The sequence below is a fragment of the Tachypleus tridentatus genome, chromosome 12 (assembly GCF_004210375.1).
Source record: "Tachypleus tridentatus isolate NWPU-2018 chromosome 12, ASM421037v1, whole genome shotgun sequence".
NCBI classification, from domain to species: Eukaryota; Metazoa; Arthropoda; class Merostomata; order Xiphosura; family Limulidae; genus Tachypleus; species Tachypleus tridentatus.
This window is the reverse complement of record NC_134836.1, coordinates 44,793,538-44,937,716: the sequence shown is the minus strand read 5'-3', so window position 1 is coordinate 44,937,716 and position 144,179 is coordinate 44,793,538. Positions and strand designations below refer to the sequence as shown.

The following is a 144,179-nucleotide window of genomic DNA, read 5'->3' as shown; positions in this document are numbered from 1 at the left end:
GAAGTTGTGTTTTATCCTGCTACAATTGATTCTTGTTTTTGACATTTACTTAAAATTATTTAAGAGATAACTGCACAAGTCGTTCCTATCTTTGAATTGATGTAATAGAGAAAAAGTAACTAGTCAACACCACCAATTCCTGGAATGCTCTTTACTAACGAAAAGAGGAATTGACCGTAACATTATAATCCCCACGGATGAGAGGGAAAACATATTCGGTAACAGGATTCAACCATGCAACTCATAGGTTACGAGTTAAGCTCATTAACCACCAGGCGATGCCACAGTCAAAAATATATATAAACTCTCAGTATATTTTTTTCAATATTTCATCCTTTAAAATCAAGTTAAACACACCCAGATATTTACATGTTAAAGTAAGGTTTGTATATTTTAGGTTAATGAAGAATTCATATGAATACTACCTATTTTCGCTTTGTACAATACGTATTGGGAAATGCTCATAATTATTATGTGTGCTGATGTACCCTGCATTAGAAATAAATTTAAAAATATATTAAGAAGAAATAAAATGTTTACGATAGAGAGCTGCCGGCCCGACATGACCAGTTGGTTATGAAGCTCGACTCGTAATCTCAAGTGTAGCGGGCTCGAATCCTCGTCACACCAAACATGTTCGCTCTTTTAGCCGTGTGGGGCGTTATAATGTGACGGTCAATCTCACTATTCATTAGGAAAAAAGTAATCTAAGAGTTTGCGGTGGGTGGTGATGACTAGCTGCCTTTCCTCTAGTCTTACACTGCTAAATTAGGAATGGCTAACGCAAGTAGCCCTTGTGTAGCTTCGCGCGAAATAAAATAAAAACAAAATGACTGGGAGATTGTTTTTATTCTGTGGCAGTTCCCTAGTCATTAGTTTATTGAAGCGGCGATCTACTTCCATTAGCAAAAACAAAATATATTTGAATATAATTATTTTAAGTCACAAGTATAAACATATATAATATACTTTTCAAAAAAAGAATCGCAAAAGGCAAAATTTGAGACAAATTGTCAACAAGTTTATTCCGGGTAGTTCTGCATGACATGTGTGAAACTTTGCACATTCACTGCTGAACATCCAAAGTCTGCAAAGGCGAAGTCCACGCTCACTAGTTGAAGTTTAACGTCACTCAACGTCAATAACGAGTATGCCCCCCCGTGAGCATCAATAACTGCTTGGCATTTCCTGCCCATGGAAGCGATGAAATGACAAATCACATCCTGTGGAATGGCTGTCCACTCAACCTGCAAAGCTGTTGCAAGCTGAGGTAGAGTCTGCAGTTGAGGTTGTCACCGTCGCAGACGTCGGTCCAACTCGTCCCAAAGATGTTCGATGGGGTTTAAATCTGGTGATTTGGAGGGCCAGTGAAGAACGTTGATGTTGTGGTGTCTCAAGAAGACATTGGTGAGTCGGGCTGTGTGAGGACGGGCGTTGTCATGTTGAAAAACGTCGTTGAAGTTCACCATGATGGGTTGCACATGGGGCCTAAGAATCTCGTCGACGTATCGTTGAGCCGTAAGATTCTCTCGAATGTACAAAAGGTCTGTTCTGGCATTGTAGGCGATGGCAGCCCACATCATGACGCTGCCACCACCAAATCTGTCAACTTCCTGCACACAGTTTGCTGCAAAACGTTCACCTCGGCGACGGTAAACACGGGTCCTTCCATCCTGCCAACAAAGCATAAAACGTGATTCATCGCTGAACCAAACATGCCTCCATCGTCGATGAGGCCATACCCGATGTGCCCGAGTCCACTGCAGCCGTGCTTGACGATGTTGCTGGGTGAGGATGACGCCTCTGACTGGACGTCGAGGTCGGATTCCTTCATCTCGTAGACGGTTGCGTATGGTCTGATCGGAAATCCTACGCAGCCCTGGTATGGTTGAGGCAGTAGACGTCGCAGTGGTGGTCCTATCCCGAAAGTGACTTAACCGGATGTAGCGATCTTGTGCGGGCGTGGTCACACGAGGTCTGCCAGATCGTGGACGGTCACGAATTGATCCATGTTGTTAGTGACGATTCCATAGCCTTGTGATGGTGCTTAGATGGACATTTACAGCTCTGGCAACATCTGATCGAGATTCGCCTGCTTCCTTGCGACCAATGGCGTTGTTGCGTTGTGCTTCAGTCAGTCATGGCGTAACTGTATTGCGTGTCGGTGGCTTAACACTGAGCTATGGAAACCGAGAACCCGTCACTTTTATAGGGATTTTGCACATGTTGCACTTGCAGAACATGTAGATCTCTCAAACACATTTACTGGACACGAATGCGTTTTGGCGAAAAATCCGATGTTTTCCTCCGTTTTCAAAGTGCACATCTTTTATTGTCATTTTGGTCTGACAATCAGTGCCTTAACACGTGTAACATCACATACTCTGGGCTTGTAACGTTATTACATATATTTCTCTTTAAAATAAAAAAATATCCCTTTTGCGTTTCTTGTTTTGAAGAGTATATGATTGTACTCTTGTATTAGTTGAAGAACAGAGAATTTTTTGTTTTGTATTTCGCGCAAAGCTATTCGAGGGCTATCTGCGCTAGCCGTCCCTAATTTAGCAGCGTTAGACTAGAGGGAAGGCAGTTAGTCATCACCACCCACCGCTAAATCTTGAGCTACTCTTTTACCAAAGAATAGTGGGATTGACCGTAACATTATAACGCTTCCACGGCTGAAAGGGCGAGCATGTTTGGTGTGACGGGGATTCGAACCCGCGACCCTCGGATTACGAGTCGAACGCCTTAATACACTTGACCATGCCCGGCCTAGAGAACAGAGAAAGCTTATAGTTTCCCGTTTCTTGTAAAAAGAGACTAACAATAATGTCTCACTCGTTTTTTTTAACTTGTCCATAAAGAGTGTTTCTTATTGTTCTGACATGGACTTACCGATTCTCTTTTCATTGCGTTATTTTTTTATTATCCAATATTTATATAAAATACATCTTTATATCTTACTTTAATATTTTCAATTGCAGACGTTTTAGACAGTTACTCCCTCTTATGTAAATGTATCAGACCTTACTAGTACTTACAAAGATTTCCATATAGGAATACCTGGTGATGATGGCACTCTAATTTTTAACCCCCTCCCAGTGGCACAGTGATATGTCTGTGGAATTACAACGCCACAAACCGGATTTCTATACCCGTGGTGGATAGAGCACAGATTGTGAAGCTTTGTGATTAATTACGAGTGTGTGTTTTTTTTTTCTTATAGCAAAGCCACATCGGGCTATCTGCTGTGTCCACCGAGGGGAATCGAATCCCTGATTTTGGCGTTGTAAATCTGTAGACTTATCGCTGTCTCAGCGGGAGACCTTAATCATGAACAAAGAAACAAAACTTATGTTTGGAAATAATTCGTGATCAAAGAGCACCATCTATGAATTATTAACAAAATTATGTTATCTTTTTCGAACAGTGGTGTTACAGAATCTTCAGGACCTTTCTATTTCCTACGAATAAGCCTAACTTATGCTTACATATAAGTTTTATTGGATGAAAAACTAATTTTGATAGTTTTTAAAAAAACGTTACAGGGCTAATAATTCCATTTCGAGTGAAACACAATGAAAAAAGTGTCTATACATAGTGTAAAAGGTTAAAAATATAGAATTTACGTACATGTATATTATTTCAATGTTTATTTGAATTTGTATTTATTTGCAATTATTCCTCTTTTTAACGTGATTTGCAATATAGAATCTGAAACAAATACGTTCGTGTATACATATATGTGTGCGTGTGTGTATTGACCACAAACTGCTATATATCTATTAATTCAATTATTTTCAAGAGGTAGTTAGGCTTATCTTGAAGCAAAACGCCCCAGTCAGTGGCTCAGCAGTAAGTCTAGGATCTTATAACGTTATAAATATGGTTTTGATTCTCACGTTGGGCAGAGCAACAAACAGAGAAATCAAACAAAACTTTACATATTAAGCTCCTTTATATATCAAGCTTTTACTACTGTTTTCTATAAATGTTTATTTAATGGAGTAAGTCGTATACTGTTACGTGCGTAGCTGTTTGCGCTACCTTTCCAATGGGACGTAAAAAAAAAATCTGATGTGAAATATAAACCAGCTGCTGCGTACGAATATTTTGTATTATTAATTAAAACATGTTACCCAAAACATATTTCTGTCAGAACTGTTGAACTAAGAAATTTAATAAAACATTTACCAGTATTTCTCAAGTACATTTTTCACATAAAGATAAATTAAGAAGCCTTCTAACTTTTAAATTAAGTTAAACTGAATTAAACGTATAAACTATAAATATTAATTATAATAATATTATAAACAACTACAAAGAACGCTTTATATATATTATGTAGTATTACGTCACAGAGAGTCAGCAAGCTGTCGTCTCAGATCGAATCAGTTATCACTCGCTGGTACAGCAAAAAGTCTACTGATTTACAACGCTAAAATCAGGGGTTCGATTCCTCTCAGTGGACTCAGCAAATAGCCCGACGTGGCTTTACTATACGAAATCACATATACTCGAATCAGTTGAATATATCAGGTACCAAAGGCGAGCCCAGTGTGACCACGTGGTTCGGGCGTACGACATGCAATCTGAAAATCGCTGGTTCGAATCCCTATCATACCAAACTAGCTGCAGTGTACTAATACCTTGTATTATTAATTAAAACATGTCTAGCTACTTTAGGGCTATCTGCGCTAGCCGTCCCTAATTTAGCAGTGTAAGACAAAAGGGAAGGCAGCTAGTCATCATCACCCATCGCCAACTTTTGGGCTACTCGTTTACTAATGAATAGTGGGATTGATCGTAACATTGTAACGCTCCCACAGCTAAAAGGGTGTGCCATCTACACAACGTACCATATGAAAAGTAGTTAAATGACTGAACTCCACTTTTACTCACATAAAATACAGTTCATATACGTATTGGGAATTGACTTTGGTGTTGGTGTGGTTGTTTTGAATTAAGCACAAAACTGCACAATGGGCTATCTGTGCTCTGCCCACCACGAGTATTGAAACACGGTTTTAGCGTTGTCCGCAGACATACCGCTAAGTCACTGGGGGACTGACTTTGGTTACCAAAATCAATATCAACTAATTATGCACAAAAAAAATTACACTCATTCTTTTAAAGGCGAGTCGCCTGATATAAAAACTAACCTTTGTTTCTTTCTTCATTCCAAAACCCCGTCAGTGGTATGTCTACGGACTTACAAGGCTAGAAACCAGATTACAATACCGGTGGCGGGGAGAGCAGCTAAAACCTATTCTTTAGCTGACCTTTGTAACAAACAAACAAATATTTTAGCAAGGAAGAGTCTTCAACTAATCTCATTATAAATTTCTGTTGTTTAGTATTTCGTACAAATAATTAAATTATGTGTAATAGGTACGCATAAGTTTCAACTGTTTTAATCATTCAAACACAGATATTTCAAAGCTCACTTAAATATTAATACAAATCAGAATGGAAGTATCCGTTTGGTCGTTTGAAGTATTTCATTTGAATACGAAAGTGACCAACAACCGGTATTTTACTTTCACCAAGGGTAAACTTGAAAACAGAACCTGTGATGTAAAGGCCTAATGCTTTCTTTGATTCACTGCACCCTCTTCTGTGAGCTGCAGTCTATCATATTCCAGTATCATAAATACAGTTTAAATAAGCAAACCGAAAAAGTACATTTGTACTTTGATAATGATGATGAATGTATTGGTTTTAAGCCATTTTTAACACTTAGTGTTTTAATTTGTAATTTGTGAAAAAAAGTTTGGACTAGAAAAAAACCCAATAAGTGTGATAAATCCATAAACGTTATTATTTGTAGTTATGTGTATGTTTTTCTTACAGTAAAGCCACATCGAGCTATCTGCTGTGTCCACCGAGGGGAATTGAATCGCTGATTTTGGCGTTGTAAATCTGTAGACATATCGCTGTCTTAGAGGGAGACCTTAATCAAGAACAAGTATGCATAACTTAAGTATGGAAATAATTCGTGATCAAAAAGCGCCATCTATGAATTATTAACACAATTATGTTATCTTTTTTTACAGAATCTTAAGGACTTTTCCATTTCCCACGAATAAGCTTAACTTATGCTTAGATTTAAGCATAGCGGGGAACATTGAGTTACTAGATGACTCTGTTCAGGCCTGGCATGACCAATTAGTTAGAACATTCGACTCACAATCTGAGGGTCGCAGGTTCGAATCTCCGTCACACAAATATGCTCGCCCTTTAAGTCGTGAGGGAGTTATAATTTTAGAGTTAATCGCACTATTTGTTGGTAAAAAAGTAGCCTAAGAGTTGGCGGTGGGTTTTGATGACTAGCTGCCTTCCCTTTAGTCTTACACTGCTAAATTAGGGACGGCTAGTGCAGATAGCTCTCGTGTAGCTTTGCGCAAAATTCGAAAAAACAAACAAACAAGCTATCTTCAGACTGAAAATTTACAAATATTCCAGCTTCATATTTGGGAATAAAAGAAAAATATCTAGGGAAAGAATTGATACTCCAAGCTGAAAACCTCCAAGAATTTTCACGGTCAGTGACAGCCAGTTTGGCCAGTGATAAATTTCAAATGGTTAGCGATAAATCTACGTTTGGTCTGAGTCAAAGTACATAATTGTAAATAGGAGACTGGGACTTGAAATCATAAATTTCAAATTCAACTGTTCTTGCTATTTTAATAACCCTTTCCACACATTTATCATAAGAACGCTTAATAAGCCTTTTTAAATTGTCTTTCGAACATTGAAAGGTTTTCTTCAACTATAATTGCTAAACAGTTGCAGGGTCAGGGCAATAAATCAATACATTGTTGAAGATGATGACCACAATGCTTTTCCGGAAGTCATTCTTTATCCAAGGGAAAATAACGAAAAATGGAATTTGTAAGTAAATTGTGATTTAAAAGTGAAAGTGAATAATTTAGATGCAGGCCCACATGTGTAGCTGCAAGTGTTTGAATGAATTTTATGACTTAAGACATCGATGACAGACTTCTGGACATTCCTAAATCTTTTATGAGCTCAGACTCTAAAGAAGTACAACACGTCCACAGTGCTAGTGGACAAGACCTCTTTAAGCTAAACTTGAATTTACTGAACTATATTAGAAGCAGCACATTTTGAAGAGTAAGACAGTATAAGTGAAGCAGTCATTGTTTGACTTGATAATTTTAATTTGTGTGTTAAGTACAAATAGTCTGACTGCATATATCCGGATGGGCAGCTTCTTCGGGATTTGTGATGAAACCATGTCTTCTTTTCTTTTAATCTTATGCAATTAACTTTGTTGTGCGCATGAAATGTTGTTGTCGGGATTTTTGTTGTTGTTGTAAATAAACAATATATTGCCATAAATACTGGACTAATCTCAACCAAATCAATTTTTATGTGGAGAAATACTTGAAACTAATAGGAGACCATTATAGGACAAATGCTAAACAGACTAACGCCATTCTTTGCTCATTACCGATACATTATTGCAATAGATTCAACTACAGCTACTTGTAACTTCTAATACAGTTTGCTGATGAATAGCATTGCTAAATTATGTTTGTCAATTGCAAAGGTGGCAAGGCATGAAACACATGTTTAATGTGCTAGCAAGGTACGGGTGAAAATCTACTGCAAAACACTTCCCTAGCAAAATGTTTTGGAATTCGAAAGGTATCGTACATCCTATGGCAACACAAATCATCCCGAGATCATCAGGTGACTGGCTTTAGAAATTATTTTGTCTAACTCTACCATATAATATTGAAGCAGTTGTCAAATGACAAGAAAATGTTGTAAGAAGCTTCTGAGAAAATTCGGTTGCCTTTACTCCAGCCCCCCGCTAGTACAGCGGTATGTCTCCGGATTTACAACGCTAAAATCAGGAGTTAGATTCCCCTCGATGGGCTGAGCAGATAGCCCTATGTGGCTTTGCTATAAGAAACACACACACACACCTTTACTCCAGCCGTTGTCCACTCCAAATAATATCTTTAGTCATTCCAATTGAATACTGTATAATAAAAAAAGCTGTTTCTTCTGTGAAGGAGTGTACCTTTCTGTTGGAAAGGTGAAAGATGTCTTATTTCTATGGACTGCAATGCCTACTAGCACATGTTTCATATACTGAAATACATCGGATTTGAGAGATCTTTTGAAAAACATTAACAGTATTTACTGGATTATCAAACTCTTATCTGCATTTGAGAAGAATAAGTTGCATGGATTATATATTTTAAATAGTCAGTGTTTCATTCTTATATTTTTACCAGATTTAGCGCTATGGATATAGCAAATAATACAGATTAATGTTATAACCAGTTCGAAACATTTTGAACGACAGAACGTTACTCTTCAGGTATTTTATAAAAGTCACAACAAATCCCACCAACTTCAACAATATAGAAACTGAAAAAAAACACACACAAAAACAAAGTATTTGTTACTTCGTAAAAGAGTATTGTTGAAAAACTAATTTGAGGATTACAATAGTACGAAAAGGGTGATAAACGAAACTTGTACATATATATCTGTATAAGTGTAATAGTACTGTCGTTCGTATGTCGATGTAACTAATTTGTAGGAAAGGATGGATCTTCACCATAACTGATATGAAGGTTCATTAGATTCATGAGAGAATACATACAAATTTTCAGTTTTACGTTTTGCAGTTGTTATGGGCATTCTTGTGTTTTGGGGTGTTTTATCACTACTTCGCCCCCCTGTAGAGGGATCTACACTAGATTTAGAATGGTTGTTTTGAATTAAGCACAAAGCTACACAATGGACTATCTGTGCTCTGCCCACCACGGGTATCGAAGCCCGGATTTTAGCGTTGTAAGTCCGCAGACATACCGCTGAGCCACTGGGGGGCAAATTTAGTATGGAGGTTTATTGAATTTTTACGGAGATTCAACAAATTTTCAGTGTTGCATATTGCATCAAGCTGATTTTGTGGGAGTATTTTACCACTGTCTCACCTACCATAGATGGATCTTTACTAAATTTGTCATGCACAGTTACGACAGAAAGTGTTCGTACCCCTGCGTCCCGAGTGATTTTTTGCTCATAACTTAAAAAGTATCACGAGTAGGCTAATAGGCACATCTACAAAAGATTTTATATAAATTAAACAACAAATAAACTGTTTATAAACAAATAACCAAAAATAGGAGGAGAAGAAAGTGTTCGTCCAGTTCAGAACGTGCGAAAAACTGATATTCCCGTAAAACTTTTGTTTAGTTTGGCGAATAAACTACATTATACCATTCCAGAACTAGATACTGGGTTCATAATTATTGGAATTTAGCCAGGAAAAAATGTACTTCCGGCAATTTAGCGCTGTCTCCGTCATTATCTGCTTGGTCATCATGGCAAAAAGGAAACAACTGTCCAGTGATTTAAAAAATCGAATTATTGTAAAATACAAGTCTCGTGTGTCTCTTTTCGGTATTGCTACACAACTTAATGCTACTGTTCAAAGCATAATTGCCAAGTTTAAGCTTACAGAATCAACTGCTAACCTCCCTCGTTCCGGACGTCCCACCAAAATTCCAGAGAGAACCAAGAGGAAGATTCTCAGTGAAGTTAGTAGGAATCCTCGTTTAACACGTAATGACATACACAAACTGGTAAGATATACTGGGGTTGAAGTAAGCACCTCTACAGTTACGAACATGTTACGCTCTTCTGGGTTTAAAACATGCCGTCCTCGTAGAACTCAATATTTAAAGCCTGTTCATTTGAAAGCATGATTGAGGTGTGCAAGAAAGCATGTAGATAAACCCTCTACCTATTGGAAGAGTATTCTTTGGTAAGACGAGACTAAAATCGATCTTTTCGGCCACAATGATGTTCGCAATATTTTCCGTAAAAAGGGGGAACGAAATCTTCCAAAGAACACCGTGCCTACAGTTAAACACGGAGGTGGCTCGATCATGCTATGGGGTTCCTTCAGCTCTTCTGGTGTAGGCAGCCTTCACGAAATTATGAAAAAAGAAGAGTACGTTCATATATTAGGCACTTATATCAAGAATGATACTCAGAACTTGCGGCTTGGGCGTCGTTGGATCTTCCAGCACGACAATGATCCAAGGCACACATCAAAATATGTGCAATCCTGGTTGCAGAGGAACCATATAAACGTTCTGGAATGGTCATCGCAGTCATCCGACCTCAACCCAATTGAAAACGTTTGGCATGAGTTGAAGACCAGGGTTCATCAGCGTCATCCGAAAAACTTGCAAGAGTTGGAGGCCTGCTGTAAAGAAGGATAGAAGAAAATACCATTCAAGTACTGTCAAACGATCATGGAGGGATATGAAAAGAGATTACGCCAAGAAAGTCACCTAAAAGGCTACACAACTGACCATTAAAGTAGACGCACGAACACTTTCTGTCCCTCCTATATTTGGTTATTTGTTTTTAAACAGTTGTTTTGTCGTTCAATTTGCATAACAATTTATGTAGATGTGTGTTAGTATAATATTTATAATACACTAAACTTTCATTGTCCTAATCGTGATACTTTTTAAGTTATGAGGAAAAAACTACTCAGGACATAAGTGTACGAACACTTTCTGTCGTAACTGTAAGTTTAATGGGTTCATGTGGAGATAAATACAAAGTTGCAGTTTCACATTTTGTATTTTACAGTTTTTATGGGCGATTTTGCGTTATTTACGATTACATGTAATGAAAACAACATTTCTTGTCATAAGATAACCTTTCATTAATCATGAATTTACACAACTTCCGTCTAGGGGACGGGTACTCCAGCTATTATATATACGTATATCATGTTAATTCAAACAGTATAAACTAACCTCACACAGAACGTACTAAATATTATTAAATAATTAATGTATTCAAATACAACAATAAAACAACGATAGAATTACATTAATATAAATGGGTTGGACAAAAAGTGAAAGGTTGGAGCCCACTGTGACGCTGAGCATGCTCTGTACTTCAGCGTTTTCATAACTAGAACAACCTATCCACGGTTCGTGGTATTTAAAGGTCCTTTCGTGATTTTTTACAAAGGCAGCAATAGTGTAGCGATTAAACTCCCCTTACGAGTGAGGAGCCACACCATACAGACAAGGTCACCACTCGGGCCACAAGTTTGGCTCTGTTAGTTCTGGAACTGTGGGATGAGTTAACTGGCCTATATAGATTAAAAAATACAAACTGAACTTAAGTATAATGATAATTAATTTTGCTATTAGGGAAGGAATAACCTTGTAGGCTTCGGGGGGCTGTTAATTGATTGCCACTCAGAAGTTTAGAACTGCAAGGTCCCTGACCTGGCTATTCAGCTCATGTATCGTATAAGGTGTTAACAGTATATAATAACAACTTAATATAATCTTCCTTCAAGTCCATGCATTGAACAGGAAGTGAGAATTAAGGCATAGTACGAATTTGTTTGTTTGTTGTTAAGCATATAGCTACAGAATGAGATATACGTGCTCTGCTTACCACTGGTATCGAAACCTGATTTTTAGAGTTATCACCCCTCAAACTTACCGTTTAATCACTGAGAGAGGAGGGTGTAGCATTAAACCAATATATTAAAAAACTGTTAAGTTAATATTTACTATTATGAATTCATAAATACAACAAATAACGATGTGTTACATGCACATATAAAAGCATATTATATCAAAGGGAATAGAATAAATAACAGAAACAGAAACACATTAGAAGGTTGATATAAGAAACTATGAATTATATTATTGGCACTTGACTGTTCGATGTGTATCAATAATTATTTAATGATTTTTTAATTTCTTGATCTAAGAAATTACTGTTTTATTTCAACATTCATTTAGAAGTAAGTCTCGTTTCTAGAGTAGCCATGCTGCTTAACCAAAGTTGAAGTCAAAATACCTTCAAATATTCCATACACTCAGTAGGCGTTGGATTAATTAACTGTTATTTACAGATTGGAAACGCATCATATTTTGTTGTTTAAAATACACTAAAGATTAGATATATGCATTTCTTTATGCCATTAGATGAAACTTTGTCAGTTGGTTATAAAAGCTGAAACATCAAAGATTACCCAAGAATTTCGGTAATTTTTTTGGGGAGGCCAGGTTGTTTAACTGGTTAGATACGTCTCATCGAACTTATGGGGTTTCCAAGGGTTTACTTATGTTATTTTTTTTACGGATTATATTTTAATTAAATTGTAATAAAATATATTTACATACAGGAATCTAATAAGGTTACTTATTTCTGGAGTCTTAGGAACAAATACATATTCCAATCCCACGTAGTTCACCCAAAAATAACAAGGTTTTTTCATGTATTTCACCCAATATTCAAGTTTTTCGTTAAAAAAATGCTTTGGCTCATAAGATATATATATATATAATATAAAACAGACTCTACAACTTTGATAGATTGTTTAGGTAGAGTATTCATGATAAAACTTTGTAGAATGGACGACATCTGAAGACGAAAGACTTTCAAAACGTCGTCCTCTACACTTGTGTCTCCACAACAGGCAGTTGTCGTCCATTCTACAAAGTTTCATCCGACTCTACAACTGTTTCTTTTTAATACCCTGATGACCTTCGAACAGTGTAGCTGGGAGTGAGCGTTGAAATAAAATGAACTCGATTTTGGCGAGTATTGTGGCGTGAAATTCAGTGAAGGGTATATAGAAATATTCAGGGATCGACACACTCCTATGAAGATCCCTAGGATTTCTTTCAGTTTGCTCCTGATCTCAACAAAACCCGATCATACAACAAATGTTTTTTCTTCTTTTGGGTTTCCTTTCTTATTTAGGTTTTCCTCTCCTTCTGTGAGTTATTCTCAACGTCATTCGTCAAGAGTCAAACGAAGATTATTCCTTCAGTTTCAATGAAAGTGTATTCCTTAAACTAGAAACAGGTTGTTTATTAGTGCTTAAGTTAAATCACGTCTTTTATATTAGAAATACACATTTTCTTAGATCGATTTTATTCTCAAAAAGCCGTTATAATTTTCATATAGGCAGATTTAATGGTGAAAAATAAAGTTAGTTTTTTTAGTTTTTTAATTTCGCGTAAAACTACTCAAGAGCTATCTGTACCAGCCGTCTCTAATCTGGCAGTGTAAGGCTAGAGGGAAGGCAGCTAGCCATCCCCACCGCCAACTCTTGGGCTACTCTTTTACCAACTAATAGTGGGATTGACCGTCACATTATAACGCCCCCATGGCTGAAAGGGAGAGCATGTTTGGTGCGACGAGGATTCAAACTCGCGACCCTCGAATTACGAGTGGAACGCCTTAACCCACCTGGCCGTGATAGGCTTAAAAAGAAAAAAGAAAGAAAGAAAGGAAGGTTTGATTATTTGGAATTACTCACAAAGCTAACAATTGGTTATATATGCTTTACCCAACACGGGTATCGAAACATGGTTTCTAGGGGTACGAAACTGCAGGCATACCGCTGTGCCACTGAGAGAGGTAGGAAGGAAAGAAACCTTAAAAATTATTTGAATCTTTATATAAGATATATTTGCTAAATTTATTTTCACAAAATATATTATGATAGAATTGGTTCGATTTTTGTTAAGCTTGCCCCCCGCTAGTACAGCGGTATGTCTCCGGGTTTACAACGCTAAAATCAGGGGTTCGATTCCCCACGGTGGGCTGAGCAAATAGCCATTTGTGGCTTTGCTATACACACACACACACACACACATTGTTAAGCTGAAAGATACATAGTCGGCTATTTGTGTTCTGCCCGCCATGATTTTTAGTGTCATAAGTCTTGAGACCTACTGTAGAGACAATGGAGGACATTATAACAGACAAAGAATTTTATTTTAAAAACAAAAAAGTCTAACCTACATGTTGTTTATCTCCAAAATGTTCAATTTTTACTGCGCATTCCGTCATATAAAAAATGCTCGGTCTTTCAGCCGTGGCCCAGCATCGCCAGGTGGTTAAGGTACTCGTCTCGTAATCTGAGGGTCGTGGGTTCGACTCCCCGTCACACCAAACGTGCTCGCCCTTTCAGCCGTGGGGCGTGCGTTATAATGTGACGGTTAATCCCACTATTCGTTGGTAAAAGAGTAGTCTAAGAGTTGGCGGTGGGTGGTGATGACTAGTTGCCTTCCCTCTAGTCTTACACTACTAAATTAGAGACAACTAGCGCAGATAGTCCTCGAGTAGCTTTGCGCAAAATTCAAAACAAACCAAACTTTCAGTCGTGAGAGCGTTATAGTGTAACGGTAAAAGAGTAGCCCAAGAGTTGGCGGTGGGTGGTGATGACTAGTTGTCTTCCCTCTAGTATTACGTTGTTAAGTTAGGAACGGCTAGCACAGATAGTCCTCGTGTAGCTTTGCGCGAAATTAAAAACAAACAAATAAATAAACTGCGCATATTTAAAATAAATCCTAAGGAGTTTATTTTAAATCACAATTAAAAGCAAATAGTAAAAATGAGTAAAAGCTGTTTACTTCATTTGTTTATTTAGTTATTAAATCTATAGCTAATTTCATTATTAATTGGTTGAACTTACTGTGTCAATACTTTTCGGTGGCAATAAACAGTCTATTGATCTCACAATATTAACTACGTGTTATATCAGAAATAATATAGGAATATAAAACTGAATAAGGTAAACTTAAGAAGAAAGTTTAAATGCAACGCGTACAAGCATATAAACATTCTCTGTTTGTATTGTGTAGTCACAGTATCCGTGAATAAAAAAGTAGAGATAATTTTCAAATTGCCAACATACGTATTGCATTTCATGTCTATGCTGTTAAAAATTTGGGTAAGTGCCAAAACTGATAGGTGAAACTGGAAAATATGACCATGGGCGATATGCGTGTGTGTGTATATATATTTACACACACATATTTTTATTTGCTCAGACAAACTAATTGTTATGTTCGTGATATAATAGCGGTAAACGCCTAAAAATAATAATAAAAGCACAGCTCTTTGTTACACCGAAAGTGCAAAAACCTGTAAAACTTTACAGGGCGCGACTTGGCCTTCATTACATTGTACGAAGTGACCCTGCTTTTATTTAAGTTTGTACTTGCTTCAATCAAAATAAAATTCAGTGACCTAGTTTGTGAATTATGGGCTTAAAATCGAGTGCTAAAACTGGCACGTGGTCAACTTTTTTTTGTATTCTATGTTTTCAACCTAACGTGTTTATTCGAGATAAGAGGTGGTAGGGCGGGGTTAAAATACTTTTACATATATATATATATATATAAACTTTCATTCTTAATTGTCTTTGTATCAGCCGAAATTCGTATATTATTACAGAAATTTTGTCATACGAATATGTTAACTAATGTTAAAAGTATAAATACTAAAGTTATAATTACTGTAAATAGAAAATTTTCGTTCCACCAGGCGATCAGGAATTTTGTCACGCTTGCTGCTTGTTAAAACGATTGGATAATTTGATTAATTAATAAATGAACAAAAACGGTAATATAAATTCGAATGTATTATAGATGAGCGTCGTATATTAATGCTATTACCTGAAATGGTGTTTTTTCCAACTGTTTCAAAATCTTAGGAGAATATTTTATGTTAACGACAATAGCTGTAAAGAACACATCAAATGAACACTTAAGAAAATGTTTCTGTTGCCAACAATATCTATACGCCTTTAACTGATATTTTTTTATTAATTTTACATTTTATTACAGAGAACTTCGGAACATCAGTTGAAAGGTTATTTTTCAGTTTACGCTCTATTTTGTTAATTATCCTTTTTAGTACATTGAAATACAGATATTTTATATTATATACATTATTTTACAGAAGGTAAACCATAAAGAAAGTAAAACGGTGCATTACAGAATACACAAACATAAAGTATGAAAATTAGACACTGATTTGTAATATATATATATATATTTGTGTATATTTTATATCGTGGTGAAAACCTTCAAGAAATTTCATTAAACATCGCGCCATCTGTCGACTAAATTGCTATAAGTTAAATCACCTGCCGTCAATCTTTACTTAAAAAAAAGAAGTAAACGTTAGTTTCTTGGAGTTCGTAGCAACGTCTAAATACCTATCAGTTTAAATTCGACAATAAATTCTTGAACATTTTGTTTGGGATTGGGAAAAGAAATAATAAAGTTAACAATTTTTCTTTTTTTCAAACTCTACTGGACGTCAATGACTGTCGTCAGTAAGATAAAAAGCTACATGTGCGCAACTTAAAACTCATAAGTGATTCTTATCTTTTTATCGATATGTGGCACTACATGTTAGACATATCAAGGTAAATGTTTACACCATGGCAACAACTATAGTTGCGAGACAGGAAATGGCTGTTTAAATAGGTGCGTACATCAACTGAATACTTTTTAAACAATTTTATCATAAAGCGATTGTGTGAATATGATGATTACAACAAATAACTAGAAGAAGATGGTGCTGACCATAGTGATAATAGATGTTGAATTATCATCCACTAGATGATGGCGCTGACCATAGTGATAATAGATATTTAATTATCATCCATTAGATGATGGTGCTGACCATAGTGATAATAGATATTTAATTATCATCCACTAGATGACGGTGCTGACCATAGTGATAATAGATGTTTAATTATCATCCACTAGGTGATGGTACTGACCATAGTAATAATATATGTTTAATTATCATCCACTAGGTGATAGTACTGACCATAGTGATAATATATGTTTAATTATATGATGGCGCTGACCATAATATATGTTTAATTATCGTCCACTAAATGATGGTACTGACCATAGTGATAATATATGTTTAATTATCATCCATTAGGTGATGGTACTGACCATAGTGATAATAGATGTTTAATTATCATCCACTAGGTGATGGTACTGACCATAGTGATAATATATGTTTAATTATCATCCACTAGGTGATGGTACTGACCATAGTGATAATATATGTTTAATTATCATCCACTAAATGATGGCGCTGACCATAGTGATAATAGATGTTTAATTATCATTCACTAGATGATGGTGCTGACCATAGTGATAATAGATGTTTAATTATCATCCACTAGGTGATGGTACTGACCATAGTGATAATATATGTTTAATTATCATCCACTATCATCCATCTTTATCATGTTAGGTGGGAAAATATCATAAGAAACCAAATTATATTTCGATAACACACAAAGTTGTACAGCAGAAATTAAATGTACTAAAAATTATCATCCACTAGATGATGGCGCTGACTATAGTGATAATAGATGTTTAATTATCATCGCTCTAGACCATACTGAAATCGAGTTTTCAACAGTAATATCTCCAGCACGGTTCAAGTAGCGCGAATGAACTTTCCTTTTTGAATCACAGATGAACATAAATTCCAAGAGTCGCCATATATAATTGTAAGTTGATTAATGGCGAACCAACACAATTAGCGTAAAAACCTCAGCTTGTTCAGTCTCACTGAATGGTAAAGTTTGTCAGTACGATGTGAACGGATAAGTATCATAGAGTTGTACACTGTACACAGACCAGACAAACATATAAAAAACACCCACTATTAAATAATACTTTGTATGTTTATATCACTAGATCATGCGGCTTAACCATTCTCCTATTCTTTGATTCTGAGGTGAGACTTGACAAAATACAACGTTTATATTGCTCCATTCTTAGAATATTTACAGCCTTTTTTCACGAAACCATTTATGTTTTGTGTTACGGGTTCGCCAATAGAAAGACAGCAGGAACGATATAGTATTTCAAGAATCACTCAATCGACCAATCAGGAATCTGCTGTATCGTTTTGACACGTTGTACTTTAATTCATCTGCATTGAATGGGGTGATCTATAATGGAGAATTTTAATGTGAAATACAAATACATTTTTACTTTTCAAATCATCTTTTGTTTTCTGTCTTCGCGGCTAGTGTCCAACAAACTTGACAAGTAGTACATCAAAATATTTATTGGCTGTTTCTTATAGAAGTAGAGGTCGTTGAGTATTTATTGTAAGAGTTCTGTTCGGTAAAATTGCGTTTCAACTGAAAACCTTTATCATGTTAGATGGGAAAGTATCATTAGAAACCAAATTATATTTCGATAACACACAAAGTTGTGGAGCAGAAATTAAATGTACTAAGAATTAAATATGTTAGTTTTAAATATATTATAAATGAGCAATACGTTAATAATGATATATTTGAATATACGGCATATATGAGCCAGCATTAGTTAAAAATATCAATTGCCATTGTTTCGATATCTTTGTAAGGTTGTTTCTTTAGACACGATGTTCTATAAAGTCAATACTAGATGTCAGCACGTTACCGATCAACATTTCTCTTTCTAGATGTTTTTTTCATGTTTGTGTTAAAAATACTTTAACTGTAAGTATGGTATCTGTAATTTAAATATTTATCCATTAATGTAAGACTTGGAAAGCGATAAAAATATGGGTTGTGCAAAATGTTTTTATAAATTAATATCCTTGTAACTTGCATGAAAAACCAGTACAGAATTGTAGTTTCTATAGCTGTGACGTAATAGAAAATTCTAAAATATTGTTCCTATCTATTTCAATCCAGCCCCATTTGGCCAGGTGGATAAGGCACTCGACCCGACGGTCGTAGGTTCGAATCCCCAGTCACACCAAACATGCTTTCCCTTTCAGCTGTGGGGCGTTATAATGTTACGGTCAATCACACTATTCGTTGGTAAAAAGAGTAGCCCAAGAGTTGGCGGGGGAGATGACGAGCTGCCTTCCCTCTAGTCTTATACTGCTAAATTAGGGACAGCTAGCGCAGATAGCCCTCGTGTAGCATTGCGTGAAATTCAAAACAAATATTTCAATCCATTTTAGTCACTATATCACAAGATATGATAAATTCGTTGAAGGATTGGAATTTGAGTATTTCTTACTTTCTAGGATTTTATACTGCGTATTTAATTACAATATTACCACCACACCAAAAAAAATATCACAACTTTATCAAAGGATTTGTACTTAAATAATTTTTACGCTTCAAGTTTGTTTTTTAGAAAGTGTAATTAGAATGAATGCTCTCACAGCTCGTTCAATTTGAGAGGAAATCCAAAAGTTGATGAATTAAATTATTATGGTATGCTTTCCTTTAATGTTCAGTGAGCATATAAAGGTTTGTTTATTTTTGAATTTCGCGCAAAACTACACGAAGGTTCGTTTGTTTGTTTTGAAATTTCGTGCAAAGCTACACGAGGGCTATCTGCGTTAGCCGTCCCTAATTTAGCAGTGTAAGACTAAAGGGAAGACAGCTGGTGATCACCACCCACTGCCAACTCTTTGGCTACTCTTTTACCAACGAATAGTAAAATTTGCTATAACATCTTCACGGCTAAAAGAGAGAACATGTTTGGTGTGGTTGGGATTCGAACCTGCGCTTTACAGTTTGCGAGTCGAGCGCTCTGACTACCCGGCCATGTCATGCAAACATATGTGTGATAACAGTTTTTGGAAAATTGTTCTTTAAATTTAGAGCCTGCGTTAAAAAGTTCAATAGGAAGTACAACTGCAATTAATATTATCAAAGTCATCAGAGTTAAATAACTGTTTACAGTTAAATCAAATAAGCTGTCAGTAATAGTCTTAACTTATAAATATAAATAATCTATAACAATAGATAAAAAATAAGGTCTACATGAAGCATGAATTTTTAAATGTATAAATACAATATTTTTAGTTTAGTGTTTACAATCCTAGGAATACAAGACACTTTTGAATACAAGGTCATTACATACGAGTATTTCGACGAAATGTTTGTCTGTCTGAATGTTTGTGTATTGCTTTATTTATTGTTTAGAAACAAACTGATGATCTTACTATAAGCTTCTAAACAAGCTGAAATAAAGATTTGGGTATATAATATCTTTAAATTCGACATTGTTAAATTACAAAATGTTTTTGTACATATATCATGACACATGAATTATAAATTGTCTGGTACTTACCACGCTGTACGTTAAAGATTCCTGTCTTCTTAATGTTTCCTACTAAAGTCAGGGATTTTATTCGGTGTTGTAGTTTTACGGTTAAACAAACACACAAAACAATACAGTCCTGGCATGACTTGATGCTAAGTGCTGTAGACTCGAAAGTTGCAAGTTCCGGGTTTGAATCCTATCATAAAGGGCATTATAAAATGACAGAGTATTCCAAGAGATGGCATTGGGTATTGATGACTGTCCACTCATAATTTTGGACTGGTAATAAAGGTATCTCTAGAGTATCTATGCGCAAATTTCAGTTAACAAACTTTTTTTTTCGACTCGTAACTCCTTCTATTTCAAGAACAATATTTAAAAGAGAAATGACTTATTTACTCGTATAAAAATTAGTTTTGTCATATTATCGTGATTTTCAATTTATAATTTACAATAACTGAGGACTTATTAGCAAATCATAAATTCCACTTTTGATGCATTTTTCTGAAACAAATTGGGTTGTATTTATTCTCTTTTTTTGTATTTCTAGAGGTATTTTAACATGTTCTATATCCAGTTTCTATTTAAAAGTTAGAGTCTTATTCGATGCATTATTTTTACCTTCTGATTAGTTACACTGCTGGCCAAAATCTTAACGCCAATAAACATAAAGTCGTTACAGTCACATATTCACTAATCCTCACAATAGTGGTTGACAGTAAATATATTCCCTTGTGGTAGTAGCAATATATTTCAGCTGGTACTGTTGATATTGATATTTTTGTACTGATAGATTGATCAAAATAACGATACGCTGCTGGCCAAAATATTAAGTCCAATAAACACAAAGAAAAAATATGCATTTTGTGTTGTTACACTCAACCACTTATTTTAGTAGAGCTTCGAAAGATGAAAATAAGAAAAGGGAAAATAAAAAAACCTTTTTAGCATTTAATAGGGAAAATGTGAACACTATGAAATTAGCCTAAATACTAGCTGGTCAAGAGTTTAAAACCATACCAAAGAGCAGTCCTAAACAGGGTAGGAAATACTCAACAAGAGATCTTAGTAGTGATTTGCACGGCCATCATTGCGAATAACTTCAAACACTCGCTTTGGCATGGTCGATATAAGCGTTTGTAGAAGGCTGGCTGGAAGGTTATTCTAAGTGGTGAAGATGGCTTTACGAAGAACATGCACTGTTAGGAATTGACGTCCATTTATACAGACGTCCCTTGCCATCCACCCCCAAACATTTTCAATGGGGGATCAGTTTGGACGAACACGCTGTATGGTCCAAAGGAATTACCTTATTCGCCATGAGAAAGTCCTTTGTCCTTCGGGCATTGTGGATTGAAGTGTTGTCCTGCTGAAAGATACAGTTATTTCCACACAAGTGAAAGCCTTCAGTCAATAAGAATGCTCTCTCCAAGATGCCAAATTAACCAGCTGTTGTTTGACGCCCCTGTATAACCTGAAGCTCCATTGTTCCATGGAAGGAGAAAGCACGCCATATCATGATGAAACCTCCTCCACTGTGTCGTGTAGTAAAGGTCCCCGGTGGGATATCATTATCGTGCCAGTAACGTTGGAAACCATCTGGACTATCCAGGTTAATTTTTTCTCATCAGAGAACAAAATCTTCGTCCACTTTTCTGCGATCTATGTTTGATGCTTCTCAGCAAAATTTAACCGAGCTGTTTCGTGGTGTGGTAGGAGGCGTGACCTTTGAAGACGTTTACGGTTTTTAAAGCCTTTCTTTCGTAGATGCGGTCTTAATGTTCTTGAGCTGCATCTTGCGTCCGCAAGAGCCTTAATCTGGTTCGACGATCGACTGATGTCTTGCCGGACAACCCGTCGAATCTTCCTGCTCAACGCCGGCGAAATTTTCTTGGGTCGACTACTTGAAGTTCTCGTTCCATGTTCCTCAGGGTCTTTTAAGAAATTTGCAACAGCAGTTTTACTACGACCATTATCACTAGCGATATCACGTTGAGAGAGACCTTGCTTTTGCAGCTCGACAATTCTGCCACGTTCAAACTCTGTCAACTTTTTGCTTTTGCCATGTTTTTACCCAATGTAACACAGAAGATGTCAATGGGAGATGTTGACAACGCTAATGCTTGAACACAAATGACTAAATTTCGTTACATGTTTACCAATTAACGCTTCGTTTCAACATGGTCTTAAACGTTTGACCAGCTCGCATTTAGGCTAATTTTATAGTGTTCACATTTACTTTATTAAATGCTAAAACTTTTTTTTATTTCCCCTTTTCTTATTTTCGTCTTTCGAAGCTCTACTCGAATAAGTGGCTGAGTCTAACAACGCAAAATGCATATTTTTTTCTTTATATTCATTGACGAGAGATCCTGCAACAGATAACAGCACCAATAAATTATACTTCTTTTGCATAAAATCGTAGGCCCGGCATGGCCAAGCGTGTTAAGGCGTGCGACTCGTATTCTGAGGGTCGCGGGTTCGCATCCCCGTCGCGCCCAAACATGCTCGCCTTTTCAGCTGTGGGAGTGTTATAAAGTTACGGTCAATCCCACTCTTCGTTGGTAAAAGAGTAGCCCAAGAGTTGGCGGTGGGCAGTGATGACTAACTACCTTCCCTCTAGTCTTACACTGCTAAATTAGGGACGGCTAGCACAGATAGCCCTCGAGTAGCTTTGTGCGAAATTAAAAAAAAAAATCATAAAATCGTAATTTTTTATAATTGTTGCATAAGCTTTCGATTTAATTACCTGAGCCTTGTACCGAGATGAGCAGAAAGCTTTGCATTGATAAAAAAAAAGATAGACCATATAAATGTTGACTAGATGTTGATAGACCATATAAATTATTCGATAAAAATATGAATACTCACATTAAAAGCTTGAAAAATCACTTATATTCTTTTTGCTGAAACAGGAAAAAAAATTGTATAGTCTTCATTGAAACAATTATATAAGACACATTTAGTAGGTGCCTTTATTATTGTGTCAGTTTTTTCTCTTCTTTTGACAATATCAATCTCATTTATAAATAATTTTATAAATTAATGACATATTTCGACACTAGAGTTCTATTGTGATGGCTTCTGACAATATCACGAGTGATGGTAACTAACGTGATTAATAATAGGGTAAGTCATGTATTACAACATTGTTAAACGTGGGTATTTTAATCTTACATATCTGATATACTGTTCAATGATATTATAATTTGTCTTTTGCTTCAACGTTTTTAAAGAAAAAAAAATAATTTGACACTTTCATTATTCTTACACTTGTATAATAATACAAATCAGACATGTCGAAGCTGCAACATATGCAGCTAACCCTAAAAACTCTTCAATACTTAACTACTAATAATAACATGTGAGAGAAAACAGCATTACCTTAATTATGCACTAATATACATTAAAGCTGAAGAAAACCACTTATGTTTCTAACTGATTATTAAATGTTTTTTCTTTTGTTTTTTTTCTATATTGCAATTGAAACTAAAATGTACATTGCCTTTATCAAGGCGTGTAATATAAATGTTTTCATTAAGTGACACCTTTGTAAGGCTGAAATTTTACCTGCATTTGGGTGGTGGTTAACGATGTTTCTTAGCATTAAAATTATAAAACGTACAAAGGTGTTTTTATTTTAGCTTTCTCTTCATTCAACAACTTTAACGCTAAGACACCTTAATCCTCTAAACTCTGAAGTAATCTCAGCTTTAGTATTATTTAACGTCATGGCGACTTTAGTTTATTAAACACATGCACAAATACCTTCTTTTTCACACGTAATAACAACTAACTCCTTTCACTGAAGTTTTAAAATTAATTTAAAGAAAACTGGTATTTCAGAGATCACTTAATCAAAACTCTACTATAATACAAAATGTTATTCATCTGACCCTCGATGACAACACGTCATTTAATTCAGTAACAAACTTATCAAATATAAAAATACCAACCCACGTTTTAAGGATTTTTTGCCATTCTACGGACGTATTCCAATTGTAAGATACTCAATAGTAGGCAATGTTTAATATCTGTGATACATAACTATCAATACTCCACTGTGGTATGTGGAACGATGGTACATAATGATATATATATATATACGCGTGATACATACCATATAGATTAGAAAAGACAGCGTTAAAAATAGTGGTAATTATGAAAATAATAAGTAACAGGTGGGTTATATAATTAAAGCAAAGGTGGTTACTAACATCTTTAAGACAAATAAAAGGACATTTAAAAAAAAGTAAGGATCATTAACTATTTTGTAACATTTGAAAACTTGAAATAAGTATTAATAATCCAACATAATGTGTGTTAGCACAATATGTCTAAAGCAAAATTGACTTTCCAAAACTTTGAAAGATACTTACTACATAATGCACAAATGTTTCCTTATGTCAGTGGTTCTGTTTTCGTTTTGTTCGTTATCAGTGAGCATTTGCGTCGACTGTCTATGAGCGTTTCATGGCAAACGTTTCATCACCTAGTCAAAACTTAAAGCGGAAACCTTATACTGAAATTGATGACAATGATGCAATAGTGTAAAGTTTAATAATTGAAGCAAGGTGGACCACTGTTATTCTCTAGGTTAGCAAATTGAAACTGTTGACACCCCTCACAAAATATTTCATAATGTTCAATAACTCAAGGATGGCATCCAGACAAACTGGAATTATCAATGTGAGGTCTGGTAGACGTGTCGTATATCACATCCAGAAAATTATTTCCAAGGATACGTTTATTTTATATTCTGATGGATAATTCACAATAATTATATCAAATATATATTGCGTTTTTTTAATTAGAAAAATCCGCACAAGGTGAAATACGTAACATGATCATTAGCCACAGGGACATGTAAACCTGTACAAAGCTTGACAGGTCAAACATATAAAAGGTAACAGATCGGAATATCTACCACAGCTTCATCAGCTTTCAGTGACTAATTTGTTAGAGCAGCTTGTCAGCCACGCCAGACTAGATTCAGTCATGAAGGTTCTTGTAAGTATCTGAACTTTTCGTGAATCATATAATATTATTTTTAGATTATTTTTTACGTATACAGCAGTTACAAAAATATAGGTCAGAAATCGATTTTTTACAAAATTGTAACTGAAGGATTTGTAGGCATAATATAGCTATAAAAGTTTAATATCTAAATAAGAGAAATCTAAATTATCTAAGTCAACAGAAAAATTAATATCTCTTTAAATATATAAATTGCACTGTTTTAACCATTGTCTTTACATTTCAGCTTGTTCTATTTTCTCTGACTGCCATTGCCCGTGCTGGTCTGTTAGGTCGAGCAGGTCTTGGTCTCATCGGTGGTCTTGCGGGTCCTATTGGTGCACCTGCTGGTATCATTGGTGCACCTGCTATTGCTGCTGCTGCCGCCCCAGCGGCTGTTACTGGAAGCTCCGGCGTCACTATCAGCACTGACAATCAGCGAGCTCTTGGGAACGGTGGCTTCTTGGCTGGTATCAACGGCGCCGCCATCGGTTTAGGCGGTTTGGGTCTGGCTGCTCCCGCAGCTGCTTTTGCCGCTCCTGCACCTGCCATTGCTGCTGCTGCCGCCCCAGCGGCTGTTACTGGTAGCTCCGCCATCATCATCAGCACTGACAATCAGCGAGCTCTTGCCAACGGTGGTTTGTTGGGCGGTCTCTACGGCGCCCCCATCGGCTTAGGTGGTTTCGGTCTCGCTGCTCCAGCTGCTGCCATTGCAGCTCCTGCTGCTGTAATCGCTGGTCCTCTAGGAGCTGGTGGTGCATTAGGATTGAATCATCTTGCAGCTAAAGCCCTCCTTCATTAACGAAAGGTTGGTACAATACTTTCAATAAGTAATTCCTACTGTTTATTATTCTGTACGATATAATTAGTAAGAATTTACAAAAATATATCATAAGCTCAAAACAAATAAAAGATTTAGCACTGCATCCAGAATTTATATCCATACTCTAAAAAAGAACTATTTAATACATATTGTGAAACACCTCGGTATAAATAGTCATACACTGTTCGGACATTTATATGTCCATACGTAGTATAAATTTGTCTTTAGTTTTGAATATGCTTATTTAACTAAGATAAGTTTTATATTCGTTTTTGCAGGTCCTCGAAAGACGTGATATTTGTTTTCTGCTCTCCATCCTGCCACAGTATTTCAACAAAACTAGTATAGTTAAATAAAATATAATTACAGCATTTAAAGAGAATCATATGATATTTATTGATGAAATTGACACTTGGTTGGTAAATGTAGTTCTGTATCAATAAAAAGGAAATTGAGCATCAAATTCTCGTGCAAATTTGTCTATATTTTTTTAGTTGAAAGTGTCGGTTGTGTTATCTAAACGAGTTCCCTTCCTTGATGTGACATCCAAAGAGCTGATATCATGAAGTTTCATAATTATAAGCATTGGGGTTTCCATATCACTGGTATTTTTTCATTGGTGACTTTTATTCATGTATATATAGACTGAAAAAGAATAATGACAAAAAACTTATTTTTTCTTATTATTTTTTGTGACACTGTGCAACCAATATTAACATTAATTCATCAAAATTGGCTTCCACACCAGACGCACGTATTATAATATACATATGTTTCATAGTAAAAAATATTCACAAACAAATACCTACATTTTTAACGTTGGACAAATATGGTGCATTTTCATCATGAAATAGTTGTTAAAACAGTCAAAGGTATAGAAAAATAGATACAAATTTTATATAATTAAGACTCCTAGTTTCAATTCTGTCATTATCTGTCTTGCTTGTTTGAATAAGGAATGTATTTCTAAAAGCAGATAATACTTGTGTGTATGTGTATATATATATATATCATACTTTTATTATTAGTATAGAAATGATACGTTCTTCGCCATTTTGACAATAAATCTTCCTTTTAGCAGGCATTTGGAAACCTAAAAAATGTTAATGAACTTGTTAAGTTCCGTTGCCACTTTTTCACAGAAAGAAAACTATTAAAATCATAATGTAAATTTTGTGTTTAGATGTTCTTGATATTAGTTCCTTGTTGTTTTTATTTTGAGTATTTTAGGGTTAAGCTGCATAAATGTTATTGGAGGCAACTTGAAAACAGAATCTACCACCAACTCTTTTTCCAGAACTAGTTGGACTTGACCGCCACTTTTATAACGCATCCACAGCTTCAAAAGAGTAGAAATTGGATGCGAACCATGGATCTTCAGATTCACAGCTTGGTTACGCTAACGATATGGCAAGTTTTTAGAAGGAATTTAAAATTCTCTCTTTACTAAGGCCGATTGATAGACGCCAGTTCAATGTTATTTTTATTTAATATGCAAAAAAGTGATCTGCTGTATTTTTTTACAATTTGTTATATTTTTATGAGGTGCAAAAGTTGTTTGTTTTTTAAAGAAAACACATGTACTTGAAGAGCCAATGATAAAGCTCACTGACTTTAAAACGATATGATGCAGTTTAAAAAAGCAACTATTTTTTACGCGTGTGACTTTCCAAAATAGCTATTTTAATAATTATATTGAGATCAAACAAACTGGTGTTTATTCCTATCATTTTAACTACTTAGAAGACAAAAAACAAACGTTAGGACCGTCAAAAGTGACTTTTAAAAGCTTTTTAGTCGAGTATAAAATACATAACTTCAAAATGTGGGTTTCGATCCTTATGGTGTGCCCAGTCCATTGCATAAAAGAAAAATGTAGTGAATTAAACCACCGAGAATTTTATTACATATATATTTCAGTATATATACTGTTTCCGATACAAAGTTTCGGGTAATGCTCTTCTTCAGGTATCACTAATTGAAGAGTAAAGAAAAAGGGTATTACCCGAAACGTTGTATCGACAATAGTATGTATATATTAATATATATATATATATTTGTCGTTAACTTCTTGGTGGTTTTACCTAAAACATTTTTTTTATTTTATTTCTTTCAACAACCACTACGCGTAATTTCCTACACAGCCCATTGCATAGGTTTGTGCTTAACAATAAAGAAACAAAAAGTAAGAAAATGACACATGAAAACGTTTATTTCAACCAGTACATCAATTGACACGTTATGGGAGAATTGAATGCCATAGCTTCCTCTTAGGACAACGAGTTTTGGGGTCTGATTTATCCTAATGGTAATGGTTTTAATTTATAATTCCTAAGGAAAATTCTGATTGAAAAATTACATTCTTAGAAGATGTAAATTCGTAAACTATATGTAACCATATATATGGTCATGGTCACGTAAAGCAGTTTTATCAGTAAATTTTTTTTGCTTGCTTTTATTTCTCCCAACTCTTAAACATTTGGTATTGCGAACGACTTATCTATACTGCCAAGTCAAGAAATTTAGGCCCGGCATGGCCAAGCGTGTTAAGGCGTGCGACTCGTAATCCGAGGGTCGCGGGTTCGCATCACCATCGCGCCAAATATGCTTGCCCTTTAAGCCGTGGGGGCGTTATATAATGTTACGATCAATCCCACCATTCGTTGGTTAAAGAGTAGCCAAACATGCTCACCCTTTCAGCCGTGGGGCGTTATATAGTGACGATCAATCCCACTATTCATTGGTTAAAGAGTAGCCCGAGAGTTGGTGGAGGGTGGTGATGACTAGCAGCCTTCCTTCTGGTCTTACACTGCTAAATTAGGGACGGCTTTGTGCGAAATTCAAACAAACAAGAAATTTAGTTTAATACAGATTAACTTCATATGACGTTCATATATGATACTTTTCTTCATTCGGGTAAGAAGAAATAAAAATCTTGCCACTAAATTTTTAATCCTGAAATCGAAACAGAGTCTGCATATTCGAACAAAGTAACTCTTGTTAATCATTCCCAGTATGATATGAAACCTAATGAGTGCAAGAATTATGTAGCGCCCCTTTTAGATATCTTATATTAGATATCTTTTTAATCTTTATATTTTTATATAATGCTAATATTGGTTACAATAAAATGCGATGTGTATATTACAGCGTTGACTTTCTGTTTGAAATATTTTTATGATATTTAAGGAGAATTTAAACACCTTAAAAGATGTAAAATGCTGTGCAACATTTAAGACATAATTTTGAAGATGTTTTTTCGGGTGCCAACAAAAAACAACAACAATAAAAACACCCAACAACCTTGCGAACTCTTAAGAGAAATATAAATAAAAGTTAGTGACGCTTATTAGTGATAATTGTGTGAAAACGTTTCAAACGTGCAAACATTTCAACGGGTTCGAGAATTTCATTGTTTTGCTCAATGAATTTAATAAATGTGAACTTTAGTCTATGTGTGTTTTTTTTTCTTATAGCAAAGCCTATCAGACTATCTGCTGAGTCACCGAAGGGAATCGAACACCTGATTATAGTATCGCAAATCCATAGACTCATCGTTATACCAGCGGGGGTTGTTTTGGTTGTTTTGGAATTTCGCACAAAGCTACTCGAGGGCTATCTGTGCTAGCCATCCCTAATTTTGCAGTGTAAGACTAGAGGGAAGGCAGCTAGTCATCACCATCCACCGCCAACTCTTGGGCTACTCTTTTACCAACGAATAGTGGGATTGACCGTCACATTATACACCCCCACGGCTGGGAGGGCGAGCATGTTTAGCGCGACGCGGGCGCGAACCCGCGACCCTCGGATTACGAGTCGCACGCCTTACGCGCTTGGCCATGCCAGGCCACCAGCGGGGGACTTTAAGTCTATGAATTTAGTCATAGAATGTTCTTGTTTAAAAATAATTTTGCCTTACGTGTTTGAACATTTCACAAAGGAACAACTTTGTTATGTTCATTAAAATAATTTTTTTTACTGTTCACTTGGAAATGTTTTTATTTTTATATCAACGAACATGATTAAATAGTTCTTATGGTTATCTAGAATGTGTATATATTATAGAGTTGATAAATGTATTTTGTTATTGAATACAAAGTTATACAATGGACTGACTATACGTGCTTTGCCCACCACGAGTACCGAAACCCAATATTTGCGTTGTAAACTCGGAGACTCACCACTGAGCCACTTGGGTGAGGGTGAACAAATTATATAAATCAAATCAAATAAATGTTGTTGAGTTGTTTTATTTTTTAAAGGGTTAGCGCCTGAAACAATTCAAATTGCAGAAAATGCTCTTGTATATTAACCAATCATTACATTGTTTCCCAATGACATAAATTTGTTTTCCTCAAATACAAATTTCTGTGTGCTATAACACAATTTATTGTGGTAAAGATCGTAACGGATTTACTGTTGTACATTTTTTTAAATGTCTGCGTTTATTTCAGTTTGACGCATGCTACGCGTATTGCTGGATGTGTATTTCACAAATCCCGCCAGTTCTCTAAATTTGTGGATTATCGAGAGTAAAATTCAACAATAAAGGTCTTATGAAAATGCTGGCGTATCTTCGAATATTGTTAAACGTTTGAGAATCTTGCGTAATTAGCATAAAAGCTAGCCAAGAGACAGTAAAAAATATTGTTGGTTAGCTACAGTCAGTATACTATAAGCTTCGGAAGCTATAATTGTGGTTAACGTTTATTAATCAGAAAACTACAGAATTTGACCAGGAACGTTTATAGATTTCGAATATTACAAACCTCAACTTCAGTGAATTTAACCTCAGACGTTAGTATTTCTACGAGGTTATTAGAATCTGTATTGGCTGTATTAGGCTTTGTAATGTAGATACTTATTTTCGCTATTATTTGTTTTGCTTCTCCTGGACGATAGTTATTTTAAAATGCACCTTAAAATATGGGTAAAATATACAATATTTAATGTGTCATACATTTTATTGAGTAATAATGCAGGAATCTGGCTTGGTTTCTAAATCAAAAGAAAGCTGTCATTGATTAAACTTTACAGTTTGAAGAACCTGAAAAAGAACTTGTTCCAAATGATTTCAAATGGACAATAGTAGTGGAAACGATAGTGTCAACATGTTAAAATATAAAAACAATAGCAATTAATGAAACACTTGACTTATAATACCAACTAAATCTTCCTCTGTGAAAAGTAAGCTTGTACGCGGCGTGAGGCCAAACAAGGCTAGAGCTAACTTCCATTCCAGCCAATTAAAGGGTATCTGTGTATGAACATAAATTTAACTTTCACCTCGTGAACCTGGATCAGTGATAACATAAATGATAACACACTCATTTCTAGACTAGATGGAAGACTCACTATGGTTTGTAAATGTGTAAAAGTTTTTGTATATAAATTATGACTTGTACTAATCGTTATTATAAATTGAATTGTTTGTATTTTAAAATATATTCGTGTTAAGAAAGAAAATTTTGTGTATCAATCTTGTTGGAAAACATCATAAATTTTATACATATTAACATTTAATTAACTTCTAAATTAAAATTAAAATTTCGTGCTGTTTGAAATTTTAATACGTAGTGCATGTAACATAGTAAAATGGAGACAATACATCAACACGTTTTGAGCGCGTTTTTTTTTTTTTACTGAAATAATGGACATTTTCATTCCAAACCTCTATTTGTTTAAACATCTTTCTGCACTGTGAAGTAATAATATTATGGTATGTCTGTGGATTACCAACGTTAGGAACTGGGTTTCGATACCTGTCCTGTGCCATGCCTGACACGGCAATAGAAAATCGGTTTTTAGCGATATAAGTTCTGAGGCTTACTACTGTGCCACTGAGGGGACAATATTATTACGTTTACATTTTAAATGTTTATGTAGATTATCCATAATTCAACAGAAATGTGAGCATTACGCAAGATGTGTGTTCTGAGTAGTCCCGTTTGTGTTTATTTAGTCATTCTAATTACTTTATACAAGGTGTTCGGAAAGTCACTGTGCACTTATATATTTATTAACAGACATGTTTCAATATAGAATACAGGAGGTAAATATGAATGACAATTATAAACAATGTTGAAAGTGACCCCCGTTGGCATCAATACAGGCCTGGATCCTTCTTATTTTGTTTCTAAACACCGCTATCAGTTGCTGGCTTGAAATAGACTGAATAAAATATGATTACAAAACTGCACAGTGACTTTCTGAACACCCTGTACAAACAATAACTTTTACAGTAATGTAGAATATATATTAAACAGATGTGGCGATTTAATTACTGGTGCTATCATTCTCAAGTATACAGATTTTAACGGTAAAGAAAATGTTTTTGTATTTAAATTATAAAATTGTTTTTGGTTACTCACACATGCACATATGAATTTGCATTAATGGATACTCTATGCATTTACTGTTGAGTAGAAAACACAAACAAAAAGTTACTGAGTAGAAAGAAGAAATATTTAAATAAGATTAGAAATGTCTGGAGAAATAACGAATAAAGACATGTAGAGATGTGTCTTGGTATTTTTTTAATTGTGGGATTGTTTGATTTTATTAACCTGTTGACTGCCAAGTATGTCAGCTGCTCCGGCAACTCCGAACCAAGTTCAAAATATAACTCTAATGCTTCTTCATTTTGTAACTTTTTTCGTGACGCCAATTTGGATCGAAAGTGAAACAATTTGTAAGTAGGTCAAATGCATGTATGGTGCTGACATATAGCGTTGAAGTTAGGTATTATTGAGAACGAATTAACTGGTCCGTGGCACTGTGCTACCGATCGGCTAGGATGAGTTGTCTCGTCTACGGCACTGAACAGGTTAATAAGGTTTCTTTTACTTTCATACTGTTTATATCAGGTTTATGTTTCAAAGTAGTGACATTTTATTCAGAAAAACTAATTTATTTTCGTTCGTTTGCTCGTAGATTTCAGAAGAGAGTTATTGGTGTTCCTTTAACCTGAAAATCAAGAGTTAAATCCAGTTTCATCTGTAAAAGGCTGGTAATTGCTGCACTTGACTTTGTAAATGTTGGTGGTGTTGACTGTTTAATTTTCGATCCGTGGATGAAAATGAAGTTAGTCATTATGTTAAGGCTATGTATACTTGCCAGTCTTTTTCCAAACTTCTGTTAGAGGTATGCTAGTGTTTTTTTTTAAATATATGGAACAGTGAAAGTAATTAGGTGTTCTCTATTTTGTGAGTTTATTTGTTTCTTAAAAATGCCTTGTTTGTATTTGTTAAGAGCTAATAATTTATGCAACTACTATGGAAGGGAATTGGTTTATGCCAATAAAACACTGGGTTGTGTGAGTAGTTTCTTCATTTATAATGTCTGTGTGTATATAGAGTATACTAAATGTGAGACATTTTTAGACTCTGATGGATTACGTATACATTTAAGTCATGTTTAATACTAAATGGAGATTCTTAGCACTACTATTTTGAATGTATTTTCTTTGTGTCTTGGCTTCGTTTGAATTTCGTGCAAAGATAGATGAGAGCTATCTGCGTTAGCCGACCATAACTTAGCATTCAAATTCTATAGGGAAGGCAGCTAGTCATTATCACCCACTGCCAACTCCTGGACTACTCTTTAGCCAACTAATAGTTGGACTGATCGTCATATTATAATGCCACCATGGCTGAACGGGTAAGCATGTTTGGTGTGACAGAATACGCAGTAAAAACTGAACATTTTGGGTGGTTTGTTTTGTTTTTGCTTGAATTTCGCGCAAAGCAACATGATGGCTATCTGCGCTAGCCGTTCCTAATTTAGCAGTGTAAGACTAGAGAGAAGGCTGCTAGTCATCACCATCCACCGCCAACTCTTGGGCTACTCTTTTACCAACGATTGACTGTCACATTATAACGCTCCCACGGCTGAAAGGGCGACCATATTTGGTGTGATGGGGATTCTAACTCGCGACCCTCTGATTACGAGTTAAGCGCCTTAATCCATTTGGCCATGCTGGGCGTTTTGGGTGATAAACAACCCTAACCACCTGACTATGCCGACCCCTTCTTATTGTTATTTATTAACTAAGATTTTGATATCCATTTCTAATTAATGAATCTTTTAACAAATTAATAGCTTTAGGTAGAAAATGAGGTAAGACGTAAGTTCAGGAAGTTTTTATTCAGGTAACCTTGTTTTGAGAGTTCATAAGTAATGATGCAATCTTAAGAGAGTGTTACAAAATAATTAAAGTAGACAAATAGACAAAACTGTTTCAAGGTCTTAACACTGAACCAGTTAATATGTTTGAGGATTTCATAATGTTCAGGTTATATGTTCTGTGTTTAATCCGGAAGAACCGGATTTACCAGCTGCAGTACGTCCAACACAGTCTTGATAAGAGATAAAAAAAAGTTTAAGGTCAGTTTTACTGAACTACATTGAATCAGAAATGGGCCAGATACAATAATACGCGTGTGAACAAAGTAACCTGTTGTTGTCTTATTTCTTTTGTTACCGTCCTCTAATTCTGTGGAATATCCTTCAAGAAAAAGGATACAAACTTGGAGGTCACATTAAAAAGTGAATTCAGCGGCAAGCAATGCTGCGTAAAGATTAACAATTAAAATAAAGGTGATTAATTGTTATCACATTCAAGATAATAACAAATGCTGTGAAAAGTGTATGCCATTCAGAATTTCCTAGTACGTTTCTCAAGACCGACAAATTCTTTAATAGTTGCATTTTGAGCCAAACAGGTCTTAATTCCAGATTTGTAAGTTTTACGTACACAATATAAATTATTCGTAGGTTTCTTGCAACAGGTAAATCTGTATAATAAACATTTCCTTAACATGTAAGTTTAGGTTTAACACGGCCTGGTTATTAGGACACTTGACTCGTGATATGCAGATCGTGAGACCAAATCCCTTCATGAGTATGCTCGCCTTTTAACTCGTGGGGGTGCTTTAAAGTAATGGCGAACCAATTATTCGTTCGTAAGGAATATCCCAAAAGTTTGTGATAGATGGTGTTGATTAGGTGCCTCTTTTTCAAACCTATCACTTCTATGTTAGGGATTATTAACTCAGATATCCTTCGAGATATCATTGTTCCAAACAAACAAAAACCAAAACTGTGAAATATTTCTTGCTTTGTATACTGTAAACAACAATAAACAAACGTTAAAATGGAACAACATATCTTTGTGGATTCTTTTCACCTTTGTCTTATTTCTTTCTATTACATTTGCAACAGAAACTCATCTCTCACCGCTGGACATATCAAGCGAGTTTTATCAAAGGAAAATCTATTGTTATTTAAAGCCGAGATTATTTCAGATTACAAACTAACTCATCAAGTGAACACATTTTATCTCGATGGATCAGTGGATGAACAGTAAGTTTCGGGCAAACTCCGCTAAAATTTCTAGAGTGTATGTGTGCTTTCTTATAGTCAAGCCATACCTGGCTGTCTGCTATTTTCACCGATGGGAATCGAGCCTCTGATTTTAGTGATGTAAATCCGTATACTATCCGTAGTCCCAGATGAGGGGGACATTCTAGATTAATTTCCTGCTGGAAATGCAAGGTTTACTTTAAAAATAACAAATAAACCTAAAAAACGGAAGCGCTTCATCTGTCGCGATATAAGTACTAGTTATATCAAACCAGTAATGTAAACACAGCCAAGTGGTGAGGGCGGTGAACTCGCAATTTGGGGAACGCGGGTTCAAATCATCGCCCCACAAAATACACTCGCCCTTTCAGCCGTGAGAGCGTTAAAATAGAATGGGCTATTGCATTGTTTGTTGTTAAAGAAGTACATAGGCGTTTAGTCTTTCTCTGCTGAATTAGGGACGACGAGCGCATATAACCCTCATGTAGCTTTTCGCGAAATTCAAAACCAAATGAATATTGGTAACGGTATAAAAATTACTTCAAAAATATTAATAGCTGAAACTACATTGAAAGGAAATAATACTTTGATAGTGTTAATTAAGTTTTACATTTGAACGTCGGATTAGCTCTCTATATACCTTGTCAAAGATATTTGCTTCTCAGTACGTTTCATAGCGCAGTTAGAAATATAACAATGCTTTCATTTATACTTGTACACTACAGTTACTATTTCCTTTGTTGGTTTCACAGTGTTCCTATCACTACCTCTGTCACTGTAACTGGAAAACACATCATAACGCCCCCTAATGGCACAGTGGTATGTCTGCGAACTTACACACTAAAAATCGGGTTTCGATAACCGTGGTGGGCAGAGCACAGATTGCCCATTGTGTAGCTTTGTGCTTAATTCCAGACAAACAAACACATCATAACTGTCAGTGCTTACAACCAAAGATCTTTTATTTTTATTAACTCGTATTTATGACGCCATATTTGATTGACAGGTTTGGATACAGTCTTTTCCGTCGTATATATTGTCGTTTATACATTTGTAATCACCACTGGTTATGAGTGATCAGGACTCCTATAGTCATCGGTGCTTTTTGTTCTCTTCGCTTCTCCTAATTCCATCGTGATTGAAAACTTCTGGTTCCTTTGCATTGGACATTGGAAATGAGGCCATTCTCCATTACTATTATTCCTTTTTGATGTTAAATAAAAAAGTTATTTGAATGCTGTATGAGACATTTGTATTTAACACGTAGATAATTCGGCTAATTCACACATAATTGGGATTTTTGCTCTGCTATTTAAACGTACATGTAATATTGTTTGTTTGTTTTTGGAATTTCGTGCAAAGCTACTCGAGAGCTATCTGCGTTAGCCGTCCATAATCTAGCAGTGTAAGACAAGAGGGAAAGCAGCTAGTCATCACCACTCACGCAAACTCTTGAGCTCCTCTTTTAGCGACGAATAGAGGGATTGATCGTCATATTATAACGCCACCATGGCTGAAAGGGCAAGCATGTTTGGTGTGGTGAAGATTCGAACCCGCGACCCTCAGATTACGAGTTAAGAAAATATCTTATTTCTTTTTATAAACGTGTATATTTTTGATCTCATTGAAATTGGAGTTTTATCGAATTTCAAGTGTTTTTATGCTTCTGTAAGTAGCGTTTGAAATAAAGATTGTTTAAATTACCAAACTTTCTGAATATTTTATTCGTGTAGACACATGATGCTTAAAGTAAGGGACGTTACTGAAAATATGAAATCTTTATCCATACATTTTATTTTTAAAAAAGTGCAAAAATCAGTAACAACTTGAACGTACAACATCGTTCACAAGTTAAATATTTAGAGAATTAACATTTTTATTATAAGCAAGCTTTTACAGTCAGCTACAATTTAGATAATAAAGGTAAAATAATTACTATTTAGGCATAAGTAACGGTGTTAAGCTTTAGCAGATGTAAAGGAAGTTCTAACGGTCAGTAGAGAAGAAATAAATATGTGCATGTGTAACATTGAAGAGTTTTCCATGAAAATTACCGGTTCTGATATAATAAATTTTAGAAGAAGATGACAGAAAGTAATAAAATATTTATCATCACCAAACTTGCTTCTTGTAAAATGTGGTATTTATAACCTGGGGTGAGCTTTCAAACTGTCTAAGCTCTTCTCAGTAACATTTGTCACCGGATGGCCTGTTATTTTTTTTATGAATTTCAGCTTTTTAAAAACAATACCAGTGTGTGTATGCACCATAAAACATCATAAACAGTGATATGTTAGTTGTATTAGAGAGATTTAATTTTGAGAATTACTTTCATTTATGAGCGAGAAAATATAAAATGTATCGACCTTCCTGCCTTACAAGTTACAGTAAAAAAGTTTTAAAACTACAAAAATGGGCTGTGACTGTAGAATGAATATCGTATCAAATTTAAACTCATCATAAGAAGTGCACGTATTCTGCAGATGATGCCTGGGATGAGAATACCCACTGCTCTCCAGGAACTCCCTCTAGCTGAGCACGTGTTTCATTTTTCCCGAGGAAACACTTATATGTTGAATATAATTAGCCCACTAAAACTCTGTAGGCTTGGTAGAAACAACATAAAGAGACGAAAAAATTCAAAACATTACGTTTTGTCATGTATCTATTCATTTTTTTGCATTTTGTTCATCAGATTTAGATTGCTTTAAAAATCTTTATTTTCTATTGGAACCACGTTGACATGAAGTAGTAAGTTTTACCAATACACTGCATTATAATAGATGTGGCTGCATGATTAAAAATTGTTGTAATTTATTAGATGAATCTACAGGAAATACAGTTTTATAAGTCAGGTAGTGACGCAGCACACGAGGTTTCAGTGTGATTGGTACGTTAATCACTGATTGAGTTTCTGGCACTTAGAAATTAATTAACTTTTTAAAATAATTGAAAATAATTAAGTGAGTAACAAAGTTAATGGCTTCAGTAATTAAGAGATTCCTAGGAAGAAGAATAAACATATTTTTAAATCTTTATTTCTCTGTTTATCATCTGTTTGTAAGTGTGGTCTAAAAATGATTTATTCAATCTAACTTATTTACTTAATTTTATCATTACCAGCTTTACGCTAGCAGTAACTCCTGACTATTACCTAGGATAAAGGAAAAAGATCATTGATCTCAGTTAGAAGAGTTCAAAAGTGAATATTGTTAGTTCAATACTGAGACGATGATGTAGTTTTGAAACTCGTGCAACTCATCTGCCAGAGTAGATTTTAGTACAAATCTTCGTGTGGCTAAGATATTTAATGAGTTGAGTTATGTTTTTCACATTAAACATTCCTAAATGAAGGAGTTTTTTTTGTTTTTTTAAGTAGAGTCTTCCGTGATCTTTAACACGTAAAATCCTTTAGTGTAGAGACTTTCTCCTTTTAACTCTGCCATCCAGTGACACAGCGGTGTGTCTACGAACTCACATCGTTTGAAACCGGTTTTCGATACTCGTAGTGGGTAGAGAACAGATAGCCCATTTTGTAGCTTTGTGCCTAATGCTGAACAAACAAACCTTTTAGCTTTATATCTGCAAACATTTTGAAGGAAATCTTGAGGGAAATCAACGAATCTTTGAAGGGCAGAACGTCTCAAGTTTTTATGTAGATATTCCATTCTGGTTCCATATCTGTATACTTTGTTCAGCATGTGTATAAGTTTTAATGATAATCAATGAACCTTTGATGTGTAAAACCCTTTAGCACGTATTCAGGCTCTTTCCTTTCTTTTTGTTTTGACTACTGAATTTTAAAATTACGTTAGTACTTCTTTTTCTCGTCCTCAACTAGTCCAGCTGTATGTTTGTGGATTTATGGCCACAAAAGCCAGGTTTCGATACACATAATAAGCAGACAATAAATATCCATTTTAATATCTTTGTTCCCAACTACAAGCATACAAATTTATTCGACAAACAAAATTATTTTTACTCTAAAACATCACTGATTTTTTTTCCCCAAAATTAAAGACAATGATGTCTCGAAAGATTTAAAATGAGAAACATCGAAAGATTTTTAATTATTCTGGTTGCAAATTGCAACCATCAAACGGTGGTTAGTACTTTAATAACAATTTTAAGTCAACGACAGTTTTGTGTAAAAATCACGCCTTTGGGGCATTCAGTTCTGAGGCACTCTCCATGATATTCCGATTTTACACACTTATCAAGCGTTACAGATGTTGTTTAGCCCGGTTATAATTGAATGAACTTGAATATGATCTAACACGGAAAACAGGAATTAGGGAGAACCCAAAAAGTATTAACTTTTTTTGCACAATAAAGAATCAAGCAGTAGAAAGAGTGCAGGGAAAGAAAAATATTAAACAATAAATGAAACTAGAATAAAACAAATGAGCCTGGCTTCAGCGAGAAGAATTGAAGGTGTAGAAGCTTTATTAAAAGGAGAAATATACATATCTTTAGTACACAGCGTGAAGCCACCATTCTCAAAGAAAACAAATAAAACTTTCTAATTTCTATAATTTTACTGAAAGTTGTTACCAATAGAGGAATAGCAACTGACATTAGTGAAGTTTCATCTGCATTATGAGAATCAAGTGAACGTATTGTTTTAGAAATTTGATACTGAATCTTGAAAACATTTTGCATACTTAGGTATTGGGTTTGAAATTATTTTTGTGACCCGAGCGAACATTATAAAGAATAACTGGTGAGATTTTAGCTGGATTCAAACACATTCTGTCACTGAGTACTACGAAGTAGAGTCCTTTAATTAAATTTTAATTATTTTAGCCCCATGATGTGTTACGAGAAGTGCTCCAAAGAGTATTACAATTATCATTTTGAAAGATTTGGTAGTCAAGTAACCTTGAGAAGGGTATATTGTTGTCGTAGAGAATGATACATAAAATATGATTAACACCAGATCTTGCAGTGCTCCATATTTTGAGGTAATGGATCGATTCTCCTAAAATTTATAAATAAAGGTTAATAGTATTTCACTCATTCAAACTAAAATACCGGTACTAGTGGTATAGTAGTCTTTGCCTCTGTTTCCGTGATATATTGCATAAATACAGTTTTGTTTTGTTTTGCATTGGGTATCAGGTAAGCTATGACGACTGTTCCTAGCTATAACACATCGAGACATGACGTTATTTTATAGTTTAAACTTTTTCTGTTATTATCGATGCGAAGGATCTGATTTTATTGATGATCATCACGTACTCACCCAACGTACTGGATGCTTGGGTTCCACTACAAGCAGTAGATCTTCTCATAAATAACCCAAACTCAAAGTACAGTATTGATTCCCAAGTCTGATTCATTATGACAAAGAATGAATAAATGAATAAAACAATACAGGTAGCAATATTATGAATATTAAAAAAGACATTATAATTATTTAAGGAATAAATTAGAAAATACATAAAATAACCATGATAAAATAGTTGGGGTGGTCTTTGGAAATCAATAAACGTCATTACTGTTCCTAAGATGCCCCAGATCAGAGTAGAAGGTATAGCTGAGTCAAATGAGATATTTTTCAATTAAATCATAAAAATAATAATAAATGTTCAATAAATATATTTTTGATCATGACACCTGTCGTTGTGTTGTTCATCATTAGAAAACATTTCGGACACTTGAATCTGTAAAAACAACACTTATCGACTTAATACTTATACAAATTAACTCTAAACTGACGTATCTTACAACCAGTTGTAAGATATCTTTAGGTAACTTAAGTCAGTTTTACTTGATCTAGTGTGCACAAGTAGTGTGGTTTTATTCGATTTCAAAACAAATCTTTGTTTGAATTTGTAAATGTGCTAAATTATAACTTTTTCATTGTAGTTAAGCACAGAGTTGCACAATGGGCCATCTGTACTTTACTCACCACGGATATCAACACCGATTTCTAGCATTGTTAAATAGCTCGAAATACGAATAATAATAAAGATATGTAACAGGCAGATAACAGAATATTGAAGAAACCGTTTTGAAGAGAACAATCATTAAATATGTTGTTCTACATGACAACCTAAAATAATATTAAGAATCTAACGCAGTGTGTATTTACCACAACATGTTAAAGACTTACAAATTAAATTTTCGAATGTCTTCAAATTGTAATGGTCTTATTCTCATTTTGTTTGTTCTCAATAAACATTTGCTTCGAATTCCTAAATGTTTTATCGGAGGTGTTTCATCATCTAGCCGAAACGTAGAGCAGAAAACCTTGTATTGTGGTTGATGACAAGGATAGAATGTCGTTCACAGAAGAACTGAGGCAAGGTGGACCACTTTTAACCTCGAGATCAGAAACGTTAAGCTGCCCACAATCCTCGCTAAGTTAGCTGAAAATGTTTGGTAAATCACGCACGTCATCTGGAAAAACTAGAACTGTCATTGAAAGTTCAGAAGAAATGTCATATCGGAAGCTTAAGAAGTATGTGATAGATCATATTAATAAAACCAGTCTCAAGGATACGCTTACTTTTTATAGTGATGGATAATTCACAATACTTATATTAAATATATTTTGTTTTTTTTAAATAAGAGAATCCGCACAAGGTGAAATACGTAGCATGATAATTGGCTGTAAGGACATGTGTGTGTGTTTGTTTTCTTGTAGCAAAGCTACGTCGGGTTATCTGCTGAGTCCACCGGAAAGGACATGTAAACCTGTACAAGTCTTGACAGGTCAAACATATAAAAGGTAACAGATCGGAATATCTACCACAGCTTCATCAGCTTTCAGTGACTAATTTGTTAGAGCAGCTTGTCAGCCACGCCAGACTAGATTCAGTCATGAAGGTTCTTGTAAGTATCTGAACTTTTCGTGAATCATATAATATTATTTTTAGATTATTTCTTACGTATACAGCAGTTACAAAAATATAGGTCAGAAATCGATTTTTTACAAAATTGTAACTGAAGGATTTGTAGGCATAATAGAGCTATAAAAGTTTAATATCTAAATAAGAGAAATCTAAATTATCTAAGTCAACAGAAAAATTAATATCTCTTTAAATATATAAATTGCACTGTTTTAACCATTGTCTTTACATTTCAGCTTGTTCTATTTTCTCTGACTGCCATTGCCCGTGCTGGTCTGTTAGGTCGAGCAGGTCTTGGTCTCATCGGTGGTCTTGCGGGTCCTATTGGTGCACCTGCTGGTATCATTGGTGCACCTGCTATTGCTGCTGCTGCCGCCCCAGCGGCTGTTACTGGAAGCTCCGGCGTCACTATCAGCACTGACAATCAGCGAGCTCTTGGGAACGGTGGCTTCTTGGCTGGTATCAACGGCGCCGCCATCGGTTTAGGCGGTTTGGGTCTGGCTGCTCCCGCAGCTGCTTTTGCCGCTCCTGCACCTGCCATTGCTGCTGCTGCCGCCCCAGCGGCTGTTACTGGTAGCTCCGCCATCATCATCAGCACTGACAATCAGCGAGCTCTTGCCAACGGTGGTTTGTTGGGCGGTCTCTACGGCGCCCCCATCGGCTTAGGTGGTTTCGGTCTCGCTGCTCCAGCTGCTGCCATTGCAGCTCCTGCAGCTGCTGTTGCTGCTCCTGCTGCTGTAATCGCTGGTCCTCTAGGAGCTGGTGGTGCTTTAGGATTGAATCATCTTGCAGCTAAAGCCCTCCTTCATTAACGAAAGGTTGGTACAATAATTTCAACAAGTAATTCCAAATGTTTATTATTCTGCACGACATAATTAGTAAGAATTTACAAAAATATATCATAAGCTCGAAACAAATAAAGGATTTAGCAGTGTAGCCAGAATTTGTATCCATACTTTAAAAAAGAACTATTTAATACATATTGTGAAACACCTCGGTATAAATAGTCATACACTGTTCGGACATTTATATGTCCATACGTAGTATAAATTTGTATTTAGTTTTGTTTATGGATATGTAACTGAGATAAGTTTTATATTTTTTTTCCTGCAGGTCCTCAAAAATAAATGTAACCTGTTTTGCACAACCAGAACTGCTAAGTATTTCAACAAAATTAATATATTTAAATTACAAATAAGTAGGACTGTTAAGAACAGAGTGAAGCGCGTGACTTTTATTGATGAACTTGGTATCTGTTGTGTAAATATAGTTCTGTACAATAAAAATAAAAGGTAATTTGAAAAACGAAATATTTCAAAGCGTGATATTCGTTCAGTCTTTTGTGCATTTATTCAAAGGCTTTCAAAAAACCTTACACAATAGGTTACCTGTGCTATATCCATCACGGGTTTTGAAACCTGGTTTTTGTCTCCCGTTGCGACAGCGGTAAGTCTTCGGATATCCAACGCTAAAATCAAAGGTTCAATTTCTCTCGGTGGACATGGACACAGCAGATACCCGGTGTGGCTTTGTTCTAAGAAAAAAACACACGTAAACTAAGTGTCTAACATTGTAAGTTTACAGACATAATGCTATGCCACTGGGGAGCTCGTATTGTTTTTACCTGAAATGTTAACAAAACTGCACGTGTCTAAACCGAAGACTGACATTTTGTTTACATCTTCCTTGTGAATCATTTTATTATAAATAATGTTTCATAATAATATTTTACTTCAACTTTTGACAAGTAATTATTGGTTATGTAGTATTTTTACACATTGTAGAGATGTTTGTATTTAATAAACAAACTAAAGGTTGACTATTAATCTTTTAACCCCGTCGCACCAATCATGGTCGCCCTTTCATCCGTGTGGGCATTATAATTTTCCGTCAATCCAACTATTCGTTAGTGAAAGAGTAGCCCACGAGTTGGCGGTGGGTGGTGATGATTAGTTGTCTTCCTTCTAGTCTTACACTACTAAATTAGGGACGGCTAGCGTAGATAGCCCTCGTGTAGCTTTGCGCGAAATTCAAAAGCAAACAAACAATCAATAAATCATTTAAACGTTACGTATAGTTGTTAACTGTCAAAATTTATTCATTCCACTTCTCTGAAAATAATTTATACAGAGTTAGCGTAACAACAAGAAGAAAAAATGCATTTCTATAGTCATAATTAAAGATCAATTTCAGTATGAACATATTCCCGCAACCACGTGTTTATTGGATTTGGTTTTGATTTTTACACTTGCGCACAAAGTTGCGCAATGAGCTAGTTGTGTTGTGCTTACCAGGGGTATCGATACCTGATTTTTAACGTTATAATCCTCCAGACTTATCCGTCAGCCCTCGGGGAGGAGCACATGTTTGTTATGATGACAGATATAACAAACACGTTTCAGTTGATCCCCGAACGGGTCAGTAGTAAGTTAGATGTATCAAACCAAACTGGATTTTTACCAACAATTGACACACTACAGATATACACTAAACTTCTAACTCTGAATCTCATAAAAAGTTATTTTTAAAATTTTTCACTAAATAGCCCTTCATTACTATAGTCGGTTGCAACGTACAAGTTGTAATTAAGTTCACATCTGTGTAAAAATGTCCTTCGATTAGTGTTATTCCGAAACACAAGGGAAGAAAAACAGAGAAAAGACAACAAAGAATAAATAGACAAAATTGAATGAAAACCTTTCCAATTTATCTTCTGCGACGTTCGGAAGAGAAGCTCTTCATCAGACACTGAACGTCATGTTACTGAATTGTCTGATGAAGAGCGTCTGCTCATAACGTCGCACAAAATAATCTGGAAAAGTTTTCATTTTAAACGTGTTTATTTATTCTGTATGGAACTGTATTTATCAATCACTTTTTTATTTTGGATTAAAGTTTTTCATTTTAGAGCAAATACCCACAACAGACTATCTACGCTGTACCAATCGTAGAGATCGAACGTCAAGTATTAATATTATGAGACCCTATCCTTACCATTCAGCCATGATGAAGAAGGACTCTTAAATATGTATTTCATGGCAATTCAAATTACGTCTGAATATTTCATTATCCTGGAGCAGTCGATTACATATTTTCTGAGAGAAGAATGAAAGTAAACATGAGAGCAAGAAATAGTAACATGTTTTAAAACTGTTCCTCCGTAGACTAGAGGCAAGGCAGCTAGTCATCACCACCCTCTTTTAGCTCTTTACTTACTCTTTTACCAACGAATAATGGAATTTACCATCACATTATAATGTTCCAACAACTGAAAGTGTCAGCATGTTTGGTGAGGCTTCGAACCTCAGATTACAAGTCGAGTACCACCAGGCCATGTCAGACCTGTTTGGAATGTAAATCATATAAAATTTCACCTATTAATATACAGATTTATGTAGAGGACAGTTTTATGCTAAAAGTGCTATGATCTTTAGTCCTTACGAGCTTCTGTGTAAGTTATAAGTTAGAAAGGCAACATAGCTAGGACGTTGTGGGTCAATGTAAAGAAAATTAGTTTCTCTTCTCTGAATCTGTAAGGTGCACTGAGTGTTTTAGCTCTTTTTGCAAATAAAGAAACGGTCTTTTGATCCAGATTAAAAAAACACATTATTTTCTGACGTTTCTGTTTTACATGTTTTTCAAAGGTTGAAGCTGATCTTTAGTCTCGGTTACAACTGCATTAAATTTAACACAATCTAACATAGCAAACAGGAATTAGAGATACCTTAGAACTTTCACAGGGTAAGTTTTATCAATTGATCTCCTGAGAGAAGGAAGGAACCAAAGAGCGGAAGTAGCACATGAAAAAAAAAATTTAAACAACAAGTCAAAATCGAAGCAGACAAAGAAGTGGAAACAGATGAAGGTGAGAGAGTTTTATTTAAGGGAAAAATATTTCTCTATAGGACAGCAGTGAGTCTCCGGATTTACAACACTAAAATCAGGGGCTCGATTCCCTTCGATGGACATAGCAGATAGCTCGATGTGGCTTTACTATAAGAAACACAAAAAGGAGAAACAAACATATATTTAGTATAGAGGTGTAGCAGCCAAGAAAATAAAACCTCTCATGAAAATATTAAGTTTAAGTACTTAGAATACACATAAAGTGTGTGTGGTTATTTTAAAATAATTACCACAGATTCGGATTTGCTAAAAAAACAAAAAACTTTAGAATACGTTTTACAAACAACCATGGAGAGAATTTCTTTTCAATTTTTCAAAAGAAAATTCTTTCAAAAAATACATTATTCATAATGCAGTTAGTAGTAGGTTGGTTTTAGAAACGAGCACAAATTATTAATTTATCGTTTTAGTAAGACAAAATTTAATACATATTATCATATGTGTTTCTTCAGCCAAGATGATACCTATTTATTCGGCCTCTGTTACACAGAAGTAATTTTACCGTTTTTATATTAAAGACAATGACTCCTGTAATAGTTAGTTTACTTGATGTATGTTTTTACTTACGTACCCAAGTGCAGTTCATGTCAGCCTGAATTAACTTGTTAAAAAAGTAATAATCTGTATTAGTGTCGTGAAACATAATCATTGATTAACTCAAGCAGATGAAGATTATTTGTTTAAGACGTTCTTGTGACATTGTGCTTCTAAGGTAGTTTTTGTTCTCCTGAGAACACTGAAAGGCCCTTCTGTAATACGGTTTAATGCAAACGTACAAAAAATTAACTTCAGTAGCACAACCTAAAAGCTAGGTGGGTGCCAATGCTTCTAATAAATATGATGATACTGTTTAATGGTAGCACTGTGTCCTCAGGAAGATTTGTAGACAACACTTGCAATTCTATTTTCAATGCCAATGGATCAGAGTCATATACGAATTTTTTTGTTAAAAAAGTTGATCTCTTCATAAAATGATGTTCCACTGACTGTCTTGATTACAAGTTCCTCCAAATTTTCGTATCTTGTTAGTCAGGTTGTTCAATTGTTTGACGATAGTGGTTCGAAATTTTAGTTTTACTAATTCATCATTACGTTTCCTGTATGGCAATAAAGTTTTGTGTATTCACAGCTCATTCTGCCTATATACATGATCCAAGAACTGGTGAAATCATTTCTAAGGTTCGAAGTGTTCTTATTATAGCCATGGTCATGGCAGCTATTTGTTATCTCTCAGCAGCTGAGACTGAAGGTTTTGCAGAGAACGTCTCAAGTTATCGGAAAAGATGATCATTTGGTGTCATTCTAAATGTGTCTTTCTGCAAATGCTGGCATGCACCTCTGTATCTTGGACATATTCTATCTTATCTCACTTCTAGAAGCAACGGCTAATTAAATTCTAGCAGCCATCATTGTCCATCGATGAAGACAAAATGCTCACAAACCATCTTAGGGTAGATCAGAATTTTCTTTCATCCTCTTGGAGACTCCTTGATAGTTTCTGTGTTTTCTTTATTGTCATTCAAAGCTTCCCTCATCAATTCAATTTGTTTTATTGCATCAAAACTAGCCAGAATGGCAGTAAGAATGTTTGTAAACTGCTCTTGATTTCCTGATGATAACAGAACAGCAGCCCCAGTATGTTTCCTAGAAATGTTTGCTGGTTCGTCGTGACACTGTTCTTTCACACTTTCTAGAGTGTGAAATTCATCCTGATTAACACGTCTTTGATCATTCTTGTAATTGTTGAGGAATCAGTTTGTGGGCGTTCAGCCAAGCTAACGAACTCTTCCTCTGCTTCTAGGTCATTGTCAACATGTCTGAAGCACAAAATAAATTACTCAAGTTTAGCTATATTATTAGTTTCATTTCACGCTAAGAGAAAAAGGGAGAACTATGAAAAGATGAAATTATATTTCCCAATACTTTTAGGGACACGGTTTTTAAGGATTTGTTTTCAGTTTTTGATGAGATGTCAGTTTTTGTTTTCTTGTTGATCCATTTATTTAGACCGGTTTTTACACTCCAAATATGTGAAAGCATGGTTTATTCTCCTTGTATGCTCTTATGCATATGTAACAGCACACTGCCATTTAATTCCTCATAGGTCATATTGCAAACCAAGCTTACTAAAAGGACCTTTCTTCAAAATGTAGTTGCAAGAATGGTGGACTTTCTATAATGGGGGTGCATCCTCAGTTTGTAGACTTGAAGGTTCTATAGGTCTGGTTGAAATAGAAGTAGAGCCCAAATCATATTATAAACTCGTTGTTGTCTATGTTTATCATGTGACGAATCCACAGATCTAGAAATAGCACATTCCTTTCTTTTAGACTCAAGCTGATGTGCATCATTACTGGACTTACAAATGGACTGTTCAGATCTAAAACTAGCACTTCTTTACGCCCAGAGTGAGGTACCATTAAACTGACCGTATATAAGAGTGGAGGTTTCCTTACTCAACAGTGTTGTTGGTTTTCTTGTTAGAAATGTCTCTAAAGTACGCTGTCGCTTTTTCCTGGCCCCCCAGTGGCTCGGCGGTATGTCTGCGGACTTACAACGCTAAAAACCGGGTTTCGATACCCGTGGTGGGCAGAGCACAGATTGCCCATTGTGTAGCTTTGTGCTTAATTCAAAACAACAACAACAGCTTTTTTCTGGATAACACTGTAGTATGAAGCCCCATTTGTTTATTTTTCATGCTATCTTGAAATTGTGGAACAAAGTAACTTGGTTTAAACGGTGATTCATGAGTAACGTCTAATGTTGCAACTAGTGTCCACTACAAGAACAAATGGCCTAGCGCGTTAAGGCGTGCGCTTCGTAATTTGAGGGTCGCGGGTTCGCGCCCGAGTCGCGCCAAAACATGCTTGCCCTCCCAGCCATGGGGGCGTTATAATGTGACGGTCAATCCCACTATTCATTGGTAAAAGAGTAGCCCAAGAGTTGGCGGTAGGTGGTGATGAATAGCTGCCTTCCCTCTAGTCTTACACTGCTAAATTAGGGACAGCTAGCACAGCTAGCCTTCGAGTTGCTTTGTGCGAAATTCCAAAACAAACAAACAAAAACAAGAACAAAATGTATGATGAAGTGTTTTTTTCCCGCCTTAGTGGACATTTTTCCATGTAAAAGTATTAGCATATAATCTTCATCAGGAAGCGTGATTTTCTTTTTAAGTTCCTGTACATATGTAGATAAGATCTGACCATGAAAAAGTGGAGTGTATAGCTAAGGCTTTATCCCTTATTGCCTTGAAAAAAACATGGATGAATTGTCAGATACAATGGGTCAATTTGCACACTATTATCAGTCCTGATTCTAATCAAAATAGGTTTCATTTTGTGTGTGTTTTACAAATGATCAGCACCGTTGAGATGAAGTTTTGCTGCAGTAAGTTCTCGGAAGCGAGATACACCAATACAGCACTGTATGAACAATTTATATACTAACGGAAAAGCAGTTCTTTGAATCATAACGTATGTTATCACATGTAAGCAGTATTGATAAGTTATCCATTTTCATTGTTTAATTAAACTTACCAAGCTTATCTTTTTATTTTATCTTTTAGGAAAGCACTTGAAGTTAGTTTTCCATTTATTTGATCGTTTAGGAAAGAAATTGCTCAAAGCTACTTTTCTCTAGTTCATTAATGCAATATCTTGATTTCAATTTCCACTTCGCATTTAGATTATCTGTTTGAGGAAAATATTATACATCAAAACATTAAAATAGCTTTGTATTCAGTTGATTGTGCATAACCAACTAGAAATCCTCTATTACTCTGACTAAAAACTCATCCAGTGATGCACAGTATGATAAACAGTATCGGAACTATACATTTCTTGCAACATAGCAAAAATGTGAAATCATTTCTCAGTTGTAACTGTAATTTTGAAGTTTTCTATATTGTAGTTTTTTTCCATAAATTGCAACATTTTATGTATTCAATATTTTTTTGGGTTATACTTACACGTGCATATTTTGTAACAACATATATATAAGTTTATTTGTTTTTTTCTAGTCATATTGAGCCAGTGCTTTTTGCAATTTAAACAAATTACCATCCGTATGACTCATAAGTAATGACTTATTTTTTATTGTTTATTTGTTCTTTAAAGCAATTCAAATTGGGCTACGGGTATTTCTAAATAAAAAAGAAAACTATGGCAGGGCTATTCAACAACCAATTATTACAAGGGACCATTCAGAATTTCTGACTGGGATAATGTGTCATTCACTAGCAGTTTTTCAATACTCCATTAATAGACTAATTTCGTGGACAAGTTCAAAAATTCCCCACGAAGAAAAAAATACAAAAAGATTTTGAATTTCGCGCAAAGCTACTCGAGGGCTATCTGCGCTAGTCGTCCCTAATTTAGCAGTGTAAGACTAGAGGGAAGTCATCACCACCCACCGTCAACTCATGTGCTACTCTTTTACCAAATAATATTGGGATTGACTGTCACATTAAAACGCCCCCATGAAAAAGCGAGCATGTTTGGTGCGACGGGGATGCGAACTCGCAACCCTCATATTACGAGTCGCACACATAAATGTTCAAAGATTTTAAAATCTATACTGAGTAACACCAAGATTTGATTTTGTTTTCAATAAATGGGACATATAAATCTTTATTCTTCTCTCGTTAATAAAACAGATAAAAACCATTTTTGTAAACATTAAGTGTCAAATACATGGGCATTTCATGTATTTGTTAAGTAATTTTGAGAGAGGTTGTTAATTTTTAAAGGAAAACCCACGTGGATGGTAGGGGTGGTACTAACTTCTTTCAAATGAGGATCCAAATTACCCACCTCTTAATTAAAAATTCAGAAAGGTTCCAAAAGCCTTTGAGATTGTAAAAAATGAATTTAGGCCTATGGGTTTAGTTAGTTGTCCCACAGTGGCACAACGGTATGTCTGCGGACTCACGCCACTAAACACTAACTTTCGATACCCGTGGTGGGCAGAACACATATAGCCCATTGTGTAGATTTGTGCTTAATTCTCAAGAAACGATTGTTAAATAATTATAACTGTAACTTTTTTTTTAGATACGAGGGCTGTTCAAAAAATACACGGACTGTTTGAATTGCGCGGCTCCAGTTGGTTCCAGGGGAATCCGCTTGGTGTCGCTAGGTTCGCACAGATCAGCTGATTACGACGCCATTTCCCGATTGCAGATATCTTCACTTGTGTATTAGCTACGCGGTTTTAAGTGAAGTGCGATTTTTTCGTTTGGCGGATTTCAGAATGAATGACCTGAAGGAGCAACGACTTGCTGTGAAATTTTGTGTTAAACTTGGAAAATCTGCGACTGAAACTTTTTGCTATGCTTAACACGGCTTACGGTGATGTTGCTATGAAGCGTACGGCATGTTTCAAGTAACATGAACGTTTTAAGGATGGTCGACAGTCCATTGAAGATGATGAGCGTCCTTGACGTCCTTCCACGTCAACTGACGACCCACACATCGACAAAATCAACACCCTGGTGCGAGCAAATCGACGTCTGACTGTCAGGGAGCTTGCTGATGAGTGTGGGATATCAGTTGGATCTTGTTACGAGATTTTGACAGAAAAATTGAAGATGCACCGCGTTGCTGCGAAATTCAGCCCTCAGAACTCGTGAGTTTTTGGCCAAACACTCGATCACTGTTCTTCCCCACCCCCTCATTCACCTGACCTTGCTCCTTACGATTTTTTCTTGTTCCCCAAACTCAAAAGACCCTTGAAAGGAAGAAGATTTGAGACGATTCCCGAGATTAAGGCAAATGCGACGAAGGAGCTGGAGGACATTACAAAAGAAGCGATCCAGGACTGTTTCAACAAGTGGAAACACCGTTGGTATAAGTGTGTGCGTTGGGGAGGAGAGTACTTTGAAGAAGTCCCAGACCTGTAACTTCTAAATAAAGTACATTTTGTTTTATGACGTCAGTCCGCGTATTTTTTGAACAGCCCTCGTATTTTACGCTTACTTTAAGTCATAGCCGTTATATTGATTGTTTTTCACATGCGTTAATTTGAATAACTGGCAGACGATATTTATCTTAACCAGTCGTTTTGTGGACAAACCTGTGACAAACTACATCAGACATTAATTTTACTGCATCCTGCGATTATTATTATCATAATATCATCTATTTCAGTTTTGTGACTTTAAAACAGAGAAAGAGTAATAATAATGTTTAATCATATATTTTACACTTTATTGAGAAATTATTGGAGGCGCGTGACTTGTGATAAACCCAGCTCTTATGTCCCTGAAAAGTATTGCCAAAAGTTAATCTTGGAAATCGAGTAATGCTAATATTCATAATACCATGTTCATACCGAAATATTTCACTTCAAACTTCTCTCTTGACCCGAGAGAACATTGTAAAGAATAACTGATTGGGGTATTAACTCGATAAAAAAAGAAATGTTCTCTGACTGAGCACAATTAAGTAGAGTTATTTAATTAAATTTTAATTATTTTATCCCCATGATAGGTTACGAGAGGTTCTCCAAAGAGTGTTAGAACCATCGTGTTGAAAAATTTGGTTATGTGACATTTTGGAGAAGGGTAAATTGTTGTCGTATTGTATAAAATATGGTTGACGCCAGGATCTTGAAGTGCTCTATATTTTGAGGTAATGGATCGAGTCACCTTAAATTTATAAATATATCTGTTATCATTAATAGTATTTCACTCAGTGAATTTTACCCACCGTTTCTATGGAAAACGTTTTCACGAAATATTGTGTATAAATATTAGCATTGGTAACGAAGAACCCACTTTGAAACGGCTTGGATAAATAACGAAGAAAATTTAGTGTAGTAACAAATATACAATAGGCACAGTTTGAAAAAAAATTGCGTTCGTAGCGTTGTCAATATTGAGCATGAAATTTCTCTGTAAAATTAGATTTTATGTATAAATCAGATTGAAAGTAAAATTTAAAAAAAATATGAAAAAAAATCTATAGGTCTTCAATAAAAGTCTTCAATGGCATACTTGTTTGTAGTGAAATGTTTGCCTATAGGTGTATATTAGTTCCCCAGTTTGATATGACGTGAATCTTCCTAAAAACCTCCAAGAATTTTCACGGTCAGTGACAGCCAGTTTGGCCAGTGATAAATTTCAAATGGTTAGCGATAAACTTATGTTTGATCTGGGTCAAAGTATATAATTGTAAATAAGAGACTGGGACTTGAAATCATAAATTTCAAATTCAACTGTTCTTGCTATTTCAATAACCCTTTCCCCACATTTATCATAAGAACGCTTAATAAGCCTTTTTAAATTGTCTTTCGAACATTGAAAGGTTTTCTTCAACTATAATTGCTAAACAGTTGCAGAGTCTGGGCAATAAATCAATACATTGTTGAAGATGATGACCACAATGCTTTTCCGGAAGTCATTCTTTATCCAAGGGAAAATAACGAAAAATGGAATTTGTAAGTAAATTGTGACTTAAAAGTGAAAGTGAATAATTTAGATGCAGGCCCACATGTGTAGCTGCAAGTGTTTGAATGAATTTTATGACTTAAGACATCGATGACAGACTTCTGGACATTCCTAAATCTTTTATGAGCTTAGACTCTAAAGACGTACAACACGTCCACAGTGTTAGTGGACAACATAAACTCGAATTTACTGAACTATATTAGAAGCAGCACATTTTGAAGAGTAAGACAGTATAAGTGAAGCAGTCATTGTTTGACTTGATAATTTTAATTTGTGTGTTAAGTACAAATAGTCTGACTGCATATATCCGGATGGGCAGTTTCTTAGGGATTTTGTGATGAAACCATGTCTTCTTTTCTTTTAATCTTATGCAATTAACTTTGTTGTGCGCATGAAATGTTGTTGTCGGGAATTTTGTTGTTGTTGTAAATAAACAATATATTGCTATAAATACTGGACTAATCTTAACCAAATCAGTTTTTATGAGGATTGGCGGTGCATGGTGATGACTAGTTGCCTTCCCTGTAGTCTTACACTGTTAAATTAGGGATGGCTAGCACAGATAACCCTCGTAATGCTGTGCGCAAAATAAAAAAAACAAACAAACCAAAGAAATAAAAATAGAACAATCGATTCTCATTCTGGTGGTTTAACTTCTCGCTACTCAGAATACTTATCATAACTGTATAGATAAGATAAACTTGATTAGTAAGACACACATATATATTTAATTACATGGTTATTATTCTAATAGCACAGATTCCTCCTGAATATTCTTAAACGTTTACACAAGATAATATCGAGGTTTCTTCTATGACATGAGGTTACACAAAATATTGTTTCATCACAAATCAGCGATTTCATAATACAATACAAATTCCATATATGATGTAAATCTTACGTGTTTTAAATTTTCAGATATATTCTAATTTAAAACACAATTTTATTAGCTTTTCTAAAAGATGGTATGAAAATATTTCTTATAAAGTAAAAATTAAATACAAAAGAGCTAAATTAAGATCATTAAAGTGAGTTTTTCTACCGCTAGAACCTAAGTAACTTTTATCATACTAAACTTTCTAGTAATTATTACATCAGGTAACTGTGTCTTTGATCTATGACGATGATGCAATATGGAGAAAAGTTTACATAAAGCGGAGTGAGCCAACGACTTGTCTCAGGGTCGTATTACCAATATAGATTACAAAGGTGGAATAATTCAGTGTGTTCAGGGTTAACTTCTATAACGATTAGTTCTATAAACTTTATACAAAAGCAATTCCTTCTATACATATATGTATTCTTGAAAAGTTGTCAAAACTCCGGAAATAAAGAAAAATGATATTACGTGATCTGTGAATGGCCAGCATTTCATACCACAAGAGGCATAAAGTATATAAAGGGTGTCAGTTTGGGTGTTTGATATAAGACCTTCACAAGGCTTGTTTCTAGCTGCTGTCACTGTTTAGTTGGTTGATTTCTTTATACAAAACTCAGTCATGAAGACTTTTGTAAGTAAAATATTAATTTCCTATTTAATTTTATAAAAATATAGAAAAGTAATATAATGGCATTGAATTTTACTTAAAATGTACTAATAGTGGATAGTGATTTACTGACGTTTGAAAATATTTCTTTACTGCACTTGATAAGTATCTCAAGATAATTTACAGCTTTAAACGCTTTTACTAGTTTCAGGTGTTTAAACTTATCTTTGTTGGTGGGAGATTGTTATACATATATGTATATACCATCATATCACTGTAAAGTTGATTGAAGACTCTATTCTCTTCTCAGGTTGTTTTGTGTGCTTTGGTTTGTGTTGCTCGTGCTGGTCTGCTAGGCACAGCTGGTCTTGGTCCTGCGGGCATTATCGGTGCTCCGGCTGGTATCATTGGTGCTGGTGCTGGTCTGCTAGGCACAGCTGGTCTTGGTCCTGCGGGCATTATCGGTGCTCCGGCTGGTATCATTGGTGCTGGTGCTGGTCTGCTAGGTCCTGCTGGTATCATCGGTGGTGGTCTTATCGGTGCTCCAGCCATTGCTGCTGCTCCTGCTGCTGTGACCGGAAGTTCTGCTGTCACCATTAGTGCCGACAACCAACGGGCAATTGGACTCGGAGGATTGTTGGGTGGAGTCTACGGTGCTCCCATCGGTTTAGCTGGGCTGGGTCTAGCCGCTCCAGCTGCTGCAATCGCAGCTCCTGCCGCTATTGCCGCTCCAGCTGCTGCAATTGCAGCTCCTGCCGCTATTGCCGCCCCAGCAGCTTTTGTCGGCCCCGTAGGAATTGCTGCTCCTGCTGCCACTTTAGGTCTTGGCCTCGGAGCTAAGGCTCTACTGCACTAAAATAGGTAAAATATGAAGGATTTACTACCACGTAACTTCTATATGGTTTTAAACCTTAAACTATTGTATTTTAATTACGAGATAATAACTAATATTCGAGTAAACGTAAAAATACTAAAATTAAAATAATTTTAGTCATATAAACTTAGAATTACTAAAGTTAAAACCATTTTATCTTATGTTAGATTTTTAACTTATGAGAGTTTTATCAACAATAATAAAGTCTTTAGTCCTTTTTACCGCAGTATAATGAAAGATGAAACATTTTCTTCGAAACCGTTTATTCGTGATAGAATGTTTTGTAAAATGTTTAAGAACATATTGCTTACAATGGTTTACGCTGCAATGTATCTTCTAGAATTTTATAAAATGATCGTATAATACAAAAATTATTTCAACTTATTTCATTAAAAACAGGTTATAAAGTTTTGCAAAATGACCCTTTCGAAGATTTAAATTGTTAGAATAGATTCTAAAATGTCAACTTAAGTCAGCTAGAGAATGTTGTCAAACATAGATGTTGTTGGTGAAGAGTCTTACTTCGAATTTTTATTAATAGTTTCGGAAACCTAAAGAACCGAGAGAACCCATGTGGTGATCATTTTGTTATTTTGCTTGAAATTCTTACCGTGGTTTGTTTACAATGAATGTGAATGATTTTTTTTATATTTTTCAATGTTAAGAAAAGTGGAAAATGAAGAAGACTAAAGATCCTTTCTGCATGGATTGTGAACAAGAAACACTCAATTGATTCTCTTTTGTTTATTTAGAATGGATATTTAAGATGTGAATAAAAAAGACTAAGTTGTAGTTACGTTTTTGTTTGTATTATATTAAACACAATTTTGAACTAACAGCTAAATGTCATGAACCTTCAACGATGGTCAAATCTGGAATTTTGGTTTTATAATGTCTCGAGATTGTCGTTGTGCCAATAGAAGGAACTTTATTTAAAATATTAGCCGTTAGGAACCAAAATGGATAAAAAAAACTGAGAATCAGACGAAAATGAAACATGCGTGCATTGCTATTAAATTATAAAGTGTTAAGTATTTATGATTAATGTTTTTTATTCTTCTGAGCAGCTAAAACCTAAACAGTATCTTACAGAATAAGAAATCATTCTGGTGATTTTGGTACCGGAATCAAGTCAAAATACAAAAGTGTTTTATAACATAAAAATATGGAAATGAAAAATAATTTTAACTTGTTTTTTCATCTTAGAATTACACTTAAAGTTACTTATGTTCAAACGTAAGCATACTATACATGTAGATTAAAACCAAAAATAATTTATATCTCAATGAAGATGATTCTGTAAAATAATATACGAAGAAGAACATGATATCAGTGTGAGCGCTTTTCACAATGAAACGGTAACTAACAATGTTTGATATCTATTAAATCATTAATTACGTTTCCACTCTGGACATTAAGTCGATAAGTTTTCCAAAGATCCACACAGTTAAGTGTGTGTGTTTTTCGTACAGCAAAGCCACAAAGGGCAATCTGCTCAGCCCACCGAGGGGAATCGAACGCCTGATTTTAGCGTTGTAAATCTGGAGACATACCGCTGTACTAGCGGGGTGCACACAGTTAAGATAAATCTAAATGTTCGTGCATATGTAGTATTGCATATTCAATACTAAACCAAATCGCTTAAAATTCGTAAAAATCGGAACTATACCTGTACACGTGAATACCTATACCGGCATTCTATCTCTCATTCTTTTGAAAAGTGTCACGTAAGTATATAATGAAAAATTATTCTAATTCTTCTGAAATGAAAATAATTTTCTCTGACTCTGACAGCGTATTTTCAATCAGATTGAAGCCGTGGATAAATTTATTTCCGACATAATTAACGGTTTGGCAATAAATTTCTTAGTAATGCGTTTTTTAGAATTTTCGCACAATGTTACACAAGTGTGATCTGTGTATAATTGTCCTAATAAACTAATACAAGAGGGCAAAAATCAATACAATCAACCTAAATATTGGGTTGTTATTGATGATCGAAAATGGAAGTTTACCATCACTCTTATAGTTCACTCATGACCACAAAGTGCGAATAGCGTTTCTCTGGCAATATAACTCTAACTATTTATCCTTCGATACACAGCTTTGTAACTTAAGCCAATGGTCACATCCAAAGCTCATTAGATCGACTAGGACAAAGAAAATGGATTGAGTGAAACATATTGGCAATTGTGGTTGAAAGAATGTCATTAAACATGTTTCTAATTCTTAAAAAAACTCTTTAGTAAATAAACAAAAATTCAGTGTTAAAAATATAAAGGGAATAATAATAATAATATCTGAGAAAAAAACATAATTATTTATTATAATGCTTTACCGGTATAGGAAAAGTGTTGAAATCCTAACAAATATTATTATTTTGTTGTAGTGCAGAGTGTGTGTCAGATATTTAGTGTTTGTTTGTTTGTTTTGAATTTCGCGCAAAGCTACACCAGAGCTATCTATGCTAGCCGTCCCTGAATTAGCAGTGTGATATTAGAGGGGAGGCAGCTAGTCATCATCGCCCACCGCCAATTCTTGGGCTACTCTTTTACCAACAAACAGTGGGATTGACCGTCATATTATAACGCCCCCACGGCTGAAAGAGCAAGCATGTTTGGTGTGACGAGGATTCAAACCTGCGACCCTCATATTACGAGTCGAGTGCTTTAACCACCTGGCCACACCAGGCCAATATTTAGTGTCAACATCCCTAATACAACAGGGGTTCGATTCCCCTTGGTGGACTCAGCAGATAGCTCAACGTGGCTTTGCGATAAGAAATACACACACATACCCTACTACAAACCTAAAACTTACAAATGGTATCGAAATTTAAAATCTCATAGCAGAATATTTAAAATATATAAACAAATTATAAAAAAGTAGCCTTGAAGCAGATTAATTTCCCAAAAAAACGTTGCTCGTATTATGATTCTTGAAGTCTATACGATTCTATTCCAGCTGCAATACACAATAGAAACTACTTAAAGGAGTTTACAATAAAACATTAAAAAAAATTGAAGAGATTTCTTTGTTTGATATAACTCATCAAAACAAAAGCCGATTCTCTTTCAGGTCGCCAGACATGGCCAAGCGCATTAAGGCTTTCGTCTCGTAATCTGAGCCGTGGGGGCATTATAATGTGACAGTCAATCCCACTATTCGTTGGTAAGAAAGTAGCCCGTGAGTTGGCAGTGGGTGGTGATGACTAGCTGCATTCCCTCTAGTCTTACACTGATAAATTAGGAACGGCTAGCGCAGATAGCCCTCGTGTAGCTTTGCGCGAAATTTAACAACAAACAAACTATTTTAGAATCAGAACAAACTTTGAAGAATTTTACAGAAGAATAACAACCCATGTGAGCTATAAGTTCAACCGATTAAATTAGTTTTCGAGTATTAATAAGGAAACCTCGCCTTATTCATTCGATGTCTGGGAAAAAAAAGTTATACCTCCCTGAGAAACCTTCCAAGTAAAGTAATAACTGCTTCATAAAGAAATTTTCCACGTGAATTTAGTGAAAAAAAATATTATAAATTATTAGAAACCAATAAAGAAATACAACAGACGCTGATGCCAGCAGAAAGAAACGGATTAACTTTGATAATTTATCTTCATCCAGAAACGCGATAAGCGGAACTCTATAATAATTCTACCAACCAGGCAATTTGATTCCTCAATTTTAAATACATTGTCGAAAAAATAGAACATTATCATTATATTGTCCTGATACTAGCCTATGATAACTCTTACGTATTACGATTTTAATAGTTTAAAACTGAGTTGAATAAATGTCGATACATATCCAGTTTATGATATTTGCCAATTAAATTGATCCACACAGTTTTCTTCTTAATACAGCTGTAATTCAATATACAAATAATAATACCACTTATATTAACTATTGTTCCAAATAATTAATATAAATAATTTACTTGTAACAAACTTGTAAAGAATGATTCTTTGTTTTCAATTTCGCGCAAAACTACACGAGGGCTGTCTGTGCTAGCCGTCCCTAATTTAGCAGTGTAAGACTAGAGGGAAGGCAGCTAGTCATCACCACCCACCGCCAACTCTTGGGCTACTCTTTTTCCAATGAATAATGGGATTGACCATGAGTCGAGCATGTTTGCTGTGATGAGGATTCGAACCCGTGGCTCTCTTATTACAAGTCAAGCGCCCAAGTACCTAACTATGTCGGACTTTACATACAATATCATATCGTCTTTCTTGTCTGAAACTTCCTTAATTTCACTATCCAGGGTTCACGATGAGCGAATTAATTTTGAGTTGATGTAGATGCGATTCATTTAACGGGGAGCTAGCTAGATCTGCATTATTCTTTGCTGGCCTTATGTCAATTACAAGCCGATTTCTTTTCCATGGATGAAGTTATGTAATGTTTTCGTGAAAATATTTATGTTCGAGGTGAATCTAATGAAGTTAAATAGTGCATAATATTCGAAATATATAAATGTTTATAGTCAAATGTCTGTGATTTCCCGAAAAATAAGCGTTAATTACAATCGTAGCTTGCGAGGTTTATAGTTTGTTTGTTTTTTATTGTTGTGTACAAAGTTACACAAAGGGTTATTTATGCTCTGCCCACCATAGGTATTGAAACCCGATTTCTAGTAGTATAAGTTCACAAACATACCACTATGCCATTGGGAGGTGAGAGATTTATAGTATACTAACTGTAGCAAACCAGTAATATGCACTGTCTCTCGGTGCCTTGTGTTGGTTAAGTGTTATAGGCGTTAGAAAAGTCTCTAGAAATTTCAGTTTGCACCACATTACTGGCGTTACGTACACACATACATAGTCGAATATTACACTCGAGAATCTTCTACAGCTTCACTAAGTAGGCGGAAATTTCTCAATACAGATTTAACAGTATAAGTTAAGTACATTTATAAATATAAATTTAACTTATACAAACATCGATATGAAAATAAATATATAACAATAAATCCGTCACATAACAAATTATTCAAAATAATGTTAAAAGTAAAACACATTACGCAACTTTAAATTGCACAATCTTTACAACTCAACTAACTAGTACTACCTAAAATATTTGATCCATCTAAAGTCAATAATAACCTCATAACATTAAGCCTAAGCTCAACAAAGACCTTACCTGGATATAGAACATTACTTTTATAAAATTAATTCGTCAATACAAAATCTCTTTATACTTTCTTAAATATATACATAGTTAAATTACTATGCATAATTTCGATGTTGTAAATGTCTTCCTCCAAATTCCCACTTAAACATCGTACAACTTTTCACATACATTATCTTATAAGATCCCTCCTCACCACCAAAAAAAAAAAAAAAAATACATTATTGTAAAACCATACCAGTTTAACTCTTACATCTTGTTACAGTTGTTTTCTTCCAGTATGAACATTTATACTTGTCTCAGTTACACGAGACACAGGACACGAATATTTTAAATAATACTATAAAATTAGTAACGTTAAAAACATGTCTTAGAAAAAAATAGATAAACTGATTTAGAGAATTATAAATTGAACCTTAAAAAAAGAGTAACTAATCATAAAAAATTATTACTATAACACACTATCCAAGGTATTTTGGAGTGTTCCAAAAGTACACAAACATGACTGATTTGTCAGAACTACATCTTTTAATGCAGTTACATGCAATACATTATAACATTTTAAATGTATTTCTTGAACAATTCATATATAACGAATACGTTTGGTTTGGTTTGAATTTCGCGAAAGCCACAAGAGTACAAGTATAAAAAGACAAGACATACAAACGTTAAGACGAACAACAAATCAAATATACATAATCACGTTTCCAGTGAATGTCAATATAGTAATACATCGCAACCAATACAAACAAAGTAATTACTATGACTGTGTATTGCCATTAGAGAAACGAAAAATAACCGTTTTTATTTACTATTATTAATTTAGTCGTCGATTAAGCAAAATAAAAAATATTGATCTAAATCAAACAATATAATAAAATTCATACTGAATACTGTTAGAAAATTACAAAATATTCATGTTAAAAAAGTTAGAGAGAGAAAGAGCTATTTCAATAAAAACAGTGCGTGATCACTGCAGCCCAAAGTTAGAATTGAAAAGTCTTCTAAAGGAACGGTGTGTGATGACTTTTTTGTGTAAAAATATAAAAGAGAGTTAAGTGGAGTTTAAGTTAAGTTCTGTTTGGAACACACTTGTGTTGAAAAGCTAGGGCGGCCAAACTTTCCTGTGTTACCGGAACTGTCTCACTTTTTGTTAGTTTGCCCCAATGTTCTAAAGAGTTTTCTGGACACGCAAAACATCTCACGTTTGTAATAAAGACATCAAGTTGGTAGTTATATCGAATCACAGATATAGTAGGTCTACTTGACTTGCTCATTGTTGTGTAGACAGTAAAGCATGATCTTCGTCAAAACACGTTACAAATTCATATACTAAATATTCTGACAGTTTAAAGAAAATATAGAACTTCTACGTTCCATTCATTCCTCACAAACATATCTCTAAAATATTTCAAAGTAATACTACAACCTTAAAGCAGTATAAAAAAAACACCTAGTGATACGAAGTGATAAAAATTTGAAGAAACATGTAGTTTAATATGGTTGTAGAAAGACCTAAGCAGCTTATTGATTTGGGTTTTAACAGTAAAACTTTGTTTTACAAACTAAAGAACAACAGCTGTTACATAGAATTTGGAACATGACTCAATATTATTCAGTGTAATTAATGTTTAGTAAGAAACTTGCGCTTTGAGCTTAAACTTTAAACTTCGCCTAAATTTCCTATGCATTCTCACAAGAAAACGTAATCACACCCTGTTTTCTCATAAAACATTTTGATTCTAAATTATAGATGCAATGATCACGAACTGTTGCTTGAAAAAAGTCCACATATTATGAATGAAAATCCAAGCCTCATCATAAATTCCAACAAATTTCCATTTCTTCATTTACATTGCTCTCTCTTTTTTGAAATTGAATATTTTAAAATTTCGTAAAATTTTTCATTGTATTTTTATATTAGTAATTATACTAAAAATTGTTCCCTACATTAATATCACAAATTTGATGAATATGGACTATGTTAACCATTGCTGTTGCGGTAGCTCTACTATTCATTATTTGACTTCATTTTCCACCAAATGAATCAATTGCTAATTATATTATTTTTCAACAGGTGGCGACTCATGATATAATGTTTTCATAATGCGCATGTGCAATAATTATCTTACGGATATCAACGAATATCAGGAGTTGCTGAAAGTTTAACTTTCAGGTGTTTTCGTTCAGTTTTAACGTTGTTGAGTGTTCTGTGGAAAAAAACTTCGAATCTTTATGTTTGCAAATGGACCAAAGGCTTAGAAGATGATGAAAAGAGTAAATTTAGGATACTTGAAAGCAGCTTTCACAAGACGATCTAATGCTAAGCATCAACTTGGTGGCTCAGGATGTCTCCATGCAAATGGCGACGCCCTCGGCAAGCATAATAAAGAGGCTGAAACTGAGAAATCGAGCCTTGAAAGTGAGTGTGAACCAACCAGTTGTACTGTTAATGTTACAGAACACAGCATTGAAAAAGGTTTGACACAGAATAAAAAGAAAGATAAGAAAAAGACCATACTTACAGCCTTGCGGTGGAAGTGGCGTAAGAGCGCTAGAAAGAAACGACGAGAAAATCGGCATAGTTTGGTGTGTGATTCTCGTACAAGTTACAGCCAAGTCCCACATTCTGAAAACTCTGAAGTTGGAGTGGGCTTGATCCAAAATTCTAGCTTTACTTCTCAGAAACCTCGTTCAAAACAAACAAAGTCATTAACGAGAGGTGCAGTATGTCCAATGCCATCACCTGTTCACTGTGTTCGCCGTGAATCTAGTAGTTTATATGAGAATGAAGAAAATAGTTATCAGTCAGCATCAGTGGTGAGTACGAATGAAGATGCAAGACAACTGGGCTTACACTTAACATATTCAGAACCTAAAGAAGTTAGGCCTGTTACTGGGGTTACAGATAGAGATGTATATACAAACTGTTCTTGTAATTCCAAACCTGTCCTGAAATGCTGTGGTACAGATACCTCAGTAACATGTAGTTGTGATAAAAACATTGATGATTTCTTTAAAAATGTGGAAACAAAGCAGTTTACTAATTGTTCAAGTAATAGAAATAGCACCACAATTGAGTTTGAAAAGTGTGTTGACAAATTCCCAGACAGTAAAGCTTACACTTTTCCCAGTACATCTAGTCACCAAATAGAAGGGAACAAGGAAGACCACCTAAATGACATTTCTAATGATAGTGTGGAGAAGAAAAAAATTGAGTTGCATGTTAAAGTGCAAAAAAACCAAAATGAATTAAATGTTTCAAAATCATCTGAAATCTCTCCAGATTCTTCAAGCCCAGCCTTGGATGTGCCTTCATCATGTTCTAAATTCCAGTGTAAACAAGCAGTTTATAATGTTTATGCTGATGTACCTGATAGCCCCAAGACTGTGAGTATTACAGAAGAATTGTTCAAATTATCCAAATGTGGTTGGTACTGGGGTCCAATCACCCGTAGTGAAGCTGAAGAGAAACTTTCTGATCAACCAGATGGGGCTTTCTTGGTGCGAGACAGTTCAGATGACCGTTATCTCCTTAGTTTAAGTTTCCGATCCTATGGACGAACTCTTCATACTCGTATTGAGCACTGTAATGGTTTATTCAGCTTCTATGCTCAACCAGAACCAGAAGGGCACTCGTCAATTGTGGATTTGATTGAGCAGTCCATGAACTATTCTCAATCTGGAGTGTTTTGTTATTCACGTAGCCGTTACCGTGGGTCACCATCTTTTCCTGTTCGTTTAACAAAAGCCATGTCTAGGTTCACTCAAGTACGAACTTTGCAGTATTTATGCAGGTTTGTGATACGGCAGTATACTCGATTTGACCACATACAATATCTTCCTTTACCTGCTCGCATTAAAGGTTACTTGGAGGAAGGTCATTATTGAAATAATTGTGATTTTTTTTTTAATTATAGAATTATTCAAGCTTACCAAATTATTTTTTCAAATATGGTGACCAATGACAAAATATAAGAGTGATTCTTAACCAAAGCTCAAGTAGGTTTATGAAACTAAAATAAATATCTGTGTTATTTTGTATGAAGGAAAATATTACAGGTAGGTATATTTGATAACTTGTATTTTATTTTATGTTAAAATGATTATTGATTTATTAAAGCAACTTAATATAATGCTAAAACTCCAATGAATTGAATGTATAATGATTTTGAGTGAGAGTACCATAATTTTGGTGGGTGAGTAAGGTCTAAAACTTAATTTCTTGAACATGTAAAAAGTTGTGTGTATTTATTTAAAGTATCTGTTTAAAAAATACCTCTAGAATTTTTTTTTTAATCACTACAACTGTATATGGACAACAATATATGATTTGGCCCTTCAAAGTTATCTTAGCATACCTATTTTTGAAAGAAATGTAAGTATGCCTTTTCTTTATTATTTTTGAACATCATTAATTCTTTTTCTAAACTTGTGTAAAGTGCTAACCTCCAGTATTGATAATTGTAACTAATTTCATAAAACCAATCACTGTGTTATTAAAATAAAGCTATCTAAACTGAACCCTAGCATGAGTTTCCCAGATCTTAAAAGTTGTATCTACTCGTGTCAGACTCTGTTTAAAAAGAATTAATTTTATACTGTAGTTGTGTGTATATGGAATTTAAAGTTGTTATTCTGTGTATTTGCAGTATATAGAAAATGTAAATTAATAAAACTGTTATATTTAAATTCTGAAAACAATGTGTTTCGAATATTCAAGAATATTTCAAAACTTCCTTTGAACTGTGTCACAATGCTTCTTCTGTTCAAAGTGTTCATTATGTAAAAATGTACGAAAATGTTTGTAGCATTATAATTTTTATTACAGACTTCCTGTGATACTTGTTTATTATCTGTAGTATAGATTTGAAGTAAACTGTTTCATTTGTTTTAAATAGCTACACTCTTTATACATATATACTTAACAGTGTTTGTTACTGTCTATGTAATTTTGTGGTATGAAGACTGGCTTTGTCTTTGAAATTTGCAGAGAAAGTCATTATTTTTTGTACTCTCTTTTTGACATTTTTTTTTCCATTCTGACTGTTAAGATCTGTTACTTGGTAATACATTATTGACTTTTTGAGTCAAACTTGGAAATTTAAAATAAAAAAGTATACTGTTCATAATTCTGTGTTTATTTAATGCAATTTTTGAAGTATCTTAATCATTTGTACAACTACTGGGCTAGTTTAATACATCTGATCTGATTTTGGCTTTTTATGAATATTAATTGATTTATTAAGTTTAACTGCACTTTAAAAAGAAATTGTCTGAATTGGAAATTCTTGAGCAGACTGATGATGTTTTTGTATGTGTTGGCTTCCAGGCCAAATATGGAAAAAGGTTAAAAAAATTTTAAGTTCATAACAAATGTTCTTCCTAGTAAATAAAGATTTTTTTTTTTACAATATTTGTTCCAGTGCAATCTATTTTAGTAGTTTCTGACTTGTTACTTTAGTTATCAGGTTATGTTTTTGTATGTCTTGATGGATGTGCTATGAATGCCTTAAAAAAAGCTAGTTTTTAAACAAGCACTTTTCTTCCTTTAGTATTACACATTTTATAAAGTTATATGTGAATTTAAAAATTAAAATATTTTTAATTTGGCTAGAAAATTAGTTGTTTGGAAGAAATTGTTATGTTCAGTGGTTAATTCTATCATACATGTATTGGGAGGGTATTAAACTATAATTATTAAGAAAGTACTTGAAATGTTGAAGGTAGTTTTGACTCTTTGTGTTTAAGTGTATCTAAAATATAATTATTTTTTGTAATTGGTTACCAGAAATAAAACTTCCAAGAATAACTTAGTAAAACTATGTGAGGTCATGTGTAGATTATTGTATTGACCTGTGACCGTTTTCAAGTTTTTGAGGGAATGTTGCATGTGTTTGTGTGCTTCATGTACTTATTACAGTATTTCAGTTCACACTTGTTCTGATCCATCACTTGTTTTTCATAAATGTAAGTTATGTACCACTTGTCAATCAAGTGTAGTTACTATGGTATATGTCTTGCCAACCTGAACATCTAAACTTATTTTTATCAGTGTTAAAGTAGAATTATATATTTGAATGACATTTTGTTATTGAGCACTAAACTTTTTTTTTTATATGAAAAAGTTCAAGTACCTATTAGTTTGTAGAAACATTAATATAATGGTTGTGTTATGGGTCATTCCATGCCAACTCACCCAGAAAAAAAAAATCCAGTTTGTGTTGTAGACTTTCTTGAAAAAGAGTTAAAAAGAAAAATCATTTTGATTTATTTATTCAGCCATGCAAAATCCTAAAGCTGTACTGCATGGCTGAATAAATCAAAATGAAGTTTTTGTTTAACTCTTTTACGAGGAAATATATAACTTGAACTGGGAAGCCCCAGATGAGTTGGCATGGAATAACCCTTGTGTTTTAATTTACTTATGTAAGCATTCTTCAGAAATTTTCTAACATCTGATGGACTACTTTGTGTTTACAATATAATTGGCATCTATTTACAGTACTATATGTTTAACAACCAAAATGTATGTATTTATAAATAGAACCTTAAACAGAACAAGTACGTGCAGTTAGCATAGTCTAATTTAACAATGCAAAAATATCTTGTTTGAAATAAAATATTATTGATTAATTAGAAATCCACTTAAAGGTAATAAATGCCCTTACAATTTTGGATGAAGTAGATAAAATAATCAGACAGGAAGTAGTATTGTCTGTGTTAAGAATGGCTTTGATTGTGCATTATAATGGTATTTTATATATCTCCTCAGTAGTTCATCATAACACGACAGTGTTTCTATAATAATATCTATGTAATGACTGAGTTGCAAATTCTAAGAATGTCTCTATGTATCATAGCAAAACATTTCAGTTTATTGTTATTTATTCTTGTATATCTTTTTTAACTACACAGTAACTCAAAAACTAGAACAATAGTGTCAACTAATTTTGCAGAGGTGACATAGTTTCAAATGTAGTATCTGCTTTTATAAGTATTATTACTGACTCATAGTAATTATAAAAAGAACATAATTGTAGTGTAAATGATGTTTGTTAAAAAACAACTTAAGTACAGTTTGAAACTAGAATTACCAGCACAATAATAGATATTAAATATTACAGTTGGAGCTTCATTGTATTTAGAACATGGTTATAAATACAACCATACCTATGTCTATTGAAATACTGCATTAAAAAAAATTCAAAAAGGAAGTAAATATAAGGATTGCTAATATCAATCCTTCAAAAACAGTGGAAACAAGATAGAAGGGATGGCATTTGCATCTTCCCTACATAAGAACATAGGTTATAATTAACATATAACCAACCACGATTGACTTCAATTTATCTCATTTTTGTCGGTCAGCATTCTGCCAATATGTGTGCTTGTGCTATAAAATAGGGGTGTTGAAAATGTAGTCCCTACTATGTTGTTTACATTGTTTTTGAAAGAACAATATTAGCCATCCCTACATTTACTTCCTATTTTGAAAAGTTTTCCTTACTTGTAATTACCAAACTTCTGTTGTCACATTTGAGTTGGTTTGGAATCTTTCTTCTTGTAAGTTTCATATTTTACTCTGTGGTCTACCTCCTATATTTGTTTATCTGATGTAATTTAGAGTTTAACCAACCAGAAAGTGTGAAGATTTTTTACAGTATAATAAGGTAGTACTAATTAAAAATACTATTATAAGGGTTTCAATTTCTCAGTGTGTGCATTGATATTGTATCCATTTTTGCTTCTATGATGACCATGTAATGATTTTTGTTTGTGGATACCCATAATTTGAATTATGTGCCATTTTAATAGGGATAACCTCAACAGTGTTATGGAAGAAGGGGATATTAGTATTTTAATTGATCAATCTTGTAATTCCTCCAAGTAATGTTCTGTTGCTAGTGGTATAGCATATAGGATTTAGCATAACATTTGAGAAAAACAAGGGAACAGTTGGTCCACTGAAGCTGTCCCATCCGTTACTAACATTTAACAAAAACTTCAAATCCAGGCCATATCATTGGAATATTTATTGTGTTCCCTTGCATTTGTTGCATAAATGCATCAAAAGTCAGCCCATTTTAGAGGTCAACCACTGTTATCCCATTAGAAAAACAAAACTAAGTCTTAGTCAAACTGGACCCTAACCAGTAAACTATGCAATTGTTCTCATTATTGAGCACCTTATCCTAAGGAGGACATTGAATTGTTGGAAAGGGTTCAAAGGAAGGCTACTGGGATGAGCCTCAAGATGGAAAAGTTGTCATAAGAAAACAGTTTAAGATCTCTGAAATTGTTTTTGGAAAAAAAGCAAAAAAACATTCGAGGACACATCATTTCTGGCATTTAAATTTTATTGAAAATTGATGTCATAATCTTGGAGATGATGAATAGGTAAGAAATGCTTCTTAAAAATATCTTAGGCACCTTGACACAAACAGTCTCTAATTTAGCATTTTTTTGAGTTCTTTTTGAAAGATACAGTGAGTGATATATTTCAAACAAAGTTTTAAAACTTTACAGAATTGGTCTTTTACAGACTTTGAGACCCTGGCCATGAGAAACCAACTCAAATATACCCATGAGTGAAATTTGTAAAATGACTTGATAGGAACATAAACGTAGAAAGAAAGGAGACTGTTCACCTGTGTTGTTTGTAGATGCTGCTTACCTTTGGATTCATGCTCAAATAAATTAAATCATATAACAGGAAGTGAAGCAATGGTACTAAAAGTGGAGAAAGGAGAGTAATGAGAAGGACAAGTGATATGACAGATCAGAAGAAAGCAAGGTGTATGATATTGATTCTGAAGGATATGGAAACACTGAAACCTCTAAAACCATTACTGCAAAATACAACTGTATCTTTTATATACTTCATGGATTTCAAGTCTGAAAAACGATTGAATGGTAGAGCCAAGTAGTTTATTTATACCAATCAGTGCTTTCTGGGACATGTTTTAAAATTTGGTACAATATCTAGAGGGGTCAGATTTTCATAACTGTAGGTCTTAAAATAAGCCTATTAATGGTATTCATAGTAATTTTTTTTATTATAATTTATTATGTCAAAATTCAGGGTCAAAGCTGCACATATTTGTGGGAAGTTTTTGAACATCATGTATAGCATCTATCTAATCACTGATTTGTTTGTTAAACACTTTTTTAAAGTCCATGTAATATAGAACTGTGTTGTCAACATATCTCCATGCATGTCCAAGTGTAAACCATTCATGTTTATGTGATCTAGAATATTTAGAAATCAGAGCATTTTGGAATGGTTGCTGTTTTCTTAATCTTTTCACATTTATGAGTAAGAGTTCTTATGCCATTTTATTTTAAACCTTCATATGTTTCTTCTAGTAAGTGTTCAATTTTTCCAAATATATCATTTTCATTATTACCAAAATGCTTTTTTAAGAACACTGATTTAATTTGAACTATTTCATTTCTTAAGTTTTCGAGTTTTTGGCATATAAAAACATTTGATCCAATGTTCAACAGTTTGTTTTTCTCTCTTTCTTTGATATATAATAAAACTTTTAAATGGATGTAACTGTTTCTCTGATAATGTATTAAATCAGAATATATTTTAACCCCTTCTTTTCTCTTACTTTGCACATAACGAGACATCATACATGGGTCGATTCCAAATGAGAGACCCCTACAAGTTTAAGACTTAATATGTGAGTAAATAAAACTACTGTTAACTGAAAGGTGATATTCATCTTGAGGCTTGTATATTGTAGTTATACAAAGATATTCTGTCAAAACTTTCTACTCTTTTGGGTTGTGCATTTATATTCTAAGCCAGTTATGGGGATTATTGGGTATGACTTCATCATTGGTTTGGTAAGCTTTTAACAAGCAGGTTGAAGTCTTATACTTGCCCACAAGAGTGAAAAGAAATATTCATCTAAACTTGCATCATCCTAATGACCATGATGTCACATTGCTATTACTTGCTTTATTTATTTTCATTGAAAGCTTGTACTACATGGGACATTTCTGATTTTTATTGTCCTCATAAATGTTATCCATTCACTGTGGCTGGTATGATCTCTACATGTTTTTCTGTTCATTGTGGCTGGTACACCCAAATTCTTGTTTTTACAATTCATGTATGAGGTATTGGATTATAAGTTTTTGTGATAATTTTGTGAATCAACTTTCCACTGTGTGTTACCATACGGTAAATCTGTTATCTTTGCCTTCTTTGCACCAGTTTTTCTAAAGATGTAGGAATGTTCTATACAGCAACATCCTGCTGTCAAAGCTGTGTAAAATCCAGTATAGATTATTTTGTGGATCAACTGGGTAGCATTGACTGTTATTTGAGACAGTGAACAGAAAAAAACAACATTTAAAAGCCATATATTTTCCAACTGCAGTGAATGGCTTAATAAGATGGTAAGGGTTACCATATCTGTTTTAATTGTTTACCATTATTTCCTGCACTTAATCACTGAATAACCACTGTTGGATACACACTTCTTTTTCTTCCAAACATTTGTAGCATTCGAAAGAATAATCATGTATTTCATATGTAGATTTATAAGGTTGACAAACAGTTTATCCAAACAACAAATTTGCTTTTATTGTGAAAGTAATTTGATTTTCTTCTTTGTAAACTCCTACATTAATCAACCTATAAGAATTTTCTTTTTTTGTAAAATTTGTTTCAGGTTATGATACATTTGTTGATCTTACTTCAAATTGAATGTTTATTGTCACTGCAAAAATATATAAATATTTACAGCATAAAAAAAAAATTTCTCTTTGTATCCAATACCTTTAGATTTTATTGGATTCTAAAACATTCACATTTATCTATAGCAGATAATTAGCAACAGATGTGTGAAATTTGAGGTACATGTATGCATAATTACAGGCTTTAGAGTACAGTAATGTAGAACTTGTAAGATTTAGGTAAGAAAAGTTGTTTGCCAAGTTTTTCCTACTGGTTGTTTTACATGTTTACAAAAGACAGTACTAAAGCTATCTTTACCTTATGGTTAATTAGTAATTTTATTTTCTCGATAAAAAAACATGACTATTTATAGCTCTGAGCTCTTATTATAACTTTAGGTGTAATCTGGTAATAAACAAAGCTCATAGAATTATGTGTGCAGTTAATTATAACATGTTAAGTTGCACTGTTTTTGGTCCAAAGATTATCAGTGTTTTTAAGCACATTTTGGAGAAACAAATATGCTTGCAATAATAAAGTTGTCTTTAATAATTTTTGAGTTATAATTATTAAAACGTGTAACAGATCCATTTTTTTACTGTTTCCAGAGATGTTATTAGATACATGACTTTTGTCCATACAAAAAAAAGCTTATAAAGCAATCAACTCTTCTACTCTTTCACAACTATAGTCACCCACTTTATCATATATGATTTACTTCAGAGATAAAAATATTTTTTGAGCATGTACATAAAGAATATATATTGTATAGCATTTGGCTTGGTTGGTAGGTAGAATACTTTTAATTTGTTGAATGTATATATATATAAAATACAAAGTTTGTAAAAATATATTTTTGTATGGAGCATGATTTTATAATTTTTGTAAATAGAAAAACTATTCATACCCTGCAAATTCGATTCATTTTTTTTTATTAATCATACTTGATGCAGCATGGTAGTGTTATAGGCATCTAGTAGTTTGCATTTAGACTAGATTTTTTCATACATTTGTGTTTAAAGCTATTACATGTCTTAAAAAGAATTAACATTGCCTAATATGATGCATTTGAACATGTGTTCTATTGCTGAGGTCACCAATTTTCTCTTTGTGGTGGATATATTTCTAAATGTTTATTGTAAGCACACAGGACCTTCAGATGCTGTTTTAAAAGAACATGCCTCGTTATAAAAAGTTACAAGCATATTTATATGAAGATGAAATTGATTTATGACATTAGTACTTTTCAATATTTGGTAATTTTTCAGTTTTAGTTATGTGTTTAGTACCATAATTTAGTTCATTATTTTCAGAGTGCTTGATAACTATTATGTGCTTTCTTTTATATTATTAAAGCTGGTTTTTATGTCTCACAATTAAGGGAAACTAAATGTTTTATCATTTATAATATTGTGTTCTTTAAGCAATAATGAAATTATTGTAATTTAAGCTGAATAAGGTTAGTTAGATATTATTTAAAAAAAACTGTGTACAGTAAATGTGCAAAACCTTTAAAGTACTGAAATTTATGTAGCCCTAATGACATATTTTAGAATTGGTTTTCTGTGTCTTTGTGGTAAAAGTTTGTGAATTTTAAGTTCATTTGCAAGTGTTAATTTGAAGCTGAAACACATTTATCTTAATGGCAGAAAACTAGAAACAACTGTGATGTGACAATAAGAGCAAATTTACATGGAATTACAGTGCTTTAACAATTTTCACTATATTTTTCAACCGTACTTTATTCTAGACAGTTTCTTATCCTATGATACATATGTGTGTGTGTGTGTGTGTGTGTGTGTGTTTGTATATATGTGTGAAACTATAATTCCTACTTCTTTACCTCAGTAATAGTCTGGTTTCTTTTCTCACTTGAGAAAACCAGTAATAGTGTACATAAAATAACAGTGAGTATTAATGGAATGCTATTTTACACATTTACATCGTATCAAGTTTTATGTAAAATATGTCATATTGCACATAGTATGTAGAGTATTTTACATGTAGAACTGATATTAAATGTTTATGTACACAATACGGTAGGTTCAGTCATAAATGGATTTTAACCTCATCTATATTGAGTAGCCTTGTTTTTTTTACTTTTTTTATTCATATTAAAATGGTCTGAAGTGCGTATTTAAAAAAATTAATTTTGATTAGTATTGTTTCTACAGTAATTCAATTTATGAGAATTATATAATCTTGAGTATTACAGATACAATTATACTGATACGACAGAAAATAAAATTCTATGAGAATCTCTGCATCTACTAATATAGTGTAAATTCTGTTGTGTATTTGTGACATAATTTCCCATTTTATTTAGTGTATCATGTATATCAATGTCCTTTGCCTTATTTTGACATTTGCATGCATTTTACAAGTTCTATACAATATTTATTTTGTTCCTTGTGATATCATATTCCATTCTTTACTTTTGCTATATGTATTGCAAAAAAATAACAGTTTTAAATGCAGTATTTGTGATTTTCAAGCTAAATTAGCATATAATATTCAACTGAAATATTCAAAAGATGTTTAAGTAAAGTGGTTATAATAACTTAAAGGATAACATTAAAGCTTATGTGGTTATTCAATTGGATATAATGAAAAATTATGCTTACATGTGAAAGGACAAAACACTCAAGTATTGGTTTGCTCTGTTTTTTCTCAGTAACAAAGAAATTTTAATTTATTCAAATTTTTCTTTCAGTTGCTGTTACCATAATGTTAGGGCATATTTTTCTTAAAATTATGATGTACTTAAAGAATGTTTTTTTTTCTTTAATACTTTGAGGTGCTTTTGTGGGTGTTGTGCTTTTATTGTGGCAAAATAATTTTCCCTTCTGGCTTCATTCTGTAAAATAAGAGATAGGTGAAACATTAAAAAAAAATTAAGAATTTTCACAATTTCTCTAAGTACTATTTGAGAGTAACATGCAAATCTTAAAACAATATCTACCAAAAAGTGAATTTTCAGTTGTGTTTAAATGGGGAATTCTTTCTAAAACTGTTCATGATAGTTTTAAAATTATACAGTTTTAAAACTATTTTTTTTCCAAATGATATAAAGAAATCTGATAAACTTATTTCTTGAAAACATTGACAACTTAAAACGTTGGTACTTTGGACCTAGTGTTTTTACTCACAGTATTTTTTCTTGGCCACAAATGATGTCTCTGGATAATCTGAGTGTGCAGTGGTTTACTATGGGTAGTGTAAGCAGTGTGTTTGTACTAGGCATCATCTCAAAGGAAGGTAGGTGTGGCACTGATTGATTAACAAAGCCAGCTAATGGGTTGGATCATGTAACATTGTTTTACACTAAAATGTTAATTTTCACTAGTAGGTGTAAAAAGATACGTTTTCAACCCTTTGAGGTTTTGCCACAGATCCTGCAATTAATTTTAGATGTTAGGTAAAATATTACTTCTAAAACTTATGAAACTGAAATAGGCATAATTACTATAGGTTATTTAGTTTTTAAATAATAAAAATAATAGTATGATTAATATAAAGTAGGTACATACCATTTGTAACTTTTATGTGTTTAAGCAATAGAAATAAATTAATAGGTCATGTTTCTTCAAATCAGGGTATAGTTTGTCAATATTTAGAAACGTAAGTAGAAATCTAAGTAACTAAAGTAGTGCAATGACCAAAATTATGTTGTAGTATTAGGTTTTAATAAAAAAAAAAGGATTTTTACTGGTATTTGTAATCCCAGACTGAGAAATAAGTTGTGCGAGTTGAATAAATATTTGCCATTGTTATGATATTGCAACTGTTTTGTGAACAAATGACAATCTTTAGTTAAGTAAACAGTATGGATGTTTTTTGAAGATTTACCTTTTTATTCTAATGATTCAGACAATAGAGACAGCAAGATATTTTCTTGTCTGCATCTCGTTATGAAATGGGGCATCCCAACTCTGAAACGTTAGGAAAGCACCAGAGTGAATTTTTCCATAGGACATTGAGTACTTTATTAAGGCTTTTTAAAATACTAAATTAACTTTACTAATATGAATGAAAAAATAAGAGCACTATTCCTTCACTTTTTCAGTCACATTTATATACCATCAGACTGTGAGTGGTATCTAACCTATGTTTTAAAACCTGATGCATAATATACCTTATTTTAAGGATGCTATGTTACTATGTTTTCAGGCTTTAATATTGTAAGTACAAATGTTAAATGACTCTGTATGAGTATGAAAATAATGCATGTACATCTGAGTAAATATTATGAATGAAGTTATGTATTTTCCAAACAGGATTACAAAAAACAGAGCATCCCTGCATTTCAAAAGGAAGTGACACTTTTTGTTTTAATCAAAGGGAAATGACAAAACATGCAAAAAGTACTTAAAACTGTTAGATTTAAATGCATTTAACTTGTATTAATCTTGACAACTTAGATTTATAACATTACTTTGTATATTGAAAACGTTTCTTCTGAATTGTGCTTTACCGTGAAACCAACACATGCTTTGAGGTCATTGGTGGTTATGTACATGCATATATATATATATATATATTATATATTAATGTAGTCATTAGTATTGTAATGGGTATAACAGCAAGTGGTAATGTGCTAGTGTAAACATGCATAGTACAATGTGCATAATAACTTGAAGTTTGGCTATTAAAATATATGAAAGGTTTTTCATTAATTTTCTCTCTTAAAACAACAACTGTTATTTGTTTAAGGGTTATTTTTAGATATATGATTTTTATCATGTTTGTTTTTTTTTAAGTTTGAAAACCCTACAAGTAAATTAATTGTTTGTGAAGTTGGCCACAATAAAATAAATAAAGCTATGTATATTACATTTTTTGTTTATTGTTCTTCTAGTCTACAGTGGAATATAATAGGTATGTTAATATATCCTTTAATGATTTACATTCCATTGAGATTGTATTTCAAATATGGCATTTTCTCAAAAAATTTAAACAAGGAACTATTTTTCTTACTTGTATATGTTAAATTTTGTGTATAGATAAATATAAAAAAACTAGGAATATTTTCATTTTAATGTATTTTTCAACCTTCACTTACTATGCTAGTTTCACTTATCAATAAAGTTTTATAGAACTTCGTTAGATTTAATGTAAATGTACCTTTTCACTTCTGCTGGAAAACTCTTTTAGGGTGAATGTTTCTTCAAGTTAAAATTTTCTATTTTCTATAAGATTTTCTCATTTTTATCAAGAAACCTTATTTAAACTCGGAATGAATCGTAGATGAACATGTTTGGACTTGAAACCCCAAGTAATATTGAGATGCCAATTCCTCCATCCTAGGGTGATTCAGATGTCTGATAAAAATTTGAAAATGAATCAGTTCCTTAGAACACCACCGAGAGTCGTTTCTGCATGTAATTTTAGGCCAAGAACCACTAACCTAGAAGTTGTAGCCTGGTATTTGAATATATTAACATGTAGCTCATTTCACCTCTTCCCCCAACTAAATATCATTTTATTTAAGCATGAGTGAAATTTTACCTTTTATTCCTTCAAGATATAAAAGGCAACTGTATAAATTATAAATGTGCTTTGCATGCCTTAGGTGCTACAAAACCATTGATATGATTATTCTATGGCACCATTTGATGGAAACTTTAACAAGACCATTTAAATGTTCATAGAATATGGTAAGACCTCCAGTGGTTCTTCAAACATAAAGTTCTTTCATCTGAGATACTCCTAGTGACATAGTGGTATGTCTGTTGTCTTACAATGCTATAATCTTGGTGGGCAGGGAACAGATACAGCCCACTGTGCAACTTGGTGCTTAATTACAAATGAACTTCATCTGAGGCAACTGCTAAAGGCACAGCCAACAGTAATTGCAAAGAAAGTCAAATTTACCAAATGATCTCTGAAAATACAGTCAAGAATCTGAAATAGGGAAGAGATAATGCATAGTAGTGCTTTAATTACACATGATATTTCTAAATGTAAATTATTAGAATTAATATTCCCCATTTTGTTTTAAATTTTTACACAAGTAGCTGTTAGAATGTTCTGACATGAAGTTATTTTATTGCTGATAGAAGAGAGAAAGTGAAAAATGTTATAAATAGTTTTGATTTGAGATAATTGCTTGGTTATTTTACTTACAGTAACATCAGAAAGTAGAAAGAAAAAGCTTCATAGGTAATCAACCTCAGAAGTAGCATTATCTGACTGTTCTTTGTCTCTAGCAATATACTGTCACCTTCCATTGCTTTATCATTTTCTATCACCTACCTGAGCCATTACAAAACTTTTTTTTTCTTGCAGATGCATATGAATAGGTTCAGTTTCATTATGGGAAACATCAGTGCTTAATTTCAGGACTTTGAAGTAACTTGCTTACTTTTTTGTTTTGATGTGAGACATCATATGAAATAAATTCATAAATGATGAACTTTCATGAAGCAGTGTTATTGTGCAAACTTGATGCACCTGAGGTTGTAGCTCCATCTTCCTCATCAGTGACATATCTGTACTATATGTCTTCAAAGCATCACACACTTCTTGCACATGTTATCACAAAGCTTTTACACTCTCAATTCTACTTTCTCAATCTGCATCCAATACCCTTTTAAAGTTAAACCAGGTACATACTCTTTCAAAACTGCCTGAAATTGCACTGAGGTACAAATGGCATATAATAATTACTCCAATATGCCAAAACTTTCAAGGCAGACACTTGATTTTGCAGCATCTAGTATCAGGAGATTTAATATATGGCTTGTATGGGTTATATGTATTGCTTTGTTATTGATGTCCAACAGCATTTTGTGAACACTTTTATTGATGCCCTTCATATTGGAGCCATTTTCATAAGACTGGACTCTGCAGTTGCTGAAATAAATTTTCAACTTTGGTATATGAGACAAAAAAGCTTCAAGAAATTACTTCTCACTGAAGTCATTGATGTGATAAAATGTTCAGAAACACAAGCAACATCTGATATGCTACAGTTAACAAAACATAGCCTTATTGATAATTTTTTACTATGATCAGCAAAAGAAGTAAAGCCTATTATTACAGTAAAATATTTAACAGAGTAAACTTTCTTAACTGTCTTCAGCACAGCATGGTTCATAAGAAGTTTGAGGAATTCATTCTGTATTGTTTTGCTGAGATAGTGATCTCAAAGTTTCTTGTTCTGATTTTGGTTCAGATATTCTGCCGTTGTAGAACAGTTGTATCAAATCTGTTTTGCCAACTTTTAATCGTCTGTTGACAAGTTTACTTTGCATGGGTGAGAAATTTACTTGTTTCCAGTGAATAAATACAAATTCAAATAAACAACTAAAAATTAACAATTAAAGTTTGAGTATTTTATTTATCTGCACTAAATGTTTATAAATCTTTACACCAAAAGAAAACTTAAAATCTCTACATTTTTATTTAAATATTTTTGGAAGAAACTTATTGTAAAAATTACAATTTTTTCAAATATTTATGATGCACCTTTTTTTTATGTATTCCTGGTGTGGCTCAGCAGGAAAGAGTTAAAGCATTTTCTGGATGTAGAAGACAAAATGCAGAAAAAATAAACCATTCGTTTATATTCTAAACAATTTTTGTAACTGAGTAAACTGTATTTGTTTGTTTTTGTTTTTTTGTGAAATGATAAAACAAAACAATTTTGTTTACACCTAAGCGTTAACTGTGTAACAAAGATGACGTCTGTTAATTTTCATCGATTTACATGACAGATTACGAACAGTGATTGCTCAGAAAATTATTATTATTATGTGTGTAGGTTGCACAACATTTGAATAATATTCCAAGAAGAAAGTATATGTAAATGCATATATGATAACACGTTTCTGCTTTCAAGTTGCTGGTGTTGTTTTTGTTAGACTGAAGCATGACTGCTATTTGTTTACTAGAAAACAGGTTTTCTGTTGCTGGCAAAAGATATTTAACAAACAATATTAATATAGAATGCTTGTAACTTGTGCAAGCTTTTACTTCAATATGCACTATTTTTAATGTCACAAAATTGTCTCGAATGTTGTTAAGTCACACAAAAAAGGCAATTATGATTTTTCAGTAGCATTTAGAGCAGGAAAATGCAATCTTTTATCAACTGAACTATTTCACTGAGGAAAAGTTTCATTCAGGAGAACAAAACAGTTAATTACATCAAACAGGTAAGAAACATAGCTGATAAGTTAAAACATTAACATGCTACATTAGATATGTCAGAAATGTTTTTGCATGAGGTTTATATTTCTGTTATTGATCTAAAATGTCTCAGAACTACTGAGGATGAAGAATTGCATACTTCAAAACTTAAGGTGTTTAGAATTTTCCAAAGTCTATGTTGCATGACAGTGAACTTAATTCAGGGATATTGGTAGCTTATTTATGAGAAGAATGCTATGTTCAACATTTTGCATCTAAGTTCCTCATAAGGCACTTGACTCGTAATCCAAGGGTTGTGGGTTCAAATCCTCATCAGGCCAAACATGCTTGCCCTTTCAGTTGTGGTGGTGTTATAATGTGATGGTCAATTCCATTATTCATTGGTTAAAAGAGTAGCCCAAGCATTGGCAGTGGGTAGGGATGGTTAGTGGAGATAGCCTTTGTGTAGCTTTGAGCAAAATTCAAAACAAACCAAACATTTAGTTGTTAGGATTTTACAGCAGCAAAGAGGAAACTTCTACAAGTGAACATAGTTTATATTAATATTGTCACAAACTAAAATGTTATTTGATATCAAAATTTTCATTATCATGCATGGTTCCCTGGAATTCTATTGATTGTTTTTCTTCTTGTAAAAGAACTAAATGATGTGTTAGTCTGATTTATTCTAAACACTTTCAACATCTTTTTTGTCTATCCATGTTTTTATATACTAGAGCCCATGGTGTAATCTTTTTTGTACCTTACAATATGCCAGACTTCAGTGTTTATTACAAAATAAAAGCTAATATAAACACCTATACATAACTTTGGTGTTGGTTTTACTCATATTACATATTGGCAACCACATTTAACTGTAAATAAAATTGAACAACTTGTTTTATGCAAAAAATGTTTTCGAGATTTTTGTTATTATAGTCTGAATATATGAAAACTGAAGGTTGTGCTTGTAAAAAAAACTGCTGTAGAGTACATGGGATCATAAAACTAAAGTGGGTGAAATATATTTCATAGTAAGGCAGCATTTATGGTGATAGGAAATATTATTTTACCATTCCATTAATAAAGAGTATATCTTGTCAGGTAATTTTTCTAAATTTTCATGTACATAGTGAATCATATATTTGTAAAACAAATATGTGTGGAGGGAAGCCATGAACTTGCAGTATGTTCTCTACCTTAGACAAAGGTTGCATGGTACAGTGCTTGCTTGCTCCATAGGCTTTTATTTGCTTGGCCCCTGTTACCTTGGATTGTGGCCATACTCATTCTGAACAGTGTTTCAGGGACTTCACAAGTTCCTGCGATTTGGGGTTTATCTCCCTCAAATATGTAGCTTTGGAATTATGGTTGGTGTAAGAAATATAAAGATGGAAGGATACTGTACTAGGACTCTGATCTGATTTAAAAGTGGGCCATGCAGATGATTCTAGATCTTTTTTCCTGATTCTTCATTTCATCTGGTATAGACGTATTTTGGCTTTACTGTGTACTCGAAAGTTAGATGCTGTCTTCAAGATAATAGATGTGGCCAAATAAGTTAATAAACGTGTTATATAAATAGACTATTTTTACATTTGTGTTCTTTGTTTTTTATTTTCCATTGCTGCTCGTTTTCAAATTATTTGTATAATATGTGCGGAACCTGGATTTTGTAGATACTTTTCTACCACATATCAACGTACCTGAATACCACACGACAACACCCACGTGGTAAAAGTGAGCTCCCAAAGTAACAACATGACTTTTTCAAAGACCTTGACCTTTGTTTTTTTTTAACTTTATTTCGACGTTGATCTTAATAAAAGTTTCAATTCCGCCTTTCGAAAGCGCGTGGATCATCCAGTTTCCTTAAACTGTTTTTCACACATGATACGTTCAGAATATAAAATTCAAATAGTTATTTTACTAAACAGGAGTTGTCGTAGATTTTGTATAAACTTTAAAACTGTCGACTTAGTGTATACCTCGTGTACTTCGTACATCTGATTTATTTTTTTTCCTTTTTAACATAACTTTTCGGGTAGTACAGACAAGTATCAAAACGACGAAAAACAAATAAAGTGGCAGTGGAAGTATTTAACAAAAATACTTGTTAATACACACAAATATTTCTAATTTGAAGCTTTTTAAATGAAAAACGTTGTACAGCTTGTATCTATATAATCTTACAAGTAGAGCAATGGTGATTTAAGTAGGTCTTCATTGGTCTTTGTTCAGTCTCGTACTTCTTTTGGTTTATTTGTGGAAAAGCTTGTTTGTTAAGAATAACGTTAAACAATGTGTATCTGTTCTCTACCATCCCCACAGATATTAAAACCCGTGTTTTAGCATTATGAGCCTTCAGACATACCTCTTGAACCGTCCTTGAATCAGGGACGGCTAGCGCAGATAGCCATCGAGTAGCTTTGCGCAAAATTAAAAAACAAACAAACAAACTGTTAAGAGAACGAAAAATGAAACACTTTAAGAATCAGTGCATGTCGTAAATATGTAGCCTGCACTATGTGTCACTTGTCTGATATGTTAAGTTGGAAACTGTATTTGAGGTGAATACTTCAAACGTTCACGCATTTTCTTTTTCCAGGATTCATTTGTTTAACAATAGGACATGGATCGCTTAATATTTAAATATAAAATAGACTAACAAACAAACAAATAAAGACTCGTTTCGCTCTGATTTGTAATGCGTACCTTTCTTTCTGCGGTCAGTGGTTTTTATTTATAAAGGTTCTATCTAGCTGGGTTGAATATTGGTGGATAGTATTGTCAACCCAGTCGAACGGGTTATGTGCTATGTTTACTGAAACGCTAAGATGTTTTACACAATTTAACTTGCCTGCGTGTGTTTGAATGTTTAGGTTCTCTTCTTCCTGTAAGTTCGCATGTCTCTTTCTTTCCTTTGAATAACATATAACTGTTACGTTTCTTTGTTCCATTCTCTATTATTTACGTGTGTGTGTTTTAACACTACATTGTATTCTTCATTAGAAGCGTGGAGAAAACTCTTGCAAAACTAACCTGCAAATGTTTATACATATAAAAGACTTGTGCATTAACAACTTTAAAGATAAAAAATACTACAACCAAAGGTATATTTCACTAAGAAAACGCAACAACAGACAAATAATAATTAGTTAATAACAACAATGTGGGAAACAAAATGTTAACCTAGTAAGAAAGGCGTTTCCGGAAATAAATCTCACTCTAGGAATCCACAATAAGAGCAGATACGGGTCTGGGATCTATGCGTCCACGTCTAAAACTACCAATCACCTTGTGTGTGCAACCAGTTTTAAGAAAGTAGTTGATTTTAGTCAAAGAATATTAAAAACACAGCAAACGTTGGCAATAGATAAAATATATTTCCTGCATATTTGGTATTACAGTCTTTATACGTAGTTTTTGCAACTGCCTGAGTATGCTATATGAAAATGTTTTGGAATCTCACAACGACGTTTAGTCCATGTTGCCATGTTTGATCGTGCTCCCTCAGAAGACCGTGCATCTTGACAATAGTTTTACAGTGTATTTTTCATTGCAAAGAGCTACATCTTATGAATGTCATTTCAAACGCACACAATTCTTGCCTCCTTGCTTTCAATCATCCATTTACTGTATGGAGATGAGGTTCCCAGTGTCGTTTTGGCAGTCTTACTACACGAAAATCCACACACTGTGAAAAAGCAAGGCACTAGAAGTATATAAATCAATTTTCAAAATACAATATGATGTTTCAATAAACAATTTCATAAAACGTGTTAATATAAGTCATTTTTAGTGTGTTATACGGTTATTCGTAATATCCTCCAGCTGCTTGAAGTATGTGCCTGTTGAACCTATTTCTTGTGTCCTTTACAGACAGTCTTGTTCCTGATTTTATTGCCTGGTACACGCAGACAGCTTTTGTCACATCTTTATGTTTGTAGCTTTTCGTCTGTTACAAAACGCTGCTCTTTACATACCATAACTAGACTTGTTCCAAATCTCTTTATGAATGTTTCTAGATTCCTATGTTTATCAATTTTCATTTGCTTTCCAATGCCATTAAGCACAAGAGATATCGACAGCTTGGAAGTTCTAAATCCCCAATCTGAACACATTTTTGTGATCTAAGTCTTCGACTATTTTGTGTCGGAAAGGGTTATTACCCACCTTTCTCAAAACCTATCACACTACCAAGAAAATCTAAAAAGATATCAAAATGTAATTGTGATGTTTTAAAAACAATTTGGACCGAAAACTCTTGGTAAAAATGAAATAGAAACATTTATAACGTGAGCGCTTTCGAAAAGTGGACTTTTCTTCTTCAGGGGCAAAGTGGGAGTGCTGTTATGACATGTACTCTACTGTGTACTCTACTTTTTACTCTACTGTGACTTTGTAGCAACTGGTCCACCAGTATGTCAACAATTAGTTTATACCATTACCTTACTAAAATTCAGGACTAGATTCTCGGCAGCGGGCAGATCGTAAAGAACATGCTGTGGACAAAAATAATAAACCACAAAAAGGTAGTTTATTGGGCAAAATTAGACATCATCGGTCATTATGATTATATGAAATGAGTTTGTTTATTTTATAAATTTGAATTCTTGTAAAACTGCATTCATAAAATAATTTAACATAATATTGCTATTAGTTTTTAATTATGAAAAAGTGAAAGAAAAATACATACTTGAATATATTTAGATAAGAGTTTATAAATCGTGTGAGTTGTAATTTACGCATACTGATAAACACCTTACATTATCAGAGTTACAAAGCTAAGACTTGGTAAAAGGAAAATTCTGTGAGGTTCCTTTCAGCAGATTATTCTATATTCGGCATGGCAAAATGGTTTGGACTTACAATCTGAGGGTCACGGGTTCGAATCCCCGTTTCCCCAAACTTGATCGCCTTTTCAGCCATGGGGATATTATTTTGTGACGATCAATTCCACTATTCGTTGGTAAAATAGTAGCCCAAAAGTTGGTAGTGGGTGGTGATGATCTGGTCTTTCACTGCTAAATTAGGAACGGTTAACGCAGATAGTTCTTGTGTAGCTTTGTGCGAAATTCGAAACAAACAGATTATTGTGCTAACATTTATTTTAAAAGCAACTCACTAGCACAACTTTTGGAGACTCTACCTATTCCAAATAGACATGCATACAGTGCACAAAACGATTAAAATATAAACATAATTTTGTTATACTATTGTTATTAGAGAGTAAAAAACCCGCCACTGTAAGATAATGTCAATCCTTCCTTTCTTTGTTATATAAGCCAAGTACACGATCGCCAATGATGTTTTGCTTTACTGTTTTCGGTGCTGATACTTTCATTCACATACACATGATGTTAAATTCATATCTTCTGTGTTTATTACTACTGTTAATGTATTTTGACATGGATTTCCTGATTGCTCTCTCTCTAATCTTAATTCATTTTTGATTCTGGACTAAACTTCAGCTCAGCTAGTTTTTGGAGGAAGTTTATAAAGTTACTATTAAAACTAAAAAAAAATTATGTGACAAGTTCTGTTTGTTTGAATTTCGCGCAAAGCTACTCGAGGGCTATTTGCACTAGCCGGCCCGAATTTAGAAGTGTAAGACTAGAGGGAAAGCAGCTAGTTATCACCACTGCCAAATCTTGGGCAACTCTTTTACCAACGAATAGTGGGTTTGACTGTCATATCATATCGCCCCCACGGCTGAAAGGGCGAACATGTTTGGCGCGACGGGGATACTAACCCACGATCCTGAGATTATGATTCGCACGCCTTAACACGCTTGGCCATGCCTGGCCCTGATTATGTGACAAAATAAAATGTGTTTTACTTCTCCCACAGCAGCGGACTAGCAACCTATACTTCTCAATAAACATTGTTGTTGAAGTTATAATATTTTCTACTTACTGACCTATCAGTAATGCATGCTTCTCTACGAGGGCCTGGCATGGCCTAGCGCGTTGAGGCGTGCGCTTCGTAATCTGAGGGTCGCGGGTTCGCGCTCGCGTCGCGCCAAACATGCTCGCCCTCCCAGCCGTGGGGGCGTTATAATGTGCCGGTCAATCCCACTATTCGTTGGTAAAAGAGTAGCCCAAGAGTTGGCGGTGGGTGGTGATGAATAGCTGCCTTCCCTCTAGTCTTACACTGCTAAATTAGGGACGGCTAGCACAGATAGCCCTCGAGTAGCTTTGTGCGAAATTCAAAAACAAACAAACAAGCTTCTCTACGTATAACAAAAATTCTAATACCCAATAGTTAAAAATTAACCTCCATAGATCACATTGTTACAAAGGCCTTCCGCACGTAATTGAAATTCATTGTTTTTACTTTTATGCTTTCAATGAGGTTAAAATTTGTATTTTATGCTATGCCAACGAGTCTGATGAATTAACTGAAAAAGAGGATTATTTTATCTTAAAACAAAATTTATTATCCACATGATTTTGACCAAGGTTTCCAAAATAACACTGATGCTCACTTTTGTAATATTAACTGCATCCGCCATCTTGTTTTTGCAAATTATTTATGCAAGAGTAAAATATTAAAGTTAAAATGCTATAACAAACGTAAATTGATTGATTTCAGCGAGCTTTCTAAAACCTTGGAGAATTATTTTTATCTCTTAATAATATAATTTCCAGTTTTGTGAATACTGTTTTTAATCATATCATCGCAAAATTAAAAAAAAAAAAACAAGCCATGTTACTATTTTAATGAAAATGCAACTGTTGCTTTTAACCGATATTTTATAACAAGAGGCCTTAATATTTTGGAAAACTTATGACAATTTCTGATAAAAAGCTGATTGTGTCTGGCTACATTGTACTTTATTAATGTTTTGTTGCCTTTATTTTCGTTTACAAAGGAAAATTTTGATTTATTCTGATTGTGTGTGGCTGAATAAAATAATCCTTTTCATATTACTTTTTGTAATTCATATTTCATATCTTATCTTTTATTTCTTTATTATTATTATTATTATTACTTAATTTTATTTTGTTCTCTTAACACTTTGGATTTATTTGCTGATTGGGTTGTTAATTCTTTATTTGATTTTGTTACTTGGCAATTATGTTCCCATAAATATCTACAGCAGTGAATGCGAACTTAGCTTTAGAACATTTTGAGTCCAATTAACTACCAGCATTTGGCTCTATGATAACTTCAGTTTTGTTAAGCTGTTTATGCCCGGTAGATTTTCTCCAACACTGGTGTATATTTGAAGAAATGAACTAGCTACACGCTTTGTGCTTTATAAAAAAACAAATGGATTATTTCAGAGCTATTTGAATGCTGGCCATAATTTCCAAGAGAGTAAGTGAGAGACATGCTTCTGTAGTTTTTCAAGGAACTTGTTTTTTAATAAAACATCGGCATGCATACTCCAGCTAAAGAAACTGCCCTTCCCACTTTTGAAATCAAAGCTACGTCATTGGATACACCATTTATAATTCTACTTTTCTGTGCATTTATTTTGTTTTTACACGTATTTAATTTAGATAAATACAGATCTAACCACATTTTTATACACCACATGGAAGTTGCAGTGTGGACAGGAGTAAGAATTGATAGGTACATTGATCTCTGTATTCTGTACAATGATATTACTACTTCCACACATTATGTGAATCACATCTCATTTCCTTTTGTTCTGCTATATGATGATGCAACAACTGTCCCAACGTTAGTTTAATTCCTAATAACTTCCAAAATTTGAACGCAAGTAAAATAAGGTTCCCTGTCTTATATTCTCTTAGACTTTTGATATATTGGTCAGTATAGATTTATTTAGAAGTTCACAAAAAAATATTTTGAAGCAATCAGTTGACTGTTAAAATGTGCTCTTACTGAACTAAATTTGTTTTAAACCTACGTGTTTTATCAAATTCTTTTAAGAAAATAGTTTATTTTGATGCTTACGTAAAAACTACTACAAAATGGCCTTGTGGTTAGGACGATCGAATTATAGTCTGTGGGTTGTGGGTTTGAATTCTTTCACCTAACATGCTCATCCATTCAGCCGTTGGAGCGTTATTATGTCCAATCAATCCCAATTTTTAGTGATAAAAGAGACCCCAAAAGTTGGAGGTAGGTAACGCGTTGACTCTACCCTTCTCTTTAGTCTATTCCTTCTACATTGGGGACAGTTAACTCAGATAATCAACAATCTTCATATATTATTTAAAATAATTAATTATTAAGATTCAGGTGACGCAGTTTATAACTGCTTTAAGGAAAACAAATAATATTCTGTAATAATCTAGTGAGCAAATTAAATAAATGTGTATATATTCACTTGTGAAATCTGAGTGTGTGCTTCCCTCTAGTGGTTAAAATAAATATTTTAGTGATCAAATGTGAACATTTCTGCTTGTTAAAGATTTAAGGATATATCAAACAAAACTCCAGCTCAGCGTTTTCTAGTTTTGACGTAACTACAAGGTCATGTACTTTTATCACTGACTAAATGATATGGAATGCTCAAATATTCTTTGTTAGAGCTTTAATGATTTAATCGTAAAACAAGAACACAAACATCTTTTAATATCATTATTATGAAGCATGATTAATCATTTTGGTTAATAATAATATTAACACTTCTACTTGTGAACCAACGTTATTTATTGTGTTTAAAATATAAATACATGTTTATAAACTGTTCGTGCCCTAAATAAAACAAACATCCAATTAATACAAATTACGTTACGTAAAGCCCCCCCTTGTGTGTCAACGGTAATTTTACGGACTTACAACACTAAAATCCGGAGCTTGATATCCCGCAATGAACAGAAAGCAAATAGTCATTTATGGAGCTTTGAGTTAGTATCCTGCTGGAACAGCTGCAAGTCTTCAGATTTAGAACGCTAAAATCAGAGCTTCGATTCCCCTCTATCGGGTCCGGCATGATCAGGTGGTTAAAGCACTCGACTCGTAATCCGAGGGACGCGAGTTCGACTCCGTCATACCAAACATGGCGTGGAGGCGTTATAATGTTTTAATCAATCCCACTATTCGTCGGTGAAAGAGTAGTCCAAGAGTTTGTAATGGGTGGTGATGACTAGCTGCCTTCCTTTTAGTCTTACACTGTTAAATTAGGAAAGGCTAGTGAAGATAGCCCTCGAGTAGCTTTGCGTGAAATTAAAAAGAAACCAAACCAAAACCAGCTGAAACATATGCATGTTTACACAAAAAGTCGTAATAGAAGAACACCTAACGAGAAGAAAATAAGTTAAAATGCGAAAGTAAACCCCTCACAATAACACAAAATAAATCAACAGCAATATAAACTTAACACACAAAACACACTTTTAATATCGAGGAAAGCAATAAACTAAGTGTTAAAAATTCTATAGGATCTGCATTTTTTATTCTTATATATTTTGTGTTGACGTTTATATTCTTGGTGCAGTTTATTCACGAATTCAATATTATATGAATGAATGATTTCTTGCAATGTTCCAATTTGTGTGGTATGTAGATATAAATAGCACTTTCTGTCTTCTTTTTTGATAAGAAAAATTACAAAATTTATCGCTCATTAAGAATCTATACAATTTTTGCTTGGATAGGTGGTCTAAAAATAATAACATCTTTTTGCGATGAAGACAACAAACTTCAAATAAATGTTTTTTCTAGATTTATTTGGAATTGTTTGTCATATTTCTACAAATGGTTTCTATTCTAAAAAACTTTAAAAATAATATCTCTTCTACCTGTAGGATATTGACGTAACACTGTACATTGTACAAAAAGTTAAATGACCAAAGTATTCTACAATGGCAGAGCAGATGACATATGAAAATTATGGTCTTCCCGATGTTAAATGAGAGCGGCCAGTAACGTAGAAACGTTAATCACTGTGAGCAAATCCATCATTTCCTGTTTGAGAAAAATTTTAGACTCAAACGTCACTACCCAAAATCTTAAGTGAGTTTACTGATGTAATAAATCTTGAGGGAAAAATGTGTTAATCAATTCACAAGTCTAATAAAAGACACCTGTTTGAGTTGCATAAAAGCATGCATAAAACCCATAAGTATGTACATTATTTTTGTGCCTTTAAATGAATAACACTGATTTCATTTTGTAGTGCACATCGTGTCTAGTCTCTTTATTTCAAAGCTGTAAACTCAGCCAGTTTAGAAATTCAGCATAATTTCGTAATTTATTATGTGATCTTATCATTATAAAGTGGACTCACCTAATATTCTTTGAGGAAATCAGTTTAACTTGAAAAAAACAGAATAATATTTATTGTCATATACTTCAACATTTCTCCAATTTTATGTTCATAAAATAAAATAGAAGTAATAATGATGATGATAAAACCTTGTCACCAGGTGGATCAGCGGTAATTCTACAGGCATAAAAATCTATAATCTTGAATTTGATTCGCCAAGCTGGATGTTGGATAGAGCGTAAATAGATCGTTATGTAGCTATGCGATTAAACAATAACAACACTAAAACCTCATTTTCAAAAATCAGATTAATTTCTGTTATAAACAGCGTGAGTAAGAATAATTTAATTTTCTTTTTACGGGAAATAAAAAACACTTTTTTGTTGTTATACCCACATTTGACCTTGTAGTTCTGTAGTCAATACAATGCTAAAGGTTATCTGTATATTTACTGTTGTGGAAAACTGCTTGCGCCTAGCATTTGGCAAGCAGTAAAAACTGATATATCTTTGGCCAGGATAATAAATGTATTGTGGAGAAATTTCATTTTCTTCCGAGGTTACAATCTGTTTAAAACTGTGTCCAACTAAAAGTTGCTATTACTTTTTAGCGCAAAATTTGTATGGTTTCCTTGTAGTAAAGCCACAATAAGATATTCACTCTGTCTATAGAGGGGTTTGGTTTGTTTTGAATTTCACGAAAAGCTACTCGTCGCGGGTTCGAATCTCCGTCCCACCAAACATGCTCGTCCTTTCAGCCATGTGGCGTATAATGTGACGGTCAATCCCACTATTCGTTGGTAAAAGAGTAGCCCAAGAGTTGGCGGTGGAGACGGTGATGACTAGCCTTCCCTCTAGTTTTACACTGCAAAATTAGGAATGGCTAGCTCAGATAGCCCTCGTGTATCTTTGCGCGAAATTCAAAACAAATCAAACCAAAACCTTAGGATAGCTTGCTATCATTTATTTTATTCTTATTAACTTTTATCTTCACTGAGAAAATATGGCTTTATATAAAAAATACAAAAATGTAATTCTTATTAAGATGCATGAACCATCTGCATGACAGGTGATAACTTTCATTGGAGAACAAGAGATGTGTCCCTGAGCCATTCATTACCTGACCTAGCTATAGAAAATATTACTGTTCTTTTCTATTCAGTATGCGCTGCGTTATTTTAATATTTCTTAATAGAGAGCTCATGAGATGCCCTAGTTGACTAATATTGTATACCACACTTTCGTTGTCTGAATGTCGTTTTCTGTAAGCGGTTTTGCCAGACGCAATGAATAACATATTATAAAAAATGTTGGATCCATGTGTTTTATGTAAATTCTGTTATTTAAAATGTGGGGCGAGGGACGATTTATGATGGCTTGAAATAAAGGAAGAGAGAGTATGTTCGGAGGTACTACATTTTTATTTCTTACTTAGTTTAGAAATTGTTTAGTTTATCAATATTTTAAAAAACTTTCAAATATGTGTACTTTTAAAGTTTTTGGTGGTGATTTCTTTCGTTAGAAACTCGAAACTTTTTCTTCCTTATAAAATCATACAAATATTTTAAGTTTATTTTCCAAATTCCCCTTTTCTCATAAATTTTTAGTTTTGCTTATGGTTTGACTAGGTTTAAATTTCGCGCAAAGCTACACGAGTGCTATCTGCGTTAGCCGTCCCTAATTAAGCAGTTTAAGACTAGAGAGAAGGCAGCTAGTCATCACCACCCACCGCCAATTTTTGGGCAACTGTTTCACTAACGAATAGTGGGATTGACCGTAACATTATAACGCCCCCACGGCTGTAAGGGCGAGCATGTTTGGTGTGACGGGGATTCGAACCCGTGACCCTCGGATTACGAGTTCAGTGCCTTAAGCATCTGGCCATGCCGGGCCAGTTTTGTTTATAGGTAAAAACAAACCTTCTACGCAATAACGTATTCTACTTTCTACACTGTTTATGTCTAAACTGGATTTAAGTGTTATGAAATTTCAAACTTACCTTTGTATCACCAGAAGATTTATGCTTTGGAATAGACCATAATCTCCACAACCATTTCTATGTGACTCAACACAGATGTCGAGAAAAAAAAACACATTTCATTGTAATTTTTAATACTTGTTTGTTTCTGATGTCAACAGTTGTAAATTAGAAAGGATTATTTCTGAAGTGACGTCTTCGATCTGGCTGATCAAATCATGTGTCGCATAAGTTTCTTTGTTTGAACATCAGTCAACACGGGTAAAAATCGACACGATCATAACTGTGACTAAGGACTCTCTTATAGGGCGACAATTCGACATTCCAAGTTTTATCTCCTGACTGACATTTTCCCTAATGTCCCATATCAGAGAGCGTCACAGCAACAGAAAAATAAACTGGCATGCGACTTATTTTTATAACATGATATATTAAATTCACTAGTAAAGTGCTGATCAATGTTTGTTTGAAAAATGAGTTTTTTCAGCATTATTAGTAACTTATGAACATTGCTTGATAATGTAAAATTTTATCAGCGAAATAATAAACAAATAGTTAGGAAAGTATAAAGATGATTCCCTCATTCAAGAATTAAGTATTTATTTGTTCTTGAGAACTTGATAATAAATGGCCGGCATAACCAGGTGGTTAAGGTACTCGACACGTAATCTGAGGGTGGTGGGTTCAAATTCCCATCACACCAAATATATTCCCCCTTTCAGCCGTGGGGGCGTTATAATGTGACGGTCAATCTCACTATTCATTGGTAAAAGAGTAACCCAAGAGTTGAAAGTGAGTGGTGATGTCTAGCTACCTTTCCTCTTGTCTCACACTGCTAAACTATGGACGGCTAGCGCAGATAGCCGTCCAGTAGCTTTTCGCGAAATTCAACACAAACAAAAACAATGATAATAAATAAAATTTGCCAAATGTCGATTATATTAAGTGATATTTTCTGTCGTATTTTAGCACCGCTTCTCTGCTCTTTAAAACAAATTGTTAACTTGAAATCTATAACTAATTTTGTTTTTTTTTCTCTTAAAAACTGACATGTGACATTTTACTCTTTTTTTTTTTCCACCTGGTACAAAACCTTTATTTTTTGTCCCACTGGGACAGCCGTAAGTCTACGAATTTACAACGCTAAAATCAGGATCTTGATTCCATTCAGTGGACACAGCACAAAGCTCAATGTGGCTTTGCTATGAGAAAAATAATAATTCTTATTTTTATCCAATTTCGACATTGGACACTTAATATATCTTAAGTACTGACATTGGAAACTGTTTTAATTTTTACTGTCCTTCTAAACTCACTTCAGTAGCATGTAAATACTCAATGCCTTGCAATCTAAAGTATCGTTTAGATCCTATAACCCCTATGTGACACAGCGGTATGTCTGCGGGCTTATAATAATAAAATATGGGCTTCGATACCCGTGGTTGGCAGTGCCAAGATAGCCCTTTATGTAGCTCTGTGCTTAATAACAAACAACAACAACGTTATATCCTGGAAAAAGTGAAATAAAAAGCATTCGTGAAAGTGTTGAAATTTGTATCAATATAAATTTGAAGTTGTTCCATTACGCTGAATCTGAGCTTGATTTTATATACACTTGAGTGTTTGTGTCTTCCCCGACAAAGCACTTCTTATTATTTACGAATATCTTTATGTGTGTCATTAAAATTACGTTTAAGGGTATGAAAGCTGATACCTACATTACTCCACGTCAAATTCTAATAAAAACAGTTCTTCATTGGTTTATAACATACAATACGTTATAAAATGTCCTCAGTGGCTCCGTAGTAAGTGCGCATAGTAACAGCGTTAAAAGTAAGGTTTCGAAACCCGTGGTGGAAAGCGCACACATGCCCAATGCATAAATTTGCGGTTAACAAGAAACAAACCACATTTTATCATTTGATGTGATAAATGTATAATAATTGATCTCATCATCGATGATAACATAAATGTTGTGCCTGTTTTTTGTTTTGTTCTGTTGTTATAAAGATCGCATAAAACATGTGCAGATTTACTTTTGGGTATTTTCCAATCTCTTTGTTCTGATGTTTTTGTCAGATATACACATTACGTTTTAGTCTTATCTCGTTATACTTGCGAACCGGTGACATTACCGATATTGTGTATATTAATATAGAATATAATCCGTTGGTGATGTTACAGGTACCGAGAGTGTAAGAGAGTTCTATAGGCGCTACACGACAGAGTGTTTTGTTTTCACTTTTGTAAACCCCGTATCATTCTACAAAGGCCCCTGGCTGTTGTTACTTGCTGAACGTTCTAGAATATTAGTGAGGAGTGGAAGAAAAAGGAAGGTTTGTGTGTGTAACCAAGATTACAGCTTAAGAAAACAAGACTTTATTTTGTGCATCTTCGACACTCGTGAATTTGGAAACTGGTAGGAACAAATTAGATACAATAAAATGTGATTAACCATAACAATATTGATGTAAAATATCATGGCATAACGTAACTAGTTTAGCGAATTTGGTGGGAATTGGTTGTTTCATTTTTTTGAGTTAAGACTAGTTCAGTATTTGGACCAATTATAAATTAGGTTGGACTTAATCTCAGGTTAAACCAAGAGAAGTTCAATGTTTAGTTGCATCTAGTTAATTAAGCCTAATTTGTATAAGACGTTTTTAGTAGAGTACAGGGCCGTACTTAAATTACTCCATTCTTATTGTTTGTAATGGTATAATTTGGGATTCTTGCACAACAGTATACATAAAGTTTATAGACTAAAAGTCATTAGTAAAACGTATTTTGTTAAGCTACACAAGTACATCTAAAAAGTTTTAACATTTAAGTCGGATTTAGTGGACCTGTGTTACTAGTATTAGTACTATTACTATTATAAGTATTCATCTGTGGTGTTGATAATATAACTTATAGGCATTTTTTTTTTTTTCTTTTTGCCAAGTTTCGTACCGTTTGTAAAGAGTTGGTGCTTAACACATTTATTAAATGGTATTCTCTCTCGGCATGTTTGACATAGCTTATGCCTAAAGTATCAGAGATAGCCTAGTTGCTTTGTGCTGTAAAATAAAACGTCAGTGCCTAAAGTAAAGGCTAAATCTGTAATTTGTAAAATACAGTACTTCTACTACTAGGAGCAGAGCTGATATTCGTGATAAGTATGGCAGCTCTAGATATGTCATGTACAAAGTTATTCAGTGGACCACTGGAAAAATAATTTTAGATAATTAATCCCAAATGCAGAAAAAAAACTTGCATATGAGTTGACTATGTTTTTGCCATGTTGCAGACATTTCAAATAACTGCTTTACCTAATATAAATTATACATGAAATAAATTCTGAAAATCAAGTACAAAGCTGGTCATAAAGTCATACATGGACTGTGTGTGTGTTAAAGTAAATGAGACTGCAATGTCTGAAGAAACCAATTTAGTAAAATGGAAGTTAGTCATAACCTATAAAACAGTAGAAAAGAAATTGAAAACATTGCCATGTTGGTGTTGTAAAACAACATATTTTATAATTTTGGTAGCAGATTATTGAAAATGACATTTTAATATTGTTAGTAAACAGTACAAAACACACCATATTTAATATATTCTTACCAATATTAGTTAGGCCTGGCCTGGTCAGGTGGTTAAAGTGCTCTACTCATAATCTGAGGGTTGTGGGTTCGTATCTCTGTCACCCCAAACATGCACGCTGTTTCAGATGTGGGGGCACTATAATATAACAGTCAATCCCACTATCTGTTGGTGAAATAGTAGCAACAGTTACCAGTGGGTGAAGAAGACTAGCTGCCTACCCCCTAGTCTTACACTGCTAAAGTTGGGACAGATAGTGCAGATAGCCCTCATGTAGCTTTGTGCAAAAATTCAAGACAAATTGATATTAATGGACACAGAATCTCTAGTTTGTCATATTAAAAGAGCAATGCTTTGAAGTGCTCTATAATGTAATTTTAGTTGTAGAATAATTTATTCAGCTATTATTATCTCGTCTGTTTTCAAACAAATTATTATTAAATTTAAGAACAACATTGTACTTCATTTTGAGAACTCGTTGTGTTGCTGATTTTGATACTTTTTATGCATTTGCAGTAATACTGGTTCAGTGTGTTTTTATGTCATTGCAAGAAGTCTTGTGTGAGAGTTACATGTATAATAATGTAATATTTAATATTGAAGTGTTTTGTATCTTGCTTCTTAGCCAATTTGGATGTATATATTTAAGTTTTTGTTAGGGATGTGCTGTGTTTGTATTTTAGTATTCCTTGTAATCTTGTAAGAAATTCTTTGCATTGGGTTGATGCACATTTTACAAAAAATTGCATAATTCGGATATACTTCATCTCTACTAGTAAGTAGAGCTAACCCCACCAGTAGTACAGAGACATCTCTACCACTCGCTTAACTTCCAAGTAACACAAGGCATACATAAGAGGTGTATTTCAAACTTATTTCTTATGCTTTAGTTTATGTTTGTAAATTTTGCATTTGTGTGTGTTCTATGCAATTTCAGTTCAGTTGCAAAAAACAAAACAGTGCCTTGATCTCGTTGCCTTGAGTTTGTGGTGAAAGGTGGGATCAGTAAATATCATTAGTTATTAGCAAAATTATTTATCAGACTGTTTCTGATAGGAGAGAAAAATTGGTTCCAACTGTTGTAAATAAGGATGGTGGAAGGTAGGTTTCTGTCATTGTTTCTGTATCATTTCGTTTTAACTTGAAGGTAGGGTAATGTTTATTAGATACATAAATATGTATACATATGTATATATTAAAATAGTTTTAGCTTCAACTGAAGTTTTCAGTATTAATCATATGAAAGATACACACTTAAAAGTTATTGCAAAAATGTCTTATTTTGAAGCTAAAACTATTTTAAAGGATGTTTTAAATTGAACATCCTTTATGACTGAAATAGGCTATTATGTTCAAAATAAAGTTAAGTATAGCCAATGTGCTATCACTTTCACATGACTAAATTTAGTTAGAAGAAGCAAATAAGAGACAGACAGAAACTAATAACTGTTGTACTGGAGTATGTTTCAGCATTTATAAATGGATCATACACTTTTGCTTATAGTTGTATGAAGAATATTTTTGATATAGGTGCTAAAATGTAACCGAAATATCTAAATTTGCATCATCTACCTTTATTTGAGTATAATGAAAATACTTAGCTATGTTGTGAAGTTTTATCAAATTTGGTTCATACTGAGTGATACTGTTTGTTAAGATAAAATTCGTATAATTATTCTAAAGATTTAAGGTTATGATTTGGATTAATTTGTTTAATTTTTTTTTTATAGGAAAACTATGTCAAAAGATTCAAAACATCCATGTTGCATACCTTCTGTTTTTTTTTCTCATTTTTAAGTTTTGCAATGCAGGTGTGAAAATAAAGTAACATGTATAAAAGATTAAAAACAAGATATAGAAGTGCATAATGGAAATTGAGGAAGTGCTGAAAATGTAAAAAAATGTTGATACACAAAATTGGAGCAGAAATAAAAAAAACAGCATACTATTGTTTGTTCTTATTACTATTCAAACTGGAATATAAATTTATTTTAACTTTGAATTACATAATATAAAGATGTTTATATCAGAATTGATGCACTTTTGTTATATATGATGATACTTCAGAGGTCTGAAATAAAGACTTTTGATTATCAGTTATTGGCTTATACTTGTGAAGTTTCAGTGTGTTCTCATAAAGGAAAATTTGGTAAATTGGTTCAGATTTTAAAGCAGTGTTTAGGCATTATGTTTGGTAGCTAGTTAAGTATTCTGTTATTGGAGCTGATAGTAGTTTGGTCTATAAGGAAAATAACATTAAAAATAAATTGTAGTTTTTGAAAATTTGTACTTGTTCCATGCATTATTGATTGCACTGAATTTTACATTGAATGATTATCTTTAACAGCTTGGTCATAAACTTATTCCCAGTATGAGTTTGGTAACACTGCTATAATATTAGTGAAAATTTGTGCTACTGGTGCAGAATATATTTTTTCATTCAGCTTGGAAGGAGGAGTCAACTGCAACAAACTTGTACAAAGATGTTTTTTTTTTGTTAGGTATAGTTGGTTAAGCAGTTTGTAAATTTAATTTAGATTACACTCAATAGGAGTACATGTTAGAAAACTATTGATCCCATTATACTCGGTGTAGATTAGAATCAGGAAGAAGACCATCAAGAGAAAGATGACACTGTCAGATTGTAACTGTGTGTGTAGGATTGCTTCACTTCAAACTAACCATTGTAAACTACATATACAACCATTACGATCACATCAAAAATGTGAATATTTTCAACCTTCCTCCACTCTCAATGTTTTGCACATTTTTGTTGTTGAAAATGGAAGCAGTAAATAAAAACATTTTATTTGTGACTGATTTGTGTACATTTATTTCACTGAAATATGAAGTGATGTTATGGGTGTTACATGCAACATTATGGAAATAATACTCAATTTTTTTGTTCAAATACATGGCCTGTATAAAATTCACATTCAATTAATGAGCTTATAAATTGAAAATAAGAATGATGCTTGTTTATTTACACAGATAAAACCATTGGCATTTTAGCCTTCTGATGATTTGTAAATATGCATAATGGTCCATAACTGTAGCACATTGATACTTTTCTCAAGTTAATTCTTTGGTGCAACATGTAACCAGTTAGCCATCTCAGCTTCTCCATTCTCTGAACTAAGCTAATTAAAAAGTAAGTCTTAAACCCATCTTTTTTCATTCATGAACTTCTCAAGGTTTTTCTTAAACTCGCATTTGGAGCCTGTACAACATCTGAAGCTAATGCATTACAAAGTCCAACAACCAAGTTAAAAAATGGAACTTTCATAGATGAAGATAACTTCTACTCTGTCAAAATTTATTTGTGTCTCCTAGTTCTATTATTCTCACTGTTAAATATGAAAAAAGAAAAGATAATGCATCAAAATTATCAGTTCTCTTTACAATCTTAAACACCTCAATCATATTCCCCTCCTTTTTTTCAAAAGAAGATTTGAAAGATATTGGTCTCTCCTCATGTGACACGCCTTCTATCCTGGGCATTATTCTTAGTAACCTTTCTCTGAATCCTTTCCAACACTTCAGTGTCTTTCCTAAGGTAAGGAGCTGAAGATTAAACAAAATATTCCAACTGTGGCCAAATTAGCGATCATTACAATGAAGTTGTATAATTTCTTTAGACTTGCATTCAGTATTTAAGTAGATATAAATTAAAATGCCATTTGCTCTACCACTATCAACATTGCACTGCTTGGATGGTTTTAGAGATTGATAACTATTACACCAAGATCTTTCCTTCATAACTCTTAAGGTTATTCTCGACTAAATTATAATTCAAATTATGATAACTCGGGTGTATTATCTTGTTTTCATTATAATTAAAATTTGCCATTTATTTGCCCATTTTCTAAATTATCTGAATCCTTTTGTAAATAGCAGCACCCACTTCACAGGTAGCAACACCCAAGATCTTAATGTCATTTGCTCCTCAAGAAAAAGTGCTTTGGTTATAAGGTTTTTATTTCATTTCTATCTGCAAATGTAAGTTATTTTATTGCCTATTTCTTCATCTGTTACTGATGTAAATTAAATAGAATAAAGGTATCCAGCTTGTGATATTAACCCATTTTGACTGAGCTCTATTTGTAACAACCATCTGCTTTCTTCTATCCATCCACTCTTTTATCAAATTTGCCAACTTGTATTCTTACACCTGTAGAGGTAACTTTTTTTTTTTTTTTACTACAGTTTTATGTGGCACCTTGTCAGCTGCTTTCTGAAAATCCACATATACCAAATCTATACTCTTACTTTCATCAACATGAGTAAGCAGTAACCTTTTCAAAGAATTTCAGAACATTTGTAAGGAAATATTTTTCCCTAGTGAAACAATTTTGACTATCTATTAAAATTCTAAACTTTGTTAAATGACTTTGCAAAGCATCTTTTAAAAGACTTTCCATAATCTTACATCAGTTGTGGAAAAGGTTTAAGAGTCTAATTACTGGTACACTTTTTCATCATCTCATGTAAAAAGAGGAGCTACATCAGCCAACTGCAAACCTCTGGTACCTGTCCACTATTCAAGGACTGACAAAAAATAGCATCAAGTGGCTTGCACATCTGATCTTTAACCTCCTTCAAAAACATCATGGACATTCTATCTGGCCAAGGAACCTTATTGTTTTTTAAATTTCCTATTTTTTTTTTAAAGCCCAGAATTAAATGCAGTCATCTTGTTTCCATTTGACAATTGTTCAAGATATGCAGTGCTCCATAAATCTTAATTAGTAAAAACTGAAGAAAGAACAAAATATAATAATCCAGCCATCTTGTAATCATCAGATACCAGCTTATTATCATCCATCAAGGGTCCTTCCTGTCCCTATTTCAGGAATTTGTTTATCTTTAATATTTAAAAAATATGTTAATTTTTTATTCAGCTAATTGTTTCTCATATATCCTTTTTTGTGTTCTAATTTCCTATTTCACCAACTTTCTTGACAGACTAAAATCATTTAAGTCTCCTTTCATACCAGCCAATTTAAATTTCTTAAAGTATGATGCTTTTCTTTAATTTTACCTCAAACTTTTTTTACCCATTCTTGTTTTTAACTTGTAGCTGCCCATTCTATAAGGAGTATGTATATCTTGAATATTGAAAAATTTATCTTCAAATGTTTTGCATATCTGATCAGTGCCTTCAAATCAAGCAACTGCCCAATTCATAACTTATAATTCATGTTGCATCTCTTCAAAATTTGCTTTTTTGAAATTTGTAACCAAAATATTTTTTCACTATGCACAAAGCATTTAACTAAAAAGAGCAATGATCATGTGTACCCAGAAGTTCCCAAATTTCCACCTTCTGAATCATTTATGCATTTGAAGTAAACAGTAAATCAAAAATAACATTGTTTTTGATAGTTTCTTTGACTAATTGGTGAGGAAAGCCATTCTGAACAATTTCCAAAAACCTTTCTACTTCATGGCTAGACTCTAGCATTTCCCATGCTGTATATCTCAAATTAAAACCATCCATAATTATGACTTCATTAACACCTGAAATCTTAATCTCACTGTGAAGTTTCTTACTTAATCAGTATGATTTGGTGGTGTATAACAAATTTCCATGAAAACCTTTTCCTTTTATTCACTAATATAAACATAAGTGGATTCATTCTCCTTGCAGTCATCTTTTACATCTTCAATTTCAACAGGATACAACTCTCACATTATATATATATATAAAGTGTCTCCTCTCCCATCTTTAGTAGTTATCCCTATTGAATAGCTTGTAACCTTGTATTTCAAAGAAACTTCTGTCATCAGAAATGTGCATTTTACCATATTTCAGTTAGACCCATTACATCTGAATCCTCCATTCCTATCAGTGCTTTAAAGTCATCTATTTTATTTATTATACTTTTAGCATCACTCATTGCTATACTCATTTCTTATGATAAATGTTTCTCTCCCTCTTATTCTTTTTACATTTAGTTTTCCTGGTCCTCAAATCAGAATAATAATATTGTTATACAAGCAGACAAAGGAGGGTGCATAGTGGTGTTGAACAAATGTGATTGCATTTCAAATGTGTATCTGTTAAATGATAGCTTGCATGTTTCCTGTAGAAAGATCCTACAATACAGTTTAATAACCTAACATGTTGATCAGTTTATAACTTTGTCACATGAATAGAAAAGTTTCTAATCTTTGTCTACTCTGTTTATATGCTTTACACAAGGTTTATAAGTTAAACAATAGTTTTAAATCTATTGTATCTAGTATAGACACCCTTTCACAACATGTTGCGAGTACACTGCTCAACATTTTTTGCATTTGAGTAGTAAAAACAAATATACTGTTAAAAATTGTATTTAATTTTTTGAGAAAATTAAAAACATTAAACTTAATTCTTATAAGTTTATATCATTTTTGACATAGTTTTATTGTTTATTAAAGTCTCAGTGGAAGATTGTTAATTGTTTTTATAACATTAGTTTAAACTTCCATTTCTACACGAAATAGTTGACATTACTAGTTTAAGCTGTTGTGTGTGTGTTGAATTTTTTTTTTATAAAGTTAAGTATTATGAGAAGAATACTTGTCTTTCTTCACTCCTGTGTGATCTTTTTGTGGATAGTTTCAAGCATGTTGCTCTTAAAAATGCTTTTTTCATGTCGTCCATTTTTCCAAAACAGTAGCTTTTTGCATCTGTGTAGACAGCATTTAAAATTTGTTGTGATGCTACTAACTTGGAAGATGAATTATGTAAACAGCATTGCAGATTATAAGTTTAATGTTGATCTCTCAGAACATATAATGCAACAAAAGTACAATTCAATTTTTATTAAGTGATGTACTAGACTAAACAGTCTATGATAATAAAATGAACAGTATAGTAATATCACCATATATGTGAGGTGTAACTAGCCAAATTGCTAATGTTTAAAAAAAATAATTTTATTCCTATTTTTAATTTGTTCACTATGGGGCTAAACCCTGGGACTGAACACTTAAGCATTTTGTGCTTGTTATAGTTTTCATGTTACAATTTTCCTGTTAGTATGTATGTGTTTATGAAATTTGCAAGTTATGAGTAAACATTACAATGCTTTCATATGCAAGATATTAATTTTTTTTTTTTTATTAAGGCTTAAGATTTCTGAAATCATGTCTTTCTGTCTTTGCATGTTTCCTATCCTGTATGCAAGGTAATTTTGATTATAAAATTAAAAATACTTTTAAGCATTAGAAAGTTCTCAAATTTCACATACAAAATCTTCATAATGTTCAGATAGTTATCCAATGTTTCTTAAGGAAAAAAATTGTCATTTTCACTAACAAATATGTATATGGATTCTGTTGATTAATCTCATATCCATGTAAAAGTAATAGAATGAACACAGATTATAACACAAATACATAAATGTTTAGACTAAATAACTTAAATCTCATAATATTGCACATGTATAAATTATTTTTCCTGTATTGACCTTCCACTTGTGCCTGACTAATACAGAAGTTAGTGATGTGGCATGTGTGTATTCGTGTTATTGTATCCATTAATATAAAATTGACCCTTCAGTCTTTACAAAGTGACCTACCTGTCTTGGCTATATTTTAGTGGACTAGTATTTTGTAAAATACAACCACATTCCAGTTATTTATTATATATGTAGATTATTACTCTTTACAAATAAGTTCATAAACATGTTTTTCGTAAAATATAAAACAGCAGATGAAGATGAAAAGCAAACAACTATCTCTTCAAGTTACGGCCTTTGTACTCAGTTGCAGCTTGTAGTAGCTTACTATGCCTTAAGAAATTTTGCATGTGGCAGATGTGGAACAAAATTTTTTCAGGTTTTATATATACACTTGAGGTACCAAAAGAAACCATAAATCACCCTCTTGATACCATACAATTCCATTATAATTTATAAAGTTTAGTAACTCAGCTGTATTTGAACCTTAAAAAATGAAATTTCAAACAGGCTAAAGACACAACTTACTACCACAAGGGTTTGTCTCAAACGAAGAATTGCTTTGAAAACAACCAAAGGAATATTCTGAGCTTTCGATTGATTATTCATGTCATATATAGAAGTGTATATAAGGGATTGTTTCAAAAATTGAAAGGGAAGAGTGGGGCTACTGTGTTTAATTCAGTACATCTTGTTTTAGCAAATAGAAAAGAAAGAAGGTTCTTATTTTATATTCTAGCTTGTTGATATCATTAATTTGAGTTCCTAATTCATATAAATCTACAAACATTTTGAAACCACAGACAACTAATTTGAACCACTGCTATGCTCAGCATGTCACTGGACACACAAAAATTATTTAGGTGTGCTTTTTTAATATTTACTTTCAAATTAAGTTCAACAATGAATAATATGAAAATTTAAATTTAATCTAGTTTGATAACAAATACTGACATAAATCTGTTAAATTGGAGTTCAATAAATTTGTGAATGCAAGTCAACAAACATGATGACATGGCCTTTGATCTGTGACTCATCTGGAAAAGCTTGAAACATTTAACAAAATTAAAAACAATACTTCCTAGTACCAAAGATTAAAAGACATTTTAGAGAAAAAAGGTATATATCAAATTTGGCAGTAAAAAATATTAGTCAAACTAAATATAATTTGAAATATTTTCTTAAACCATTGTTTCCCAAACTGTGGTCTGTGATCTGGTACTGGTCCAATGAAAAAAAATGCAGGTCCATAGAAAACTAAAAAAATATTTAATTTAATTAACCCTTTTACTACCAACCATCATATTTAAACTCTTCAAACTCTTGTTGTATATTAAAGAAAAAAATTAAAGCAATTAATATAAATGTATTTAATAAAATTAATATTTTCATATACATTATAATTTAAATTCTCATTTCATTTAACTTTGATTTCTTGGTATTTCGTCTAAGCTAATATAATAGGAAGTTGAATATTGCTTTTATATCTTCAGTCACTCAGGAATTAAGTGTTCTCAATTAGTACACTTTAGAGAGCCTAAGATTAAGTTTTGCAGTGTTGATAACCTTGAAAGAATTGTGAAGTGCTGTAAACTTAAACCACATGTTAGCTAGAAATGTTCCCTGCTGAATTCAAGCAGATCTTCCTTTGTCTGAAGGTAAGATCAAAGAAGGGATATTGTCTTGCCAAAGTGGATCATTTTTTCATTCAAGTTAACTTTCTGAATTTCTTTTAATTTTTTTGAGCATAGAAGGGAAATTAAAATTGAACAAAGTAACTTATTTCAACCTCATAACTTTGATCTAGGTATGGTTTTATCAGTTTTACCAAACAGTGTGTCTCAACTTCAGTTATAATTGTATTACATAAATTGCCTGTAAATTAGCTTTGAGCAAGTAATGGAAACTAAAACACAAGAAAAAAATGTTTTTCTGGTTTTTTTATTTGCATAAGCTGGATTGGCTTCCTGATTAGTGAAAATCATGAACATGCTAGAACAAAGTGATAAAACATTAATTTAGTGAAATACTGCTTGAAGTAAAGATGTTTGTGAAAAATAACTTCCATGATTACAGATCTAATTTTGTTCTCAAAAGCCTTGCTTTATCATTTTATACTAATTAAATTATAATATTGCAGTATGATTGGTGAAATGAGTGAATCTTCAGTGGACACAGCTGTAGTTAGATCTCAGACTTGTAAGTTGATGGACTATGAGATAAAAGTGCATGTTGCAGCTTAAAATATTAGTTGTGGAAGAAGATCAAGTTAAATTGTTAGGCTCAGTTAGGTAATTTTATTCATGACAACATAATGTTTTGTTTTGCCAACAAGTCTGGTATTTATTAGATGGTGTTTACATTTTGCTTTGATGGCTTTATACAGAAATGTAAGAAAAAATTAAAGCAGGTTTAAAACGATGATAATTAGGAAAAGCTATGTATGATTGTGCAGTAGCCCCCCCCCCCAACCATGCACAAGGGAATAGCAATCTAGGATAATTATTTTTTTAATTAACTATTATGAAGATAGATGCTATGGCTGCTAACTTAGAGAGAAAAAGTAATACCTCATTTGATTCTAGGAAGTGAGAGTAAAGAGGAATGTGTAACTCATCAACATCATACCGAATTTCTTGGACTATAAGATGTAGAAAGATTTTAAAAGGAAATAAGAAAGAAAAGTTGTTTCATTGCATATATTTAATATTTATATTAATGTACTTTTGGGAACAAAAAGGCAGTGGAACATCCTAAATGAACAATGCAGTGTGAACTTTTGTCATTTGTATATGCTTCAGAATCCTTCTTCAGTGATACTTAAACTTTGTTCTAAGTCACTTCACTGATTTAGAACAAACTCAAAGTCAGTGATTTTCTTCCTACTGGTGACCACACTTGTGGACTTTATAACAAATATCCTTAGGACCATAAGCTGCAACTCATATAGTATGTGGAATATAGTACCTTTTGGCTTTTGTGGGTGTTTATATTGCACATCTTACAAAGCCATGTAAACTTAAGCTTTCTCTCTCCTTTTTTTTTTATTGTTCATTGTTCCTGATGTGGGAAATATACTCTTTACTGGTTTAATGTAAAATTATTATGAACTTTGGCAAATTGATTAGCAATTCTATTTTACCTTTAATGTTATGTCTTTAGATGGGAGTTGCATGATTGAAACATTTGCAGTTGACATTTTGTATAAATGAGAATAGGACTTTTAGTAACCCTCAGTTAATATAGTTATTGCTATTACTTTTTATAGTTTTTTAATATTTGTTGTTGCAATCAAAGTGCATAGTTATAATTTGGGTAGTTTTACAGGTTTTAATGAATTAAATTATTTTTAGAAATCAGCATTTTGACATGAAAACACTGATGTAACATGATTTCTTGTATAAAACGTGTTTGGTTATAATTTTCTACTGGGGTCTTGCAGAATAGGTTTTCAGAAAAAAAGTGTTAACATTAAAATGCTGCAGTATGAACATGAAAATTTAGTCTTGTACCATAAAATTTCTCTGTAAATTTATGGAATATAATAGGATTGGTTACTAGTGCTATGTGTATTATCTGTATTAGTGGTATAACTTTAAGTAAAGTTTAAAAGTCATTTGAGTTTGTAGTAATGTATTTAATATCAGAGGAAATAAAATGTATTAAAGTATTCCAGTTTTTATTCTGTCCACAGACAAAATGCAAATGGACTGTTGAGAACTGGATAAAGTGCAGGATGAAAGTATATAAATCATTTTTATGGTCCATATTTTCATCATTAGAATGTGATTTTTTATCAGAATATGAAGATTTAGATGTGACTTCTTACCATAGTTAAGGCTAGTGTTCTTGCTTTTATTCTATTACAGTAGTCAGGATCTGAAACATTTGAGTCATTGCTGCCATTTTCTTACACAGGGTCATATATTCAATTATGTTGATAATTTGGTAGTTAGGCTTTTCTTTTTCAAAGGTGGAAAGAGATTCACTGCTTCATTAATCACCACATGGTACTCTGCTGTTCAATTAAGAAATTGTGATTTGTTAGTATTCCCTTCAGACTATTTATCACTCAATTTTTATTCTGTTTCTTGAGGGTTTTTGATTGTTTTTAAAGATCTTTTGCAATGGCATTTGATAATGGAAAATGCAGTTTCAGCAAGTATTGGATAGATTTCCAAAAGGATATAATTTTGATTAATTTCTTGTGAGGTTGTCAGTAATCAGAAGACTTAATATTTTGTAATAAAAGTTTTCATGGCTCCACAGTGGCTCAGCGATATGTCTGTGAACTTACAATGTTACAAACTGGGTTTTGATACCTGTGGTGGGCAGAGCACAGATAGCCCATTGTGTAGCTTTGTGCTTTATTCAAAAGTTTTCATGTGTTAAAAAAAGCCTATTTTTAAGTTTAAGATGTCATGAATTCAAGATTGTCTAAAGATTAAAAATGTTTTTTTCATTTTACAGATGAAATTGTATTTGAATAATTAACAGAACATACTAAAACTTGGATTTTTCTCCATCCTATTATTCTATATTCAGTCCATCTGACTGACCTTGTAACCTCCACAAAGATAAATTATTTTCTCTTCAATATTTTCCCAAACGTTTTTTTTTAAGTGACTGGAATTGTAATATACAAGAGCCAAAACTAAAGTACCATTTGCTTTAGTTTAATTGCTTTAAAGTTATATTTAAACCCTCTCATCTATAGCATTAATAATTTTTGTGAAACAGTTTTGTTTAAACAATAAATCTATAGTCACCAGCATGCTCATGTAGAAAGAACTACACAACCATTCTTTTGGCTTAGCATGTGCTATCATTGACCATGAATACTTTGTTTATTTGATTTCATTTAAAATCTGTTATCTAATGTAAGTTTCTAATTTTTACAATTTAGTTACTTTTATAACAATAAATAAAAAATATACTTAACTGAAATTTTGTCATTTCAGGCTTTTGCACTTGTGCAATGAAGTCTTAAATAAAACATTAAGCCTAATTCTAAGTTATGGTATTGTGGTTAGCGAAAAAAAAAAAAATCAAGTAGATATTTCCATGCATATGAAATAGAATGAGCTAAAATTAATATAATTTATTTGACTTTGTATCTAAACCAAAAATGCTTTGCTAGTTTTCATACCTGATTAGGATGTGCTTCAACAGTAAATGGAGAAAGAAAACAGTTCTAAGGTGTTGGAATTTTATTGGATAAGTTTTAGGCCCCAAAGATGTCATGTTAATAAAATAAAATTTTGGCTATCTGTTGGTTACAAATAAGCCAATAGCATATATTGAAGAGAATTTGACAATTTTTTAAAACAGGGTGTTCTGGAAGGGGTGTGGCATGTGTTTGTTTTACTGCATATATATAGATACACGTAATTTTCCTTAAATCAGAAAGCTTTGCTGCTTCAGATTTAGTGTTTAGTTTGGGGATATGTTAGTATAAGGGAGAAATTCCACAGGAAGTTAAAAGGGGTATATAGGGGGTACAAGAAAATCAAAAGTATTCAATTGATAAAGATAAGACAGAGAGTTTGATTAAATATTTTCTTTTGAAATTAAAGGTTATATAATAACATTTGAATTATGAACTACATTTTGAAGCTAAGTTTGTTAAGGTACTTTGATGATAAAGTAGTTTTAAATGTAACTATAAAAGACTACAGCTTGCACCTTCAACTATTATTATTCAGAAGGTCAACTAGGCTTGTCATCACAGAAGCACTAATGGTGCAAACACTACTTAAGTGCTTCAGAGAAATACCAGGCTTGTTTAAACATCTGAAACTTTAGTGATTGTTACAGCATTAGGTGAATTAGATTCACTTGGAAGATCTACAAAAAAAATTATTGTGGCTCTTTTTCCAATATTACAGTATTTTACACAGTGAATGAAAGTAACAGATCAAAGATACCAGATAGATTGGTAACATCAATAAGTAAACCACAGAAATGTAATATGTGTGATATGATCTTCAACAATGCATAACAGATAATTCTTGGTAATGTACCTTGATGTGTGGTGGAAATGTTCAATTTTGTTAAGCCTTGTCTCTTGTAGCAGTGTAACCAATGAGAACAGCTTTGATGTGGTCATATCTTCCCCTGTGAACCTATAGATGTTTTAAATTCAATAAACATTACTTTATTCCTGGTAATTTGTTGTACTACTTGTTTCTGAAAAATATACTCTTTTATAAAGCTCAGCTTTAACAACAGCTTTATCTGGCATGATCTGTAACTATTGATTTCTTCCGTATTTTGCTGTTCTTAGCATGCTGATTATAATGTTATCGTATCTCCTACACTACAGTTTGCGTTTTGTACAAAATGTAAATAATCCCATATTTATCAAATCTGTGTCTAGTCTTTAAGTAAAAGTCACAGGATTTCTGTTTTCTTTCAAACTTGTAGTAATGAGAAAGGGAAAAGAAAAATTTTAATGTGAATTGCTTAGCAAAAGATAACCAAATAATCTTTATCATTGGGCATCATAGCAGTAGTAAAAATAGTAAATGAAGCTAAGATGGCAAACAAGTGCATAGTAAGTGGCATTTGTCATGATGTGCCCAAGAGGATGTCATGCAGCCACAGTTGGCTGTCATGGAGGCTAAGGTGGTCTAGAGTATTGCTGTTGACCATCGTCTATATAATGACCTTGAATTATTGATTATGGAAGAACTTTACCTGTGAAATGTATTAAGTACACCATATGTCTAAGCTTCACCCTTCTATGCCAATAGAAAAAGGCAGTTTTTTACTTCTTAATTAGCACATATACACACAAATGGTTGCACATCATTAAAAAAAAAGGGGTCTTGTACATGGAAGAAACTATATTTCTAATTGCAGATGATGGTCTTATTTTTGTCATCCATACTATGCTTTCAAATTTTAAGTCAAACTGTATGTCTAATCACTCAAAAAAATGCCCTTCTAATTTCTCACAAAGGGTTTCCATATTATTTGTTATTCACAATTTTTATGAACTAGGTATCATGTTTGGGAATTACTGTAGAAACCCATATAGTGCACAATTGTGTCAGAGTAACTATATTCTGGCAGTTTCAGTGTCAGACTTGTTTCTGGCTACATAAAAATTATTTCATTGACCATTGGCTATAGTGTTAGGCCTAACATATGTTAATGTAAATATCTTATAAACACCTGTGTTTTAATAATAACTGTCTGTGTTTTATATAGTTTTAAAATTTGTCTTTTAAAGTTCACTTAACATGAATGAGATGAAAGCATGAACTTGTTTTTTCAGTAGTAGTAGTAGCAGTTGTACAACATTAGAGTTACTTTTCTGCTGATAACAGATCAATTTTTTAAATTATTTTATTGATGTATTTCTAAAAAAATTATATGTTTAGACTTAATATTGTGAACTTGTACAAAACCTATACAACTAAATTACATTTCCTGGTGCAGCAAATTATTTTGATACAAGAATTATGTCAAAAATGTATATTGTTGTACTAAAAACAAAAAATAGTAATTTTATTTTGGAACTTGTCAATGTTAGGTGAGTGGTGAAAACTGAGAAGGTGTATAAAAACCAATTACAATTTAGTACTGTTTTTGGCACCAATGTACATAAACCTGATGGGACAATTTATAAGCATTTCAATGTTCCTTAAAATTATAAGTCATAGCTAGAAGTAACTAAAACTATGCAAAGGGATACTTAGTTTTAAGAATTATTTTTTTGATATTGCAGGACAAACCAGAACAAGGGATGCCTGAATGACATTGTAATACTTTCATTCAGTCATTAGTATCTGCTTTGAAACCAGATATTGAGTCTAAAACATTGACAGCCAAATGTTTTTGTGGAAGGTGTGAGTGTAGAGTTGACTGTACTCCTTTTTCAACACTAAAATTATTTATGTTTGTGTATATTTTGTTTCATACATATTCTGCCATAACACTTCTCTTGCATCTTATATGCTAAGCATGAAGTGCATTTTATTGAAGGAATGTAGCTTCTAAGGTACTCACTGCACTCATCTGTAAAGGCCTTTTCCAGTGGAAACTGCAGCAGTGAATAGGGCTAACATCAAATGTTTTACTGTGGATATTTTGACCTTGGAAAATATTCCTTGATAAACCCTGTAGGAAATGTGAAATTTGTGCAGAATGGGTGACCATTCTAAATGCTTTTGAACTTCTATCCAAGGTAGAGATTTCCCTCACAAAGGAAACAAATATTACACAATCAAAATTTTGTATAAATGACAGGTTTTGTGTTAGTTCTTAGCAACCAGGATGGTAACCCATCAAGGTGCACAGTTTCACTGTTGTCAGTACATTATTGCTTCTAAGTAAAATAATAATGCTTTTCTCTGTTACTGTATTCTCCCCTTTGCTTTTCATATAGAGGCAAAAAGCAAGGCTGTATGGATATTTTAGTTTATTAAAAAAAAGAAATTATTACCCAATGACATTATTGGTGTGGTCTTTGTTCTCCAGTGTATCTGTAGAGATTGCATAATACACTATATACATTTCTAAGTATTGAGTGAAATGAATCTTGTTTCATTGTGAAGGTAATTAGGCTATGTGGCCTGAAAATCTATAATTTTGCAGTATTTTTGGATCGCTGTCCAGTTTCAGACTCAGAAAATTCATATATGCTTCTCAACCTCAATTAAATTTCCATCATATTTCTGATAATCTCTTTAGAGCAGAAATACTTCTGAATTGGAATATGTAGCTGATTATGATATAGTTATCTAATAAAAGCTGTTGTATATAATTTTACAGTGAAATTTTTTCTCATATTTGCACCTTCTGTTTTTATAGTCTTTTACCCTTTTTTTTTTTCTCTTAGTCAAAATGCGGCAGGATCAATTTGAAGGACAGAGAAGTATAATTGGGGATAAATATGATCAAATATTGAGGCATCCTGGTGAAAAAGGTAAGGCCAGGAAAATATTTCAGACTTAATCTTGTGTCATGTTTAGACATGAATCATAGTCTTTTTATGGGCTGGAGGGGTATCTTTGATATCCTTAGGTTTTTCTCAGTGGAAGTTGTTACTGAAATTGCATGAATCTGAGAGCAAAGCTATTAGATTTGTTTAGTTTCATCTTTAAAAATCCAATAATATAATATAGTTTTGTCATTTTATGTTGTGAAATTTTCAAAATTTTAATATTAAAAACAACAAAAAAAAACATTAAAATGTGTACTTCCTGTCATCATCATATTCATTATTTCTATTGCTGATCATGAAGATCTATTTCATATACCCAGTACGTTTCAGTTATACCTGTATCTTGCTGATTGTTGTAGTTATCACTTTTGGCTATAAATCATAACTACATAAATTAACAAACATTTGTTGGCAACCTTGGATCTGACCTTGCAGAATGCAAAGTGGCTTGGCTGTATGGCAGTAGTGTTTGTAACTGTTCTTGGTCAAAATAATTTTCTAATACACATGGTTTCTGTTTTCAGTAAATAACAAGTTTTTTGCTTTGTTTGAATGTGATAATATTTAATAAATAAGGATTTCAGTGACAGAGTGTTTTGTATTTACATGCTGTACCTGATAACCACAAAGTTTATCTCATAGAATTGTAAAATTTCACTTTTCTTTGCAAATTACACTTGATAATTCTTACAAAATGGCAAAATATCAGTTCTGAAATATTTGTGTTAATTAAACTTGTAGTGGGCTTGGTATAAAGCTCATTAGTTTGTGTACACATTTGCAAACATTAAATATTTATATTATAACATTTAATGCAGTATGTGTATCATTCTTAAATTTGTAAACTTTTAGTAAACTGTACAAATCTTTTGTACACAAAATATCAAACTTGTAATGAAGTATGATTGCAAAATATTTTTTTTGTGAATTTATTGAGTCTGTTTCATAAAAATTTGTTACAAGTTCAAGTGCAATGTCATTTTCATGTTCTGATTAAAAACTGTTCTTCATACCAAAAATCTTAAATTTAATTTGTGTGATCTCTAAAAGTAAATACTTTCAAATATTTGTTTTAGTAGAACTTTATATTTTGTTGGTTTCTCAACCCTAACTGTATGTGGGGTTGGTGAGTTTGACTAACCTCATAACCACCAAATCTAAATTACCATTTTTTCAATTTTTAGAATGACTTTAAATGGTAACATACTATATGAGTTTATTGTTCTTTAAGCTTGTAACAGTATACATCTATTTATATTTAAAATTTATTGTTTTATTTCTTTGTGATTGCTCATTGAACAACTGATTGCTACTATTCATGCTATTATAACTTGTAAGTCACATGGAGAACAATGGAGCTTGTGTTGTGCTGTCAAATTATATTATTTAGGAGCTATTCTGAGTCTGAGCTCCTTTTGTGTTTATCTCATGAAACATTATTATATTATTATTATTTATTTTACCTAATCTGACCTTAAGTAATCTAATAAATAAATCCTTAATTTTACATTTTCATTATTTTTTTAATAATAAATAATGAATAAATATGAAATACTTACTCAGGTCTTCTTTGTTTTTGCCATCAGTGACACTAAATCCTACTTATTTATATTAAAGTTTTATTTAATTAGATAATGCATGAAAAAACAGAATGATAACATGCAAAAAGTAGACAATTTTCTTAATTATCCGATTTTGTTTTGACTTACTGTGTGACATAAACCATTACAAATTCATCCAAGCTAGTTGTTAAATTTCTTTTGAGAATATTGCTTGTACTCTGATTGAAATTGATGCTTATTTGTTGATAACACACTTATACATCATTTGATGGGTGAAAACCTTGATTTTCTACTGGTTTTAGGTGGTATCTAATCATACATTAGATATTTTTGATTCTCTGTAAACATTTGTCCATTATCTTTTATATTTGTTTAAAAATACTTGATGTGTTGATATCCTTTCTCAATTCACATGTCTGTTAACTCCCAAAGTACTATGTGGAGCAGGAAAACGTTTGTATCCTTGTGAATCTAAATAGATGTGTGTTGTACAAAATATCAGTATCATTTAGATGTAGTGTTTATAACAGACTTAGAAGCACATGTACTTAACACTCCTAAGAAAAGGGGGCCTAATAGGCCCCAGAGCAACTTGAAAGGTTATTAATATTAGGCTAATAAATTTGTATTTAAATGAAATTGCCATTTCATTTGATTCATTTCATCAAAATTTCATTTAAATACAAATTTATTAGCCTAATATTAATAACCTTTCAAGTTGCTCTGCGGCCTATTCGGCCCCACTTTTCGTAGGAGTGTTAAAATATTTTCTAATATATTATGAGGAACTCACTCACTGTGAGTATTTTAACTACAACATTTTGAGTCTCTCTTTACTTTAAAAAAGCATTCTGAAATTATTTTAATGTCACTTCTAATGTTTTTGAATGTAATTTAATTGTACAACCAAATTTTTCTATCAGATAGTTAGTGATATATATGTAGTACTCATTTTATTCTCACTTGTATGTTAAAGAACATGATTGTATTGTTACTGATTAAGCCAAACAAATCATGACACACAAAATAAAATCATTTTCCAATTTAATATTTAATGACTAGTTTTCCTTATTTTAAGGGCATTTTTATGGTGATGGCAAGAAAAGTCATATTTCTACAAAAGGTGCAAGAAAAACTACTGTTACAGATAAATTTGTTTGGTATTTCATATTTTTATTGAAAAATACCCATATATCAGAAAATGGTTGTTCTTTACTTATTGTAGAGTAGTCTTGGGCTTGTTAGTTTCATTCGTTTTAAGATGTGATCAATTGTATTATGTAACTAACATTCTGAAGTAATACAAAAGTATTATGAGTTTATTCATTAGGAGTTGTTCATTTCATGATGTAGCTAGTGAAGTTTTTGTTTCATTACTCCCCCTTTTTTTTTGCATTGTAGTAAACAAAGCTGGTATGATATATTAACTTGTATGAATGACATGGTTTTATGGTAACGTATCTCGTCCACTCCTGTATGAGCAACATGCAAGATTTTGTTAATTCCATGTCATGCAAATGTGATTCACAGTACTTTGTAAGAGGCTGCCAGTCTGGTTTGTAAGGTTTATTCTTAAGCTTTTATTATAGTTCCAAAGTAATGTTTAGGGAGAAAACCACTTACTTGAGCACACATGTTATATCACAATACAAAAAATGATTGTCAGCATTTATCTGTATATATTATAAAACAAACATTTGAACTGTAAGTCTTTATCAGAAATGTTTTCTTATTACTCAACTGGGTTATTAATTATAAAAAATAAAATATTCTTTTTGTTAGAATAAAAATGATGAGCAGTATAATTGTGGAAGTAAATAAAGTAATAAAAATAGTGTGTAGTAAAATTGTAAGAAAAATTTTATATTTCAAAGATTTCTGTTTTTAAATTTATATTCACAAAAGGGAGTAAATTCCTGAAGAATGGGCATTTTGATAAAATGGATTTGCAGGATGCAAAAGTTTGGGGACCACTGGTGTAGATTTAGTCATTTAGTGTTATAACTTATGTTTGGTATCAAGAAGACTAGCTAGTGTTAGTTATTCTGAGTAATGAAACATGTGCTGTTGAAATCAATAAATAATTGTTTTACAAAATCCATACACTAGTTTTGATTTGTGATAGAATTAAAATTGATGAAAAATTATGTTTCACTAATTTAATCCACTTACACCACGACACTTATATTAGCAGTTTAAATTAGTCTCAACCATGACTAAGTAAGCTGTGTCCCTACCAGTTTTAGTTGATATAGTTTGGCTTGCAAAGGATATCGTGTAACCAAAGAACAAAAGACTGAAGCTTACTAGAACAAGATAAAATTACATTGTGGACCCCTGTTGCTGCTATAACAGTTTGGAAACTAAATAATTTTAAATAATTGTATGTTACTTTGGAAGATGGTACCATGCATACTGTTAGAAGTTATTAATAATTGTGAAACTACCTTAAGGTAATATGTAACTTACTTTGAAGCTTAAAAATTGTCAAGATTACTTTTAATAGGGTTTGTTACATTGAGTTTATTAATAAGAAATAAGGTACTTAGAAATGGCCAAGTTAATAAACATAACTATGATACAATGATTTAAACCTTGTGCATGTATACATATATAATTTCATATCAATTAATATGTTGCAATGATCATTTTTTGCCTGCAAAATGCTGCATTTCAACTGTAGCCTGCCATTATTTTTAAGTGTTTATCAAATATAAGTTGTGTTTTCTGAGATGATTATTTTTGAGGAATATTACAGGGTAAGATAATTTAGAAAATCTTATTAAAATCAATAGTGATGAGTACTGTAAGTTGCTGTTATCACTCAAGGATGGATGTTGAATTAATAATAATGGTTAATGTACGAATAACGTACTTTGAGAATTTGAAACTAAATTCATATGTCAATATGGTATATGATTATACCATATATTAACTATCTTCTTTATAAATATTTAAATTTTTTGAAATTTATTTTCCTTATGCCCAGTTTGACTCAGAGAGTCACTCAAGTAACCATCTCAACTTACTTTATTCTGATACACACAAAAATTTTTATCTGCTAGCTTGCTACAAGGCACATTATTTTGCAGAGATGATAACTGTTTCTTTACTTGTGATGTTTTTAGGTGGCTGTTTTTTTTTTTTTGTTAGAGAATTAGGTTATGTTCCCAGGCTGCTGTGCTGTACTCAAACCACATTCTACAAAGATCACCTGGATGAGCATTCTGTAGAAACATTTGGTTGTTTATGTATTAATATTGTTTTGTAGCCAAAGCCAGGTTTTCTTTGTTTAGTAAATTGTAGGCTTCAAGAGTTGTCACATAGATTTTCCTAAGGTACAGACTTGGTGTTTATTGATTTACTAACTATAATTTTCTGAGGTTGATTTTGCACTTGATATTTTAGTTTAACTTTTTTTTTTTAGCCTAAAGAAAGGGTTCTCACTGGACTGGTAAGGTTGTTTCACCTTTCATTTACCAGCTAAATACAGTCATCACAAACACTGGTTTTGTTAATAAAGATTGTTTTGTAAATTTTGTGTATTGCTCCATTTCCTACCTACAAAGTCAGATTCCAGAAATGCATGCAGATCAGTACTCTGTGATGTGATATACCCTGAATTTCCATTTAACTTGCCTTAACTTAGCTGTTCTGCAAGAAATCTGTTCAGTACAAAATACCACATTGAGATGCTTGGTTTCAGATTAAAATGTAAATGACATTTAATGCTAATTATAAGTATCATAATCTTTCACAAAATTTAAAATTCAATTTTTTTATTATAAAATTAATGTTTCAGTGTACATTACTGTCTTCATAATTATTTTGTTTTGTGGAAGTAAAGATTTGAGCATTTGCTTTTTATTGTGTTTTTATGTGTGCAAAGTTTTAACAAAATTATTTTTATGCAGTTGGAGGAATGATGGGTGAGGTTGATATAGATGTTGAAGCTCTGCTTGAGGCTCCATATAAGAAGGTAGGTTTTAAAATGTATTGTTAAGTTTTAATGACCAGAATAACTTTTGCTAATTTTAGAATATGCAATGTATGTGTGATGTTAGTTTATGTATATGCAGTTTTAGCCTAATTAAGATATTTGTGCAAATGAATACTTTTTTCTTGTATTTGTGTAAACATCAGTTGTTATTGGAATTACCAACTATTTATGATAGATGTATTGTGAAATGGCCTCTATTAAGTAATTGGTGTATTGATTAGTGGTACATAAATTTAAGTAATCTGATACTTATAAAACACACTTTTGCAGTTTTGTTACTTAATTTTATAGCAGAATTGTTTTGTTAATAGTGCTTCCTAATGGAAAAACAGTATATTTTATTTGATTACCTAGAATATGATGGACTGTTTTGTAGTGTTACTATGTAAACTTTCTGAAAGCTACTAACATCATATTAAAGTTGCACATGAAAAAAAAGTGTCATAGTTGTGTTATATCACATGAGTATGACTACCATATGTATTACGCTTAATTTTATAAAAACATTCAATATTGTTTTGACATTCACTGTTCTATCATTTAAAGTGAAAGATAATTTCTGATGTATTTGAACTGAACTGTTGCAACAGTATGTATTGCAGTATCCAACTGTCTGTTTTGTATTGCTTACCCTTTTCCATAAAAAACTAATTATTTTTCATTTTAAGCATATTTGATTTGCTGTTATATATGTCATTACAAGTACATTTTAGCAGCACCGTTTTTCATTAAGTGATATGTAAAATGCATTAATAAATTTTCACTGTTGCATGGTAAATACTTCTGAAACAAGCATGGTTAGAAACCTGCTTGTCTGTTTATGGTATTGTAAAGTTTAATTCAAGCACAGTTAATTGTCAGAGCAAGTTAAAAAAAGGGCATGTTTAGGATTCCTCTTCTTTTGTTAACTTTTAAGAAACTTGCGGAAGTACTTAATTATAGCTTCAGAATGAATAAAATGGTATATATCAAGTGAATCGACATGCTGCTTAACTTCTACAAACAAGAATATTGTTTCTCTGACATGATCTTTGATATGTTTGAAATAGTGATTAAAATAAAAGATATTTTGTCAAGCTGAAATATAATGCTGAGTTAGGGCTTGTGCATTTTATGAAAGTTATAACATCTTAACATGATCTGACTAAGTTTATGGTGAAAAGTTTGGATGCATTTTGATTTAATATATGTTCTATAAAGTGTGTATACAGGGTAGTGCAAAATTATCTTTCCTATTTTAAAATTTAATATTAGGTAACTTAAGGAAATTCAACCATACAGTTTTCAACATGATGTAGCCCAACTCAAACAGTTTTCACTGTTGTATTTTTTCTCACTCTAGTGAGTAGTTTTACTCCATAAAATTGGTAACTGTGCAAGAAAAGGCATATTGGGTCATTTGGCTTTCAGAGGTCAAATCGTTCACTGTGGTGCAGCATAATTACAGATGTAAGTACAGGAAAGAAGTAGGGGTGTGTGTTAAAGATATCATGTATTGCACACTTATAGCAAACGTCATGAAGCTGTAGGTCAGGATAATGGACAGAGTAATTGTGGACATGATGCAGTGAATGTGGACCAAAATTGAATATTGATTAAACATAATGAGAGCCACTAATGGTGAACACAAAGTCTACTAACATGTCAATGAAACTACAAGGAATTAAACTGTATGGTGGTATTTTAGTAATTAGTTATTAAATTTTAAAATAGGAAAGATAATTTTGTACCACCTGTGTTTTTCTCAATAGTGAAATAATTATTCATTATAGTGTTTCATTGCATTTGAAAATTATCTGTACAAATACAGGCATTTAGTTTGGTTAAATATAGAATTAAGCATTTGTTTTGGTGACGAGATAGAAAAAGTGTACAATTCATGTGGACTTAAACCTTGTATAATTATGATGGCAAATGCTGTTTTTTTTTTTTTTGTCCTATTTAAGTAAAGCCAAGATTAAGTCTGAAGTTTTTTAAGTCTAGCTATGATCACAATTCTTACAATGTTCTGCTTTGTCTTGTAGACCCATCATTGACGTGAACATCCTTTGTACTCTATTGGAAAGTACGATGTGGTAACTTGGAACATAGTTTATAGTGTAAAGGATTTTTAAAAAGTATTTTATGTATTTTTATTTTTTAAAACAAATTTGTGGGGGAAACTATTGTATTCAGGTATGTTGAAATGGTGTTTTATAATTATAAATTATAAGAAATTAGTACATAAATTCAATGTCTCTACACTAAGTAAAACTTGAATCAAGAAAAAATTTCTTACAGAATTATTTTCTATTTCTTTTCTTTGAATCATCTCCAGCTTGGTTTACCGTAAGAGGAAATATAAAATATTTGTTAAAGTTATTGATTTTGGCTTCTCAGATTTGTGAAATTTTGATATCATGTTGAAAGCAGAAAATACATACATTTTTTACATTAAAAATAAGAAAAAGATAAAACTGCCATGATGATATTTTAGTAGGTAACTTTTGTTGCAGTTCATTGAGCCCGTTCATTTACAATTTAGTTGTGAAATAAGGAAAAGACAGCTATCAGATATCACATATAAAAAAAATAGTACATCAGATTCAGTAAAGGAAAAGTAGCTGAAGGTCAGTTTTAAAGAAGCTGAAATATGTCTTGCTGTCTTTTTGTTGTATTCTATATAAAATGTTTCTATCTGCTGTGGATAAAATATCCAAGGTTTTCCCAATTTGCTAATTCCATAATATTGTTTTATTCTTATGTTTTTTTTAACTTTATACATTCAGTGCTTTAAACCCTTTTATGAAAACTAGTTCTTTTAATCGCAGATTAATGGTTAAGAAATATTAGTTTAAATTGGAGATGATTCCTTATTATACAGTCGCTTTTAAATACCATAATTTCTTCATGTTTAAAGATGCTGAAATATACAAATATTTATACAGTTTGTGACTGTACAAAAAGTATTTTCTTCCAATACAAAAAAGTGACTATTTCTTCTCTGCATACATGCCTTCTGGTTTGCAATAAGATAAAATTCTTCAATTCTAAAATTACATTATCATAAATATAACGAAATGGTTATTTTGACACAAGAAGTCTTTTGTTGTTGTCGCAACAATAAAGTAATATGGCATGAGTTACTAATTGATATAAAATGTGAAATTGTACAGTTGCACTGTGGTTCTTGAAATTGGCTGTTACTGTTTATGTGAAAGATATGTTTGAGGAGTTTTTAGACTTTGAGTAAGGAAGGCATGTGTAATAGAATGCAGATTTAAATATTACTGAGTTGTCATATTCAGGAATTTTTAATAATGTAGATTAACATATTTCTCTCATTTCAGGTGAATTTGAGTGCTTCATGTGATAGTTCTGTGTCTGATAAAGAAAACAGTAGGTAGGTGTATGCTTGTATTGTATTTATACACTTTTATGCCATGCTAACAGATATTTAAAAGTAATTAATTGAAACAGTTATTATTTTTGTATTTTACTAAAAGTAGAGCAGTATGTTACTTTGATTGCTAAGTATATTAAAGCTATTAGCATAAAATTACATTTATCCTATCTGAACCAACAACATTTGAGGTGTCAAATGTACAGCTTCGTATCAGTTTTAAAATTTAGTTAAAAATAATTTTATAAATGTTTCCATAATGTTTCACAAAAGTACTTTACAAGCTATATTTCATCATTTTATATATTTATTTAGCATAACTTGCATAGAGAAATGAAAACAAATTTCAATATCCTATTTTTCTGCAGGTGAGTCTGGTTACCTGCAAGTAATAGACTTGTGTTTTAGAATTTTATTGCCCATCCCAAAACAGTTTTTTTTTTTCCTGTTTATTCATGCTTTGTATCATACACAAATTTCTTTCTCTTTCATTGATGGATATAAAAGGTAGCTTGTCATGCAACCAAACCAACCTGAAAAACACATTGTTTGTTATTAACAGGAGTTGATAATTTAATTATTTCAATTTATGTAGCTTGGACAATGGTAATCTATATGGTCGTGTATCTTCTGTGGATGTGATCTGTTGTATCTTTACTTCACGTAACAAATTTCCAGCCACTCCCTTAAGAAATACAGAAGATATAAAATCTCTAATTTGTATTGAATTTTTCCTTTTTTTCTTTTGCACTAAAAGTATGGAAAATTTATTTGATAGAAAAACATACTTTCATTGATTTTTTTTTTTCAAATTTGGTACACTGATGTGTATATTTACAGCCTACAGAGGTGTTGAATTTGATGTAAAGGTAAGACATAATTGCAAAGTATTGAACAAAAACTGCTCAATTTTGACACATTTGTGCACTCCCACACAAAAAAGTAACATGAGCTATCAGTCTTAACATTTTTATTACAGTTTCATCTTAAAGTAAAGGAGTAAAGTTGGACTTTTCATTTAGTTTAAAGACAGCTGATGTAGATCGGCAGGACTTTAGGGTGAAAGCATGTGCAGGCACAAAAATCTTGTTTAGCTAAGAAAATTAGATTAGCAGTTTGAAGTTCAAACTTTCAAAACAATTGTATGGATGTAGGGTTTTATTCTTTATTCATTGTCAACTTTTAAGCATAAATTTGCTAAATTTTATGAAACCTTCTAATTTAAAGAGTGTTTAGCATCACTTTATCATTGTAAATAATGATGCTTGATATGGCTGTACTGAGCACATGTTGTGATTATGAAAAACTGTTAATCTGCTTTTTGTGGCATTACCATAAAGGAAGTTATCAACTCTGTTTTAGAGAGGAAACCACCATTACATATTTTATAAAAAAAAATTGTGTGAAATAAAGATCTGTTTTGAATAACAGTTGCAGTCTTAAAGGTAATATAGGTTACTCTTGATGATGAGAAACCCACTTGAAATAAAAATGTATATCACAATGGCTGGTATGGGTATTAACACTGTTATTTATAAGTAGTGGACAATGTTTTGACCTTCCTAGGTCATCTTTAGATTAACAATCTTTGTTAAAAATTGTTAACTTAAAGATGATCTAGGAAGGTCGAAACGTTGTTCTCTGCTTATGAATAAAAGTGTTAATACCCATATCAGCCGTTCTGAGATACACAATATAGGTTACTACTATTAAATGTCACTTTTTTCTAACTTGCTATGGTTTGTGTGTTAAAAGGAAAGTAATAAAATCTAATAAAAAACACCTCAGGTGTGAAGAAAAAGGTGCAGCTAAAAAGGTTTGAGTGTTCAACTTGAACGTATAAAATAATGAATGAATGTCTTTGTGCAGTGATTATTTAAATTGTAAGTAACATTTAAGGAATCAATTTAGTAGAAACAGAAGTGGTAAAAGAAGTCGAAAGAGTAGGAGCAGGAGTAGAAGTCGAAGCAGGAGTAGTAGAAGAAGTCGAAGGAGCAGAAGCCATAGTAGAAGCAGCAGGAGGAGTCGAAGGAGTAGAAGTCATAGCAGAAAGAGTCGAAGGAGTAGAAGCCGCACTAGAAGCAGGGAGAGAATTGATCGTGGTAGAAGTAGCAGAGAAAGACGTAGTCATAGAAGCCGCAGCAGAGAAAGAAGTAGGTCTCGTAGTCGCAGCCGCGATTATAGACACCATAGTAGGAGCTCTGACAGAGTATGGAAAAGAAGCAGGTGTGCTATTACACCTTTAAGATATTTTTCAAACTTGAATAATACTATAGTTTTATGTATGAACACTGTTTGACATGTTTTTAATTTTCTAGATAAAGTACATGTTAAAAAAGTTTGAAGTTTACCAAACTTTTAAAGTACAAAACATCATTTGTACTTTAAAATGTCTGTTTACTTGTAAATTGTTCAATGCTTACAGAAATGAAAAGAATGAAAAGTATAAGCATGTTTACATCTATTGGAATATAATGTTTATAAATTTAAAAAAAGGAGGGAGATTATTCTGAATGTGATAATTCTTAGCACACATCAGATTATTTTTAATTTAATTTCTATTCTATTCAACAGGTCATGTGCCCAAATTCGTGTAAATTAAAAATCTTTAAATTGGTTGATAATGCCACAAGGTTTCAGAAGTTTAGTATTTTTTATAGTGTGTTCCAGTTCACTTGTAAATTTGAATAATGCTCCATCTTAATATAATTGTGGAAGTTTTTACTAGACCAAATGTAATTTATTAAACTGGCATTAAAGTACATTCATAGGTCTACATCTAGACAACTTCAGTTGTTTTCATGCAGTCAGCGTAAAATTTAAGACATTTAATGTGTACAAACATATTCCTACATATCTTTTCACTATTTTTTATGTACATTTAAAATAATTCAGTTTTAGTTATCTTTAAGGCTGATTAACATTTAATTGAAATTTTTTACATCATGTAATAAAACATTAAGTTTGAATTATTACATGAACAGTGCACGTGTACAGAAAACTGAATATTAATTAAAGTGAGATTATTATCTAGAAAAGAAATATTAACTTATTGGTGGAAGAAGATTTGTGGGATGTAATTTAATGATTTTTAACTATTACAGTGTGCTTTTGTAGATATATTTACTTTTGTAAAATTAAGCCCACTTTGTAGATATATTTACTTTTGTAAAATTAAGCCCACTTTGTAGATATATTTACTTTTGTAAAATTAAGCCCATTAGAACTGAAAAATTCATTATATTTCATTAATTCTTTGCATTTGTGTTTTCAAGTAACTATCTGTTATGGAGTAGGAAAAACTGTAAGGGTAAAAATTCATTGTGAGTGGTGAAGTTGTATTTTTAGAAGTTAACTTTGAAGAGTAGAACTTGCTGTTTGAAGCTGAATGAAATTGTCATGGAGTTGATTGTTATTAGATGTTGGCCTAATAACTACTGCCATTGTTGAAAGCTACATTATATTGTTGCTGTGAGATCTTCCAAGTACATTCAAATATATTAAGAATTTTAAAATATTTAACAGGACACAAAGAAATCTAAAGAAACAATTTTTTACATCACTATCATGTAGCCAACACCATTGCTGTAAAATTATGGTAAACTTACATTATGACTCACCCTCCAGTGTTGACTAGAAAGAAGTGTGTTGAAAAATGTTTTTATGTACAAGCTGTGTAATTTATACAAAATTAAGCATGTTATTTTGTTACATGTTATTTAAGCATGTTATTTTGTATCTTTTAACAGACAAAATTAGAGGTATAGAATTTTTGAAAGTGGGCTTTTGTTAGTATTTTGCTGTATGTTTACCAACATTTTATTGCTTGTTTGTGATAGAATTTGTGGAATGCCCTTACTGAAGAAGAGTGTTTAGAAGTTAAAATCAATATATAAAGTAATTAATTTAAAAGTAAAGCAATTATAGTCAGTAGAAATTAACTGCTGTTTGTCAGTAATGATGTGAAAGCTGAGTTCTTGTTAAACAGAACTTATTAATAAATTTCTATTACAGAACCTTCTCAGTTTTATTAAAATAAAAATGCTTGTTTTTTTATTGATCTAAACATATTTTGCTTCTTGAATTAGCATTTATATTTGGAGTATACAATGCATGAAACATTTTTCTTTACTTAAGAAGCAAGAGTCGAGAAAGACGCAGAAGTGGAGGAGTGGTTTCACCTCCTGTATCTCCGAGACATGCTTCTATGGACAGGTGTGTTTACTATATAAGTTTAAAATTCAGTTTTAGGTAACTAATTACTGTCTTTGAATATTTTAACTGAATTTTGTTACTTGTCAGCAGTTAGTTCTTGTATAAAATAATTTCCCATTACATTTAACTTGTGTGGTAAAAAAAAAAAGTTTAGTATGTTTTTTTTTAAATGTAAATTTATACCATCTTTTGTGGTATGAACATTATCAAGATCCAGGTTGTGGTGAAGTTGTGTAAACTGAAATGACATTATGTTAATATGGTGATATTCATTTAATCAGTTGTATTTGAGCCAGCCTCACTGTAACACTGAATAAAGTAGTGGCCAATCAAAAATCTTACTTTCAGTTAAGTCATTCAGTTATTGGGACATCTATATTAGTTTTTCAAGAAAGATGTTTAAATGAAAGCAGTTAACAAAAATACGTATCCAAAAAAATAAAGCACTTGAGTATTTATACATGCTGATATATATACATGCACATTTTTAGATCATTTGAAATGAGTGCAGAGGAACGTGATTTACGAACTGTTCTGTGTATGCAGTTGTCTCCAAGAATACGAAGTCGAGATCTGGAAGAATTCTTTTCTTCAGTGGGAAAGGTTAGTTCTTATTGAGATTAAAATACAGTTGAATTAATATTCCTTGTTTATGAACACTGATCACATTCTTGAGAAAAAATGTTTGTAATTATGTCATAAATCTAAAGTTGAAGCTTAAGGCATTGTATTAATTAAATTAGTTATGTCTAGACAATTCACCTCTTGCTTAAACTGTTTCTTGCAAATACATCTAAAATGGAATTAATATTAATAAGAATTATGTACAGAAATTTGTATAAATCCAACATTTTAACATGAAAAACTAAAATGCAGAGCATTTAGACAAAATGAAATTCTTTACTCCCTTTTTTCTCATTTGAACCTGAAGAGCATATACGTGGTTTAAATTAAGGAAAATTGTTATTTTATGAAAGTTTTTTTATCAGTTTGAACATCTTTTTCATTTTTTAACTAGTGAAATTTTGGTTTTTGTGTTGTTTTTTGCATACGTATCGAGAAGTTTATGGATCTCTGTAAGATATTTCTGTTTGTAATGAAAGATCCTTTCAGGAAAGGTTCTATTTGTACAGCTTACCCTGTTTGAGATCTTAATATTCTCCCATATATTTGGTGGGAACAGTGATCCATGTAAGAGACCAAGGTAGTTGTGTGCTACCTGACCACTGTAATAAACTATTTTGGGCTAGAATATCTAGATAAGAAGCCCCATACTGTAGTTATTTCCAGGTTAGTTGGCTGGTGTCTAGGGTAAAGCATTATGTGTATTCTTGAGTTGGGCCACATAATAATAGTATAATTTTAAAGAAAAATTAGTTTGTGAGACCACTATAGTATTAATATCTATCTTTCTATATTTTATCTTAAGCAAAGTTCTACAGGGTATTCTGAAAGTCACTGTGCAGTTTTGTAATCATATGTTATAACAGCATTCATTCAGTCTATTTCAAACCAGCACCTGATAGCAATGTTTAGAAACAAAATAAGAAGGATCCAAGCCTGTATTGATGCCAACAGGGGTCACTTTCAACATTGTTTATAATTGTCATTCATATTTACCTCCTGTATTTTATTTTGAAACATCTTTTAATAAATATATAAGTGCACAGTTACTTTCCGAACACCTTGTATATTATTTTGTTGTAATGTTGCTTGGGTTTAGACTCGTGTAGGTTTCAGAATTTGTCATACTTTAATATTTTTACTTCAATGTCACAGATGATGAAAATCTTCTCTCACAAATAACAGAAAACGAATTCTTTTGTCTGCAAGTTTTGGAAACTGCTTCCTGAAAGAAAAACTAAAATTGTGGATTTCTTTTAAAGTTTGATCTTAATGTTTTACTGTATGAAAACTCCAAGATTTTTTTATTCTTTCTTAGAAAAACCAACAGGCCAATCATTATTTTTTAATGCACTAAACCCCAGAAATAAAGTACATTTTCTTTCTTAATTCATACATATCTGTCTTGTGTATATAGCTGAATATTTTAAGTTCTCAAGTGTTGGTTTGCTCTGAGACCTTTTTTTTTTTTTTTTTTTTTCTGAAGAAGAATACCTGAAAGGAGCTTATGGACAACAGTTTTGAAACATTGTCTTTAGGTCATACCTAAATATAGTTGAGGAGAAAGAGGCACTAAATTTTGAATTAACATTTCATATTCTGAGGCAAGAAAGATTGTAACGTAACATGTCCTATAAATCCTATTGGGGTGACATCATGCACACATTACCAGCAAGTCAATAAATGAACATTGCCATTTTGGACATGGCAGAAAGACAGTTTAGTTGCAGGTATTGAAATTTAGGATTAAGTATTTGAAATGAGTCAGCTGTGTGGCAGTTAGTTGTACATACAACCAGACAAAAAATCCAGAGTTATTTTAAAGGTTTCCCAAAGATCCAGTACATATAAGTTAAATGGACTGTGACAGTAGATTGTGCAGACTTGAATAGCATTAAAAAGACTTTGAAACCATCTTTGTACTATAGGCTCTGCAGGTTCTATTTTGTATCTGGTTAGTACTACTTGTATATATAGTGCACTTTGTCACAATTATATTGCACAGATCTTGTAAACATTGGTGCTTCTTTAATCCAAATATTATGATACAAGAAGCCCATACAAGTAGTGCTAATGGAAGGCCCAAGTTTTTGTCAAAAATGTGGCTTGTCAAGAGAGGTTGTTTCATAAAATCTAAGTTGTGTGTAAAATACATGGTAATTTGTACTGAAGAAAGTGGTCCTACAAGACAGGAGGACTTAAAATGCAGTACAATACAATGGAGTGTATCTAGATCATAAATTTGTTACTTATAAAACAAATAATAGTACTAGTTACTAAAAACAATTTTAACTTACCCTTGAATAAGTTATGTATTTGGACATTTTGCACACTTTCCACAGTGTGACATCATGTCAAGTTTGGCCACAAAATAGTTGTAAGGATCAAGACTTTTATAGGCTTTGAATTGCTTTCCATTGTAAAATATATTATCAGGATTAAATAATTTAAGATATCTATCTTCTCAACCAGCAAGACTGTAACTGGTTTTGTTAGCCTGACTTAAGTCTTATCTTTGCAGTGGTGAATAATTTACTGGTATCTATCATGAATGTCATTGATGATGGGAAGGAATAAGGATTTGTCATATAATGACTGACATTTCTGCACTTTTATTCATACTTTTATTGGCATATATTGCCTAATTTGCTAATAAATAATTGAAAATGAACAGAGATCCAGGTGAATGTGTAGCAGAGGCCATGTTTACCTTGATAATATTTGCATCCGATATGGTTACAAATTGCTTTTATGTTTACTGTAGTCATGTTATTACATAACCTCTATAAATCATTGCTGTGCTGCTGCATTCACCATTCTCATACTACAATGAGAATGTAAACAGATGCTTTTTTACTTAGTTTTATTTAGCCATTTCAGAACTGTTGTGGACAAACAAGTGAATAAATCAACAGCCACATATTTGCCCATTTCTATACTTGAGCAATTCGACCACATCTTGACCTTCAGCATTTAAGACTCGTTTATTTTTGCTCCTGTTCACTAAGAGTGGCCTTTTCAATTTGGGCAGTGTCTACAGAGGTGAAACGTTTTAAAGAAGGTTTTATGAATTTTTGTTTTACAAGCACCCCATTTATATCCTGTCAAAGTTGATGATAATAATCTTGTTGATAAAACAACTGTTGAGGATCTCTCACTAATGTGGATAACATCAGAGCTTTTGTCAGTTATTATCATTGTATGGTAAGTCCTTATATGAGAAACGTTTGAAAGCTGCTTATTTCATTACTACTCAGCAATCTTCATTAATCAGAAAGAACAGACTATATGACTGACAGATTCATAGAGGAGTAACGCTGCTGGTTAGCTAGCATATTATGTCCATGTCTTATATGTATATACACCTTTGTCTTCACATAGGTCTTACAAATTGGTTGTACTGTACTCTGTCTGTAACAAGGGGAAAATTCCCTTTCTGAAGAATTACACCTATATTCATAACCAAGTTAACTGACTATCTTTGATGAATTTTTAAGAGTTGTTTGATATTGTCATTAACCAGCCATGAGTGAGTAAATGTGTTTATTAAGGTGTGCATGAAAATAACCAAATTAAAGACAGCCTTTTAACTTGTACCTTTATTGAGTCTGTGTATAAATTTAGGGTTAACTTAATGGATACTAGAACCAAAAGGTGGAGAGGGATAGCATATGTGGAATTTGTAGATGTATAATCTGTTTCTTTGATGAATACTTGTTTGTTAATTTTTAAAAGGTAATATGTCTTTCACTAAATATATTTTAATAGTTAATTTTTCTCTCTGATTTGGTGTATCTCTTAAAAGTTTGTATGTGTTTGACAGAAAGTTCAGACAGAGTAGGGTGAAAATTTGTGTATTAATTTATGTCAGGTTATTTTGAGTGATGTTTTTAGACAACTGGGAATGTAAATGTGGTTTGTTATTATTTTGCCTCTTTTGTTCTTAATACTTTTCCATTTATAAAGTGGATAAAATTATTAAAATTATGGTTTATGATCTTGTTTATGGTATTCATTGCTTGAGAGCACTCTTGATAAGTAAAAATATTGAGAACAGTAATTTTTGAATATTAGATAAATATGGGTATGTGTTATTGTACAGAAAAATTTACAGGCTAAATAATATTGAAATACAAAGATTTTGACCAACAAAATTTGTAGTCCTTGGAAACAAACTTGTTAGGTGGAGTTGCAGGAGAATGTAAACTGATGAAAGTTATACAACTGAAAGGTCACATAAGGTCAAAATGATTGAACAAAAATAATTTATTTAAAACATGGCCCAGCCCTAAAAAAAAAAACATTCAGTGTTCTAATACAACTGTCTTCAAGAATAAAATAGAAGTTTGCACGTAAATTGTATAACTTCACTGACATTCAGTATTCCTTTGGTGCTATCTAGACTTAAATATCCAGAGTCGTTTTCTAAACTTGGACTAGCTTCTTTGGTCACCACAATATTGTTTTTTTCTTTTGTCAATTTATTTTTGTTTTTTTGGTATATAATTCACATTTTAACTCCACCTAATTATTCACTTTAACAATAGTCCAATCTATAACATGAGATGTGCTTGCTACATGTTCTGTTCAAGCCAATTAATTTACTTTACATTTTTCTGTGGCATTTTTATGTTTCTTGATATTAAAGTTCAGATTTCTGCATATATGATCAGTGCCTATAGCTACATATTTCAAGAAAATTAACTGATCTTAAGTCACAGTTGGTTTAATATACACTAAGTACACCTACACTCATTAGAATGACTGCAAATTGTAACAGACAATTAATGTTATTTATCTTAAAAGCTTGCTGCATTATAACTTAACAACTGCTTTCATTTAATTTTGTTTTATTACTCTGAACTGTCTGATCACTACTAATAGAGAGAAATCATCTAGCATTAGTGCAGAGTGGTCAGGGTGAACAGAATTTCAGGTTCTATCATACATTCTCCATGTCACTGAAGGCAAAAAAAATTATATTTCATTTATTTTTGTTATCCAACTTAAATTATTGATTTTTACAGTTAAGTTATTTCTGGTAGGAAGTGTGTGCTTGTGTGTATAATAAGCAAATTTTATATCTCGGGAAACTGGGAGAAAGAAAATCTAAAACGTAATTTAGAGCACACACACACACACCATGTAGCGGAAGACTGAAAAATTTAAACATTTATTTAAATTAAAAATAAAAATTTTAGTGGCATACATTGATGAGTTTTTCGATTCAGGTTTGAATGTAACTGTAGAATGTGGTGGTGCAAGCAACTTGTTTGGGTGTCTTTAGTCTTGAGAAAGCTCATTACAGACACCTTGTAGAAGATCAGTTATTCATGGGATTTTCATTGCAATTGTTTTCCTATTTTTTTCAGTCTTTTGGCAAAGGTGTCATTCAAGTAGCTTGAAGAGTAATTTCACCTGCAGCTTTTAATGGTAACCTTTACTCAGTCAGCATCATATAATACTGACAAGAAGTTTCTGTGTTAATGACTTTGAGATATTCCTGATAATGATGAAATGTTTTGAATTATTAGTATGTTATAATTGGTACTGAATAGCTTTGAATTAAAATGTTAAAGATATTGACTGTGTTCTGAGTTTTAAACAACTATGTTTAACAGGTCCGTGACATAAAGATCATTGTGGATACCAGAACTAGAAGGTCTAAAGGGATTGCATATGTGGAATTTGTAGACATAGAATCAGTTTCTTTGGTGAGTAATTTTACTTATTTTTAACATCTTTTAACAGGTATGTTTTTCACTAAACATATTTTGATAGTTAATATTTCTTCATTATTTAGCTTATATTTTAAAAGTGTGTATGTGTTTGATGGAAAGTTCAGACCGAGAGAAGGGTGAATTAATTCTATGGAGACATCTGTGGACTGCATTTATCTCAGAAATTCAGGGTTCCCATGTATATATATATATATATAAAAAAAGTAATGCATAAATTTAAGTTAAATATCGGGGACAAAATTCCAGTCAAGGTAGTTTCAACTTATAAATGTGTGTGTATGCGCACGCACATGGCTAGGAGTTTTCTTATTAAAAATTCCAAATCAATTTTACTGAAAAAAAATTAAATTTGTTATCAAGGTGATGGATAACTTTTTTTTTTTTTTCAGAGGGAAGTCATTTTGTGTTGACATACAGAAATTGAATTACATGTAGACATTTCTGTAAAATAACCAATAATTTATCTAATTTAACACATAGAAATTGTTTGGAGAAGTATGAGTCGAGCAACTTGTGGGGACCCCAAAGTTTTTGGACAGTATGAGGTATGATCAAAAAGTTCTATGGCTTCACTTTTATTCTGAAGAATAATGTACATATGCCAGTATTATATGCTATCTCCTTCAAAGTAATCTCCACCAACTGATACTTGTTCAAACATTCTTGCCATTTTCAGAAGCAATGCTGGAAGTCTTCAATGTTATGCGACTAAGTTCTGCTTTTACGTAATTATGGATTGCTGGAATGTCATCAGATTTTTCCTCTTGATTTAATTTTAATCTTTAGGAACAGAAAAAAGTAACACAAGGCAAGATCAGGAGAATATGGCAGTTGTGGTATCACAAGAATTTTTTTTCTTGCCAAAACTTCCTGAACAGACAAAGCAGTGTGTGAAGGCATGTTGTGATGATGAAGAATCCAGTGACCATTTTCACACAGCTCGCAGAAATTAAGACCTATAAAAGGCCTGGTTAATTGTCTTTCACCTCAGCACCCATTTCATCAGTGGATATGGTTGACGGTCGTTCAGTACGTAGGTCATCTTCAACTGATTCCTGGCCATTTTGGAATGGTTTTATCGACTAATAAACAACAGCCTTACTTAAGCAATCATTTCCAGAGGCATTTCTTAACAATTCAAGGATTTCTGTTCCTCCTTTACTATTTTTCACACAAAAGTTGTTGTAAACATGTTGCTCTTCTTTTCTGTCCATTTTTATTATGACGAACAAAAGATACGTTTGTCTTTGAACATGTTATTTGCAACACAAATTTAAGGTCTGGAGAAATGGCTTGTTTGTGGGGTAGATCACTATTTGTACTTTGTACATACCTCAGTGAAGCTCACTGTTTCCCTACTGATATCTGTAACAGAAGAAGTCTTAGAACTTTTTGATCAGACCTCCTATTTCCAGCTGCTAGCGCATGAGGTCAAAGTTTATGATCTATGTTAGAAGTGTTAAGTGTTGTTCAGAAACTTCTGAAACATCTGCATCCAGAGAAATCTTCATGTTACATGTAATAGAAATGATAAGGAATTTTTCTTTAATGTATTTATTGAAAATTGTTAATTGTACTTTTGGTGAGATTTTGACCTATGTATGTATTTATGCTACTTATCTGTATTATAACTTCACACACACACACACACACACACACACACACACACATATATATATGTATGAATATATATACTTTAACAGTTGGTATAAAGCTTATAAAGTTATTCTTTGTTTCATTTATAAAGTTGAATGTTAGAGATAGTAACTTGCTACACTTTTGAACTCATGACCTAACCATTATCAGGCTTGTGGATTGAATGGTCAGAAGCTTCTGGGTATACCAATAATTGTCCAACCCTCTCAAGCTGAAAAAAATAGAGCAGCAGCACTTGCAAGCAATCTTCAGAAAGGCAGTTATGGACCTATGCGATTGTATGTTGGATCATTGCATTTTAACATTACAGAAGATATGTTGAAGGGAATTTTTGAGCCTTTTGGAAGGGTAGGTTTGATTACAGTTTTAAATTTGTTGCTGGAGTTGTATTTACAAACATTTTATATATTTTCTTCTCACTAAAAACTAGTCATCAGAAAGTAATTATTTTAATCTTGAAGAGAAAATGAAGTACCAGAGAATAACACTGAAATTTAGAGATGCATGATAATGAAGTGAATAGTTAAAGTTTAATAAAATACTGCATAAAGTACTCTTTTTAGTTTAATAATTTAATGCCATGAAATTAACCACTTATGTCAAAATCTTGTGAGATACTGAACAAGTAAGTATTTTGTAATTCTTTATATAATTATTAAGACTTATGTGTCATTTCATCTGTGCATTATCTTCATACATACATATTATACTTTGTATCACATGTAGAGTGACTGTATTAATAAAAGGAAAATTCAACATCTTAAAGAGAGACAGCTCTATTAGAAAAGTTGTGCTATGTCAGGAAGGTTTTGAAGGTTAGATAAGAAAATATAGTAACTTTTTTACACAAAAAGTGTGTTGATTTTTTTGCCAAATTCTGTTACAGGAGTTTGTGATACATTATTTTGTTATTGTTGGGGTAGTTCAGTAAACTATTTTTATATAAATTTTATATGTTCTTCAGCATTACTGTGCATTTCCTTTCTGTTTAATCTTTAAAAAGGAGTATTATTTGCTTAAAGGTATGTTTCAATTTCTTCTAGATTGAAAAAGTGGAATTAATTAGAGATACAGAGACAGGGAGGTCGAAAGGTTACGGTTTCATTACGGTAAGTAGGATGACTCTTTTAAGAATGCAGTAATAATTTTTCCAGATATAGAATATTTATTGAACAATTATCACTTTTCATATTTTATTATTATGCTCATTTTACTCGATACTTAATACATTGAAGTGTCACAAACAAAATACAAACTTGTGTATTCTGTAACCTAATTTTTTTCTTATATTCTATATATTGTAGTGAGAATTAGTACTTTAACTTCTGTGACTTGCAGTGACCTGTTTTTGTTTAATAGTATGCTACTTGACACTTGCCAGTTCTATTTGATATGGCTTTGTGGTTAGTACATTGAATTGTGAATCTGTGTAATAATGGTGCATATTCTGTTACAAAAATGTGCACTGGACAATTAATAGCCATGGACTCATAATAAGAGTAATGGTGAACTTCCATTATATGATGAGAATTGTGTGAGTTAATAGTATGTATTGTTAACCAATTGTATTCCTTTTAATCTGTTGGTTAAGAATATGAGATGAATATAATAAATAGCCCGTGTGTAAATATGTGAATGTGTGAAACAAGCGTAAATGTTGAATAATTAAATATGACACTGGTAAGTGTTTTTATTTCAGTTAGGTAAGCAGTTGAAAAAACAAACTTTATATATGCACATTCAAAGGCTAGCTGTTTTTTATTTTTGGAAGGGCTGGGAGAAAAACAGATGTGTATAAAAAAATCTTCACTCTTTTAGTGTGGGCCCAGTTTCTGGGACTGATCTCATGACTGTTGTATGCTTGTTATAGTCTTCATTCTATTACTTTTAAATTAGTAAGTGCTTCTTCATGAAACATGGCAGATTATCAAGAAACATTAAAAGGCTTTCCATATAAAAATACCAGATGTTTTTATTGTGTCTTATGGTTTAAGCAATGTTTTTCTCATGCCTTTCTTATTTTTGCATGATGTCTATCTGACATGCAAAGTCATTTTCACTTTAAGATTAAAATTACTTTTATGTATTAGAAAAAAAAAAGTTAAATTTCACATGCAAAATCCTTATAATGTCCAGACAGTTTTAACAAATGTTCCTTAAGAAAAAACTTCATTTTAACCAATCTTGTAACTGTCATAAAAAATTAGAAAATTAATATAGATTATCTTTTTTTTTTGTACTGGAATGACTACAGATTATAAATGAAAACATAAATGTTTACATTAAGTTAAATTTTATAACATCAGAATTTTGTACAAATTCATTATTTTTATTTTTTTATTGACTTTTCAGCTGTGTCAGGCTAACAATATACAAGCTGTAATGGTGAGGGACACATGCATTCATGTGTCTGTATCCAGTAGTATAAAACTGACAGTTAGTTTTTAAAAAAGGACCTATCTTGGTTATGTCTTAGTGAACTAGTATTTGGTAAAATACAGCCAAATTTCAATTATTATAAATTGTATATGTATATAGATTATTTACAAACAAGATAAATCCATAAAATAGTAGTTCAAAATTTTTGAATGAAAGTCAACAAACTTGATGACATGACCTTTGACTCGTCACTCTTCCAAAAAGGGTTAATCAGATATTGCTAAAACTAACATATATTTGACTTTTGATGCTGTGTTTGTGGGTTTGTGTTCATTTTATGTATCTTTGCACTGCCTTGTACATTAAAAAGTCTGTATATAACACCAGTGTTGTAATTAAGGACTTTAATATCACAGCACTTTAAATTATAGTTCGGTGGGTTTAAATGTTATTGTCTTAATTTCTTTTGTAACGTGTCAATTTGTAAAATTTTGCACCAAAAACTGTTGATTTTAAACCAATTACACAATTCTTTATAATGTTCAAATCCATGATACTGAATGTCTTATTTTTAGACTTGCTTCATAAATGATTTCCATAATCAGTGGCTGCAGTAGTGTGACATAGGTGCATGTACAGTGGTTATTGATGGCGAGGGAAAAGTTGTTTCAAGATGCGTTTAGGTGATAAAAATTGTATGCAGTTGGTGGAAAATAGTTGTTTATTTGCAAAGTACAAAAATAGATCATGAAAGATATTTCAAGTAAATATTGTGCTTGATGTGTAGTTTATGATAAATATTTTAACATTGAAAATGTGAGTGAGCAAATAATCCTGGCAAAAAAACATCTGGCATTCTGTGGAAGAACCCTGGGGCAAGGTAATAACAGTAAAATACTGATCAAAATTATCAGGTCTAGAATTACTTTTGTGTGACTTTTAAATAAACTGAATATTTTGTGATATGCTGTGTAATTGTTATGTCTTCCTAACAACTTCTGGATATGGGAATTTCCAGTTAATTCAGCAAAATGTTTGAAATTTTTTTAACTGCCACAAATGCCATTCTGTTTCAAAAAACGAAAAAATTTTAATTGCAGAAACTATCTGTAGAATGTTTTTCTGAAGTTTCAAAATATTTCATGTAAGGATTTGTTTTAAAAACAATACAATCAAAGTGCACAAGTAAAATTTCAAATTTTTTATACTGGTTATCCAGTTTATTTCATAAGTAAAACAACAAACATTTTAATTTGTCTTGTGTAGGTATTGGAACTTTACTGTGAACATCACATTTTAAAAATATTTATTTACTTGTTGTTTACCCCAAAGCCCGTATCTACAAGTGCAAGCTTCCATTTTAGTATTTTTTATTAGATTCACATTTATTTTGTTTCTGTACTTCCTGATTCTCCAACTGTAAAATGAGTAGCTGCCCTCTCTTTGAAAGAGATTATGAAACCTGTTGTCTTTGTAGAGAGATATTCATAAACCAGTAATTATAGGAAATTCTAGGTGATAAGTTGTAATGCAGTGTAGTTTACACTTCAAGTTAGTGATGCTTTATAAAATGATGAAGTTGAAGAAACAAATTCAGGAAAATTTAGGAAATATGACCATTTGAAATGTATGGGAATATTGTATTACAGTGCATCAGGAAAGGATATTTATAGTTAGTTAATGTGGTAACTTGAAACCTGGATTACACAAAAACCTTTTTGAATATTTAATCTTACAATACCTGATAAGAAATAGTGTCCCTTGTAAATCTGTCAGTAATAACTATGTATGATTTACAGCACAAGGTTGATTACTTCAGTTAGCAGAACAAAACGTATTAAAAGAAAGATAATAATGATTATGAAATAAACTGAAACTGCTTAGATGCATAAAATATAACTTTCTGTAATTTTAAAAAAAAGGAAGTTTGAAATGAAATGTTTTTCAGAAGTTTCAAACCACAGTTTGAGACATTAAGAACATTAAGTGATACACACACGAAAACTAGAAACCAATATTTTACCATCTTTTTTACATTTTAGTTCAGTATTTTCTTTAATGTTGAGAATAAAGGATAAAAGTGGTAACGTTCTTATCTGGAAATGGTCCGAAATCTAGCAAAAGACTACAAGTATCACTGCAGGAAATTTAATTTTTGCACTGTATTTTATGTGAATTATAAATTTGAAGTACAGTTTCAAACTGTTGAAAGTTATTTATTTTCATCACTTGTGTGTTAATTATTTTAAAATGAGCATAATGAAATTGGAAGATGTAATAAATTGTAATTTATATTATGCCTTATTAAATGCAACAGTTCTACAATTCAGAAGATGCAAGAAAAGCCTTAGATCAGCTGAATGGTTTTGAATTAGCTGGACGTCCAATGAAAGTTGGAAATGTGACAGAACGAACAGATTCATCCTATGGTGCATCTTTCTTGGATAGTGAAGAATTGGATCGTACTGGAATAGGTCTTGGTGCTACTGGTAGACTACAGCTTATGGCAAAACTTGCTGAAGGTTTGTATTAGGTCACATATATAGATGGTAATCCATGCATGATGAGAGAAAATTGTGCATTCGTGATCACTTTACAGAGCTACATTTAAAATGTAATTGAACAACCTTTTTATTAATGTATGTCAGTAACTGTAACATAAAGTACTTTATAATTCAGTGTTCTACATTATCTAAGCTTTAATTTTAATGAATAAATAAATTAGTAATCTTGATTTCTGTGTGTCATTCAGACACATCCATCTCTCTTTTGGCTCTCTTATATTGATGGCTTGGCATGGCCAAGTAGTTAGGCACTCATTTCCTCTTCTAGGGGATTTGGATTCAAATCCCAATAATGCTAAACATACTCTTACTTTCAGTCATTGAGGTATTAAAACAGTTATTCCCACCATTAGGGCATTTGACTTCCAGTTTGTCGATCCTGGGTTGAAATCCCAATTGTATCAAACTCTTCACCCTTTCAGCCATGGAAGTGTTATAATGTGACTATTACTTCCACTATTCATTGGTAAAAGAGTAGGCCAAGAGTTGAAGGTGGTTGATGACCAGCTGCCTTCCATCTACTGTTAAATTAAGGGTGGTTAGTGCAGATAGCCCTTGTGCACTTTTGTACAAAGTTTAAAACAAACCAAACTTGTACTTGGCTTTCTTCATCCTCTTTTAAGGCTGTCAGTGTTGTGTCACAGTGTCATTGCAACTCATTTGCATTTGTACTTGTTACTAGATTGTTTGCATGAATCTATGTGAGTATGATAGATGGCTTTTGACGTTTTATGAGACGTTCAAGTGGATCTGTTAAGCAACAAAACAAAATAAACTTGGCTTTGAAAAGTTGTTAATTTTGATTTTTTTTTTGTTGTGTCCATGTGAGGCTTCTCCCATCTGTAACTTGATTGTTTGCAAAAAGCTGTGCTGGTATGATAAATGGGATACTCTGTGAAAGTCTTTAAGTGCAGATGTTAAGCAACATAACTAAATTAATGTGACTGAAAAATTTTCTAGCTTTGGCTGTAAGAACAGTAACTATCTTTGGAAGAAAACGAATTTTGATAATAAAAAGAATAATGATACTTAAGGTAATATTATTTACAAATAAATACTGTAAGAACAGATAGTGTAATTGTCTGTTACAATATGCAGTCATTCTAGAAAGAACTTACAGGGTAAATTTATTTTGGAGTCTTCAGCATTTTGTCTGTGCATTGCTGATTTCAATTTGTGTTGGTATAAAGAGTAACAGATAAAATATAGTTTTGTTGAAAAAAGAATAATACTTATTTATAACGTTCTGTCGGTTTTGAAATGAAACCTGAAAAGTGCAAAATGAAAAAAAAACCTTTGTATTCTCAATTTTAAAATCACCTTGCATTCAAATTAGCCAAAAATGATTTTGCAAACTCACAGTTAAATCTAGTGAAATAACTAGTAAAATTTCATATTTTTTGGGCACAACGTACTTGTTATGTTTGCTAAAAGCATACCAAATTTTGTAAAGAAACGTTTAGTAAACTTGGAATTACAGTAAACATTGCTATGTTTAATCAGTGATGACGAGAAACCCACTTGTTGAGAAATTTATATGCAAAAACGGCTTGTTTGGGCTGAAAACACTTTTACATAGAAGCGAACAACGTTTGACCTTCTTGGTCATCGTCAGGTTCACAAAGAAAGAGGTAACTGACGGAAGCTGATCACATGTTTGAAAGGGGTTGTGTAACTGTGTGTCGAAATGTAAAGGGCGGTATTAGATGTTTGAATATATAATTTTATTTATTTTATTAATATAGGTATAAAGCGTTCCTTTATATTGGTTTATTTTGGGTTTAAGTTGTTGTATAAGTAATCTTTAATTTTGCGTTTGTTTATGTTTGTTTCTTTATTTAGTATTTGAGTGTTTTATATGGTTATGTTGTGTTTATTTGACTTGCAGTGTTGGCGTGTGAAGGTGACTTTTATGTTCTTTGAATCTGGTTTCTATTTTTCTACTTGTTTCTCCAATATAGAAGTGGTGGCAGTTATCACATTGTATTTTATAAAATACACTTAAGTAGAAAATGGAAACCAGATTCAAAGAACATAAAAGTCACCTTCACGTTTTCAACACTGCAAGTCAAATAAACACAACATCAGAAAACACTCAAATACTAAATAAAGAAACAAACATAAACAAACATAAAATTAAAGAAGCCTTACTTATACAACAACTTAAACAAAATAAACCAATATAAAGGAACACCTTATACCTATATTAATAAAATAAATAAAATTATATATTCAAACATCTAATACCCCTCTACATTTGACACACAGTTACACAACCTTTCAAACATGTGGTCATCGATCAGTTCTCTTTCTTTTGAACTGACGATGAACGAAGATAAATGTTGTTCGTTCTTCTATGTAAAAGTGTTTTCTCAGCCCAAACGAGCCGTTTTTGCATATAAATTGCTATGTTTAGCATCATATAAATTGGATTAGTGCCACAGTTAAGTTTATACAGGTTTCTAGCTTGAAGTGTGAAATAATTTAATTACTTATTTTATGATACTGGTTACTTCAAAACTTTATCTAAACCTTTAGTTACGACTTGCATCTATGATTAACTCTTTAATAACATGTTACGACTGAAACAAATTATTGTAGATTGCAGCTAAACAAATTCCACTAGTTATGACTTTTTGGTTTTTCAACACATTTTTTAGGTCTAGTGACGAGGCAAGCAATACAATGGTGCAGTGGATTTGTTTTATTTTCTGTACATCAGAGGTAGAATCCTTATTATTAAAAATGAAATGTGGATTAAAACAAACTTAAGCAGTGGAAGTGTGTTTATACTAAAATACCTTTTTATTACATTTCAATAGGAACTGGTTTTGAAATACCTGAAATGGCAATGTCAGCTCTTCAGATGCAAGGATCAGGCATTCAGCCAACTGCTGCTCCACCAATAGCAACCCAGTGTTTCATGTTATCAAACATGTTTGATCCATCATCGTAAGTGCTTTTTACACACAAGAATACCTGTTTTTATATATTTTTGTTATCCACCTTTAAACTCCCTTCAGCTGTTTTAGCACTATGTTACTTATTTCTGCTTTGCAAACATAAATTTTAAAAACAGATTTTCCAAAATAAAACATAACCATTGAACATTTAAGCCTAAATTTCATGTATTTTTGGTAAAATTAACAATTTATAATAAAATTATAGCTTTTATGTGGCAAATTGTCACTGTTTGGTAAAGTGTAAATGTTAAACTGCAAGCTGTGTTTCACACACATTTATCACATGTCTAATAATGTAATGCATTAAGCTAGTTTGTAAGAACATCTTTAGTGATATGTGTGTCATAAAAAACTACTATATAGTATTTGTTTTAGTATATTTTATTGATGAAGTTTATCTTTGTGTTTACATTTTCAAAATTGTAAAATTTGTCTCATAAATTCTTGACAGCCTTCTATAAGGTTCATAGTTTTGTAAAGTAAAGCAAGAATGAGGCCCAAGTAAACAAAGGGAGGGGAAGACATAATGTAGTTAGTTTTGCCAAGCTAATTACTTCAACAAAGTAAGCAGACATGTTCAGAAACCAATAATTTATATATCATTAGAAAATAAACTAATAAAATGTGAAGACAGGATCAGGTCAAAATGCACTTCTGATCATGATCAGTTAAACTATTTTCAATGTATTTGCAATTAAAACTTATATTAAAATTTGGTTTATTAACTTGTACAGGTTTTACTTTCCTAATTGTAAAAGCAGATACATGAATTACTTAAATAAATCCTTCATGTACATGAATCATGACATTTGGTTGCTTGCTTACTCTTGTCTGTCTCTTCTGTCCCCCATCTCCTGAATTAAATCAGACTGTTTGAAGTAGTTTTTGATACTTGTATGTAAATGCTTTGAAAGTTACCACATATAAGAGCACCAGGTTTTGAAGGATTAGCATTGTTCATTGAAACATTAACAAGTTACTGGCTCAGAAAGTACAACTTTGAATAGTTCATGCTATTAGACTTTTTAAGTTATAGAGAGAGAAATTAGAAGAACAAAACTGTTTTTTGCAGGGAAAAAAGTCCTATGTGGGATAAAGAAGTAGAGAGTGATGTCATAGAAGAGTGTCAAAAACATGGTGGTATTTTACATATATTTGTGGATAAAGCTTCACCTCAAGGTAATGTGTTTGTAAAATGTCCAACTATTGCTGCAGCAGTTGCATCTGTGAATTCCCTTCATGGACGTTGGTTTGCTGGTAAGTGTATTTAAAGTTTCTTCTGTGATATATTTTCATATTCATGAAATAAACAAGTATCCAATTTTTTGTTACCACATCATATATTTAAATTATCAGTACCTAGTTGAGCTTCATAGTAGCTGCTATATTTTATGCTTTACAGAAATATTACTGGTAGACAGTAATTTCATTTCTGTTCTTTGTATACAGAAACTAGTATGATTTCTAATGCTTTTTGATTTGTGTACAGTGCCTGCACTTCATAAGTGTATTTTCATGCCAGTGGTATTCAATCACATAAGTGTCAACTCTAAGTTTTTACTAACTTTGTGAGAACTTACTGATTACTGGCTAAACTTTGACTATTTGATTTGCATAGTAAACTTTGCCTTGTAGTAATGATTGATATAGACTTTTTTTTTGTAGTAAGGTAAGGGGAGTTTTGATTACTAATCTCTTGCAGTAAATTTTGTGTAAATGGTTTTATTCTTTTGTCTTGTAACATTTGTCATCTGTCTTTCATATTCAGTTGTATGAAATATAGTGTATAATACAAAAGGATTTTGACCTTTTTTAGCTAAACACTTTATCCATACAGTTAAATGAATTTAACCAGATAATGTTAATAAAAAAACTGGGGTATTAATATAAAATTAATAAGGAAAATTGAGATGTTGTTGTGACAGAAATACTCATTACGAGTCTTTTGGAATTACAACGTTTCTGAAACATTTTTCCTTGTAAAATATACAGAAGGTAATGTATTCATTCATATGAAAGCTGGATTAATGAAATTTAAATCAAGTTTTTCAGATGTAATCTAGAATCCACTGTTAATTTGTGTGAGTCCCTCCATACAAGATGTTTTAGCATGTCTCTACTATTATTTACTTATTTTTAATTGTGCTTGAAAATGTTTTTTTCATTTAGTTCTTTTATTAATTTCAGGCCGTGTTATCACTGCAGCCTATGTACCCTTGATCAATTACCACCACTTATTTCCAGATGCTGTGAATGCAACAACATTGTTATAAAAGTTTAAGGAAGACATGAATCATAGTATTTAAGTTATTAGAACATTCACTGTGTTTGTGAAATTTTTTGTATTAAAAGGGGTGAGGTAGAAGGTGAATTTTGATAGGAAAGAATTTGAAAACTATACAAAAAGGTGAAAGAATTCGTTGAAGAAAATGTGGTAACAGTTTTCTTTCAGTATATGCTGCTCTGTTTTGATCTTAAGATATTGCATATGGTTTGGTTTAATACATGTCTCCCCTGTCAAACAAGTTTTTTGATTATGATGTTATACAGCAGATAGAAGATTCTTATTAGATCTCATGAAAGTTATTTTTCAATCACGAAGTGGATATGGTTGATATGTATGTGAAGTGTGTTAGTATTATTTTACGTATTTCCATTCACACTTGTAATAAACAGTATATATGTAAGAGAGAAGTTATATTATATATTTCTAAACCACAAAACTGAAAGTAATTTCCATTATCTGAACTATCTAGTTAATCTAATATCGTGTCATGCTTAACATTTTGTATATTTTTCATTGTTGTACATTTGAATTTCATTTGTTGTAGGATTAATAAATGTCATCAGAATATTTGCTTTGTAGATTGCTTGATAGTTTAAAACATAATTTTCTCTTTCAATTTTTATATATAGACACTTTTTGGAAAATTTTAAGAATAGCACATATAATTGCTATTTTGTTTAGCTATGAGAATAGTTTGTAATGGTATGCCAAAAGTAACTTTTCACAAAATATATTAAATTTTAAAACTTTAAAAGAAACGTGTTATGAGTGTCAAATAGGATGCATAGGAATTTTTAGTAAGTAGGATTTAATGATTTGTAAACAAATTGTAATGAACTTCATAGAATGGGTAATCATTTTGCTAAACTTTCTAAATCACAGTAATTGTCTCCAGGTTTTAATTGCACAAATTCTTGAAATCATAAATTAATTTGTTTCATACCAGTTGAAGTTTTGAGTATAAAAAGGTATGC

At 32.6% G+C, this 144,179-nt stretch overlaps 5 protein-coding genes across 12 annotated transcripts; all 5 read left to right on the top strand.

Moving 5' to 3' along the window:
- The first annotated feature begins 22,996 nt into the window (after window positions 1-22,996).
- On the top strand, window positions 22,997-26,242 carry LOC143233157 (uncharacterized). 3 transcript variants are annotated; one of them, XM_076469111.1, is made up of 4 exons: window positions 22,997-23,069; window positions 24,755-24,950; window positions 25,204-25,764; window positions 26,058-26,242. In XM_076469111.1, exons 2-3 carry the CDS (start codon window positions 24,939-24,941, stop codon window positions 25,756-25,758), a joined length of 567 nt encoding a protein of 188 aa, XP_076325226.1. In that variant the 5' UTR covers window positions 22,997-23,069; window positions 24,755-24,938; the 3' UTR covers window positions 25,759-25,764; window positions 26,058-26,242. The 3 variants fall into 3 exon arrangements, with proteins under 3 accessions (XP_076325226.1, XP_076325224.1, XP_076325225.1); XM_076469109.1 differs by lacking the exon at window positions 24,755-24,950 and having other exon boundaries at window positions 23,002-23,069; XM_076469110.1 differs by lacking the exon at window positions 24,755-24,950 and having other exon boundaries at window positions 23,002-23,069; window positions 25,204-25,768.
- Window positions 26,243-41,827: 15,585 nt separating this feature from the next.
- On the top strand, window positions 41,828-43,309 carry LOC143233155 (uncharacterized). Its single transcript, XM_076469104.1, has 3 exons — window positions 41,828-41,982; window positions 42,236-42,817; window positions 43,113-43,309. Exons 1-2 carry the CDS (start codon window positions 41,971-41,973, stop codon window positions 42,809-42,811), a joined length of 588 nt encoding a protein of 195 aa, XP_076325219.1. The 5' UTR covers window positions 41,828-41,970; the 3' UTR covers window positions 42,812-42,817; window positions 43,113-43,309.
- A 10,922-nt stretch (window positions 43,310-54,231) lies between these two features.
- LOC143234989 (uncharacterized) lies at window positions 54,232-55,695 on the top strand. Its single transcript, XM_076472683.1, has 2 exons — window positions 54,232-54,863; window positions 55,150-55,695. The coding sequence occupies exons 1-2, from the start codon at window positions 54,852-54,854 to the stop codon at window positions 55,693-55,695; spliced, it is 558 nt and encodes a 185-aa protein (XP_076328798.1). The 5' UTR covers window positions 54,232-54,851.
- A 7,262-nt stretch (window positions 55,696-62,957) lies between these two features.
- On the top strand, window positions 62,958-66,262 carry LOC143233154 (uncharacterized). The gene has a single exon (XM_076469103.1). The coding sequence runs from the start codon at window positions 63,114-63,116 to the stop codon at window positions 64,737-64,739; it is 1,626 nt and encodes a 541-aa protein (XP_076325218.1). The 5' UTR covers window positions 62,958-63,113; the 3' UTR covers window positions 64,740-66,262.
- Window positions 66,263-94,124: 27,862 nt separating this feature from the next.
- Window positions 94,125-143,772, top strand: LOC143233153 (RNA-binding protein 39-like). Of its 6 annotated transcripts, none has more exons than XM_076469099.1 (14): window positions 94,125-94,265; window positions 111,728-111,814; window positions 117,309-117,373; window positions 120,724-120,776; window positions 122,691-123,002; window positions 124,917-124,991; window positions 125,483-125,594; window positions 131,237-131,329; window positions 133,163-133,360; window positions 134,056-134,121; window positions 137,709-137,913; window positions 140,778-140,907; window positions 141,991-142,175; window positions 143,106-143,772. In XM_076469099.1, exons 2-14 carry the CDS (start codon window positions 111,733-111,735, stop codon window positions 143,189-143,191), a joined length of 1,662 nt encoding a protein of 553 aa, XP_076325214.1. In that variant the 5' UTR covers window positions 94,125-94,265; window positions 111,728-111,732; the 3' UTR covers window positions 143,192-143,772. The 6 variants fall into 6 exon arrangements, with proteins under 6 accessions (XP_076325214.1, XP_076325212.1, XP_076325213.1 ...); XM_076469097.1 differs by having other exon boundaries at window positions 124,914-124,991; XM_076469098.1 differs by having other exon boundaries at window positions 122,688-123,002.
- Window positions 143,773-144,179: the final 407 nt, after the last annotated feature.

Excerpts from the sequence above, each read along its gene's own strand:
- LOC143233157 (XM_076469109.1), top strand. The coding sequence starts at position 23,043 with ATGGTAACTAACGTGATTAATAATAGG. Across the intron at positions 23,070-25,203 it reads CTAACGTGATTAATAATAGG|CTTGTTCTATTTTCTCTGAC; the intron begins GTAAGTCATGTA and ends TTTACATTTCAG.
- LOC143233154 (XM_076469103.1), top strand. The coding sequence starts at position 63,114 with ATGATGAAAAGAGTAAATTTAGGATACTTGAAAGCAGCTTTCACAAGA.
- LOC143233153 (XM_076469096.1), top strand. The coding sequence starts at position 111,733 with ATGCGGCAGGATCAATTTGAAGGACAGAGAAGTATAATTGGGGATAAA. Across the intron at positions 120,777-122,687 it reads TCTGATAAAGAAAACAGTAG|TAGAAACAGAAGTGGTAAAA; the intron begins GTAGGTGTATGC and ends GAATCAATTTAG. Across the intron at positions 133,361-134,055 it reads TTTTTGAGCCTTTTGGAAGG|ATTGAAAAAGTGGAATTAAT; the intron begins GTAGGTTTGATT and ends AATTTCTTCTAG.